The following is a 132,056-nucleotide window of genomic DNA, read 5'->3' as shown; positions in this document are numbered from 1 at the left end:
CCTAGACAGGTTCTCTCTGGATGGGGAGGGAGGCCCCCAGGTGTGGGGAGGGAGGGCCCCAGGTGTCAGGAGGGAGAGCTGAGTTCTGGAGCTTGGAGGGCAGAAGAGATGGCCCTACGACTTGGCGTTGGTGAGGGAGCCTCCACCCCCATGTTGCTACGTTGGTACAACCCTTCTGGGAGTGGACTGAAGGGAAATAAATCTTATAAATGGAGCTATCCCTTGGCCCCACAATTCAGCTTCTAGGAATTTATCCAAAGAAAACAATCCAATGCACAAGGTGTATGTGTGGCAGCGTTTACCTGGGCACTGCTCGTGACTCTGAAAACATAGAAGCCACCATTAATGGGGGACTGTGCTAAGTAAACTCAGGTCCATCCAAACAATTAAGTGCTATGTGACCATTGAGAATGATGGAGTGGATCTATATTTATCGATTGGAAAGAAGTCTAAGGAGAAAAGCAAACTACAGAATGATATTTCCATATATGGCAGCGAAACATGAATAATTTAGTACAGAAGTTACTCTGTAATTGTTTGTGGGAGCAGATGCACAAGCGATAAAATGAAGGGATGGTCTTCCCTTCTCTGCACAGACTGTGCAGCCGGGCTCCTGTTCTAGGGTAACAACGTTCAGTGTTTCGGGGGCTCCCTGAGGGCCGAGGCCTTTAACAGTGCTGGCCCGGTTGAGAGAAGGAGTTGGGTTGTCCCCGATGGAGGTGGCATTCCCTGAAAGTGCTCAGACTTGGAAGGGAGATGGGGCTTCCTCCCACTGGCGGATGGTGGAAGCTGGACAGGAGCTCATCTCAGGCTGGGGAGCTTCTTGCAATTCTCTCAGACTTAGAAAAATAAAGTTAGGGCATTTCTTGCCACTCTGTCTTGAGTGCAACTGAACATTCATGCCTGTTGTACTCGGGTAATAAAAGTGTTAATGAACAGAAAGGTTGGGTGGAGGGGCTGTGCCATGGCTCCAGAGGGGCAGGACTGGCCTAAGGCACCTGATCAGGGCCCCGTGTGGAGCGTGAGCCCAGAAGGAAATGAAGGGGACCCCATTGCCCATGGATCTTTGGCCCCAGAATCCAGGAGTCCTATTGCTGAGGGAGGCGCTGACATCTGGATTTTGAGAGACCTGAACTTGGAGCTCATTTCCGGGCCAGATGTGAATGCCAGACAGTCAGCCTGTGCTCCTGGACCTGGTCCCTGCCTGGGAGGCATGTACCGGGGAGGCTAGGTACCAGGCTGTGACTAGCAAGAGTGCACGCCTCAATCACTGAATCCTATCTGGTGGGGTGCCAAGGGCTGGGCGCCAGCCCTGCTCCACCCTGCTCAGCTCCGGGGCCCGGCCAGCTGGAGCTTCCTCCATTCAGAGCCCTGGGACAGGGTGAGCCACCGGAGGTCATCCTGCCAGGGACTTGGGCCATCGGTGGGGCCTTCAGAATGTGCCTTTTGTGAAAGTGTCCTGTTGCTGTGGCTGCAGTGACTTTGGTCTTCTCTGATGACGGGAGACAGACTGGTTCCAAGGCCGCAGCTCTGTAGTTCCCAATCCATCAAAAGCAGGGCTGTAGTGAGGGAGGGAGGAGGGGGTGCAGGGGACTCGGCGAAGACCGTAATCCCTCATGCGGGCTCTCCCCGCTGAGCACACCCACACCGTCCCACCTGCTCTGTGTTGTTCGCCACAATAATCCCTATCATGAGAAACAGGCTCAGAGAGGTCATGTGACTTGCACAAGGTCGCACAGAGTTGGTGTCGCATCCAGGTCTCCTGAGTGTGGCCACTGGACATGATCCAGCCACTCATCCAGCCGCAGGGGCTCTCCCTCCACAAAAGTGTGAGAGCTGGAGGCTGAGTGGTGCCCTGCCCCAGCCAGGGAAGGCGTGGCGCCTGCTTCCAGCCTCAGCAGCATCAACAAGAGTGCAGCCTAGACCTGGGGCTGGACCCAGGAGCATGGTTTTTGTTTTGCGTGTTTGTTTTGTTTTGTTTTCCCTTAACAGCTGTAGAGGATTTGGAACCTGGCACACTTCGTGGCAGCAGCTCCCTATACTGGGGACCTCAGTAGAGCCTCCACCTGGGAGGCACGTGGGCGTGAACACTGAAATCCTCCACGAGGAGGCAGGAGGCCTGGGTCACGGGGAAGCACGAGGAAAGGGGACCTCTGAGTGCTGCGGACCCACGTGGACTTGAAGAAGAAGCGGGGCTGCATCGCTCTGGGCACAGACAGCACAGCTCCTTCGTCCCACCACTGGGTCCTGGCCCTGCCGTGGGTTGACACCTGGTGTCCCAGAGGGCTCAGCACAGCGCAGTCCCAGGCTGCAGGCACCCCTGGGAGAAGGCGGAGAGACAGGCGGCTCTGCTGAGGCCTGGACTCCTGCTCAGCCCCCCTTTCCCTTCTTGGCACCTCTTCTCCCCCAGCGTACAGCCTCTCCTCAAAGGAGGGCAGCTGCCACACCATTCCCACCCCTCCTGAACATTCCTGGCCAGTGGCATTTTCCTAATGAAGCCCGGGCCTGTGGTTTGGTTTGATGATTCATAATTCTGAGGCTGAATTGAGAGCTCTAAAAAGCAGGTCACTGGGTTTATCTTCCTCAGCCTCCAGACCTCAGTGGTTGAGATTTCATGCAGTTTGCTCTGGACAGAACCTGACCCAGCTACGATGAGACCGTGGAATGAAGAGAGAAGGCCTGCTGCTGAGGACAGAAGAAATCTCCACCAGGACCAATTTGTCGGGCAACCATCTCCATCACCGGCCCAGGCCCCACCTGCCAGCTCTGATGCTTGGCTTCTGACTCGGATGCTGGGCTCAGCATCTTTTTTCTTGGGCCCTGGTTTGGTGACTGGTGGGTTTGGCTGCTGAGTTTGGCCTGGCGGCTCCCCGCGGCCTGTTGGCACTCTCCCCATGTTGGGCCTGTCCTATCTTGCAGGTTCACTGCCCACAACCTCCAGAAGACTGTTCCAGGGCTTTTCTTCATGGGAAATAAGTTGTGCCAGGCCTTTCCGTGGCCCCCCCACTAACCCTGAGGCGAGGATGCATCCTAGCATGCTGCTGGGGTGACTTGCTTTAGGGGGATGCAGGCAGGAGAGGGAGCTGAGGGAACCCTGGCCGGGAGACCAGTGTTGACTCATCAGGTGACCACGGCCAGATCATCGCTGGTCCCATCCAGAAACTGGATGAGGAGGCTGTGAGGGCCCTTCAGGGCTGCCAGCTTGTGCTTCTAGGAAAACCCTCCGGGCGTTTTATTCCTCCAGCCCCCTCTGCCTGTTTGCTGAGGTGCTTACGACTAGACTCAAGGCCAGAAACAAAGGTCCTCTTTGTCAATCCAGGAAACCAGGGAGGGGAGGATTGAAGCAAGCGCAGCCCCTGGTAGTCCTGAGGCTCCCCCAGGGGCATGGCCCAGGGTCCAAAGGGAACGGGCCCTTTGCTGCAAGCCTTCCTGGAAGGCCCTAGTGCTTTTCCTTGTTCAGTCTGCCTCACCACCTGGACTGAAGCTGCAGGAACACGACGTTCAGCTCACCAAGTGAAACACAAAACTTGTCCCAGGGATCTCTGGTGGGCTAGCTCCTGCTTTCTCCCAGCCACGGCTGGAGACGGAAGCCAGGGGAGCATCAGAGCATCGGCCTCTCACTGCTCCCTGGGAATGGTCCAGGCTTGAGCATTTGTGCTGAGATGTCAGCCTCCTGCTCAATCTCCCTGCTGGTAACCACCTGAGGGCCACTCTTTTCAAGGGGACTTGGTGCTCAGGGGCTAGCCGCACTTTACAAGAGAAGAGAAGGACCCAGTGGGGCTTTAGGGCTACGGGACAAGGCCACTCTACTTACCTGGGAGGCAGTAATCACCTCAATGGCCACAGCTTCTCCCAGCACTTCCTGGTTCACAAACACTTCCATCACTGTGGTCCGTTTGCTCACAACAGCTTTGGGAGGTGACTAGGCTGGTGGCAGAGTGTAAAGGGTGTGGACTTTAGGGCCAGATAAATTTGGGCTCAAAGACCTGGCTTCACCGCATAGCCATTGTGGGACATTGGGCAAGTTACCTTTTTTCCAAATGGGTATCCCATGATCCCAGCACCATTTATTGAAAAGACTGTCCTTTCCCCACTGCTATACAGAGCCACCTTTGGCATGAAGCAAATGTCCATACCTGTGAGAGTCTGTTCCTGGACTCTATTCTGGCTCATCGCTCTATTTATCAATCCTTTTGCCAGACCATACTATCTTAATTATTGTACCTTTCAAATTAATCTTGTTCCTTTTTTTCCCTGAGTGTCTTGGCTACTCTTGGCTCTTGCATTTTCCACATGAATTTTATAGCCAGTTTGCCAAGTTCCACCGAAAAACAACCAACATCACCCCACTTAAGATTCTAATTGGAATGATCATGAGTCTATTGATCACAATAAGGACACTTGATATCTTTAAACATTGAGCTTTCAATCTATAAACATGATCTGATCCTCTTTTGGTTTAGATCTTTTAACATCTATCCTTAGGGGTCTAACACATCTTTATTTTTTTCCCTAGGTATTTGATATTTTTATACTGTTATAAAATAATAGCCTTTGAAATTTATTTTTCTGTTGTTGCTTGTACATGGAAACAATTGATTTTTCTGTATTGACTTTGTATTCTATCACCTTGCTAATTAATTCTAATAATTTTCTACACTCTTTTGGATTTTCTATGTATACTATCCTATCACCTGCAAATGTTTCTTCCTTTCCAACCCTACAGCTTTTATTTCTTGCCTTACTGTGCTAAGACCTCCATTACAATGTTGAATAAAAGTAGTGGAGGTAGACATTTTTGCTTATTCTAAATCTAGATATGTAAGGGAAAACCTTTACTATTTCACCTTTAAGGATATTTGATGTCATTTTTTGTGTGCTTTTTTTAAAAGATTTTATTTTTCCTTTTTCTCCCAAAGCCCCCTGGTACATAGTCGTGTATTTTTAGTTGTGAGTCCTTCTACTTGTGGTATGTGGGATGCCACCTCAGCATGGCTTGACGAGCAGTGCCATATCTGCGCCCAGGATTCGAACTGGCGAAACCCTGGGCCACCGAAGCAGAGTGCATGAACTTAACCACTCGGCCACAGGGCCAGCCCCTTGATGTAGTTTTATGTAGCTATTCTTTGTCAAACTGAGAAAATTCCCTTCTGTCCCTTGTTTGCTAAGAGGTGTTTTTTAAAATCATGAATGAATGTTGAATTTTATTAAATGCTTTTCTGACATCTATTAAAATGATCATGTGATTTTTCTCCCTTATTCTTTTAATGAGGTGAATTGTTTGGATTGGTTTTCAAATATTAAATCAACCTTGCATTCCTAGAATGGAACCAGTTTAGTTATTATGTATTAAGCTTTTTATGTACTGCAAGATTTGGTTGGCTAATCTGTTGTTTAGGATTTTTGTATTTATGTTCATGAGTGAGATTGGCAGGTAATTTTCCTTCTCATAACATCCTCATTAGGTTTTCATATCTCTGAAGTGGTTATTTTTCCTTTTTATTTTAATTTTATAAGTCTGCTCAAAAAAAAAGAATTTTGGTGTTGATCCTCTCTATCATATTTTATTTCCATTTCTTTAATTTCTTATCTAATTTTTAAGATTTCTTTCCTTCTACTTTATTTGGGTTTAATTTGCTTTTCTTCTAATGCTTTGAGAGTAAAATTTAGCTCTTGATATGTATTTAAATATATTTACATGAAGCTATAAATTTTCCTCGAAGCATATATTTAATTGCATTCTATAATTTTGTGTGTCATGTTTATTACTATCGAGTTTCTAGTTTGAATTTTTTTCTAATTTCAATCGTGATTTTTTTCTTTCATCCAATGGCAACATAGAAATATATTTTTGAAATGTGCTGTCATATGTGGGTTTTCAAATTATTGTGTTTTTTGTTGTTGTTATTGGCTTTCTGGCTCAATTGCATTGTAAGCAGGACACATCCTCAGTGTGATCTCGGTCCTTTGAAATTTGTTGAGACCTGCTTTGTGGCCTAGTGTGTGGTCAACTTTTGCAAGTGCTCTTATACGCGTGAAAGACAATGTAGTCAGAATTTGGGGGGGGGGGGGTGGTATGCCCATTTGATCAAATATGCTAATTGTATTGTTCAAATCTTTTATAACCGCAATGAATTTTTAAAAGAATCTCCTATACCCTTTACTTGTTAGAAATCTTCTACTATGTGCACTTTTCCTGTTATTTTTGTAGTTATATTGTTTCTTACCTTTTGTCTTTTGAAGCTATGTTTTTAGGAGCTTACAAATTTAGAATTGTTGTATCTTCTTGTCTTAAAGCTTTTGCCTTAAAGTCAGCTTTATCCAAGCATTAGATAGTGGTGATGGTTGCATAATCTTGTGAATAAACTAAAAAAAAAACCCCAAAAAATCATTGAGGGGCCAGCCCCATGGCCGAGTGGTTAAGTTCATGCACTCTACTTTGACGGCCTGGGGTTTCGCTGGTTCAGATCTTGGCCGCAGACATGGCACCGCTCATCAGGCCATGCTGAGATGGTGTCCTACATGCAACAACCAGAGGGACCTGCAACTAGAGTATACAACTCTGTACTGGGGGGCTTTGGAGAGAAGAAGAAGAACAAAAAAAGAAGAGAAAGATTGGCACCAGATGTCAGCTCAGGTGCCAATCTTTAAAAAAAAAAATCATTGAATTGTATGCTTTAAAGCATAAAGGTAAGAGAAAATCCGCTTTCTCTGCTATTAATATAGCTGCATCAGCTTTCTTTTGGTTAGTCTTCCCATTCTATATTTTTCTATCCTTTTAATTTTTCTGTATCCTTGTTTTACCTGTGCCTCTTGTAAACAGCATATAGTTGTTTGTTTTTTAAATCCAGTCTAACAATCTTTGCATTTTAACTGGAGAATTTTTTCCATTTACATTTAAAGTAATTATTGATATATTTCAGTCTAAATCTATCATTTTGAGTGCTTTCTAGCTCATATGCTCTATATTCCTTTTTCTCTCCTTTCTTGCCTTATTTTTGAGCTGATTATATATTTTTAACTTTTCTGCTTTTATCATTTGCTTAGAAACTATGCATCTTTTACTATTCTTTGAGTGGTCATTGCAGGGGTTACCATATCCATCCTTGATTTATTGAAGCCTAATAGGAATTTACTGTCTTCCAGGACAATGCAAGAACCTGGAACACTCTCACCCCATTTACTCCTTCTTCACTTCTGTGTTATTGTTGTCATGCATTGTCATTTCATGTATATTTGAAACCTCATGAGAGATTGTTATTATCGTTGTTTTACACGGTCAGTATCAGCTTGAGTTTACGTATTTACTGTTTTCATTGCTCTTCATTCTTTTCTGTATTTCCAAGCTTCCATCTGGAATCATTTTCCTTTTGCCTGAACATTGTCTGTGTGGCTCAATTGGCGACACATTTTCTCATTTTTCGTTTGTCTGAAAATGTCTTTATTTCACCTTCATTCATTTTTGATAAAATGTTTGGAATGGAAAATTTCAAACAAACGCAAAAGTAGAGAGACTAGTATAATGAACCTCTGTACTCATCATTTAACTTCAAAAATTATCAGCACCTATCCAACTTGTTTCACTCCACCCATCCTCACCCAGTCTCAGATTATTTCAAAGCAAATACCTGACATCAAAATATTTCATCTTTAAATATTTGTGTCTATCATTAAAAGATAAATGCTCTTTTTAAAACAAATACAATAATTAAAAATAAAAATTCCTTAATATCAAGTATTGTCAGTGTTCAAATTTGTCCAATTGTTTCAATATATTTCTATTTATAATTTTTTGAACAGAATCCTATCGTTCTTCTTGAAGGATATGGAATTTTCGCTGGATATAGAATTGAATTTAGCAGTTATTTTCTTTCAATGCTTTTAAAATATAATTCCATTCTCTACTGGTTTCCATTGTTTCTTATGAGAAGTCATGTATTAGTTTAATTGTTGCTTTTTTTTTTTTTGGAGGAAGATTAGCCCTTAGCTAACTACTGCCAGTCCTCCTCTTTTTGCTGAGGAAGCCTGGCTCTGAGCTAACATCCGTGCCCATCTTCCTCTAGTTTATACGTGGGACGCCTACCACAGCATGGCTGCCAAGCAGTGCCATGTCCGCACCCGGGATCCGAACCAGCAAACCCGGGGCCGCCGAGAAGCGGAACGTGTGAACTTAACCGCTGCGCCACCTGGCCGGCCCCTGTTGCTTTTTTTTTTTAAAGGTAATTTCTTTTTTTTCCTCTGGATGTTTTTAAGATTTTCTCTTTGTCACTGGTTTTGAGCAGTTTTGCTGTGACCTGACTAGCTGTGGATTTCTTTTTATTTTCCCCAGTTGGATTTTCAGAACTTCTTGAATATCTGGCTTAATGTCTTTCTTCCGTTTTGGAAAGTTTTCAGCCATTAATGCTTCAAGTTTTGCTTCTATCCTGTTCTCTGTATCTTCTCTCTTTCTGGAATTTGATTACTCATGTGTTATATCTTTTCATCACACCCTTTATGAATTGTTCCTCTCTTCCGTATTTTCCATACTTTTGTCTCTCTGTACTTATTTCTGGTTATTACAATTCATGAATTCTCTCTTTAGCTTGTCAGATGATCTGGTAAACCTATCCATGATTTCCTATTAGTGATTATTGTATTTTCAGTTCATGAATTTCCATTTAGTTTTCTTTATTGTTCCCAGTCCTCTGTTGAATCTCTGTGTCTTATAATTCCAGTATTTGGAGCTCCTGTGGAGTTGTTTCTATTGTCTAAACTTTTGCTGGCTTTCTTTTCAGCTCTATTGTCTGTACATGGGCCATAATATTTGCAAAACACAGTGCAAAAAAACTGTTTATAGCAATCATTTGAGGCCTAATTTGTTTTCCTCCAGAAAGGATTTAAGTATGCTTCTGCCAGGCTCTTGGGAGTCACAGGCATTCCAGAATTACTTTACTCCAGTTTCAAGGATTGAGATGATTTGAAGCTGATCCCTATGAGGGCCTATTTATTTCTAATTCATTCTTACTTCTAAGGTTCAACCTTTTAGTACCTTAACGCAAGGAAGGTTCATCATGGCCATTCTTAAACTCCAATCCTTGTCCTTCTAGTCAAAAAAGCCATCTAACTCTTGGTCATCCATTCTGGCACTGACAAAAAACCCTCAGAGAAAAAGTGGTCCCAAACAGCAATGTATTCTCTCTTCTATGCCTTCTAGCTGATTTGTTTTGTATTTTCCAGTTGTCTTCAGTAGGAAGGCTGGGCCACATTGCAAGAAGTGAAACTCTACTTAACCTTCTGAACTTCAGTTTTCTCAAAATGAAGACTCAGATGTGCTCGCTGGATTTGCTGGCATGGAAGTCATCAGTGACCTTGACGTGAGCAGGCTTTGCAGAATGGTAGAGACAAAAGTCAGATTGGAATAGGTTAGGAGTGAATGGGGTGAGGGGGTAGAATTAGCATTTTGGGGCAACTCTTTCTAGAAATTTGGTTATGAAGGAAAGCAGAGAAAGGAGGTGGGAGGTGAAGAGGGATAATGTGGGTCAAAGAAGAATTTTAAGAGTGAGATATACCGGAACATGTTTGTTTGCTGATGGGAATGCTTATGATGATGTATATGTTTACCATCCTCATGACAAGTATATTTCATATTCCTATGGCAGGTAATTAACAAGTTTGCTTTCTAGGTCTGCCTCATAATGGTGTTTTAATCAGCATGAGTCAAAGCCCATGGGCCCTGCCAATCCTGAGGTCCAGCTCCAGCCAGCCTTTCTTATCACATCCATAGTCGTTTCCATTTCTTCCTCTACTCTCTCCTGTATCATCCCTGGCCCTCGACCAAGCTCCCGTCCCCTTTCACCTGATCTGATGCTCCCAAGCGGGGTTCCTACCACTAGGCCACCAGTTTCCAGCCCTCTCTACAGGAAGCTGCCAGAGCCATTCATATTTATTATGTGCTAGGCACTATTCTAGGTGTTGGGAGCCCAAAGTGCAAATTTAAACATATCACTCTCCCATGGAGTAATACCTCTTGGCTCCCCATTTTCCTCAGCTGAACCCTTAATTCCTACCTGCCTTCCCAGCCTCATCGCCCTCACCCTTGTTCCCGTTCTCCAGCGGGCCGCTGTAGGGTAAGCTTGGCCTGTCTGGGAAAGAGAGGCTTGGGTTGGGCAAAGTGGGGACTCTGGGTGTTAGTGCTTGTCTGCCCAGCCTGGGCTACCTGTCCCAGGGCTACCCTGTGCCTGGGGAGGCTCTGTGCCCCTTGGCTGGGAGCCCCTGGGGCAGTATGTGAGCGAGAACTCCAGTTCCAGGGAGACAAAGGCAGAAGCAGACATCCTGGGCTGGTGAGCCAGGGCCGGGCTGTGCCAGGGCCTTTGTTTCTGACTTGGGAGAGGTTTCAGGTTTCTGGGTTTTTTTTCTAAGAACTGAGGATGTGCCACGTGGGCACCACCGTAGCCAGAATCAACAAGAAAAACAATACCCGGGGGAAAAACCTACTCCCTTAAGTCACAGGATTGTGTGTGTGTGGGGGGTGTGTGTGTCAGAGTTTCCGTGTCTGTCACCTGATTGTATGTCTCTATGTATTTCATATTTGTGTATGTGCGTATCCCTGTGTCCCTGTGCGTGTCCCTGTGTGTGCTGTCTGCTGGGAGGGAGGAGAGGGGAGGTCTGTACTGTGTCCTGTATCCATGAATTACTGTATGGCTGCCTGTGCAGTGTGCCTGTGTATGTCTGCGTGTATGTCTGTATCCTGTTTCTGTGTCTCATATGTTTTGCATGTGCTTCCATGACTACATGTTTAAAGGTATTTAGCTCCCAATTTCTATGACTTCTTCACCCCACTTCAGCCACTTCCTCTTGTGGTCATGTCCAGACTCTTTTCATCAGACAGAAGGGCCCCACCTCAGGAGCTCAGAATCCAGTGTTTCAGGCTGACAAGCCCTCCTCTCTCTCTTCTCTCACACTCTCTCACCACACTTTCTTCCACCTCACCGGGGCCTCCAGCATTTCATGGCTCCCCATCCCCTTCAGCCTGGACCTCCAGGTGTATCATTGCAACAGCCTCTCCTCCGCACCTTCAACGTCCTAACCTTCTCCCGCTTTTACCCCACCCAGCGAAACCTCAACAACGTAGTTGAGTCTTGCTGGAGAAAAATCAAAGACAGCTGGGTGGATGAGTCTGCCGCAAACTCGTCACCCATAACCGCAGCTGGGAATTCCTCTACCTGATGCAAACGCTCCTTCCCTCTCCTGTTTACAGCTGTTCCTTTGTCCAACGACACCCTTCCCACCCCAAGTGCTTTGGTTGACCTCAACGCAAAGACCTTGCCTTCTACCAACTCACAGAAACAGCCTTCCACGTTAATGGGTGTGGACTTCCTCCATTTCCACCCGCCCCAAACGCGTCTGCAGCTGCCCCTACTCTCATCTCCGTCTCCTGAATGTTGGGGTCCTTCCTCACATCCAAGGCTAGATCCATCCAAAAGAATCCATCTCTGTCCTCTTTTGTCAGTACCCTTTTAATTAAAAATGACAGAATCCCAACCCAAACCAACTTAAGGAGACAAAAAGGGATCCTTCACCAGCTCACACAACTAGGATGCCCAAAGTTGATACTTTCTAGGAACAGCGAGATCCAGGAGCTCAGGTCATACCACATGGATAATGTCACGATTCCGTGTCTCAGTTTCCTCTTCTGTAAAATGGAATATTAATCGTCCCTACCATGTAAAGTTTCTGTGAGGAAGAAAAGCTATCAGAACCCCAGACAGCACTCGTGGTGGCCCTCATCTCTCTTTTTCTAGCTGGGTTCATTCTTTTCTCTGCAGCCTGACTTTCTTTGCTTCCCAGTAATGTAAGAGAAAGTGTCCACCCACAGCTCCCCAGCATATCAGGCTAGTTAGAACTAGAATATTTTGATCCCAATTCTTAATACTTGGGAGAGAGAATCCTACCGACTTAGTTGGGGTCAGTGTCCACCACCGGGCCTTTCAGGTACGGTTGGAGAGAAATACCTGGTAAAATGTGGCTGTAGCAGGCACACCCCTGAGGGTAGTTGGAGCACCACAGGGAGACAGGAGAACTGTGAGCTGCCCAGACATCCCAAAAGGCGTCCATTGCAAGTGGAGAGGGGACTCGCAGTCTGCTCCATGAGTAGGAATAATACGGGGTTGAAGCTGGAACCTTCCCCCTGATGTAGATAAAGAAAGGCCAAGCATTCCAGGTGCCAAATTTAGTCCTTATTCTGCTCCTTAGAGTCCCTGGAGGCTGAAGGAAAGTACTCTGGGCAAGGAGACCAGAGATGCTGTTTAAGAAGTGGGAACTCCCTGTGGGGTGAGTACAAGAAGCTGCTGGGGCTCATCTTGGTCTGGCCCTATGGATTCCGTTTGCACAGATCCCAGATCAAAGATGTGCTAAGGGAAGCCTCTGGAAACTGCAAGTGCTAACAAGTCATGGTGTGGGGAACCGGGCTCTCCAACCTTGGCCTTCCATCCGAGCCCAGGCTTCTGGGAAGAACCCTTTGGGTGTAAACAAAGGAGGTGCTGGCCACAGACCCCATTGTGGCTTTGGCTGAATTGGCCAGCAGGAACACAGACAGGGATTCCAGGGGTCAAGATGAAGCAGAGGATTATGGGGCACCAGCCATCCACCACCTGGTGGCACATGACTGGGGTACAAACCCATCTGTGAGAGTAGCATGGCCCCAAAGAGAGGAGGAGTCCCTCCCTCCAAAAATGACCAGTTTTAGACTTCATTTTGACTTTCAGTATTAATTTTCTTATTGTTTTAAGAAACATAAATAAGGGCCCAGCCCTGTGGCCAAGTGGTTAAAGTTCTGCATGCTCCACTTCAGTTCACTGGATCAGATCCCAGGCATGGATCTACGCCACTCATCAGCCATGCTGTGGAGGTGTCCCACATAAAAAAAATAGAGGACAGTTGGCACAGATGTTAGCACAGGGTGAATCTTCCTCAGCAAAAAAAGAAAGAAAGAATGAAAGAAACATAAATAAGAGAAGGGCTTTTACTTCTTTTTTTTAAAGATTGGCCCTGAGCTAACATCTATTGCCAATCCCTGTTTTCTTCTTCTTCTTCTTTTCCCCTGAGCCCCCCAGTACATAGCTGTATATTCTAATTGTGGGTCCTTCTAGTTGTATTATGTGGGACACCACCTCAACATGGCTTGATGAGCGGTGCTAGGTCCATGCCCAGGATCAGAACCCGTGAAACCCTGGGCCACTGAAGCAGAGTGTGTCAAACTTACCACAAGGTCACAGGGCTGGTCCCTTTTACTTCTTAATATATAATAATAATAATAATAATAATAATAATAGCAAACTCTTATTCAGTGCTTACCATATGTTAAGTATTGCTATAAGTGTTTTACATGTATTAACTCATTTAATCCTCATAACTTTTTTAAATTTTTTATTTTTTGAGGAAGATGAGCCCTGAACTAACATCTGCTGCCAATCCTCCTCTTTTTGCTGAGGAAGACTGGCCCTGAGCTAACATCCGTGCCCATCTTCCTTTACTTTTTTATATGTGGGACGTCTACCACAGCATGGCTTGCCAAGTGGTCCCATGTCTGCAGCTGGGATCTGAACCGGCGAACCCCGGGCCGCCAAAGTGGAACATGTGCACTTAACTGCTGCGCCACCAGGCCGGCCCCTCATCCTCATAACTTTTGAAGTTGGTACTATCATTATCCTTATTTTACAGATGAGGAGACAAGGCACAGAGAAATCAAGTAACTTGCCTAAAGTCACACAGCTGATAAGTGGCAGGGCTGGGATTCAACTCAGGCAGCCTGTGCTTTGTTTTTTTTTAGGAAGATTAGCCCTGAGCTAACTACTGCCAATCCTCCTCTTTTTGCTGAGGAAGACTGGCCCTGAGCTAACATCCATGCTCATCTTCCTCTACTTTATACGTGGGATGCCTGCCACAGCATGGCTTTTGCCAAGCAGTGCCATGTCTGCACCCGGGATCCGAACCAGTGAATCCTGGGCTGCCGAGAAGCCGAATGTGCAAATTTAACCGCTGCACCACTGGGCCGGCCCCAGTCTGTGCTCTTAACCACTCTCAGTACTGCTGCTCTCACTCCAATGGTGTGCATTGCTCGTGCTCTTTTGGAAGCAAGAAACACCCTCCCACAAGCTTCTTCAAGGAAAGGAGGGGCTATTAAAGGATAGAAGTGGGCTAAAAGAAAGAGACGGAAGCTTGGAAATCTAAAAATAGGCCCCATGGTGCAGGATTTAGGAGTCGGGAAATGGAGGTTCTCCAGGGCTCAAGGGTCACTCCAGCATCCTCAGCAGCAAGGTGGAGTTCAAGACTCCCCCCTCCAGGGTCCCTTCGTTAACACCACTCAGCATAATCCGGGTGTCTGCTCCAGGCTTGCCTCATCCACACACTGGCTTTCCTTCCCTCGGCTCAGGATCTTTCTGCTCTCTCAGCTAAAGCTGCCTCACACTTCTGTCTTACCCATCTCATGGCTCCCCCACCTTAGAACCTTTCAGCCACTCCTACCGTTAAGTGCCTGGTTTCTCCACATGTTCAAGGTCATAATTCTGAGACAGAGAGAGAAACTGACTGGCTCAACTCATCTTTGTGAGCCAGTGCAGGTCGTAGGATGCTGGTCAGCCTATGGGTTTTCCACTCTTGGGTCTGGAGTGTACCTCTAGCCCAGTCACTTTGGACGGGGATGGGGACTGGAGTCACACGGCATGAAATGTGGTCACCTACGGTTGCCCTTTAAGGTGGTGCTGTGGGTGAGGCTGTTTCCTGAGAAGATGCCTCCATGATAGGCACGTGTAGCTCTGGTCCTGTGCAAGAGTCATGTCGTCAGGCTACAGCTCTTCTCTGTGCCCGAAGTAGTCCCATTTCCTTGCCCTCTTGGGAAGGCATCTTTCCTCCCTGCCTCCCCCCAGTCCTCTAAGCCTGGACTTGGCTGGTCCACCAAAAAAAAAAAAAAATCAGCATCTGTAGCCACTGATTCGGACTTCGGTCAAAGAAGGAAGGGAGGAGACAGGAGTCAGCGTAAATGAGTTTTTACAAGCTTGGGACTAACTGTGAGATCTGGGTGGGGCCCTTGAGTTCCTCCTCTCCATCTTCTTGTCTGTGTGGTGGGACTCTTCAGTGCCTCCTACCAGCCTCACAGACAAGACCATACGGACAGGGTTGGCTGTGTACCCAACAGTCATTCTCACTAGTTCCATCCCCTCTTCCTTGCTGGATGATCTGTGACGGGGTTTGGATGCTCAGCAAAGTGGTCCCTTCTCAGCCCTGGGGGCACATGTGCATCTTCAGGCCAACCATGGTAATTCCATTCTTCTAGCTGGTGACGGCTTCGACTTGAAAATGGTCATACGATCTTGCCTTGGCTAATGTGTCAGCTGAAGTGGGAGGGATTTCTTGGAAAGCTTTTGCCCTTGATCAAAATTAATCAATGTGAGAAACTTTCAAAAGGAAAGTTGACTCTGGGACCAGGGCTTTTTCACAATCTCTGAAGGGAACAGGCTTTGTTCTTTGGGAGCTACAGGGAAGCATATTTTATCCCAAGTTGGGACAGGTGGCTTTCATTCAAGTAGGTGTACAGAAAAGCTGGAGGTCCTTCATCAGGGATGATGCAGGGATTCCTGCCCTGGAGTGGGAAGTGGGAATTAAAAAGGAAGAGGTTGAGTTGAGACCTCTAAGTCATGTCCCGCCGTGAGCAGGTAGAATTGTGTGATAACGTTTCTCTAGACTTAGCCTGTTTATCGTGTTAGAGGAAATTGATCTAGTTTAATAGGAAGGGCCAACCTTTCGCCCCATTTTGGCACTCAGACATTGACCCAGCCTTCTACTTCCTTTGCCTATTGTACCAAAGATCTCTCTCCCTGACCCTTCTCCTCTTTAAAAGACACCTGGAGGCCTGGTTTACGGCGGCGGCTTTTCTGTGGTTGGCCTGCCCTCTGCTGGATTAAGGAGATTGATTGCGGAGACGTGGACTTCGGGGAAGGGCCAGCTTTCCGGAAAGGGGACGTGATCAGGAGACCGGATTTCCCCTGAGGTCACTCTAGGCCGTTTGTTTGCCAGAAACATCCAGGAGGCTGTGACCCAGCCTCTGAGTTGGGGGTGGGGAGCTTCCTGATGAAAACAGCTGCCTGGCTAGAGGTCAGAAGTTGGCTGTGCTGTGTGCCTGCCTGTTTGAGTTTCTCTATCCATACACCGATAGACAGATGAGAGAGACCAATTTCCTAGACAAACTGATCTTCAGCAATTGTCAAATTTTATCAGCTGGCTAATAAGAGATCAGCAAGATGACAGAGAGTATGCTTTGGGTATGGAAGGGATATGGAAATTGATGGGTTATATAGTTGGGATACAAAACACTTATATAAGCAGCAAGTTTATGGGGGGAAAAGACCTCCCTAACTAGGTAAAGATTGCAGTTTCATTACATACAGTAACAAAAACGTCATAGTCAAGTCCCTTATTACAGAGAGACATGGATGAGGAGGGATTGCGATGCCAGGGGCATCGGCTGTCAATCAGAGATTAAAAATTCAATACCTCGGGGCCAGTCCGTGGCTCAGCGGATAAGTTCACACGTTCCGCTTTGGCAGCCCGGGCTTTGCTGGTTCGGATCCCGAGTAAGGACATGGCATTGCTTGGCAAGCCATGCTGTGGTAGGCATCCCACATATAAAGTAGAGGAAGATGGGCATGGATGTTAGCTCAGGGCCAGTCTTCCTCAGCAAAAAGAGGAAGATTGGCAGCAGATGTTAGCTCAGGGCTAATCTTCCTCCAAAAAACAAAAAAAATTCAATACCGCTGAGAAGCAAAGGATGAGGATGCATCTGTGGCTGCTAACTGTAATCATAACGTTTCATTTCTTAAGAATGGTGTCTGATGATCTGATTGTCATGGATGCATAAACCACAGACATAGCAGCAAATAACAAGTTCTGCCTTGAAACAGGCCACTTGGCTCTAGAGATTTTCTCATGCAGAAGCAATGCAGATAGGACACAGTTTACACCCACCCCAGCCCCGACCCTCGCCTCACACGTCTTTGTTTCTTTAGTTTAGAGGCAATTTTTTTCCTCTGAAATTAGAATGACCAGAGGTTGAATTTTTTCACATCAATTAATTTTTCAGATAACTGATATTTGCACCTTTAAGTACTGTAACTTTTCCTCTTGAAATTTTTAAAAAAGGTTTTATTTTTATATGCTTATGAAAAAAATTTAAATGATGCAGAAAACTGAAGAGAATAAAATGTTAGTCCAAATCCTCTCACACACATGATGTTACGTGACTGTCACCCAAGGAGCCTTTCCATACACAAACAACAGCAGACTAGATCGATGGATGGATAGAACAGGCTTATGACACTTTTTCTGAAAATCTTGAGGCTAGACATGTTTTGGAATTTGGAATTCTTTAGATTTTGGTGAGATAATAAGGTATATATGCTGTATATCTTATAATATCTCCCAGTAGGATCTAGGCAGTACTCCATAATTAAATATATTAACATCTCTGCATATGAATATTCACACTAAGAGATGTTTGAAAGACTGCAAATAGCCTCCCTTAAATTCAGGACAGATTTTGCTGCTAAAAGGCTTATAAAATACCTTTAATTTCCACAGCTTTTTAGATTTCAGAATTGCAGGTAAGGAATTGTGGACCTGTGCCTTCATAAAATAGAAGAATATAATACACACTGTTTTTTAGAGAAAAAGTAATCAATTTAATTGTACCTGTAATTGATTGAATAAAAAGAAACTGAAGTGAAACCAAAGGAATTGCTGCACTTCACATAAATATTTCTTTATCCCAAGGTATTTTTTTAAATTTTTAATTATTTTTTTGCTGAAGAAGATCTGCCTTGAACTAACATCTGTGACAAACTTCCCCATGGCCAAGTGGTTAAGTTCCTGCACTCTGCTTCAGTGGCCCAGGGTTTTGCCAGTTCGGATGCTGGGTGTGGACGTGGCACCACTCATCGAGCCATGGTGAGGTGGCGTCCCACATAGCAAAACCAGAGGCACTCACAACTAGAACATACAACTATGTACTGGGGGGCTTTGGGGAGAAGAAGAAGGAAAAAATAAATAAATAAAATGTCTTGCTAGGGTTAAAAAAAGAAAGAAGTTAATAAGAGATTGGAGTCATTATGTTGGAATCATTTCTGATGGAGCTCTTCCCCACACGTTCTCTGTACTGTTAGGCTCAAGGCTCCCCAAATATTTTGTAACATTCTCTTTGGTATCCTGAGAATCATAAGTAATATAATCTATTCACACAGAAAATGAAAAAAAATGTAATACCTCACATATAGGAAAAATAAAAAGAAATTAATTTTATAAAATATAGTAATATGTATTTCAATATTTAAATCCTTGGGCATTATTACTAAAGACATCATGACGCAATGAGATGCTTGCATCTATGTATAATGGACAAGTTTTTATTTATTTTATTTTTATTGAGTTCATAACAGTTTACATTGTTGTGAAATTTCAGTTGTACATATTTCTTGTCTGTCACCACACAAGTGCTCCTCCTCACCCCCTGGGTCCACCCCCATGCCCCTGAACAAGTTTTTATTTAATAGGAGTCACAACTACCATATGATCCAGCTATTCCACTGCTGAGAATTTGTCCAAAGAACACGAAAACACGAATGCATAAAGATATGTGCACCCCTGTGTTCATTGCAGCATTATTCACAATAACCAAGACTCGGAGGCAACCTAGGTGCCCACCAAGGGATGAATGGATAAAGAAGATGTGGCATGTATACACAATGGAATACTACTCAGCCATAAAAAGATGGACTCTTGCCATTTGTGACAATAGTGATGGACCTTGAGGGTATTATGCTAAGTGAAGTAAGTCAAAGGGAGAAAGTCAAATACCATGTGATCTCACTCATAAATAGAAAACAAAGACAACAACAAAGAAACATATAGAGACAGAGATTGGATTGGTGGTTACCAGAGGGAAAGCAGGGAGGGAAGAGGGCAAAAGGGGTGCTTAAGCGCATGTGTGTGGTGATGGATGGTAATTAGTCTTTGGGTGGTGAACATGATGTAATCTACACAGAAATCAAAGTATAATGATGTACACCTGAAATTTATATAATGTTATAAACCGATGTTACCTCAATTTAAAAAAATAATAGGAGTTGTAAGAAGAGAAGCCATTCCATTCAAAATGAAAGCAGACGTGTGGTGGACACTAGAATAAAACCTAATGTTAAGTAACTATAGAGGAGACTTATTCGTATAAGTGATAGACAGAAGTAACCTTAAGTGAAGTAAGAATAACATGATAAGTACTAGGTAGAGAAGATGAAGGCATATGCTACTGTTGAAAATGAGCTAAGTGTTCTTTTCAAGGAAGATGTAATAATTTTCTATATTATGTCATGGGATGGGATCGTGAAAGAATATCTCAGAAATCATACACCCATCTAGATATCTCACTCATGTTGGAGCAAACATTTAGACCCCTAAGACCTTTGAGATCTTGGAGACCACGACCTTTAAGAGTTGATGTGGAATAGAAAAAGATTTGAAAAAAAGAAGCAATCTTTGAGAAGCTACAGAGAAGTTGTGTGGCAGACTTTTGGGGACATATCAGATGAGATTGAGAGCCAAGAGGAAATCTCCGAATAAATAATTTCAATATGAAATTTTCACAACATAGATTTCTTATCACTGTGCTGCAAATATTTTAAAAATTAATATTGAATGACATTACAATGTTTTAAAATAGCCTTTATCAAATTCATTGATAACTCGACATTTCACTTGTCTCATTTAACAATGTATAGTTTAAAGTCTTTTAAAAGGAGTCTCAAATCCCCCTGCACACATTTGCATTCGGTATCATCGTTTTTCCAGGAACCGAAGCACCGCTGCGAAACCCTTTTCAACTAAATAGTTAGCTGGAAATGAGACAAGTAATTTAGCTCTTTCCAAGAAGTGTGTATGCAAATCCTAACTGGGTCCCAAACTTCATAATTAGATGTATTAAACTGTGTTTTGGCTTCAGTCTTTTACGAATTTACTTCTTTAAACTCAACGAATTCTTCCTGCCAATGTGGGCTAGTGGCCTATTGGTTTCGAACGTATTAATCTCCCAGTCAGGTATTGAAATTTCAATCCTATCCTTAAGTCTAATCAACTAACTGCACCAAATAAAAGCAAAATTTCTAAACCACCGCCTCTAAACAGAAATCTCCTCCAAGGAGACTGGAGACTTCAGAGCAGGCGTGTATTCTCCACCTCCGACAGCCCCTCGAGGCTCCGCCCCTCACGTCGGCCACGCCCCTTCCGTGCACGCCGCCTTAGAGCGGGCGTCGGGAGTCCGGCGGAAGTGACGTAAGGCGGCCGCCGGAGGTGTCGTTGGTGTGTTGCGCTTCTGGGCCTGAGAGAGGAGCGGGGCTTGAGCCCGGGGAGATAACGCGATGTCGATCGAAATCGAGTCCTCGGAGTGAGTCCTGCGGTGGCGAGTGTTCGCAGAGTGGCGGGGCCGGGAGGGTAGGGGGCGTGGAAGGGGCCCAGGGGGAGGCCTCCTGGAGGCCGGGGCGTGGAGGGCTATTGCCTCGTCCACAGAGAAGCTTCTTGGATCTGGCTGCTCGGAGGCGGCCCCGCGGGCTAGTGGCGGACCAGAAGCCCAAAGCCCCGTGGGAGGCGCGGGGCGCGGGGAGGACGCCCCTTGAAGCCCTGAGTGCCAGCTCTCGCCGCCTGCCGGCGCGCGCTGTGACCGAGCGCGTCACCCACCCGCTCTGGACTCCAGGCCCGGGGCGCCTGTGCTCGGAGCCTGCCTTCTCTCCCCGCGCCCTCAGGCAGTGGGCTTCGTTTCCTCCTCTCTGCTTACACGGCCCCTCTGCTTTCTTCCTTCTGCCCAGCACTTAGCCCGTATTGTCTCTGTCGGCCCACCCTGCCAGCCCGTGTAGGCGCCTGGGGGCTCCTTTTCGTTATAGTCCGGTGCCTAGCACACTGTAGAGGCTCCGTTACTGCCTTTGGAATGAGTGGACGACTAGCTGTTTTAGCTGGCGCCGAATTTTGGTTAGTCTGTGAGCTCCGCGTAGCTACAAAGGAAAGCCGGAATCTGGAGATTGGGCCAGAAGAAGGATAGGTTTGTGGGAGAGGGGGGGCTAGTGAGTGACTGAGGAAGGGCTTTAGTGAACTTCTCTAGGACACCACCCTCCACCTTGCCCTTGCCAACACTTACTAATTAAATGGGCAGACGTAACGTTTGAGTGCAACTGAGGGAGAGGACTCGTCCTGAAGACCTGCCACAGGAGGAGGTGAAGTGTTGTTATTCAACAAATATTGAAGTCTACTATGGACTGTTCTAGACGCTGGGGATACAGTAGTGAACAAAACAGACACAGTCCTTGCTCCTGTAGAAAGTATTCTGTGATTGGGGAAGGCAAACGACAGACAAAAAAATAAGTGAGATAATGAGGCTTAACAAGTGTTGCTGAGTGTTGTGCAGAAAATAAAGCAAAGAAGGGTGATAGTGCTGGAGATGAAGAAGACAGTCAGGGCAGGAGTTGGAAAGGATGCCGCACTTTGGGGTCTGAATAACAACAGACACTGACCGTTCTCCCACCCTTGGCCTGCTGCATGTTTTTTGTTATCAATAAAGCTACTATTTACTAAGTATTTTCTCTGCTGATCACACTATAAGCAGTATAGTCAACCCACTTCACCAACCCTACAGGGAAGGTATTTTTGTTAACCAATGAGGAAACAGGCACAGAGATGTTAACTGACTTGCCCAAGGTCACAGTTAGTAAGTGATGGAACTGATTCAGATCTCAGCCTATCTCAGAAGCTTTTAGCTCTTTATGTATTACATTTTTTTTTCTGGCTGTGTCAAATATGAGGTCTTTGCAGGGAGGGTGTCTCATTTGGGGAGTGTAAATGGAAGTATGCAATGGAAGATAGTATGGTACTAGATTAGCAGGGATCTAAGCCTGGCTGTCTTAAAGGGGCCATGAGGGAAGAGCCTACAGAGTACAGAAATCAGTTCCCTTCTGCAGGAGTTTTCTTTTTGGAAGATTAGCCCTGAGTTAACATCTGCTGCCAATCCTCCTGTTTTTTTTTTTTTCTCCCGCTGAGGAAGACTGGGCCCTGAGGTAACATCCATGCCCATCTGTCTTCCTCTACTTCGTATGTGGGTTGCCTGCCACAGCATGGCTTGCCAAGTGGTGCGTAGGTCCGCACCCTGGATCCGAACCAGCAAACCCTGGGCTGCCGAAGCGGAACGTGCAAACTTAACTGCTGCACCAGCGGGCTGGCCCCCCTGCAGGAGTTTTTAAGAGGTTGTTGGCTTTCCTGTGAGGAACGTGTGCTCAAGAGCCACACTGCCAACTTGAATCTTCATTTTTCCACTTATCTCTGTTACTTGGTCAAATCCTCGTCTGTAAAATGGACATAATAGTGATAGCTACCTCATAGGGTTATTTTGAGGAGTAAATGAATCAATATGTCTAAAATGCTTAGAACAGTACCTCATATGAAATAAACGCATAATAACCATTGGTTATTGTTTTGGGTTTTTTAAAAAAAGATTTTATTTTTCCTTTTTCTCCCCAAAGTGCCCCCGGTACATCCTTGTGTGTTTTTCGTTATGAGTCCTTCTAGTTGTGGCATGTGGGACGCCACCTCAGCATGGCCTGATGAGCGGTGCCATGTCCATGCCCAGGATCCGAACCGGTGAAACCCTGGGCTGCCGAAGCGGAGCGCACGAACTTAACCACTCGGCCACAGGGCCAGCCCCCTGGTTATTGTTTTTTGATTACTGTTTCTTCCCCGGGAAAGGGAATTGACTAAATTCCAATCTGAAATCTCTTGCAACCAGGACAGCCTGACCCTCTGTACTGGCACCGTCTGACAGAAATGCAGTGTGAGCCACACATGTACATTTAAGGAAAGAGGAGGAAACCGTATTACGGCATTGTGCAGTGAACGTTTACAGTCTGTGTGAATAGATTCTCCACCACACCTCTTGACATTAAGCCCAAGATCAAGAAATTTTGACTATATATGTTTATAAATAACTTATAAGTTTTCTGTCACATGTTGAAAATGGTTGCTTATTCTATCAATATTTGGGAATTATGTGGGTCCCTTTTTCCCTGGGAAGGTGAATCCACAATGTCTTTATTTCACTTGTCCTGAAAATTAAGTAATAAAGGCAGTGGGTAGGTGTTATTTTTGCAATGAGAACATATAGTTTTATTTTGCTTTTACATACAGTATAGCCCTACTTATTTGTGTTCAGCAAGCCCCGTTAAGAAAATCTCAATTTATATTTTTTGGTTGTCACTTTAAAAATGGACGAAATTGGGGCTGGCCCTGGGCCGAGTGGTTAAATTTGCGTGCTCTGCTTTGGTGGCCCAGGATTTCATGGTTCCGATCCTGGGCATGGATGTGGCACTGCTCATCACGCCATGCTGAGGTGGCATCCCACATAGCAGAGCCAGAACCTACAACTAGAAATACAACTATGTACTGGCAGGCTTTGGGGAGAAGAAGGAAAAAACCCAAAGATTGGCAACAGATGTTAGCTCAGGTGCCGATCTTTAGCGAAAAAAATAAATTAAAAAAAATGGATCAGAGGCCGCCCTGTGGCCAAGTGGTTATGTTTGTGTGCTGCGCTTTGGCGGCCAGGGGTTTCGCCGGTTCGGATCCTGGGCGCGGACACAGCACCGCTCATCAAGCCATGCTGAGGCGGCGTTCCGCATAACACAACTAGAAGGACTCACAACTAAAAATCCACAACTGTGTACCGGGGGGTCTTTGGGGAGAGAAAGGAAAAAAATCTTTAAAAAAAAAAAAAGGGTCAAATCATCCTGCGATCATTTGGAGTATTCTGTGTCAATGACTATACTAGGTTTAAAATATTTCACTGAAGTGCGCAACAGTATAATCGTATGAGGTAATAAGGGACTTGGCATAACACAAAGGTCCTTGGCCTTGCAAGTAGGAGAGTCACCTTGGTACCAAATCCCTTTCAAGCTGACCGTGAGACGTTAGGCAAATTATTTCCCCTCTCTGAACCCCACTTCTGTTTCTGAGATGGACGTATGACTGGATGATCCCCAAGGTCCCTTGTAACTTAGATTCTGAGTTTTTGGGAAGTTTTACTCACCTGATAATGAATGGGAAGTCGGTGGTGTGAGGAGGGTGGTTGCGTAGGAGAAGTAAGCTGGAGTGAATGGGCTTTACTTTGTGGCCTCTTTGGTGAGTGAAGATCCCTGTGCCAAATGACTTGTTTTCTCCTTTCAGTGTGATCCGTCTCATCATGCAGTACCTGAAAGAGAACAGTCTCCATCGGGCTTTAGCCACCTTACAGGAAGAGACTACTGTATCTCTGAATACTGTGGACAGCATTGAGAGTTTTGTGGCCGACATTAATAGTGGCCATTGGGATACTGTTTTGCAGGCTATCCAGTCTCTGAAATTGCCAGACAAAACCCTCATTGACCTCTATGAACAGGTAAGAGTGGAGGTGGTGCTGCTCCCCGTGGTTGGTGTACTATGGGCCCCTGACCCGGAAGCCTCAGTGAGCATCCCTTCAGGCACCAGAGGGCTGGAGCAGCCCTGCAGACTTAGCTGTCAAGGCTCCAGAGCTGCTTTGTATTTTTTTCTCTTCTTGGAAAAGCCAAGATTTTCCCAAGTTGAAGTTATTTCTTAAATGATCATTAAATGAACTATTCTAACACCAACTTTTCTGTCACCAGCTAGCAGGCTGCAATTTAGTCCTGGCACTAACTACCCAGAGTTAGTGCAGACTCTGCAAGTCAAGGGCTCAGGCCTCCACAGGACTGCCTTTACTTCAGACACCAGCTGCACTTCTGAGCAACTGGCTGCGAATTCAGGAGTCCCCACGACCCCTTCGGATTTGATAATTCACTAGAATGACATGGAACTCAGGAAGGCGCTGTACTAAGGATCACAGCTTTATTATCAGGGTACAGATCAGGATCAGCTAAATGAAGACGCATTTGGGTGAGGGCCAGGAGGGTCCTGAACCAGAGCTTCCAGTGCCCTCTCCCTGTGGAATCAGGGTGTGTCTCTCACCTGGCACATTAAAGTATTCACCAACCTGGGAGCTCCAGTGAGGTTTTGTTGGGGGTTTCATTCCGTCTCCAGCTCCCTGCCCGGCCCTCTTGGGAGGTTGGGCTGGCTCAAAGCATCAACTTTCTAATCACATGGTTGGTCTTTCTGGTAACTGGCCCCTGTCCCGAGCCGTCGCCTTAGCACTAACTCAGGTGCGATGCCGGGGGCTCATGAATAATAAAGATATGCCTATCACTGGGGAAGTTCCAGGGGTTTTAGAAGGTCCTTGCCAGGAAACCAAGACAAAGATCATACAGAGTATTTATTATACAACAGAACGGAGTGGACACTCTGGAAATAAGAATGTAGAGTTGTTTGAAGTAAAAATAGGGAAGTTGGGGGCTGGCCCTGTGGCATAGTGATTAAGTTTGTGCACTCTGCTTTGGCTGCCTGGGGTTCACGGGTTCGGAACCCTGCGCGCAGACCTAGCACTGCTCGTCAAGCCATGCTGTGGCGGCGTCCCACATAAAGTGGAGGAAGATTGCACAGATGTTACCTCAGTGACAGTCTTCCTCAGCTAAAAGAGGAGGATTGGCAACAGATGTTAGCTCAGGGCCAATCTTCCTCACCAAAAAAAATTAAAAATTAGGGAAGTTGGTTGGTTTCTTTACAATCCACATGAGTTTAGTATTACCCTAAGGAGAATTTTGTTAACTGGAGAAAGGTTTCTCTGGACCCCATGGAGATATACTCATCTTTAGTTTTATTCAGCATCTGTATTCTGAACAAGAGGCCTGAGAGAAAAGGAGATTGGTAGATAAAAATGAAGGATGGAAATTATTACTTGTAATTACCTTAGTCGTCCACCTGAAATTCCTTGTGAAAAGGAGAAGGAGCATTTCCCAATAGTGGAAATCACTGGGGGCTGGCGCAGTCATGCAGCAGTTAAGTGTGCACGTTCAGCTTTGGCGGCCTGGGGTTCATGGGTTTGGATCCTGGGTGAGGACATGGCACCGCTTGGCAAGGCATGCTGTGGTAGGCATCCCACATATAAAGTAGAGGAAGATGGGCACGGATGTTAGCTCAGGGCCAGTCTTCCTCAGCAAAAAGAGGAGGATTGGCAGCAGATGTTACCCCAGAGCTAATCTTCCTCAAAAAAAAAAAAAATCACTTTGGCAGGCCATTTCTGTGTCAGAAATTATATTGAAAAAAGAAATATTACTAAGAGAATGCGTTGAAACAGCCCTCCTCTTTCATTTATCCAGGTTGTTCTGGAACTGATAGAGCTCCGTGAATTGGGTGCTGCCCGGTCTCTTCTGAGACAGACTGACCCCATGATCATGTTAAAACAAACGCAGCCAGAGCGCTACATTCATCTGGAGAACCTCCTGGCCAGGTCTTATTTTGATCCTCGTGAGGTATGACTGTGGTAATGAAAATAAACTTGTTAATTTTGAGAACATGCAATAACGTGATCTTTTTTTACCATTTTATTGGATACTTTTTTGATTTTGATTTAATTTTTGAGAATGATGCTTTCCTGGGTTTTTTTGTTGGTTGAAATTTGCATACGTTAAAGAGAATAATCTTCTTCTGTTTTCTGAGTATTTGAGGGCCTTCCCTCCCCCACACACCCCATTTTAGAGGGTTGTGTGTTGATTAGTAAAGAAGCAGAACATTTATTCTGAGGTCATTCCCACCTTAGCCCAGTACTTACCTGGCCCTGAGTGCTGCCTGACTGCTGGCCTGCCCCTGGACCTGTGTCCCTTGCCCCTGACAACTGCAGTTTCCTCCCAGTTCTTTCAGTTCTTAAAAGCTTGTGCTTTTCCTTCTCAGCTGACGATGCTTACTGGTGGAGTATGGGGACTGATACTCTTTGATTCCTCCACAACCTTATTATATATGGACTTTCGTTCTTTCTCCCCCAGTGTTTTACTAGAGGCTTGTCTAGATCTGAGGAGGAAGAGTTTACTAGGCACTACATAATGGGAAGTTAGAATAAACTCAGAAACCGTGAGTGTAAAGGAAAGGCGTTTAGATTACCAGGACAGGGTTTACGTTTGAGGTGGTGAAGAGCTTCTGAGCTGGGAGTCATTTGACTGAAATTACCAAAGCACATAAAAGAATCCTTGGCTCTGCAGGTTTTTCAAAATGTGGAAAAACAACTCTGGCTTTGACGTGATTTACTTGGGCCCTTTTCAGAAATAGCAGTGTGGCTTGGCTGACCTCAGTTCTCTCACAGCTCATACTTTTGAAATGCAAGTGGGTAGAATTGGGAGGTTGTTTTTAATAAACAGATTGATTTAATTAATCCCCTGTTTAAATGGATAGTTTCTTTTCATGTTTTCCTTTTTGAATGTTTCTGCTTGGTTACTGTTGGTTTTTTTAAATAAGCACACTCTTATCTTGTAGCTGCTTCTTGGAAATGATGCTGCCCCCCTCTCCTTTTTTAGGCATACCCAGATGGAAGTAGCAAAGAAAAGAGAAGAGCAGCAATTGCCCAGGCCTTAGCTGGGGAAGTCAGTGTGGTGCCTCCATCTCGTCTCATGGCATTGCTGGGACAGGTAATTAAAATCCGTGGAACTGAAATCACCCTAACTCTGGTTCTGTTTCCTGGATATAAACTGTCGGTATACACTGAAGAAATCGGGCATCCTAAGAGTTGGGGATTACCTATAGAGCTGCTTGTACCCACAGCAGTGCCATGCCCCTCTCGTCTAGAGTCAGTATGGATGAGTGCTGAAGAACGTGAGCTCTCGAGTCCGTTAGCTTTAGGGTGACCATAGACTTTATCCTTCCCTCTGGATCGCTTGGGGGCACTGTTGATCATCATGCCAGGACACTGTCCCCGGCAAATTGGAACAGATGTTTACTCTAGTTAGAATCCAAGCTCTCTCACTTACCAGCTCTGTGCTCTTGGCCATGTTACCTAACTTTTTTGATCCCATTTACTCATCATGGTGGTGTAGTAAGAATTAAATGAGGTAGTGTGCTCAAAGCATTTCCTATATTGCCTGGCAGCTTGTGAACAAACCTAGATGGTACAGCCTACTACACACCTGGGCTGTGTGGTGCTAATCTCATGGAACCACTGTCGAATACATGGTCCATCGTTGACTGAAGTGTGATTATGCGGCGCATGACTGTAATAGATATTTTTATAAGTAGCGCAGGGTACAGGCCATTGATAGAGATGTAAATAGCCTCTTTGCACTAAATCTGCATTTGCAAAAGGACCAAAAAGCTATTTGTTACAGGTTTGCAGTGATTCTGAGATTTAAAATTAAGCTGCTTCTTTCTTAATTTACTTTTTATTAAAGTAATAGATGTGCATAGTTTAGTACTTCAGGGCTTATGGTGAAAAATAGTTGGATCTGTCCTTCTCCACCTGATTCTTACTGTTTGCAGTCATTCTGACTCTCCTGACAGTTACCTCCGTAGCTAAATATCATGCTTATACTGTTATATCTTGACTTTTTTTTTTTCTTCTTAGACATTAGCTTTTGACTTTATTTTTCTTGTAGAGGAAGATTTGCCCTGAGCTAACATCCACTGCCAGTCTTCCTCTTTCTGTATGTGAGCTGCTGCCACAGCATGACCACTGACAGACGAGTGGTATAGGTCTGCGCCTGGGAACTGAACCTGGGCCACCAAAGCAGAGTGCCCCAGACTTAACCACTAGCCTACCAGGGCTGGCCCAGCTATTGACTTTCTTTAGTGGAAGATGAATTATCTCATATCTACTCCCCAGAACATGCACACATTCTTCTTCTTCCTCCAGATTTTCAGTATAGTTATATCACAACTCTTGGTTAAATCAGTTCAGTATTTATATTATTTTCTTTACATACATATTGCTCATAGCCAAAAATAATTACATTTAATTTCTTACATAATTTTTATGATTCCTTGTGATAATTCTTAATTTTTAAAAATTTTGCCTAGCTTTTTACCACTTGCTGATTCAGCCTGAATCTTTCTGACAACTGTAAAAAGTCCCTTTTTTCCCTCTTGCTGATACCCTCTCTGAGGCCCTTCCCTCATTTCTGCCAGGACTGGTTCTCTTGGCTTGCTGCACAGTTACTGTTCTGGGACTTCTTTCATCTTCGTTCTGGGAATTCTTTGCCTCTTGTGTTGGGTCATATTTTTTAGATCCATGTTTTCCTTCTTTTCATAGTTTAGACCGTTGTTTTGATGGAGTACTTCTAGTAACTTCCTGAGAAAAAGGTACATGGAGGTAAATTTTTGAGATCTTACTTGTGTATGCAATATCTCTTATTTTTCTCTTGTTGGTCAAGTTTTTAAAGCTTTATTTTGCTCCCTACATTGGCCCTTTTTTTCTCTGATTTCCTTTTTTTGCCCATTTGTCTTGGTGCCCATGTCTGGAAACTTTGCTCAGACATGTCGTGATCCCTGGCTATCGGTTTGTATGTAAGAGTGAAACGCTGAAAAGCTGTTTGGAAACTCACTGTGGGGTTGGGATGGAAGGAGGAGCTGGGGAACTGATAGAATTCAGCCTGGAATGACTGGCTGAGGATCCTCTTGTGTCATAGCTATAGATATATTTTCTTGGACTGATTAGCTTTCCCAGAGAGTAGTCCTCTAGTTTCTGGCCTGGGGGAGGTATAAACTGTGTCCTGGAGCCAGAGGTGGGAGGATACTGGTGGGGGTGAAGGGTAGAGAGATCTCACCGTTTAGCAGACCAGTTTGCACTGGATCTCCTGTTTTCATTGTGGCGTCTCACTGGCGCCCTTCTTCCTCAGCTCTGCCTTGTTTTCCAGAGCCCAGGATCTCAACCTTTCCAGAACGTAAACCACCTGACTTCTCTTGAGGCTGGGGCAAGGCAGTCACGTGGTGCATGGCGTTGAAAGAGGTCCTGGGAGCTAACTGCTCTTTATATGGAGTTTATCATTGCCTCATGCCGTGCCTTGTCCTTGAGTGGTATGTGGTACCTCCAATTCCTAACCCTCTTTGGAATTTGCAGGGTGCTGTGGCTGGCTTCCTGTGGCTTCCTCATCCGCACCTTGTATAATTAGGTTTCGTTTTTCTGTTCTTGGTTGCCACTGGTGCGTTCACTTTTCAGCTTCTGAAATTTAACTAACATTTCTCTTCTGCTGCCATCTCTCCTTCCATTCTCTTTGTCTTTTTGGGCATGTGCCTTTTTTATTCCTTTATTATCGTCACTTTAGTGGAGTTTCTAGAGAGTGGAAATAAACGCACGTGTTCCTCCCTGTTTAATTGGTTAGCTGTGCAGAGTAAGTGAGGTTTTGACTCTGGGTTGCCCTTTTATGTTTCTGGCTTGGGTGACTTAGGAAAGAATACAAGGAGAAGGGCAGATTTGTTGCGATTTGTTGAGAGGTAGAGACTAGGGTGGGGCGGATGGTCAGTTTTGGCTGTACTAATATTGAAGATCTCTGAGATGCACAAGTGGAGATGTCTAGTATACGCACTGGGATTTGTGGATCTGAACCTCAACCGTGAGGTTTTGGCTAGAGCTATAGATTTGGAAATTACAGTAGTGCTTGATTCCATGGATGTAAGTATGATTACCCAGGGAAAGCAAGTAGAATAAGAAAAGTAAACATTTGAGAAGGAAGCCATAGGGAACACTTAAAGTCAACAGGATGAACAGAGAAAGGAACAGCCAGAGAGATAAAAAGGGAAGCTCAGAGAATAGAGTTAGAAAAGCCAAGAGAGCAGTTTCAGGAAGACAGGTGGTCATCAAGGTCGAGAGCAACAGAGAACATGGGAAGTTGAGGGTCAGAAAGGAGTCTGGTTTTGGCCATTGCGCTATCTGAGATGCACTTGCAGTGGAAAGGTGGGACAGAAGACACATTGCAGTGAGTTAGGAGTGAATTAACTGAGAAGTGAAGACAGTGAGTGGATGGCTCATGAAGCTTGGTTGTTGAAGGAGATAGCGGGGAGGGGAGTGGGCAGTAGTAGCTACAGAACAGAGGGCAAGAGGGTATTTTTTGCTTTTAAAGATGGGAGTGATTTGAAACTGTTAATAGACTGAGGGTAGAGAGTCAGCAGAGAGTACACATTGATTGGAGAGAGGTCCTGAGCAGGTACATGTTCTCTGGTCGTCATAGTAAAACATGAAAAATAAGTAACATGAATTTTGGAAAGAAATAAAATTAATAATATGTAGAAACATTAAATATTTCAATTCTAATAATCATAGAAATAATTTAAAAGTTTGGTAACATTGCCAGATATAAAATACACAAAAATTGATTACATTCCTATATATTAGCAGTGGCCGGTTAGAAAATTCAGTGAAAAAAAGAGCTCTCGTTTATAGCAACAGCATACAATATAAAAATTCTAGCACTAAATTTTGTGGGAAATAGATGATTTCCACTTTTAAAAAGGGAAATACCCTTCAGTACTTACAAGAGAAAAGATTTGAGTAAGTGGTGAAATAGTGATTTTCTTGGATAAGACTGACCTTCTTAGATTTAAGGCAGTTATAATAAAGATCACAATACAATTAGAATTATTTCACAAAGAATTCTAGTGTTCATCTGGCGAAATAAACTTGGAAATATATTCATCAAAGACATTTTGAAAAGGAAGAATATTGAGAACATACCAGCCCTAAAAATGTTGAAGCATTTAATGAAGGCTCGTTGATTGAATCATTTTGGTACTCGGCACAAGAATATCTACTGCAACCAGTGCAACAACAGTGCAAGAAATTGATCCACTATTTATATGGATTTAATAGATAATGGCATGCCACAAAACCTAGGAGCAGGGAAGAGTTATTCAGCGTATGGTGTTGGGTCCTTGCTTTAGAGTGGAGGGAAAGGTCAGATCAGAGCCTTCTCTCATATTTTATACAGCGTAATTTCACATAGATTGAAAGTTACTTATGTTACGAAAATAGAAAAACTAAAAGATAATATAACATATCAAATCTCTTGATAGAGAAGGACTTCTGTGATGAGGGCGTAAACACCAAGGTAAAAATCAACAAATTTAATCACTTAAGAATTTAACTTAGGATTTAAAAAAAACCTATAAAACTATAATCAAAATAGGCAGATTGGAAAAAATTATTTTCAGCAAACGTAAACAACAAACACCTTGATGACATTAAAAGCTCACAAGTTGATAAGAAAAATAGTAAGATTACAATAGATAAGCAAAGAACATGAATAAACAGTGAACAGAAGAGGGAATATATCCAGTTAATAAACATGGAGAAAAGCTCAAAGTCATTAATCAGAGAACTGACTAAAGCAGGGCATAACTTTCCATCACTAAATTAGCAAAGTTTTTAAAGGGTATCCAAAGTTGTTGAAGTTTTCTTGATACAACAAAGGGAAAGGAGTTCACATTCATCATGTGCCGGTTGCACAGACTTAACGTGTCATTTTGGTTTATCCTTTCAGCAGCTCTAGGAATTAGGCTTTTTTCCTGACTTTTCTTAGGTGTTGAAATTTGAGGGTCAAAATAACAGTTTGTAAATGGTCTATCCTAGGACTCTCTGTCTCCAAAGTCCATGATTTTCCACTTCCCATAACGTAGTTGTGAATGCTGTTGAAGTTGCAACTTTTTGGGAAAACAGTTTTGCAGTATATGTAAAGAACCTTAACCATTCACCTTCTTTTTTGAATTCGATAATTCCTTTTCTAGGAATCTATTCTGGTGGGGAGAGATATAGAAACTAGAAAAAGCCTTATGTCCAAAGATGTTCATTGTAGCATTACTTACATGAGTGAAAAATTGGAAGCAGTGTACGTGTCCCATTAAAGTATTAATTAAATAAACTGTTAAATATCCGCTAAATAAGATATATTTGCAACTGTCAGAATGGTAGTCATGTCAAAGCATGACCTGATGATAGGTTAAAATAAGAAAATATAAACTTTTACACATAGTATAATTATAGCGACATTAATTAAACACGTATGTAATGCGAAAAATACTAGAAGGTAATATAGAAAATGCCAGCAGTGGCTGTGTTTGAATGTAAGAACTATGGGAGGTTTCTGTTTTCCAAATTTTGTTTATAATAAAAGTCACACTTATGAGAAAATGGGTGTGGAAAGATGGACTGTTGGCTCTCAGAGTCCCCTTCTACCCTAGACCAGCCTGCGTTCCTAGGGCACACAGAGTAGCACAGATTATGCTCTGTTTGACTGGCCAGAGATGGTTGGGTCTGGATGGCTCACAGTTTCCCATGAACCTCATCATTTCAGGCCTGGCTTTGTCTGAGCGATCAGGACCAGATCTTAAAAGCACCCAAGTGGATTACTGTACATTTCTTTTCTCATAGGCACTGAAGTGGCAGCAGCACCAGGGCTTGCTTCCTCCTGGCATGACCATAGATTTGTTCCGAGGCAAAGCAGCTGTCAAAGATGTGGAAGAAGAAAAGTTTCCTACACAGCTGAGCAGGCATATTAAGGTAGGATCCTTAGACACCAGTCGGTCGGTCCTCATTTGTTGAGGACTGAACATGTGCCTGCTCAGCCAGGCCCTGTGCCAGGAGCTTGGGTTGGGGAGCAGATCTCATTCTCCTGCTCTGACGACATTCAGGGTTGCTGCTGGTGACCGCTGGGCTCCTCCTGTGGCCTGGCAGTAGCTCACCTCGGATGTATAACTAAGTGCACATACAGTTGAGGTCTGGCCGGTCGTCTGCCCTTCTCTTCCTCCCAGGGAGCCTGCATTGGGAAGAATGGTTAGGGAGCTCTGTGGTTAAGCCTGGGACTTACTATGAGCTTTCTATATATTTGTCCTGTTCAACATTTGTGTGTGTCCCTTTACATGTCAGGCAGAGTGCCAAGCATGCATTGTAAAGTGGGCTTGTGTGGTGTTTGAGGAAAATCGTTTCATCGTCTTTTGACTGGTTCTTGTTTCTTTTTTTGAAATCTGAGACTTTTCTAGGAAACAGCACATTCACTAATAGCTGCACTTCCCAGAATTACAAGCATATTTGCTCCGTGGGCATCTCCTTTATATTGCAGTTTCTCTCTGAGTTTGTGCTCTGATTGAACTTAATGGATTTTAAAATATTTCTCAAATCTTTGACTTTGCCTTAGTGTTTTGAATTTGTTTTTTCTAGATTATATGTTCTGATTTGCATGTAAAGTTTTGGTGTTTTTTTTTTTTTTTTTGAGGAAGATTAGCCCTGAGCTAACTACTGCCAATCCCCATCTTTTTGCTGAGGAAGACTGGCCCTGAGCTAACATCCATGCCCGTCTTCCTCTACTTTATATGTGGGATGCCTACCACAGCATGGCTTTTTGCCAAGCAGTGCCATGTCCACACCCGGGATGCAAACTGGCAAACCCCAGGCCACAGAGAAGCAGAAGGTGGGAACATAACCACTGCATCTACGGGCCAGCCCCTGTAAAGATATTTTTGAGCAGCACCTTTATTTACCCTGGCTGAAGCTTTGAGACAGAGATCCATTATAATTGTGCTGCTGGGCTACGATTTTTTGTTATCAACACTTTCCTTTTTTTACATTTAAAGTGGAATTCATAATAGAGCTTTTCTCTGTTCTCATCTGTCTAATGTTCTGTAGTTTGCTCATCTGTTTTTGGAAGCGTCATGGCTGGTAAATGCTCAGGATACATTTCCCAGGCAGCTTTCACTAGTGCACTGGTTCTCCTAGAGTTAGTCAGCCACACCTTATCACTTGACTACATGAAGGTCATGAAAAGAAAGAGTGATGCAAAACTCATTTACAAAATAGTGCAGGAAAACAGACATTTATTTTGAAGAAATGAATTTTTTCCCCAGATGCACAGCAGGAACGTATGCCGTATTAAGTTGAGTGTGAAAGTTATGCTACCAGTGGCTGATTCTGGGAAAAACTTACTGTTTGAGTTAACAGGAGTGTTTGTTCTAAGTCCCATGGTAAAATAGTTTTTTTGCTTTTCTTTGGAAATATCCACTTCACATGAAAAAAAAACTAGTTTCAACTGAGAGCCTAGACATAAAACCAGTCAGAGAAAATATATCCACCATCTCCCTATGTCCCAGGACAGACACGGCCCTCTAATTCTCCATAAGATGGGCTACCTATGACTTTATGCTAGGGCAAGGTTTTTCAAAAAGTTAAAGTGGGAATTGTTTTAAGGCCACTAGATAAAAATGCATCTGTTTCATTGTTTCATTTGAAACAGTTTGGTCAGAAATCACATGTGGAGTGTGCTCGATTTTCTCCAGATGGTCAGTATCTGGTCACTGGGTCTGTTGATGGATTCATTGAAGTATGGAACTTTACGACTGGAAAAATCAGGAAGGTAAAGTATTTTTAAAAATTAACTTTTCTAGTACGAGAATTATCTATTATTGTTTAATTATCTGGTTTTACAATTTAAATTTATTTTTTGAATGGGTAATATATACCTCTGATACGTCTTATAAAATAGCAAAATTATTCAGTAAAGAGTCTTGCTCCACCCCTTGTCCCTCAGCTGCTCAGTTCCTTTCTTTGGTCCAGCCAGGGTTACCAGTTTCTTATGTAACCTTCTTGGAATATTCTGTGTATATGTAAGCAACTACTTGTTGTTTCCAATCTAACCTAATTGTGGTACTAATTGTGTTTCTGCTATTATGAGTGAAGTTGTGAAAAACCACCAATATTTCCTATTCTGTGAAGTTTGTTCATATCCTTTGCCCATTTTTCTTTTGAATAGTTTCTTATTGATTTGTGGGAGCTCTTGATAGTTTGAGGAAATCAACCTTTGTAATATGTATTGCGAGCATTTTTCAGTTTTGTCTTTTGACTTTTATGATTTTGCTTTATAGATAGACTTGAAAACTTTTTGTATCATAGTATTTATCCATCTTTTCTCCCACAGTTTCTTCCAGTACTTTTATGTTTCATTTTGGATCCATCTGGAATTTGCTTAGGGGGATAAAGTTGGTGTAGATACAACTTAATTTTTTTCCCAAGTAGCTATTTATTGACTATTCACTGATTTAAAAGGTAATCTTTATCATAGAGCACTAAATTGCACTCCATGAGTAGTGGATTTATGAGTGATTTTCACTTTCTACTTTATGTATTTCTTTATAGTTTGCTTTTTTTTAAACCATGAAGCAGTCTCACTTTAAAATTAGGAAAAAATAAAGATACTTCAATTTGAACAATACAGATGTTAAAAAAAAATCACAAATAGTTGAGTCAATGCATGGTTTTACAAAAAGTGGTTGACAATTTGGAAAAAGCATTAGTTTCTCACATATCGTACCCCTAAAAATCTTACAAGTTTATTAAAGATGTATGGTATGAAACTGTAGGGAAATTTTGCTTAGAAAAGATCAATAAGCAAAGATGAAGAGTATTCTGTTGCATTTTTCACAATATTGATTTGAATTGTGTAAAATTACTTCTTCCCAGCCTTCTCAGTTGTTCATTAGGAACGTGTGTGCACAGTGCTTCTGTTTGCTTTGGAGCTTTGGGGTGGGCACAGTCCCTTGTCCTGCTGTTAGTGAGTTTGTAGAGGCCTGGGGTGACTTGTGTTATTTTGATACCTGCTTATCATTGTTTCCTTTAGGATCTTAAGTACCAGGCACAGGACAACTTTATGATGATGGACGATGCTGTCCTCTGCATGTGCTTCAGCAGAGATACAGAAATGTTAGCAACTGGGGCCCAAGATGGAAAAATCAAGGTGTGGATGAGAGGCATGGACTCTTGTTTGTAGATGTTTGGGGAGTTCTGTAATGAGGTAGTGTCCTACATGTGATACTCAGCAGCTACTTTTTCTTGATCATCAACTTTATGCTCATCACTTTACTTTTTCTTGTTAATAATAACTCTTGCTAATAATAACTCTGCCTAGGGAGGTCCAATCATTTGTTTAAGGTCACACAGTTGGTGAGTGATAGATCTGGGACGTCAGTCTAGATCTGCTCCTGCCCTTCCTGCTGGACCCCGCGGCTCACCTTGTATGATGTTTCGTACTTTGGTTTTTAGGGAATGGGATGATCTCCAGCTCATTATCTGTGGCTTGTATTTAATTGCTGGTAAAACGCCCTGTGCTCGATAAAATACAGAAATGGTCTCTGCTGAGTGAATTTAGAGTCTAAACTTTTGTTTTAATAATTTACTAGGAAAAAGGTTTGAGTTTCTAAGGATTCAAGTTATCATTGTACTACGTGAACCAGACGTCATACTCAGCTATTAGCATGCATTTTTAATGCTCTTTTAGTACATTAGTGAGCACTGCATCTTGCTTGGCTTTGTGGGCTAGAGTGAGACACTCTACTTACAAGTTTTTGCAATTTTTTTTTTAATAAAGGTATGGAAGATTCAGAGTGGACAGTGTTTAAGGAGATTTGAAAGGGCACACAGTAAAGGTGTCACCTGTCTCAGCTTTTCTAAGGATAGCAGTCAGATCCTGAGTGCCTCTTTTGACCAGACAATTAGGTAAGTAAGAATCCCCAAACTGCCCTCCCTTGGATTTGAGATGATGAAGCCCCAGGGGGAAGTACTGGTGATTCCTTATGCTTTCACCAGGATGCTCCTCTATGGAGAATGAGGGTTTGTGAGACCTCATTTCCCTAAAGTGCAGCTGACTCATTGCTATTATTTTGTCCATTTGAGTCTGTACCCAGAAGAGAGATTAGAAAGGGATTATAGCAGTGTTTCATGTTTTTCAAAGTGTGGTCTGGTCGCATCTGCATCAGAAGCGTCTTAGAGGGTGTGTTACAAATACAGATTCCTGGGACCCAGCTGAGACCTAGAAGTCTCCCTGAACAGAACCTCGTGGTATTACTGGTGTATTTTCTTCCAGTCTCTGCGCAGAGCTTTTGTTTTAGTTTTGTTTGATTGTTTGACATAATGAAAATAATACTGCATATGTAACTGACTAGCCTTCTTTCTTCACTTAATATTATAACATGAGCTTCTATAATTCATCCAAAATACATTCAACACTTGGTCTCAGCCATAATATAAGAGTTTTAATTGTTCTTTCCATTTCCTTTTATTTGTGATAGAATTCATGGTTTAAAATCTGGGAAAACACTGAAGGAATTTCGTGGTCATTCCTCCTTTGTTAACGAAGCAACGTTTACGCAAGATGGACATTATATTATTAGTGCATCCTCGGATGGCACTGTAAAGGTTAAGTATTTGCTACTGGTTTATTTTGGGGTGTCTCTTCCATTTTGGCCAACCATGGTAGGCTAGTGGTTAAGTTTCGACACTCTCTCTGCTGCGGCCCAGGTTCATTTCCCAGTCAGGGAACCACACCTCCCCTCTGTCGGTTGTCATACTGTGGCGGCTGCGTGTTGCTGTGATGCTGAAAGCTATGCCACCAGTATTTTAAATACCAGCAGGGTCACCGTTGGTGGACAGGTGTCGGCAGAGCTTCCAGACTAAGACAGACTAGGAAGAAGGTAACTGACCACCCACTTCTGAAAAATTGTCTATGAAAACCCTAGGAATAGCGGTGGAGCATTGTCTGATGTAGCACCGGAAGGTGAGAGGATGGCACAGAGAGACCAGGCAGGGTTCTGCTCTGCTGTCCACTGGGTCGCTAGGAGGCAGAATTGACTTGATGGCACTAACAACCACAATTTCTATTTACCATTTCTGTTTACTATTTACTATTTCTCCTTTGAGGAGTTTTCAGTGGTGAAAATGGTGATAGTTATGGTGGGTAAACCTCCACCAGCTTTTTAGCCATAATGAGGTGAGTCTATGGCAGTAGTAATATTCTTGAGTAATTCCTATCGGCCTGGGGACCTCAAATCTCAAACCTACCAAGTCGAAACAGACTTTATCGTGTGTAGGAAAAGAGGAAAGGTATGGAGTTCTAAACTGAAGTCAACCCCGTTTACAGCAGTTAAATTCTGTCTTGCCCTAAGTATGGTCCACCTGCAACAGTCAAATTCACAAAGGGCTAATGGCCAAATAAATAGATCTGTTTTTTGTTGCACAGCCTCCCCACCCCACCCCAACCCTGGTCCCCACCTTTCAGGCCTTCCTAACAGCGTTTGTAGAGGGGCAGGAGAGGCGTCGAGTAGAGCTGAGTCGTCTCTCAGATACTTAGTGCCCCCAGCTCTCAGCTGAAACTAATGGCTCTTCAGTACCTTAAGAGATTTAGTTATTTGAAGAGAGGGCCTCATTTCCTAGAAACGATGGGAAATCCAAATAGAAAATTGCTGGAGATCTTTGAGGCAGTCCATTTACATTCTGGACCTGCTTTTAAATTGCCTTACGTAAGTAAGTGCTCTGTGGCAGACGACCTGAAGATTGAACACAGAAACGTAAAATCAGACCACCCTCTGAGATTGCTTGTTCTGGCTTGGGAGTTGAACCAAACACCTGAAGGTAGGAGGTGTAATCTTCCTTGGGGATGGGGGTGGGGAAATACACAGAGCTCGTAGTACCATAGTTGTGGGGTTTGCCCACTGTGCTCTGTTGGGCCTCACAGTGTGTAAAATGCCATCATGAAGTGGCTTGTTCAGGCCTCTTTTCTTTTGGTTCTACAATGATTGGGGCAAAGCATCTCACTGACCTTTTGGGTGGAAAACACTAGAACCCTTAGAATTCTTGATCCCTGAAATGTTCATTTCTCTCCTGGGCAACTGGGCTTTAGAGAGGAGATTGAGGCAGATGAGACAGTGTTTATTAGGAAAGTAAACACTGGGCCATCTAGTCGGGTAACTGTTTCCTCCAGTTTGTAGGTGTTTATTCAGCATCTGTTTTGTGCTAAGCTCTGTCGAAGGCACAGGAGAAACACAGCATAGTCCATGCCTTTGAAGCTTGTGTTCCTCATGAAGTGAGCCGTGTCCAAACCATGCCAGGCAGTATTTGGTCCATCCCTTCTCTAAGCACATCTCAGATTTCCACAACTGTGAGGTCTGATTTAACCCCTTCATTCATAACAACTGAGAAGGGCAAGATGAAAAGCACTAGTTGGGGAGAACTCTTACCAGAAGAGATGTTGGCCTGGGGGAGGTAATACAAGTGGCTTCCACTTCAGGCGTCCTCATGTGTGTGTTAACATTGTGACTTCTGTTCTGTGGTTCTCAGTACAAGCTGTACATGAGGATCATTTGTGGAGTGTTTTGAAAGTGCACAAGCCTGTGTCCCACCCCAGAGCTACCACATCAGTCTCAGGAGAGGGTCCCAAGTGTGTAAATCTAAAAGCCCCCATTGGATTTTGGTAGCTTTTTGGTTGTTTATGACAGTAGCAGTGTTGACACATAGGTAATCTTAAAGCTAGGTGGCTCCTTAGCCAAGGAAAATTTTGTAGGAAAAGAACATAGATTTTAAAAAGTTTTTATTGTTTAGCTTTGTGACTTGTATTTTGTTTATACCAATTAACCAGCAAATAGATGATGGGTGCTTACTGTGTATATGACAGTACTAGGTATTTGGAGTGAAAATCATGGAGGAAGCTTTTTTTTCTGAGTCAGTTTTATCCTTTTAGTAACCCCATTTTCAGTTTTTTAAACCCAAAAACTTTAGAAATTGTTACACCTCCCAAAATGTTTGTCTTAAATTTTCGTGTTGTAGATCTGGAACATGAAGACGACAGAATGTTCAAATACCTTTAAATCCCTGGGCAGCACTGCAGGGACAGACATCACTGTCAACAGTGTGATCCTGCTTCCTAAGAACCCAGAGCACTTTGTGGTTTGCAACAGATCAAACACAGTGGTCATCATGAACATGCAGGGGCAGGTGAGTGCTCAGAAGGTGCCCTTGCACGGGCCCTGTGGGCTGTTCTCGAATCAGTCTGTCTCGGCCCTGCCCCTTCCAGTAACCAAATAGGGGTTCACCACTCCAAAAAAATATATACACCATACTTGTTTTTCAGACACTTACTTAAATTATATGTCTACAAAACATCTCTTTGGAGTCTCAAAAGTTACCTCCTTCCCTAGGGTGTTTGTATATCATGCTCTTTCTTTTGCATCCTTTGGATAAGTGAGGCTCTGATCTGTCTTTAAGCTGCCTTCAGAACCCCACTGAAGATTTTAAGTTCACAACCCTTGTCTGAGTGAGGGAGATACACTCAGACTTACCAACTTGGGACATCTCCCAGCTACCACGTGATCTAAGGTGGAACTCTTGTAGGAGAAGAGCAACAGTGTCTTTGTAATTAAGACACCTACATGGTTCCCAAGGAGCCTCACTTTTGTAGCACCAGGAACATTAAGGGCATCAAAGTTGAGGTCTCAGGCCCTGGAAGAGTGGTGTGATGCCACTGCAGTGTTGGCCTGGGCACTCAGGGATCCTGCTGAGCGTGGAGAAGACCAGGGGCTGGTGTTTGGGACTCTCTCCATTGCTTGAGTCCCTTTTTTTTTTTGAGGAAGATCACCCCTGAGCTAACATCTGCCACCAATCCTCCTCTTTTTGCTGAAGAAGAGTGGCCCTGAGCTAACATCCATGTCCATCTTCCTCTACTTTATGTGGGATGCCTACCACAGCATGGCTTGCCAAGCGGTGCCACATCCACACCCAAGGATCCGAAGCGGCGAACCCCGGGCCGCCCAAAGCGGAACGTGCGCACTTAATCGCTGTGCCCCTGGGCTGGCCCCTGCTTGAGTTCCTGATGAATCAGTAGTTAAGAACATATGGTTGAGATGGCTGGTCTGCAGTATCTGCTGGGCTGCTGCATAATAGCCATAGCTGCCCACTTCCTAGTTTTCTACTTTACTTTTAAAAAACTTTTTATTAAAAAAATTTTTTTGGATTCCCAAAGAAGTTACACAACAGTTCAGAGTGTTTCTGTATACCCTCCCCCTGCATCCTTCAATGATGACATCTTACATAACCATAGTACAATTATCAAAACCAGGAATTGACATCGGTACAATACTGTTAACTCAAATAAAACGTTTATTTGGATTTCACCAGTTTTTACATGCATTCATTTTGAGGTGAGACGTTAAAAGTTCTCTGAAATTTTATCACATGTACAGATTTATGTAACCATCCCTGTGATCAGGATACAGAAGTGTTCTGTCGCCCCCAAAGAAACTCCCTTACACTGCACTTTTATAGGCAACCCCCACCCCAAGCCCCTGGCAACTGCAGCTGTTTTCCGTTATAAGTTTGTCATTTTGAGAATGGTATTTAAATGGAATCACAAGCTTTTAACCTTTTGAGAGTGGTTTCTCTGACCTGGATTTATGATGATTTTAATGGTGTATAGAATAGAGCAAGCAAAGTGTTGGAGACAGAGTCCATCCTGCACGGGAACTACTAGAAGGAGGAACTGGGTGCTGGAGCCACAGAGCAGTGGGCGCTGTGCTGTGTTGATTTAGAAATTTGGTGTATGTGTGATAGTGGGCTTGCTCCAGCGTGAGATGGCTCTGTAGACTGAAGAGCAAGCTTGGGGACTTGCAACTTAGGAATTCTAAATTTCTGTCTGCCACTCACTTTAGATAGCTGTTGCCCAGGCAAGAGGGTTTAGCATGTGGTGAATGGAATTGGTCATCTAGTTGTAAGTGACAGTGAACCAGCATGCAGAGTAACAGCGTGAAGATGTGAGTCTGGCCGGCTGCCCCAGGACTGCTGCTGATCCGATGTTCTGTGTTTGCCCCGGGCCGGGGTCTGCCACAGATCGTCAGGAGCTTCAGCTCTGGGAAGAGAGAAGGCGGTGACTTTGTGTGCTGTGCCCTGTCGCCGCGCGGCGAGTGGATCTACTGTGTGGGGGAGGACTTCGTGCTCTACTGCTTCAGCACGGTCACGGGCAAGCTGGAGAGGACCTTGACGGTGAGTGCCTCCGACCCGGCCTCCCGGGAAGTGACCTCGGGCTGGGGTCTTTCTGAGCTCTGAAGGAAGCCTTTTCCAGACTGCCTGCTGTCAGGGTGAACCTCGGGATAAAAATGTACAAGTTTTATCACTAAAATTGTATGGAATTACCTGCTCTATCAGGAAAAGTCATCCTTCAGTGAGCCCGCAGCTTTAAGTGGATAGGATGGTGTGCATAAGGCCGAAAAGAAGGAAGGGAATGTGCCTATCTAGCCAGCGAGATAGCTGGCTCTTCCCCGGGGTACTAGAGTGACAGAAACAGCTAGTTCTCTCCATTTCCTTTCAAAGGCAGATTATTTAACATTATCCTGTCAGACTGATGTCATGTTTTTAAGCAGCTCTGTGTCGCTAGAGTCAGTACAAGGAGTAATTAGAGCCAGCTTCTGTATCAAACAGTTCCCAAATCTCTGGGTAACACCATCCGAGTTTCTTTCTTAGGACGTCACAGTGTGATAGGAATTGGAGAGCCCTCCCCATCTTCTAGCTGTGCCGTTTGCGATATGTGGCCTCCGAGATCTCGGGAGGAGAAGAGAGAGCTGGATGGCTGTGCTGGCTGTTTGAGAGACCCACAACTGGAAGTGGCTTATATTACTTTGTTCCTCATTTGTTTTGGGTTAGAATTTCATCACTGGCCACAGTGCAAGTGCAAGGGGGGCAGGGAAAATGTAGTCTTGTGTGTCCAGGAAGAAGTGGTACGGTGAACATGTAACAGATCATTTACATACCCGGGTTAGAGAATTGTCTGGCATTATTCTTGAGTGACTTTTGGTCCACCTTCCCTGTGAAGCCTCCAGTGCAGATCTAAGGCATGAACAAAACCAGCGGAGGTGGAGCGTGTCCTCTAGCTGAGGGGCCTGGACAATGCAGGGTCGCTGAGTTGAAGGAATTGTGTGGTCTCAGCCACTGTCTCGGCCTAGGATTTCCAAAATGGAGATGACAACTAGCATCAGCTGTAGTGCAAAGGTGATTTGGGACAAAGTTTTATTCATCCATCCTGAAAAACAGCACAGAACTGGGAACAGCAGTGTGACAGCCTCGTTCGAGTCTGGCGGCTGTGCTCGTTCAGCCGTCTGTGAGGCTGCTGTGGGCCCGGTGCCTTTGCTGAGAAGTAGAAGCTCCACTCAGCCCTTCAGCCCTGGAGGCCCCGCAGCGGCTTGTCCCAGGCTTGCCCCTAACCCTGTGCCTTCCCCGCTCCAGGTGCACGAGAAGGATGTGATTGGCATCGCACACCACCCGCACCAGAACCTGATTGCCACCTACAGCGAAGACGGCCTCCTGAAGCTCTGGAAACCCTGATCTCGCTGCTCTTTCCACACTCGCTTCAGAGCATGTACTTACATGAGGACATATTCATGTCTTGCTGTTTTTTTTTTTTAGTCCAGCTTTTCTAAGCAGATTGTCTGAATTAGGCATAAGAATAATTTTGTGAAAATTCATGTTTAAGTAGCAGTAACCCTTTTTATATTTTTTAAAGGTATTTGTCTGTTTCTAATTGAGGCAAACACTTAATGTTTTCAATAGTCTTCTACCTGGAGAGTGAAATACTGATATTTCTAGAAAAAAATTGTACTCTTTGGATTATTTGAAATGCTGATTAAAACGTGCCTCCTGCAGTAAAACTTGTAAATAAGGAACTATCCCATATTCGGTAGCTGTTTCTGGTTTTTCTTTTTTTAGATATTAATAAACTTTACACCTTTCTGGAGGCTGTGTTTCTAGGCGTCAGTAAGTACTCATCTAGGTACTGTGTTTACTTAGAGTCAGGTGAGGGGCTGGGACGCAATGTGACGGTCCCTGAATCTGAAGTTCAGCAGGAGGTCGCTTCCAGGGTGGAAGGGTAGACTGTGAAAGGTTGGTGAAGCCCTCGCCTGTCCCGTCGTGCTCCTCAGCGGTGCCTTCTCCTGTGTCCTGGCCGACTCCAGCGAAAGTCATCTCCAGCTTCTGGATAGAACCAGTTGGAGGATCCATTATGAGAATTCAGTTTTGACATCTCTTTCTATGTGAAGGAGGGTTTGGCATTGGAATTGTGCTATTGTTCTGAAGAAACATTAGAAAAGGACCTGGGATTTAGAAAAGTCTTTTTTGCTATGTGTGGCATTACCACTTAGCTAAAGAAAAAAAATGGAAAGCCAACAATACCCTTAAAACTATTTTGCATATGGGTGTCTCCTTTATGTTTAAAGATGTGTGGAATGCCTCTGTTGATGGATGAAGGTACCGTGCTGGGTACCATTTCAGGAAAGTGGGACTTTGTTTTTGTGGGCCTTTTATGCCCCTTTGTAATTCTAGCGTTTATTAAGTGCAAACCAGTGAGTAAAGTTTTTTATAAGTTGTGCGGTCTTATGATTAACCTTGATTGTAACTTGAAATACAGCCCGATGCTGTGCCTGGCACATAGTAGTGCTCCGTTTGGCTGAATTAATTCTTAGCAGCACTAAGAAATCCCTCTTTCCTACACACATTCCCAAAACTTTTTTTCCTTTTGCCACAAAACCTGCAGCTTTTTGACAAAATGTGGTTGGCTGCCATTTTTGGAGTTGAACATAGCCATGAATCCACGTGAATGTAGTCTGCCATCACAGTGAAAAGAAGCCTTCACTTAAGTAAAAGAAGTTTAAAGTGGAAAGCAGCAACAGCTTTGCTAAAATCCCTTAGAAAAACCTCAAAAATTGGGGTTGTGATTTAGCCCACAAGCTGGTGAGCGGGCAGTTGTGAGATGGATACTTCGTGCCAAGGCTCACGGAGAGCGAGAATCCAGTCAACCTGTGTTCGCTGATTCGTTCTAGGAATTTTCATCAAGTGCCTGCTCTGTTCTGCACAGTGTGGAGGGCGGTTAAAAAAGACCTGTTTCAGATGAGTCTGACAAAGACAAACACTGCGTGATTTCCCTCATAGCTAGAAGACAAACAGGTGGATAAAGAGAACAGATTAGTGGTTACCAGAGGGGAAGTGGGTTGGAGGGGTGGGCAAAAGGGGTAAAGGGGCACATATATATGGTGATGGATATAAATTGGACTATTAGTGGTGAGCACAATTCAGTCTATACAGAAACTGAAAAAATAATAATGGGACGCCTGAAATTACACAGTGCTATAAACCAGTATGACCTCAATGAAATAACTGAAAAAAAATATAACCAAACAATAAAATCAACAAAAAAAAGAGACCAATTTCTGTCATCAGGTAGGGAAGAAAAGCACAAGTTAGAGTAATTAACGGGCCAGCCCCGTGGCCGAGTGGTTGTGTACTCTGCTTCTGTGGCCAGGGGTTCACCGTTTCGGATCCTGTGTGCGGACATGGCACAGCTCATCAAGCAATGCTGAGGCGGCCTCCCACATAGCACAACCAGAGGCACTCACAACTGCAATATCCAACTATGTACTGGGGGGCTTTGGGGAGGGAAAAATAAAAAGATGGGCAACAGATATTAGCTCAGGGCCAATCTTACTAAAACAAAACAATTAAAATAGTGGGGTAAGAGAAACTCCTGAGGTTTTTTTGGTAAGGGGAGGAAGGGCACCTAGTCCAGCCTGCTGAGTTAGGAAAGGCTTCCCGAGCAGCTGGCCATGGAAGGACCAGCAGGAGCTGGTGGCGAAGGGCTTGGGATCTAAGTTACAGAAGGAGCCTTTCCAGGCCCTGCAGTGGGGCATGGTGGTAAGGCATGTGCTGGACAAATGGCAGTGTTGGGAGACCAGGCCAAGAGGAGAGGCCTGGATTGGGAGCTGTTACGTATATCTATTTTCTTTTTAATAAAGTAATGCATTGATGTAACAACGCAAAGGTGAAAAAGAAAATGAATCTGCCTTTCCCAGGTAACCCTTGTGCATCTGTCTACAACTTCCTTCATTTGTTGTGACTTGCTTTGTTCAAAAGTGGAAATGGCACTTCCCCTTACTCTGTGCCTGGCTTTCCTTCTGAAGGCCCACGTGGCCATCTCTCCACAGAAGCTGGGGGGGGGGGGGGGGTGGCGCGGAGGAGCTGGAGACAGGCGCCTCACTGGAGCCACCTGTCGGGGGCGGGAGGCGAGTAACAGCCAGCACTGCTGGGCTGCTTGTCCCTTCACATCCTGGCAATCACATCATGATATTGGCCTCTCCAGCTCAGGGCCGGCGGCAGAGGCAGTCATGGCCAACTCCCTGCTGGAGGCGTGTGTTGCGTTCCCAGGGACGTGCTCTGCTCAGCCCACCCATTCACCACATACGCCTCTCCAGCACTGCAAACTCGCGGCATTAAAGTTAACTCCGTGAGGGTAAGGACGTTTGTCCTCCCTCCCACTCAGTTGTTGAATTAATGACTCTGGGAAACATTGGACGACCTAACGGTGTTTCAGGGCAACTTTTTAAGTATATAGTCTCAGGTGCACTTCAGTACCCTCTTCACTGGTTTTGTTTCCAACTTGTACTACTCCCGCTAACAAACAGGGTTGACCGAGCCCGCCCTCCCTATGTAAGCAGCCTTATTTAGTCCTCAGCCGCTTGCTGAGGCACAGCCTAGGATTCCCATGGTACACAGGAAGAAACAGGTTTCCAGAGGTTACCACCTTGCTCACGGAGCTCACTCAAAACCAGGCGTGAGTCCAAATCTCAATTCCTTTTCTCGCTTTGAATCTAGTCGCTGTCAGTTTCTTCTCCATCTTTAGGTTTGGGCAGAGGCAAAGAACCCGTGGATGGTTTCCCCACATCCTGTTAAAACTTATTTATGAAAACTGGCCACAGGCAGCGAGGTGAGTAGAAAGAGCACTGAAATACAAGAATCTGAATTCTCGTCTTTGCTATCATTTCTTTTTCCTTGGGCCACAAGAACAGTTCTGTCACCTGGTAACTTGTTGGGAGGCAAATTCTCAGGTCCTGCCCCAGACCTACAGAACCAGCAGCTGTGGGGCAGTGGGGCTCAGCAAGCCTGCTCAAATTTGAGAACCAGGGGGCAAGAGAGCAGTTTCCTCATCTACAAAGTTGGTGGTTTGATTCTTTTTTTCAGTCTCAGTTGCTGAGATAACCAAATTAGTTGATACAGGTACCAGACTTCAGAAACCCTTGAAAGCACACCTTTGTATTGCTGTGGCTTGCTAGCATTTTCATTCACTGCTTTTCAGAGCCTATGCTTCACTTTCCCACATTACTTGCAAAGAACTTGCAAGGAAGTGTACACCTAAGCTGGGAGTACACCTAAGCTGGGAGGCTCCCTTGGTCTGAGCTTCACTCTTACTTACAGTATCAAGGGCTGGCATTATTTGACCTTCCACGGCAATTCTGACAGTGGCATTACCGTCCTAGGTGGTTAATACAACTATGTCCCTATGTTGGTGGCACTGAACCTTGGCTGTACATAACCATCCTAATGCTTAGGCTACACCCAGCTCAAGTGCACCAAAATCCCCTAACGGTGGGACTCAAAGCATCAGTATGTTTTAAAGCTTCCTAGGTAACTCCAATTGTAGCCAACGTCAAGAACCAGTACCATACGCAGAAAAGATCTGCCACATCCCACGAGCACCCTCATGGCACGTAATCAGTCTCTTACTTATTCCCTCCAAGTATGAGCAGGTGGGGAAGCATCACGGAGAAAGCATTAGAGTTCATGCTGGGGCCAGGAATGGCACTCGTGTGAAAACGTTGGTATGTCTGTGACGACCTTGGTCAGAGTTCTGAAATGATGATAATCAATGTTCTAGGAAGCATTTTGTTTTTTTAGACTACAAAGACTAACTTGTCAGTTGCTGCCTCTCTAGGTTATAACTATTTTATTAGTTTTTACTGTGGTAAAATATATGTAAAATTAAACCACTTTTAAATAAGTGTACAATTCAGTAGCATTAATTACATTCAGAAGGTTGTGTAACCATGACTATTTTCCAAACTTTTTCATCACCCCAAACAGAAACGATTAAGCTGCTGCCTCTCCAAGCACGCCCTTCCCTCCCAGCCCTCAGCGATCCGCCTCCATGAAACCTGCCTGTACTTCACGTCAGCAGAAGCACCCAATATTTGTCCTTTTGTGTCCGTCAGACATTTTGTTTCTCCACCTGTTAGACACACAGGTTGTTCCCCCTTTGGTTATTGTGAACACTAACAATAAAGGCATGCAAGTATCTGCATCAAGGAGTGGAATTACTGGGTCATATGATAATTCCATGTTTGGCCTTTTAGGAGCTGCCCAATTTTTCCCTAGCAGCTACCATTTTACATTCTTGCCAGCAATGTACAAAGTTCCAATTTCTCCACATTCTCACTTGTTTTCATTTGGGATTAGATTTTGGATTACTAGGTGTGAAGTGGTATCTCACTGTGGTTTTGATTTGTATCTCCCTCATAAATGATAATGTTGAAAACCTCACGTAAGGGTTTTTGTATTTTAATTTTTTAAATGTCTTTTAAAACATTCCTAAATATATTACAATACAGGTTCATTGTGGAAATTTTTAGAATTTGTATATAAATCCAGTAACAACAAATTTGTCATAACCATTGTTTTGAATACTTTGATTTGATATGCTTTCCTCAATACCTGCTTCATATTCAAACCTATGAGGGCACACAGACTAAAAAGACAACCCAAGAATCATAGGAGAGGTTATCAATTAGGAATGTCACGATGACAAGAAACACCAAAGGCTTGGGAATATTGTTTACACCAAGTTTCCGTCTCTCCTTTTTTACTCAAGTGTTCTCTACGAGGGGAGCTGCAGATGCAGGCCACCTCCAAGCCAGAAATGCTATGCTTCCTGATGACGGGAGGTGCAGCAGAACCAGACAGAGGATAAAGGCAAAAGGCTCTCACCTTCTCATTCCAGTGTTTGCCAAGTTTTTAAAATCCCCCTTTCTGGGCTCATTACTCACCACTCTACTTTTGCTCCCCACCCTTGTTTAATACTACCTCTTTATAATTAGCTATTTTTTGGTTACTCATTCTAACTAGTTAAATGAAAAGTTACCTATCTTAATTAGTGAAAAGCCAATGCTTTAATCTAGGGGGAAAAAAACCTGTGGTGACACATAGGAAATGCTTTGTAATCAGTATATTAGGGAGACATTCACACATTGCAAGAATTGCCTAAATTCTGATATCCAGATTTAAGCTTGTGAACATGAATTTTAAACATACAATTAAAGCTATTCATCATAATTTGTTATACTACCAACATTAAATTACAGTTACTTTGGAGCATAAATTGTTTAAAGCCAGCCTGTAATATACCTAAAGAACACCTTCCTAACTCATACATGCACATTACTCTCCATGTCTAGGTCTTATGACTAACTTCTAAGTTACCCTGCTCCAGAAGTCACTACTCTTGAGGCTTATCATGGTCCAGAGAGAAGGAAAAATATACAGATATTAAAAAAATAATGATAATAAGATGGCACAGCAGAAGGGAATGCAGTCCTGTAAGTGCAAGGCCTGAAGCAGCAGCAGATCTGATAAACCCCTTCTGTAGAAAGGTGTCATTTCCATCACTGACCCACAGGCTGAATCACAGAGCATGCCATCTTCAAGTACAGTGGAGGCAACAGAATAAATGCAGAGGCATCACGAGTCCCACTGAGTACAGCTATACAGACCAACACTTCTCTACAAAGTCAGTTCTCTGTCTGATTGCCAGTTAACACACAGTTTTAATTTCATAGTTTACAATGAAGGGTCATACACTGAAGTCAATACATATACCTGGCATTTCAGTCTAAGCTATTCCACATACACAGCTGAAATCAATTACAAGGTATGGCCTAACAAACGCTAGGGGAAAATTCTTTTTAAAGTAGTTTTTACAGGTGTTAAACTTATCTTGCACACTGAAGTCATCATACATACAGGGCAAAGTCAGAGCTTTTATACTTGAGTTTATTCTTCATTTAACTTTTAAAACACTACTATAGTTGAATATTAAAACAAAAACAATAGCAAGTAGTGAGCATATTCTGATTACAGTCCTTCACTCATTCACTACCGCATAAAAAATGCCAGCAGTGAGTGTTGGTCACTGGCCCCATTAAGAGGTCTGACACTGAACACCACCCCTGGGATGATGCTCGTCATCCTCATACGCTTCTCCATTGTAATGGCGCCGTCTTTCCTGATTCGGATCAAAGTCCACCAGTTCTACCTGGTCCATTTCATCAGTCTCTTCTACTTCCTTCCTCTCAGGTAGGAGTTTTTCCAGCAAGGAGAGTTTATCAGGAGAGAGAAAGCCATTCTCAGGAAAGTTTACCTATAAAAAAAGAAATTACTCCAAGTTCAATCTGATTTACTTCAGCAGCAGCTCCTTAGACAGATTACTGTCCCATTTCCCCCAGACATATGTAACCACACCATCTTTCGGTGAACCTGCCAGTCCCAGGTTAGAATACACGTTCTAAAAGGAATAGCACCAAAAACTCTGAGAACCAGAGTAAGGATTCCAGTAAAGTTGCACTGTTAACAATCACTGTCTATTCATCAAGTTTTTTTTTTTTTTTACACGCAAACCCATCCTAAAACACATTCCAATCTTTTAACATATAATTTAAACAAAGCCATTCTTAAAAAAGGTAGCCCTTTTTTACCTGGAGATATTTTTAATAAATGTATTTGTGAGAGACCAATCAGTTTAAGATTGAGGAAAACGGCTGGGTTGCTCTATGAACCATGCTATTAACAAACCAAGCATTGAACTATTTTGCCAAAAACCCACAATTGTTATTGTAAAGTGCTTCTGAACATGAAGATCCTAGTTACAGCATTCCATTAATAAAATACCCACTTGCCAAGCACCCCTGCCCCACCAATCTTTAAATAATTTAGCCAATAATGATGCAAACAAACCCAATCCCAACTGGTTAACAGAGAATGTTCAACAGGAGAGGAGTATTAGATCAATGTTTTTTATTTCTTCCTGGACAAGGAAAAATATAAATTTGGTATTTCTTGCCATTCAGAAAATGTAATTCTGTTATCAGGTTTTAGTAAGCTGATCATTCTCAAATATTCCTTAAGTAGTTTATAGCTTACCTTAAATTCGATGATTAGGCGACCCTTTTCATACGGTCTGCGATAAATTGGCATGCCTTCATTTAGCACACACTTGATATCTCCATGCTTGACAATCTGACCTAAAAACATCGAAGGCAAGTTCTTTCTTAAACAGTGACATTTTTACGAGGTAGGGAAAATAACAAACAGAAGAATGCGTCCCAGCTCACTGATTTGTTAGCGCCATTGAGCTGAGTCTGATTCCTAGCTCACTGCTAGGAGTAAATTTATGTGAAGCAATCCTGTCATCCTTTATTTGTGGATTTTCTAGGGGATTCTGAAAGAGACCCAAGACCATACAATTTCAGCTAACAAGGTAGGATACATAATTGAGCAAGTAAACCATCAGTTTTCTCAGTGCCTATACTGGCTATCGGCAGACAACGAAAACACTTGAACACAAAGAGCAGCTCCTCCAGTCACCGTACCTGGATGAGAGGTGATGACTATGGTTCGGTTGTCAAGAGTGGATATTGGCTTTTGGAAGCCACACAATGCTTCAACCAGCTGTATGTCCATACACATGAAAAGGTCTTCTCCTCGTCTGTATCAATGTAAATACGGCACATACTTAGATCTTTCAAATCACCAATCATTAGAAGTACCACAGAAGGCAATGCTGTTTTCTTAACAGTAAAGGTATCTTTCACAAAGACGCTCTTTCTTCCCCATTCTAAAAACAGAGAGCAACAAATAGACGGAGCCTGCCAGCCCTGTTTTCTGGACAAGGCTTTAGAATTCTTCTACACACTTTGCTAGGCAGCCTCTATCACTTTCCTTGAATTGTTTCATTATTCAATTTTAAATCTAGTTTCTCACATAGAGAAGAAAAAATTCTCCCAAAAGTGAGGCAAAAAGAAAGCAAAAATACATTAGAGAGAGAGAGAGAACATTATGGTCTAAGTTAAACAGACCTCAGGCAGGTCCTAGATTATTTAGGATTTGTCAAATTAAATAAAGGGGACATGGCCAACCTCAAGGGATAGTTAAGAATTTACTTTTTTTTTTTTTAAAGATTTTATTTTTCCTTTTTCTCCCAGAGCCCCCGGTACATAGTTGTACATTTTTAGTTGTGGGTCCTTCTAGTTGTGGCATGTGGGATGCCGCCTCAGCGTGGCTTGATGAGCTGTGTCCACGGCCCAGGATTCGAACCAGCAAAACCCTGGGCCGCTGAAGCCGAGCGCACGAACTTAACCACTCGGCCACAGGCTGGTCCTAAGAATTTCTTTGTTGATACATATGACTCAAGCAACATTAAGTGCCTGGCATATTATGAATAATCTTTTTATATTTAATAACAGTCCACTTCCTTCTCCTAGTGCTTAAACTTTCTTCTTTTCCAAACTGTATTAATAACATATCTTTAATCAGGCATAATATTCTCCAGAAAAACTGAGGATTCACCTCAAATGATAGCATCAAAATCCTGACAGCAATTCCCATTATTATTGAGACACTTGTGTAATCTTCTATTATAATTCATTCAAAACCAGTTCCTTCAGCTGTCATTCCCACAGATTTACCAGAACCCTAAAGTGGTCCAATGTTTTAAAATTAGCCATCGATTTAACACATTCACTATTAACCATCAAGCTTTCTTATGCTTCACTCTAAGTTCATTGTAGACACAGTATTAAATACTTTGTACCAAAGGCCTGAATTTATATTCTATTTCAGTTTTTTTTATAGAGATGGTTCTAGACATTTATTTACATTAATTAAAAGCCAACCCAATTTACCATCAACTCAAGATTGAAAATGGTGAAAACTTTAGTGCATTTATTCCAAACTAACTGCTCAGACACAGATTGAGGCCAAAAATCTGTCTGGGGGTGTTTCCCCTAATCTACCCGTTTCTACTCATACCTCCTAATTCAAGTAGATCCTCCAATTCCGGATTAGGTAACAATTTACCTAAATTTAGACCAAAAACTAAAATCTGATCCTTTTGTTTTTAGTCTCTTAAGACTGAAACATTAATGGTCAACACCCTTTTAGAAAAGACACTATACACCGCCTAAGTCTCCTGCTATACTTTTCCAGGTGCTTCCAGGAAGTAAAAAATACCCGAAACACGCAAGACACCAGTTTGAGTAGTCGATGATAGAGTTTTACCGAGTAAAGACAGCATGGTCCTTCTGATCTAGAACAATGATAATGTCTCCTGGCTCCAGTCCTGGTTCTTGGTCGCCTTCGCCATGGAATGTTATCTTCTGGCCATCTTTCATGCCTAAAAACAAAAGGTAATTTTATGTTCTTCCTCAGCATCCAACTGAGGTCAGAATCTCAACCTATTAAGAAACACAGAGGCATGTTTTTGTGTGTGCACAAAAAAACGTTCAAGTCTTCGAGGATGCTCAAGTTTACAGAAATGGCTAAGAACGCCCACATGATGTAAGGCCAATTTCTTACTCAACAGAGTGATTACAGTCGAGAACAAACTCTTGAGGCAAACAGACCAGGCCTCAAATCTCAGAGCTGCTGTTTACCACCAGCAGATTCCTCCAGGGAAGCCAGCTGCATAACCTGCCCCACTCCTACCTCGCCTGGGCAGTTGTGAGGATTCATAAAAAGGGTGATGCTGACACCAAATCAGTGACTGGCAGACATTATAACCATAGATGGGAACTGTTTCAATTTCATTACTTAAAAGAACCTACATCAAACTATTTCTATTAAGTCTAACAGGAGCATAAATGAAGACTTTCTCCTACTGTATTGGCAGTATTTATATATAGGAAACCTACATATATATATATATATATATATATATATAACAACCTAAAAAACTTAAAAATCCCTAATCTTTTTGTGTAAGATTGGTTCTGTTTAGCCCCCTTAAAAGAAGATAATTACTGGGGTCGGCCCGGTGGCACAGCGGTTAAGTTTGTGCGCTCCACTTTAGTGGCCCAGGGTTCGCTGGTTCGGAACCCAGGTGTGGACCTATGCACTGCTTATCAAGCCATGCTGGGCATGGATGTTAGCTCAGGGCCAATCTTCCTCAGCAAAAAGAGGACTGGCGGCAGATGTTAGCTCAGGGCTAATCTTCCTCAAAAAACAAAAAAGATAATTACTGTTGGACACTCCTTCAGCCCATGTGGTTAGTTTCAAAAGTACAGAGAGAAGTATTTTCCAACAGGGCAAAAATTTCTTAAAGGCCAACATACTTTACCAAGATTCCCCCCTTTCTCCCTCTGGCCCATGTTTCCGTTCATGAAGGGCTTACTCAGACCCCCTTTCTTTAAATATAACTCCTATATCGTGTCTGCAGATCATTAGGCTGTAGCAGTCCTGATTATTTCCTGAACCCATGATCACCAAGGTCATCCAACAAGAGCAACTTCGTTTCGCTTTCTATTATGGGAAATATCAAACCCACATAAACGCAGCCAACAGTACAATGAATCCCGATATAGCCATCAGTCTGGATCCAGCAGTTACCATCTCAGGATTAGTACTTCACATATCATACCTCCATCCACAACCCCTCCCTGTATCTGAAGCAAAATCCAGACATACCAATTAACCTGCAAATACCAGTGTGCACCTCTAAAAAAAACAAGAACTTAAACCACAACATCAGTATCGTACACTGACAAAACTAAACAATCTGTCTTTAATCATTAATGAGGCAAAGTACCTGTCTTGTTACACTAGTGAAGCAAATAAACTCAGCCAGGTTCTGCTGGTTGTTCCACTACTGTAAAGAGCACGGGTTAAGTGCAACATAAACGGCTTCACAGGCAACTAACGCCGTCCTAAGTACACACTGTTGGTAGCAAGCAAGGGGGTACATCTTACCAGAGGGGAAAAATCCAAATGCTACTACACATGGGCCAATTAAGGGGGGAAGAAATGGAGGGAGGGCAGTATCATGATTCACGTGGGAGAATACTACTGCAGGGGCTTAAATTAATGTAGGTCTATGTATTAATATGAGATGATATAATATTAACAATTCCCTATCAGTATGTACAGTACAATACTAACTTCATTTCAAAATAAGTCTGAAAGAGATTATCATAATACTGATTATTTCAGTGTAGAAGAATTAGATTCTAATTTATTCTGGGGTTATATACATTTCTAAAATTTCTACAATGAAGATGTATTGCTGTGTTACACTTTCAAATGTTTTTTTATAAACTGACCAAATAAAGGAATTGGCAAAATAAAAAATTAAATTCTAGTAATATAAAAAAAAGTTATATAGTTATAACCTAGAACCGAAGAGGCAGAAACTAACAGGTATGTTTACAGTCTGTAAAAAACATCTTAAAAAGCAATATTCATAACCTAAGTTCTTACAAATCAATTAAGAAATAAAACATGTTCATTGGTTTTAAAAAATTAAGTAAATATTTTAATAAGAACCCCCCCAATTCTTCACCTAAATCCCCCCAAAATCCTTAAAAGTACACATATCCCTTAATCTAGCAGTTCCTAAGGATAGTACGAATCTGTGAAATTAATTGCAAAAAAATTTCAGAGCTAATGGTTCAATACAAGAGAATTCAGTCTGGAACACTGCTGTTCATTTACTGATGTAGGGGTTCTATTAAGGATGGAGATCCCTAGTGTATTCCCTACAGATGTACCAAAAAAGTCTGCACTGAAACACACTATTTATTACGCAGCTAAGAGCTATCTCTGGGGTGATAATACATACAACGCTATTGAGGGTAGTCTTCCACAATTATAAAATGTAATGTTAATAAACTAGAAACTTGCCACAGCTCTCAAGAATTCAGAGTAAATGGCTCAGAACTCACCTTTGTCGATATGAACTTCTAGAATCTTCTTCTCTCGAACTATCTTCCTTCCGTTGCAGCTTTTACATCTATCTTTAGGACTGATGCGTTCCCCGTGGCCTTGGCACTCCATACACACAGACTGGATCTGCTGAACCATGCCAGGTCCTATCTGGTGGATTCTTATCTGCATTCCAGTACCGCGGCAATTGGGACAGCACTCGACGGCTCCTTTCTTACCACCTCGGCCTAACAAGTTGTGAAACAAATCAAAGTATGGATGAATTTAGTGCCGAACACAGTAATGATGTGTTTAATCATTTAATTAATGATTAATAACAGTTTTATAACTGTGTTTAATAATACAGTTCCTAACACCACACTTTATTAATACTTTCAAGGTCTGATGGAATGCTGGGCCCTGAGAATCTGCAATCAGCTTCAGTTATCTATAAACCTCTCAACCGCTGTCTTTCCAAGGAGCTACTTCAGAATTTTGAATCTTAAATGTGCTCCCAAAGCACAATTCTTAGGACTACGCTATCTCTGAGATGAGAACATTTTGGAGAGTTTGTTCTCTTTAGAAGATGATATATTTCCAACAAATAATTGGTATTTATAAAAACCTTAGAGGTTCATAGCCAGTAATGTCTCCAGATGAAACAGGTTCGTGTCCAAAAAGAGGACAATGTGTAAATTACTGACAGATTATTAAGCCACTGGAATGGTTCTGAAGTTTTAGAGATAATACGAGGAAAAAGGACACCAAGTTAGATTGATCCCAACTGCACTTAAAATATACACATAAAACAGTGCTGCGATTTTGCTACTATTTCTCTAGCTGGTAGGTTCGGTGGTTTCCCTCACACTTGGCACTCTTTTAGGCAGTGTATTATTTGTCAGTTCTATATATCCAGAAAGGCTTCAGTTAAAGATATTAAAAGAGCATACCTTCACATTTGTCACAAATCACATTCTTTTGCAGAGCTAGTTTCCTGGTTGCACCGTTATATAAATCTTCTAAGGTTACTGAGAGCTGATGTACAACATTTTTACCTAGAATAAAACATTGCTCATTAAGAATCTAAACCGCTGCACCATATTTGTAGTTCAACGCACTAAAAAAACAGGAATGGATAAGGAAAGAGAGCCTCACAGGGTCCATCTGTTGAGCATCTATTACATGCATAGAACGCTGGCCACATTATGAGGCAAGACCTTCAAAGTATGATGTAAATCCAGAGGAGGAAAATTGGGTGAGATTAAGAAATTTGCCTAAGAACGTAGTGGTGGCCATTTTATAAATTACGGCAATCAAAGACGGCAAAAGCACTTGAGAAAACATTTTTTATTAGGTAGATGCACATTTCACAATACATTAATTCAAATTGCATTTCTGTCCCAATAATTCTTTGAATCTTTCACTTACTATGGTATTGAGCACCACGGCCAATTACTTCATTCAAAAATCCTTCAGCACATCAACTTCCAACTAATCAAGACGGGCCAGGGAAGCGCATGTATTTATTCAGTCTTCCCAGAAGGGTACCAATTCAGGAAGCAGCAGCAACAGCACAGTTAATGCACTGACTCTTTAAAGGCTCCCTTTCTCATATTCTTTACCATAGTGCTGTCCAACACAATTTTCTGCAGTGATGGAAATGTTTTATATCTATGCTATCCAACATAGTAGCCACTAGTCACATGTGGCTATTGAGCACATAAATGTGGCTAGTGCAGACTAAGGAGCTTTTTACTTTTGTTGTGAATTAATCTAAATTTAATGTGGCCAGTGGCTACAAATGAGTGCCATATGTATCTCACCTGAGAAAGGGAGGTGGAAGGTGGAGATCATACAAGGACACTGAGACTACAGAAAAGAAGTCACCTGCCAATGGTTAATAAGTTCCTAGGGAGTGATTCTTCCACAAAGACTTAATCCACCACAAAACATTACTGCCTTACGCGTAAGTGAAAAAAGTTCTCACATTCCTGCACGACATGCCAAGTGAACATTTTTAGTTTCCAAGGATGTGAAGCACCATTAACTAGATCCTTCTGCTCTTATCTAGCTCCACCTTCGGGTTATGCATCACAAATACAGTCCCACTTGGTTCCGGCACGCCGAAAGCTGCCCCTTTTACTTTAACTTAAGAGTTTGGAGTACAGGGAAGGAAAAAAGCTTCAAGTTTGATTAAGCAAGTGTTTGCCAGTATCACATAAAAAAAAAAAAAAAGACCTTTCATTGGTCTAAGCCACACAGGAGAGCTTGCTGATAATTCTGCATTAAAAACAAGATGAGCAATAATAAAAAGACCACTACTATTCTGTGAAACAAACCATTCTAAGCAACTGATTTTGACTGCAAATGACTTTAAGGTAAATTCCTCAAAAATAAATAAAAACATACCCCTTTCAAGAACTGAGTCAACAATTTCATTTTATCTGAATCTTAAAAAACAGTGAAATTTAATGGCTTGCCCATTCCTTCTGAAATGGGCTCCACCCACTGGCCCTTGTTTGTGTGTATGAACTCTGCTGGGAACAAAGACTACCGTTCTGACCTGAACGCTGTACTCCTGTGAACAATATTTCTACATCCCAGAAACCGTTTCTATTAAATGCTAAAGACACGTACTTTGATATAAAAAAGCCAAAGCAAGATTAAACAGACAACAGGCTATTTAGAGGCACAGAACCGGTGTTCCCACCCTGACCGACTGCTGCCTTGCTACATCCGGCCTTGAGGAAAGTTTTAGGTTTCTGAACATCAACTCGCTCTCTTGACTGAATAAGTACCTCCCACAAGGGGAGGGGGTCAAGTAAGATTTGTAAAAAGGGCTTTTATAATTATGTTCCTATTCTTTGTTCCTGTAATTAAGGCTTGATGACCTTACAAAGTCATCTACACTTGAGAGCTTTAAAAGCACTCACTTGTTAGCAAGGATTGGCTTAGCTATTCTTAGTTACATCAAATCTCATTTAAAAAAACTATACCACAAATCAAACCAGCAATTTATGGCCAGTTCGCATCATTACACCAACACGTAAACAGGCATTTAAAATAGGTGAATTCTCAAGAATTTGCTTTGACCAAAGGCTACTTTAATTTGCTGCAGGTGGACTAGCCTAGTCTTACCTCGCCTTTCTCTCTGCATCCTTCCTCCTCCTCCAAAAAACATATCAAAGATGTCCATGGGGGAGCCAAAACCGCCACCTGCGCCACCTTCTTTAATGGCCTGTTCTCCTCCTTTGTCATATAATTCCCTTTTCTTTGCATCAGAGAGCACTTCGTAAGCTTGAGATATCTGTTTAAACTGTGAGAAAAAAGGGAATAAATTTCACTTAAAAAAATTTACAAAGCAAAGCCACTGTATTAGACACAGTCAACTCCAGGTTGTAATGGACACACTACACCCCCGGCAAAGGCCAACCCAGCTACGTTTAAGAACACGACCATACTACTTGCCTTCTCGCCTTCGTTTGGATTCTTATCAGGGTGGTACTTCAAGGCCAGTTTCCTGTAAGCCTTTTTCAATTCCTCCTGGGTGGCATTGGGTTTGACCCCCAAAACATCGTAGTACGTAGTTTCCTTCACCATTGTCTACAGCCTAAAACAACAAGAGGTACTTCTAACCGACTTTCCACTGGTAGCTTTGATTAGTAAAATCAGAGTTAAGGTGGAGAAATCTGTTCTCCGCCGAATCTGATTAGGAGAGCACAGGCTTCCCTCAAGTTCACGGAGAAGGCAGCAATCCCTTGGATAATTCAGCCCTAAGTCCTAACACTCAATAGAAGCTAACAATCAAGGGGGAACAACTCCAGCGCCGCCTCCTCCAGCAGCTGGTTCCCTCTCTCCCATCCGAAAGCCTCCACACTAACCAGACTCTCCTCTGGATCCTTCCCGTGTCCCTTCCCCGGCAGTGAGGCAGCAGTAAACCAGAGGAGCACGAGTAGGTTCAGTCCACTGGTTATTACATCATCTTTGTCTTTGGTAAATCTGATAAACCATCCCCTCCCGAGGGGGGAAAAAAAAAAAGACAGGAGAGGCGCAAGGGGGGAGGGAGTGGTTTCTGAAACAGATTAAGAACGCCAGCGCCAGAAGGCAGGCTCCCCTCCCCCTCAGTCCCGGGGCCGTTTCTCAATCACAGGACGGCCAGCTCCCCCGCTCCGACCGCCGACCCTCCGCCGCCCCCCGAGCCGGCGCAGTCTACACGTCGTCAGGTTTCCCCTTGCACTTGGCGCCGACCGTTCAGGTTTCCTTCCTTTCTCCCTCCCAGCCTGGACCAGCCGGTGGGAGGGGAAGCCCAGGGCTCAACAAAGACAAGGAGAGGAGGCCGGAGAAGCGGAGCCCGCAGCCCCTCGCCCCGCGGCTCGTCCGCGCGTGCGCGCAAAGCTCGCCCACCCCGCGCGCGCGGGCCGAGGGGCGCCGGGGCCAGCCGCCGCCGCCAGCGGGGCCTCAGGGACCTCGGGCCGGATGGGGAACGGGGAAACTTCAGGAAGGTCTCGGGCCGGCTCGCCGGGGCACTACCCCGGCCCTCCAGGGAGGGAACCGTGGAGCCGGGGACCGACAGCCCTCCCGCCCACGCGGGGGCCAACCGCCCCCGACCGCGGCTCCATCCGGTTCCCGGCGCCGCCGACAGCGCCGGCCTGGGAGGGAGCCCCGGGGAGGCGGGCTGCCGACACTCACCGGTGAGCGGGCCGAGGCCGGGGTGGGGGAGCGAGAGAGAGCGCGTTGCTGTGCGCAGCTCGGGCAGCCGCTGCTCCTCCGCCTCTCACCGAGCGTTCTGGAAAGTTCCCCCGACGCGCCGCAGCCGCGGTCTTTTGTAGCCGAGCCCGGGCGCGTCACCCGCCGGAAGTCCCGCCCTGCCCGGCGCTCCCACCGCCCCGCGGTTACCCGGGCAACGGCGCGTGGGCGCTCGGGCCGGGAGGGGCTGCGCCCAAGGGCCTGGTGGGGGTGGGCGCCTGCCCGGGTTCCCGGCGCTTGTCGAACTTTCTGGAGCCCTTTCTTTCCGCCGGTGGGCCCGAGAGGGCGGAAGTGTCGGGCGGCAGCGGGGATTGCCCGGGGGCCGCTGCGCATCAGTCCCGAAATCGGTGGGGCGGCCCGCGGGGACGGGAGGGCTGGGCTCGGCCCGGCCGGGCGGGCATCTCCCGCGGCCCCTCGCCCGCGCGGTTCCTTAGCCCCGAGGTTCTGGGAAGCCGCCGAGCCGGAAATGCTGAGCAAGCCGGGCCTGGGCCCCAGAGCAGCCGCGCAGGCCTGGGGTCGCGTTCTTCCCGCGCCTGGTCCACGGCCTCGGAGGGGCTCTTTGTGCAAGTCCCAGCTCCGGGACACGCGGCGTCTGCCTCGGCCTAGCCGGCTCCCGGGGCGGGCTCAGCCCGGGAACCTGCGAGTGCCTGGGTGCACGCAGGGCCGTGGACTGTGCTCTGGCCAGGCGTGCACCCGGGTTGGCGAGCCGGGGACACACAGTGGCACCAAGAGTGGTTAACAAATTGTTTCAGTTATTTGACCTAACTTGTAAGTCCGTCGTCGTCCCCCGCCCCCCCCCCCAGCCCCCCACTTTCGGAAACTGGATCTACAGTCTGCAAAGTGAGTCTGGGCTTTCAAATGTTGGGACTGGGGCATAATGGAAAATGGGGGCTGTCTTCTTTACTCAGTAAGACGACAAATTGGAGCACCGAGAAACCTGGAGATGCAAAGTTGGAAAAGCCGGGTTCACACTGCTTAGACTTCAGTGGGGAGCCGGCCCAGTCAGTGCACAATAAGGGACCCACAAGATAGAGGTCAGCTGGGCAGAGGCTCCCGCGTTCGTCTGATGGGACAGAGAAAGCTTCCCTGGGAAACGGGTGGTTGAGCTGAGTGTTGAAGGGAGAAGAGCTTTCCCAGCAACAGACAAGTGCAAGGGAAGGCTAAGGTGTGGAGGAATATGACGTTTTTAGGGAATTGCAAGTAATTGCATGTGGCCAGAGCTAAGGGAGCTGGAGTGGCAGGAGGTGAGGCTTCAGAGCTCTAGGGAAGCACCTCCTGGTACATCTTGCTAAACTATTTTTGAACCTTACCCTGGAGGCGTCCTCATGCGTTTCTCTTCAGCCTTCTCTCCTTTATTTAAACCGTGCAGGCCAGTCACACCGAATTATCTGCAATTTCCCAGAGGCACTTTGTCATCTCTCTGCTTTTGCTCTGGCTGACAAACACCTACTTTTCCCAGTCTTAGATGTTGCCTTCTCAAATGCTACCTCTGGTATAGTTTTTTCTTTTCACCAGCAGTTGCTTAAGTCTGATGCTGCCAGGCAGGGAACGAGGGCTTGGTAATGTAAAAATCGCATTAAGTCCGTGGTTCCTGCCCACGAGGAGGTCACCACGTAAAGGAGAAGTTGCGTGATTAATGCTAATAAAGAGTATTGGGGTGCTGAGTGGGGGGGACCTTGCACCATCCACATGAGTATCCTAGGCTGAGAGACCGGCAGTTGTGAAAACGTGAACTGTTAGAGAGCAGCAAACAAACAATAACTGAATAATAAATACCGCTTGTGTGTTATGTAGGGTTGTAGTCCTACAGGCCCTGCTTTGCTGTAACGTGGGCTGTGTGTCTGTGAATCTAACGCTGGTCAAAGCATGTGAAATAAGCTTCAGTACCGAGTATATCAAGTCAACCAAGAGTTTCCGCAATCAATGTTACCGTGCCTGCTTCATAAATCTTACTGTGTTTAGTGTTTCTTTTGGCCTAAGGAACCCAACTGAAATTCCCACAACTTTTAGGAAGATGGAAGTGTGATACAAATAAGGTACCTCCTTGAGAGTGCCCCATCAGGCTGTGAAATGAGATACTGAAAATACTTTTAAAATCTGCACCCTCACTAAGTGAGATTAATTCTTAATAAGAATAAAATAAGGGACGTAAAAGTTGGTTAAAAAAAGGAAGACTGTGTACTTGCTTGCTTCTGTGTGCATAGAATATTTCAGAAGGATACCCCCAAAACTTGTAATATGGCTGCCTGTGGGGAGAGCTGGGTGCTGGGAGAGGTGAGTGGGAGGGAGACATTTCACAGTGTACCCTTCTGTGACTCTGGAATGCTTAACCCATTTGAATGTAGTACTTACTTAAAAATTAAACTTAGAAAAGTATAAAATTGCCTCCTCCCAATGCAGGCTTTGAAGTAGTAACGTGTCACCCCAACGGTAAAGCAAAATTAAGGGATTCTTAGTTGCCTTAAAAAAACCATTACGTATGTTCTGTTTGACATTTTTCCCTTATAGAAACTTTCCTCAATGATGCTGAAAACATGACGACTAATATTATGGCTTTTCAGTAATAAGAGTTAACACTTTTAAGAAGCATTCTTATTTACTCAAAATACAAATATATTAGCAGTAATTTAGTATGTAATCTTTTCTTGTAAAGAAATGAGATCATATTATACATGCTGTTTGCAACTTACCCTTTTCACTTAATTTATTGTCATCTTACCACATCAGGATAAATAAATCTACCTTGTTATTTTTAACGACTTTATAGTAGATAGTATGAAGGCACTATAGTTTATTTAACCATTCCCCTCTCCATAAACATTTTGGCAATTTCCAGTAGTTTACAAACAATGCTGCAGAGAAAGTCTCAAACTCAGCTTTGCGTACTCATGAGTATTTATATAAGATGGACATCTAGAATTGAAATTGCTGGGTCAACGTGAATGCAGATTTAAAGTTGTAACAAATAGCTTTCCATGTGGGTTTGTACTGCAGCCAGCAGATGTGAGTGGGTCTTGCCAAGATGGAGGATTCTGTCTTTTTTTTAGTCTTTGCGAATTTTGGAGGTTAAAAAGTGATATCTAGGGGCCAGCCCCATGGCATAGTGGTTAAGTTCAATGTGCTCTGCTTTGGCAGCCTGGGTTCCCAGGTTCAGATCCTGGGTGTGGACCTATACCACTCATCAGCCATGCTGTGGCTGTGACCCACATACAAAATAGAGGAAGATTGGCACAGATGTTGACTCAGGGCTAATCTTCCTCAAGCAAAAAGAAAAAAAAAGAAAAAAGAGGAAGATTGGTAACAGATGTTAGCCTAAGGTGAATCTTCCTCAGCAAAATTAAAAAACAAAAATTTGAAAAAGTGATATCTATTGTTTTAATTTGAGTTTCTGAAATAATATGGTTAAGCATCTTTTAAATGTTTACCAGCTCTTCTGTCAACTGTCCATTCTTTCTTTTTTTTTTTTTGAGGAAGATCAGCCCTGAGCTAACAACTGCTGCCAGTCCTCCTCTTTTTGCTGAGGAAGACTGGCCCTGAGCTAACATCCGTGCCCATCTTCCTCTACTTTTTTTTTTATATGTGGGACACCTACCACAGCATGGCTTGCCAAGTAATGTCATGTCTGCACCCGGGATCCAAACTGGCAAACCCCAGGCCACCAAAGCAGAACATGTGAACTTAACCGCTGCACCACTGGGCCGGCCCTGTCCATTCTTTCTATTGGACCATTTTTCTGTGGTGTAACTCCACTATTTTAATGATATGTAATAGCACTTTTTTTTTTTAGTTTTTTAAATTTTTCCTTTTTCTCCCCAAAGCCACCCCAGTACATAGTTGTGTATTTTTAGTTGTGGGTCCTTCTAGTTGTGGCATGTGGGATGCTGCCTCAGCATGGCCTGATGAGTGGTCCATGCCCAGGATTCGAACCAGTGAAAAGTGGGCCGCCAAAGTGGAGTGCGTGAACTTAATCACTCAGCCATGGGGCCGGACCCTGTAATAGCACTTTTATATCTGAAGTAGTATGTGTTAGTCTGTCACGCGTCACAATTATTTTGTCTAGTGTATTGTAGCTTTTGACTTAGCACCTACATCTATATTTGTATATATATCTTGGCGATATAAAGGTTTTAACTTTAATGTAGCTAAGTTTTAACTCTTGCTTTTTATTTTTTGCTGAGGAAGATTTGCCCTGAGCTCACATCTGCTGCCAATCTTCCTCTTTTTTATATGTGAGCTGCCTTCACAGCATGGCCACTGACAGTCAAGTGGTGTGAATCCTGCCTGGGACCTGAACCCAGGCAGCTGAAGCTGAGTGTGCCAAACTTAACCACTAGGCCAGCAGGGCTGGCCCTAATGCTTTCTTTTTGACTTTTGCATTTCTTTTCTTCTCCTCCCTTCTCCCCGTCTCTCCCCGTCTCCCTTCTCCTTTATTTGTTATATTTAGGAAGCTGTCACCAATCCAGCATTATTGATGTATTCTCCCAGGTTTTCTTCTGGTACTTTCATGGTGCCAGTTTTTACATTTCAATTTTTATTACAGGTAGAATTTATTTTGGTATAAGGGCTGAGGATTATTTGTAAGTAACTGAGCTTTATTTTTCTCCAGATGGCAAGCTAGTTTGTCTAACACTATTTTAATGCTCTATTTTTCCTGACTAATGTGAAATGCCACTTTTATTGTAGACTAAATTTCCATTGAAATACATTTTAATGTTTGGGAGGCCTAGTTCCCCTCATTGCTTCTCCTTTTTATAATTCAATTTTCTGGCATTTTCTAGTATGTTTATTCTTCCAGATGAACTTAAGAATATTTCTGGCAGATTCCCCTCAAAATCCCAATGTGATTTTGATTGTGATTACATTGCTTTTATGTATCAGTCAGTCTGGGAGAATTAACATGTTTATAATGTTGAATCTTCCTACCCACGATCGAGGTATACTGTGCTTATAACTGTGTATTCACTTTCTTCATTGTATTTTTTTTTTAAAACTAGGTCCTGATTATTTCTTCCTAAAGATGTTGCTAGATACTGTCTTTTTGTTGCTATCACGAGTGGTCTCTTTCCTTTCCATTATATTTTGTTCTGGTGGTGTGTTCGTAACTCTTGGTAACCATGTGATCAGATCGCAGGTGTCCATGGAGGCAGCTGGAGATGGCTGGAGGCTTGTCAGGAGCCAAGTCTTAAGAGCTTGAGCAATGTGCCAGAAGTTTGAATTTTATCTTGGAAGCTTTTGAGAGATACTGGAAGATTTGGGGGATAGGGTTATATAACCTCTAACAGCTGACATTTTTTTTTTTTTTGGTGTGCCTGTCAGGCACTGTGCTAAACTCTTTACAAATGTTGTCATGTTTTAATCCTCAAAGCACCCCCTTTTACAGATGATCTGATCGTATTTACATTTTAGACCAGTCATTTGGGCGCTAACGTGAAGGATGGACTCTTAGGAAGCTTTTATGATGAGAGATCAGATTAGAAGCGGTAAGGCATGAACAGTAGACATGGAGAGGGAGGGAATGTCAATACAGAGGTGGAATCTGCAGGTCGCGGTGACTGGACGAAGAGAGAGGGCGGAGTCCTGGCTGACTTCCAGCTTCCTAGCCTGGGCACCAGGATGGCTGGGGATGCCTTCCTGAGAGGGCGAGCCCGAAAGGGGAGGCGAGGGCAGAACTGGGGAGGGGCAAGCTGAGTCTAGTTTGGGATGTGTAGAATAACTGCTGTGCCTTTTTCCTTTAAATAAAAAAGAAAATATCTTATTGGAAAACACAAAATGGAAAGGAAATCCAAGCTAAAATGCTATTGTTCATGCTTGTATAAATTAAATTTCTTGCAACATTTAGTTTTTAATTGACTGTGGGGCCAGTGGAACTGGAAATACTTTGAGTGTCACCAGTTTGTTATGGTTCTCCTCTTACCTCTGTGAGTACAAACAGTTCAGTCTTCTTTATGAGCTGTTCTCCTGCCTTTCAACCTCCCATCCCCCAGTTATTACTTTAATTTTTTAATTTTAATTTTTTTTTTTAGTTTGTTTTAAATTTTTTTCCTTTTTCTCCCCAAAGCCCCCTGGTACAAAGTTGTATATTCTTAGTTGTGGGTCCTTCTAGTTGTGGCATGTGGGATGCTGCCTCAGCATGGCTCAAGGAGTGGTGCCATGTCCGTGCCCAGGATTCGAACCAACGAAACACTGGGCCGCCTACAGCGGAGCACGCAAACTTAACCACTCGGCCACGGGACCAGCCCTGATTAATTTTAATTTTTTTATTGGCATCTCAGCTAACATCTGTTGCCAATCTTTTTTTAATTTCTTCTTCTTCTCCCCAAAGCCCCCACAGTACATAGTTGTATATTGTAGTTGTAGGTCCTTCTGGTTGTGCTATGTGGGATGCCGCCTCAGCATGGCCTGATGAGTGGTGCCATGTCTATGCCTGGGATCCAAACTGATGAAACCCTGGGCCACTGAAACAGAGCACAGGAACTTAGCCACTCAGCCATGGGGTTGGCCCCCAGTTATTGTTTTTTTACATTTTTTTTTTTTTTGAGGAAGATTAGCTCTGAGCTAACATCTGCTGCCAACCCTCCTCTTTTTGCTTAGGAAGATTGGCCCTGAGCTAACATTCATGCCCATCTTCCTCTATTTTATATGTGGGACACCTGCCACAGCATGCTTGCTAAGTGGTGCATAGGTCCACACCCAGGATTTGAACTGGCAAACCCTGGGCCACCAAAGTGGAATGTGCAAACTTAACTGCTGTGCCACCAGGCTGGCCGCCCCCCCCCCCCGTTATTATTTTTTTAAATAAACTTTTTAGTTTTATGGAAAAATGTTGCAAGGATAGTACAGCAAGTTCCTGTGTACGTGGCCCCCAGCTTTCCCTACTGTCAACATCTATGTTAAAATGGTACAGTTGTCACAACTAGTGAATCAAGATTGATCTATTATTATTAACTAAAGTCCATTCTTTATTTGAGTTTCCTTAGTTTTTACTTAATGTCCCTTTTCTGTCCCAGGACCCCATCCAGGACACCATGTTACTTTTAGTCGTCATGTCTCCATAGGCTCCTCTTGGCTGTGAAGTTTCTCGGATTTTCCTTATTTTTGATAACCTTGACAGCTGAAGGAGTCCTGGCCGGGTATTTTGTAGAGTGTTCTTTGATTTGGGTTTGTCTAATGCTTTTCTCGTGGTTTGACTGGGTTGATGGGTTTGGGGAGGAAGACCAAGAGGTAAAGTGCTGGTTTCATCGTATCATGTCCAGGGGACGTGCTAAGAGCATAGCTTACTCTAGTAGTGTTGACCCTGCTCACCTGGCTGAGGGAGCTGGTCAGCTCCTCCCCCTTCCATGTTCTGCCCTTCAGAAGTAAGTCTTACTCACCTTGGCGTCATCGGCATGAAGGCATGGTCTGGCACAGAGCAGTCAGTGTTTGTTGAATTGAACTTGGTCTCTGTTATAATTTTTTGAGTCTCACAAAAGTCCTGCCACATAGTTTTCTCTATTTTATCAATAGGAAAATAAAAATTAGAGAATTTGAGTAACTTGCCCAAAGTCACCCAGTAAGTGGACAAATTGGAATTTGAACCCAGTCTTTCTGAATGCGAAGCCTGTGGTCTTTCCCCACACCGTTCTGGCTTCACAGAGGGTTGTGTTTACTTTGGCCATTTTCCCTCAGTATTTGTAATGCAAAAGCGTGCCTAGATAATGTGGTTAGATCCTTGGTTATATGGAAACTTAATTCCTCAATAATTCATCTTTTCAGTTTAAAGTTGTAATTTAGACCTCTCAGCCTCGAATTGGGCAGACCTCTGTGCCCTGTATTGCTTGATCCAATTTCAATGGAATATCTTCTTTTTAGTTCCCTACAGAATTGTGGAGAGTGGGTTGCAGCAGAGCCTTACTGAGAAAATGGGTACCAGTTAGGATGCTATTACAGTGGTATAGGACTGGCTATGTAATTTGTAAGACTCGGAGCAAAATGAAAACATGGGGCCCCTTGTTCAAAAATTACTAAGAATTTCAAGACGGTGACAGCAGAGCATTAAACCAAGCATGGGGCCCTTAGAGCATGAGACCCTGCGTGGCTCCATGAAGCTGGCCCGGCAGTGGTAGAAGTAATAGGTACGGGGGCCAATGTTAGAGTAGTGGAAGTGGGAATGGAGAAGAGAGGGAGATAACAGAGGCGTTAAAGCGGTAAACCTACAGGAATCGATTGATGATTGGAGGTGGCAGGCGAGTGGGCGGATAAAATATGGAATGTTAAGTTTCTGTTGGGGTGATGCATTCACTGACCCAGCAAATCAAAGAGGACCGGGTTAGCTTGGGAAAATGAGTTCAGTCTTAAACATTAAGATCAAGCGTAGATATTGAAGCAGCACTTGGATATGCAGGTATCCAGAGAAAAAGAGCTGAGGGATACACTCCTCTGGCAGTGTTCCTTACTTATCCCTGAGGGTCAGGACCAGGAGACAGGGGGCCGAAGGCTTGGGGGCTTCAACCTTTTAAAGAAAGTATTCGTGTGTTCCTTGTATAACGGAGAAATAAATATTTTTATTAACGAAAATCAAGTCACGAAGTGTTATCGTATTTGCAAGAGAAATAGGTTCAATTTGAAAGTAAAAGTTTCAGAAAGTTTATAGTAAAAAGAAAGGCATTTGTGATAGAAATAGATTTGCTGTTGCCAGTGCCATGGCCCGCAGGATTTGGGATAGTCTCTTAGTTTGCTGTTCTTTAATTGTTTTTTGAGCACCCACAATCTATTGGTTGCTCTACAGGGTGTATAACTTTAAAAACTTACCTTAAATTTTACATCATCTCTCTGTGTTTTTTGATAACTGGCCTTGAGCATTTTCATGTTTTAGTGTTGTATTTTATAACTCTCTTTCCGCTACCTGTACTTTTTCTTTTTTCTTTTCTTTTTTTTTTTTTTTGAGGAAGATTAGCCCTGAGCTAACATTGGCTGCCAATCCTTCTCTTTTTGCTGGGGAAGACTGGCCCTGAGCTAACATTCGTGCCCATCTTCCTCTACTTTATATGTGGGACGCCGGCCACAGCATGGCTTGCCAAGCAGTGCCATGTCTGCACCCAGGATCCGAACCAGCGAACCCCGGGCTGCTGAAGCAGAACGTGCGAACTTAACCCCCGCGCCACCGGGCCGGCCCTTCCTGTACTTTTTCTTCAGGGAGGGGATAGGGCAGTAGGGAAAGCCTGAAGTTGGAAGTTAGAAGCTCAGGTTTAAGTTCTGGCTCTGCCTCTTATTGGCTGTGTGATCTTGGGAAAATTACCCAGCTTCTCTGAGCATGGTTTCCTTATTAGTAAAATGCAGATGAAGTTAACCTTATTAGGGATGTGAAAATTAAATGAGACTGTAAGAGAGTTCTTTGTAAACTCTAAATTTTGTAAATCCATACCCTGTAGCTCTGCACCCAGGTCCTTCTTAGTGAGCCTTCCACCTCCTTCCTGGATTCATCTCCGACAGCCTCCCTTCCCCAGCTCATTTTCTCACCATCCTCCCAAACGTGCCTTGAACGTTCCTGCCTCCTTAATTTTGCTCTATTCATTGATTTAATCAACAAATGTTTCTCGAACACCTCACCTCCCTCAAGGCTTTGTTTCACTATCACCTTCTCAATGAGGCCTGCAGTGTCCACTCTGCTCAGAATTGCAGTCTGCTCCTTCGCGGCACTCCCAGGCCCCTTAACCTGCTCTCCTTTTCCTTTTCCATTGCACTTACTGTGTAACACCTTATTTACCTATCGTCTCTTCTCTCTTCTCTCCACACCGCCTTCCCAACAGAATTGAAATGTCATTTGGGCAGGGGTCTTTGTTTTGTTTTATGATGTTTCCCGGGTATCTAGAACACTGCCTGGTACAGAGGTATTTACTGAATGAATGAATGGATGTGCCCTGTGCCAGACTTTAAGCCAGGCTCTGGGTATATAGCTGTGCGGAAGCAGAGCTGGTTCCTGCCCTCAGGGAACATCCAGCCTGGCACTGTAGTCCGGTGGTTTTTCTCCCTGCCCGGGCTGCCCTCCTCTGGGAAATGTCAGAGTGACTAATTGTTGAGTTCAGAGTAGCCTTTCCTCTTAGCAGTGAGCAATTTTCAGGTAATTTTGCTTTTAAGTTAAAAAAAATTCTAATAGGAAGGGTGGAGGGCGCCCACCAGTGGTGCAGCAGTTAAGTGTGCACATTCTGCTTCAATGGCCCGGGGTTCGCCGGTTTGGATCCAGGATATGGACATGGCACTGCTTGGCAAGCCATTCTGTGATAGGCGTCCCATATATAAAGTAGAGGAAGATGGGCATTGATGTTAGCTCAGGGCCAGTCTTCCCCAGTAAAAAGAGGAGGATTGGCAGTATTTAGCTCAGGGCTAATCTTCCTCAAAAAAAAAAAAAAACAAAAACAAAAAAAAAAAAGAAGAAAGGAAAGGTGGGGAAGAGTAATGCATTTTATTTAGACACTCTAAGTTAAAAGTCAACAATTTTCCCCAATGCAAAGACAGAACGGTATTCCCTTTGAAGCGCCAGACCTTGTAGGTAGCTGAGGGAGGTCATGGGGTATAATGGTTGTTTTTCTTTCTTTCTTTCTTTCTTTTCAACCTGAAGGAAGCTGGTTGCATTTTGCATACTACTGAAGAGTGAAAGGACACGCAGTGAACATGTTTATCGCTGTCCTTTTGTAAATTGGGGAATGCTTCATCTATGAGATCCTGACCTATTTCCTGAGGTTCTCTCTATGCAGTTTGTCAATATGAGCTTCTGTATTTCTAGAACTCTTCCTTAAGAAAAGAGATTTAAAAAAAGGAGCTTAAGATGAGTGTATTTAAAAATAATCTGCTGATCCAGCACACTTAAAACAGCGTGTCAGCAACTATTCTTTCTCGTACCCTGTTCTCACGCAGGCCGCCACACGATCCAGGGAAGCTGCGATGCTGGGATACACCTGCAGGGTGCAAGGAAGAATTAGGGAAGAACCCTGCTTCACAGGCACGCACCTGAACTAAATGACTTTTAATGTCCCTTCCAAATCTGAGACTCTTGATCTAGATAATTTAAATTCCTAAATCCTGTTTGTCCTCATTTATTTGAATAACCCAGTTGATAGCATTTTGTGTACGTACATCTTCTAGATAATTATTTTAACTCTTTACTTCACTTTGCTATCAACTGTTCTCTAACTTAAGTTTGATGTTCCATGTGGATTTCCTTCCTTGCACACAAATTCTGATGTAGATATGAGTTGTTTTGCCCCTTGATCTTTTTGTCAGGAAAAAAATTGATGAAAGGAAACTCTTGTGGAAGTAGCCTCGACTTGTTGTAAATAATTTCTGTGGTGTCCTATAAACCCATGATATGATGTAAAAATCTACTCTGAAAGATTTTTTTTTTAATATCTTCTTGCACTTGGCAACAACTTAATTTTAACAATTGTCATATTGTCAATAAATTCTACAACATCCTCAACAAGACAAAGAGCAAAATAAGAGAAAAAACAACTCAAGCAACAACCCCTAAGCAAGGTCTTCTCTAATGCTCTTGAGTGATTTATAAAGCCTCTCGTGTGCCCACGTCACCCTGTGGACAACCTCTATCGTAGCATTTATGAAAATACGTATAATGTATTATAAACATTGATGACCGTGTCTTCTTCCAGAAAGAATTCATAACCATTTCCAAGGATACAAGAAAAACCCAAAAAAGCAAAAAATCACACCACCCCCTGCCATAAATTAAATGCACAGAGAACGAATTAAACAAAAACATGGATAAAGACAAAATGGTTCCAGGGACAAAGCTAAAAAATGCACGCAGGAATGACCTGCACATTTGCTACAGCTGGGCTCTCACTTTGTCTCTAGGCTGACAGCCTCGTGGATCCCACAGTTCATGGTGTCCAGAGATAAAACAACAAACCTGTTACTCTGGAGAAGTAAAACTGTTCCCGGAACTGAGACCAGATTGGACTGTCTCCCAGGGATGCTCATAAAGAGGACATTGTGTTACATGAGGAGCAGTGTCCATGACAGCATCGCTGACAGGGCAGCCAGTCCACAGGGATGCCTCTTACAGCCCGATGGCAGCACAGCAAAAAGCGATTCGCCTGGTTCAGTCCGTGCTTCTGAGGTGGAGTGCTGTCCTAAAGGTCGGGGCTTCCATTTTCTCTCCTGCCCCCAGGCCAATTATTGGCAAATGGCAGGTGTCAAGAAGTATTTATTGGGGCTGGCTGATGGCACAGCAGTTAAGTTCACACATTCCGTTTCTCGGCGGCCCGGGGTTCGCCGGTTCAGATCCCAGATGCGGACATGGCACCGCTTAGCAAAAGCCATGCTGTGGTAGGCGTCCCACGTATAAAGTAGAGGAAGATGGGCATGGATGTTGGCTCAGGGCCTGTCTTCCTTTTCAAAAAGAGGAGAACTGGCAGTTGTTAGCTCAGGGCTAATCTTCCTCAAAAAAAAAAAAAAGGAAATATTTATTGAGTGAATGTCACATGGAGGAGACCCACTTTGAAGACTCCCTCTAGAAAGGCCCCCCCTGATTACCAAGACCTAAAATCCTGCTCCCCAACTTGGCACCACTTTTGTCACTATCAAGCAATACAATTATGAAATATTCCTTCCACTGATGGGTTAAACTGCCGTTTCAATATTTTAATGTTAAGTTTCTCATGTCTTCTCCAAATATGGGAGTGAGGTCAGGGGTGTGTGTGTGTGTACACACTTGCTGGTGGTGGTGGTGGTGGGTCAGGAAAGTACTGTACTCTTCAAACTGGGAGGTCAGTTTGCAGGTGACCTTGAGAGTGCTAGGCTTAGGTCCTGGCTCCCACATCCAGGCTGTCCTTCCGAGCAGAGGCAGGGCTGGTGATGGTGCCAGGGTGGGCCTTTGCCATCGGGCTCTGTGCTGAGCATCAGGAAGACTCAGTCACAGATCACAGTAGCACTGGCATTAAAAGAGACTCAGTGCGGAGCCAGTAGTACTGACTCAGGGCTTTTTACAGTCATGTAGAGGGGTCAGGGTTGAGTTGAGCTTTCAGGTTGGGGTTCAGTCATTTTAGCTGGCAGAGTTAGAGGCTTGGCGGTGGGGCCTAGTGGAAGGGTCTTTCTTCCCGGTGGGTGTCACCACCTCTCTCGTTCCTTTTTTTTTTTTTGAGGAAGATTAGCCTTGAGCTAACATCCACTGCCAAGCCTCCTCTTTTTGCTGAGGAAGACTGGCCCTGAGCTAACATCTGTGCCAATCTTCCTCTATTTTATATGTGGGACGCCTGCCTCAGCATGGCTTGACAAGTGGTGTGCAGGTACATGCCCAGGATCCAAACCAGTGATCCCAGGATGCTGAAGTGGAGTGCATGAACTTAACTGCTGTGCCACCGGGCCAGCCCCACTTCTCATTCCTGACTGTCATCTTCCCGTTGTCATTGACACTGTAAAGAGCTGGAACTTAATTCCTACGTGCAGCTTTGTACCTGCATAGTCACAGTGATGTCTTCATAGTGATGAAGATGCTCTATATCTTCTAGTACGTAACCTTACTTTGTTTGTACTTCAACAGCAATGGCACTGCGAGACCTACGATACGAAATGGGAAAAGGCAGCGTAGTGGTTAAGAATATGGATTCTGGGGGCTGGCCCAGTGGTGTAGTGGTTGGGTTCATGTGCTGCACTTTGGCAGCCCGGAGTTTACAGGTTCAGATCCCAGGTGTGGACCTATACACAGCTCTTCCAACCATGCTTTGGCAGCATCCCACATAGAGAATGGAGAAGAATTGCCATGATGGAGGCTCAAGGGCAGTATTCCTCAAGCAGAAGGAGGAAGATTGGCAACAGGTGTTAGCTCAGGGCCAATCTTCCTCACCAAAAAAAAAAAAAATCCACACGAATATGGATTCTGGAAACTGACTCCCTGGGTTTGAATCCTGGCCCTCAACAAGCAAGTTACTCATCCTTTCTGAGCCTCAGTTTCCTCATTTGTAAAAGGGGTTAGTAATAGTACCTAGCTCATAGGGCTACTGGGGGACTCAATGAGTTAGTACATGTAAAGTGTTTAGAACAGTGTCTACATGCAGTAAACATTATGTGTTTGCTAATAGTAATAGTGGTCATAAGAATTACTATCCCATTCAAGCTGAGGCACTAATATAGCTAGTAAATCAACATATTGATTTACTAAAATATTGATTGAGTGTCTACTATGTGCTAGGGTCTTTTCTAGGTCATGGCAGATGTAATCGCTTCCCTTACAGAGTTTTCAGAAGAATGGGGGCACAGACATTAAATGAACAATTACACAAGTATATAAGGCATCTCTCTATAGGGAAGTTGGACCTTGACCCAAAGTTCTGACATTTCAGTCTTAAGAATTCCAGCATACAGGGGCTGGCCCGGTGGTGCAGTGGTTAAGTTTGCCCGTTCCACTTTGGTGGCCCGGGGTTCACTGGCTTGGATCCCGGGTGCGGACATGGCACCACTCAGCAAGCCATGCTGTGGTAGGCATCCCACATATAAAGCAGAGGAACATGGGCACAGATGTTAGCTCAGGGCCAGTCTTCCTCAGCAAAAAGAGGGGGATTGGCAGCAGATGTTAGCTCAAGGCTGATCTTCCTCAAAAAAAAAAAAAAAGAAGAAGAAGAAGAATTCCAGCATACAGTAGGAACAGTGCCTCTTTTTTTTTTAAAGAAAAGAAACTGTTCTGGTTATCTAATGCTGTGTGATAAACTGCCCCCAAAACTGGTGGCTTAAAGTAACAACAATCACTTATTTGCTGAAAATTCTGCAATTAGGGCAAGGCTTCTCAGGGACAGCTGTCTCTGTTCTGTGTGGTGACTGCTGGGATGGCTCAACTAGGGCTGGAGGATCCTTCCAAGCTGGGTCGCTCACAGGCTGTCTGCTGGCCGGGACCCCAGTTCTCCTTCACGTGACCTCTTCGCGTGGCTGTGCTGGGCTTCTCACCGCCTGGCAGCTGGGTTCTGAAGAGGAGCACCCCAGGAGCATAGTCATGATGTACAAATGCTTATTAAGGCTCTGCTCACATCATACTTGTTAATGGCCCAGCGGCCAAAGCCAGTCTCTTGGCCAAGTCCAGAGTCACTGTGGGAGGGGAGCACACAAGGGCGAGAATTCTGAGAGGTGAGACTCAAAGGGTCTAGAAAAGTCATAGACTACCATAGAGAGAAAGGCTAAATCTACAATTCCTAAAAAATGTTGTTGTTCTTTTTTCGCCTCGATCACGTATGTATGCCATATCCCCTATCTCTAAGACATCAGAGAGGAGCCAGCCCTGATGGCCTAGCAGTTGAAGTTCAGGGCTCTCTACTTTGGCAGCCTGGGTTAGGTTCCTGGGTGTGGAACCACACCACTCGTCTGTCCGTAGCCATGCTGTGGTGGTGGCTCACACAGAAGAATTAGAACGACCCACAACTAGAATACACAACTATGTACTGGGGCTTTGGGGTGGGGGGGAAATAAAAGAGGAAGATTGGCAACAGCTGTTAGCTCAGGGTGACTCTTTCCCAGCCAAATAAACAAACAAACAAAAAAGACATCAGGGAGAAGTCACACAGGTGGGAAGCGAGGTCTCTTCTGTGTCAAAAGTTCTTTGGAGAGTAGTTAAATTTTTGTTACAGGCCATATCATTTAGAGTGATATTATTCTATGTAAGTAGATGTTTTACTCTGGTTGAAAGTAGGGTGAAGAAAGAAGGAGTAAATTTAAACCATGTTATTTTGACAGCAGAGCTGGAGCCTTGGTGGTGAAAAGAGTGACAAGGTAGGACGGTCCCAGGGTTGTCTGAATAGTGTGAAAATGTGGACATACAAATTTGTTGTCAAGAGGAGCCAAACCATGGTCAGGAAGATGGGACTGCGCCTCCAGGCTGAAGTATAAGGAGAAAGACAAATGGAGAAAGAGCAGCTCGGTCAGCATCTGAAGGCTGGCAGGATGGACACCGACAGGTGCAGGAGAGTAGAGCGCGTGAAGGCAAGTGTGTGAGAGGTGAGTGTGTGTGCGAGCTGCGCTCACCAGACTGAAAGCTCCCTAACAGGAGGGCTGTGTCTGGCTTGCTGACTTCTCTGCCCTCCACCCCCAGCTCACGGCCTGGTACAGAGGAGGCACTGTAAGCGGTTCTTGAATGGACACAGACATCAAGGTTGGAAGAAACTGCAGAGTTGTAAACCATTTCCTCTCTTCAAGATCCTGTGCCATAAAATAATTAGAATGATCCTTTAAAAATATGGCACTCTGGGGTGGTTGGAGGTGGCAGGGCTCAAAAAAAGTCACTCCTCTGATTGAAATCCTTTGATGGTTTCCCGTCTCATCTAGATATCCACATGACTTCCTTCTTCTTTTAGGTCTGTGTTCAAAAAAGGCCTTCCACAACACACAAAATATCCTCATCCCTTTCTGTCCCGCTTTTTCTTTACAGCATTCATCCCCGCATGACCTGTATCTTTCTTTATTTATGGTCTGCCTCTCCCTACTATATTGTAAGCTCCTTGAAAGCAGGAACTTTGTTTTGTTCACTGTGGTAGCCCCAGCATCTAAAACAACGCCTGACATGTGGAAGGTGCTCAAAAATACTTGTTGAGGGGCTGGCCTGGTGGCACAGCGATTAAGTGCGCACCTTCTGCTTCGGCGGCCCGGGGTTCGCTGGTTCAGATCCTGGGTGTGGATATGGCACCACTTGGCGTGCCATGCTGTGGTAGGCGTCCCACATATAAAATAGAGGAAGATGGGCACAGATGTTAGCTCAGGGCCAGTCTTCCTCAGCGAAAAGAAGAGGATTGGCAGCAGTTAGCTCAGGGCTAATCTTCCTCAAAAAAAAAAAAAAAATGTTGAATGAATGAATAAATGTGCCGGCCAGAGGAGACCTAGAGCATCTCTGATTTTTATCTGGCTACAGGCCAAGATGCTGGAGAACGTGGGATACAAGTGTCCATGTGGGCTCCTACAGCCATGTTCCTCCTACCAGACCAGTGGGAAGAGCTGAGCTTGACAATGCCAAGATCCCAGGCCCTCCTGTTCTGGGAGTTACTATTAACTATCTGTCATTGTGAGGTGGAGGGCCTGGGTGTACAGGACTCATATGGGTTGGGAATGGTACCAAGGGCAGCCATCAATCTTTAAGTTAGCTAGAGTAGGTTTCTAGCTTCCAACCCAAAACCTTGACTGAGTGGGTTCAAGAAATTGAAAGAAAGCCCCTGGGTTTGGGTATGTGGATAGGCAAGGAGAGAGTGGTAGATGAGATTAGAGAGAGAGAAGATCTTCTCTAAAAGTAAGACTAAACAATGAGTGCAATCTTAATTGGTGGAGCAGTGGAAGCCCCTGAAAGGAATTAAGCAGGGGAGTGACAGGATCAGGTTTGTGTTTTGAAATATTTTTGCTAGCTGCAGTGTGAATGGATTGGAGGAGGCAAGAGTGAATTAGGGAGAAAATAAAGAAGAACATTCCAGAGAAAATAGCATGAACATCAAGGAATGCAATAGAGTATAGCAGTTGGGCTAGGGCTTAGCAGGGATAGCTTATCAATTTCTCTAGAGTATTGGGGAGCAGGGAGTGGTCAATATTGCTGGGACAAGGCTGAGGATGAAGAAGTGCTGGAAGGTAAGGCAGGATAAGTTAGAAGGGCTTCCTGTGGCTTTCTTTGTAATATGTTTACAAGAAATTTCAGGAGAGACCATCACAACATCCTTGATTTACACAAATAAGAATTGCTGAATTGAAATAAAAGTTCTAACATGAACCATCAGTGGTCTGAATGTCAGTACTTAGGGTTACAGTGTCTATCCCCAAACTCTTAGAAAATAGAAGCTTGAGAGAGTCAAGCTATGAAATCAACACTTCGTGGTAGAAGGTAACCAGTCCTAAAAGCAGGAGTGGAAAACAATAAAGTGTAAATTATAGGTGGAGATTCTAAAGTAAATTGTAGGGTATAATTTATGGATGCATTAGCATTTTACACTGTGATGTACAGAACAGAACTTTTCTACTGGTGTGCCAATTATAGGTGTGGCTACCAGGAAAATTGAAAAGATTATCATTAAAAATTTTTAATCAGAAACTATATATATCTATTTTATCATGAAACTTATTGTCAAAAAGGTAATATTCACAGAAACATGCTCAAGTTTCTCATGAAAAATTTAAAGATATTTCACTTGAATATTTAGCCAAAGTCAGTATTATTTTCCCCAATACTCTATTCTTTATTTTTCTTATCATATATAATTATAAAGAAAACGTAATGATTTTTTTCACCACGCCTCTCATAGACCTTAAGTCTATCCCAGTGTGCTCTGCAAATATGATTTAATCTTTAAGCCATGACATTAAAAAGTTGGGATGCAGTAGGAGTTATTAACTTATCTAAAAAGAGAAATAAAATGATATCATTAGAAAATAGGAGGAGTGTGTTAGGCTGGATTTCCCCAGAAGCCGACACTGAGACAAGGATTTGAGTGCGAGTCCTTTGTTTAGGAGATGATCCCAAGAGACGCCAGTAGGGAAGGGAAGTGAGACAGGGATGGGAAGGAAGCCAGTGTGCAGGTTACCCCTCTGGGCAGCTGGGGCTCAGTCTCCCCAGAGAGCCTCTGGGAAACACCGCAGTACCCGCTTCAAAGTGGTTTCCTGCCAGGGGTGAAGAAACAAGTTCACCCATCCACTTCTTCATGGCGTTTCACTGCTGCTCCCTGGGGTGCAGACCCCCTCACTCTTGGCCTGCATGCAGGCAGAGCACACTCTTGGGGACAGAGAAAGCCTGTAGGCAGTCGCAGGTGCTTGCAGTGAGAAGTTTTCGGATATATGAAACATGCAACTGAATTTGTAGCTCACTGGGTTTTGGTCATATCTCCACTAAGTGACTTTTAACACTTGGCATCTGACGTAGGTCTGCCTACAGAGAATATGTCTTGTCCAGTTGATCCCGCCTCCAGAACATGTCTTGAGCCAGTCCACCTCTCTCCTCTTGTCCCGGCTGCCAGCATCCTCTGTGCTCCATCAGTAAACTCTCCATTGCTCTCCACTTTCTGTTCTTGCCCTCCGCCCAACGCCCATTCCTCCTCACAGCAGCCATGGTGATCTTCATAAAATGAAAATCTAATAAGGGTATTCCCTGGCTAACTCTTCAGGGGTTTTTCATTGAATATAGGGTGAACCCACATACAGTTCCTAACTGGTTTCCCATCTGAGCCTTGCTCAGATCTCATCAATATTTTCCTTTCACTGTCTACTCTTCAGCTCCCCTGGACTTCATCACGCCTGAAAGGACATGCTAAAGGCCCTGCTGCAGGGCTTCTCACATGCTCTTTCCTGAATCTACATCAGAGACCTAGAGTATTCTCCCACCAAGTCTTCACTTGGCTGTTTCCTTTTCATCTTTCTGGACTTGGTTTACTTTCCTTTCCTCAGATAGGTCTTTCCTGACATCCCTTCCAACCCCCTCCCACGCTCTCCCCTCTCAAAAAACTAAAAACAAAATAAAGTTTCCTAGTTATGCTGTCTCCCAGAACTCTCTACTTTTCCTTCTGAGCGAATCTCTGGACCAGACCACTGCAGCCTCCCCAGGTCGGTCCTCTGGCTCCAGCTGTCTTTCCCATAGACCAGAAGTCTCAAAGTCTCCAAGAAAGAAGGGCCTTCAGGGGGCCAGACAGATTATATAAGCGAGTGGGTGGAGACAGTGGGAAACTGGAGAGCGCCTGGCAGCCACTCATGATTCTGGCTATTTGTTGCCAGAATTTGCTGTATTTATTGATTTTTTTCAAGAGACGAAGAATCCTGATTTTCATGCAAGATCTTCTAATTTCTAACTGTTGACATGAAAAACTCCTGAGCAGGATAGTCAAAACAATCTTGAAAAAGAACAAAGTTGGAGGTCTCACACCTCCTGATTTCAAAAGCTGTTACAAATCTACAGTAATCAAAACAGGGTAGTTCTGGCATAAAGAGAGACATATAGAGCAAGGGAATAGAATAGAGAGCACAGAAATAAACCCATACATAGATGGTCAAATGATTTTCAACAAGGATTCCAAGACCATTCAATGGGGATAGGACAGTGTTTTCAACAAACAGTGTTGGGGAAACTGGTTATAGCCACCGGCAAAAGGATGAAGTTAGACCCTTATCTTACATCACATAAAAAATGAACTCAAAATGGCTCAAAGACCTACATGTAAGACCTAAAACTATAAAACACAGGCGAAAAGCTTCCAATGATTTCTTGGATATGATACGAAAAGTATAGGCAGCAAAGGTAAAAATAGGGCGGCCGGCCTGGTGGTGGAGTGGTTAAGACTGCACGCTCTGCTTTGGTGGCCTGAGGTTCTCAGGTTCAGATCCCAGGTGTGGACCTACACATTGCTTGTCAAGCCACACTGTGGCAGTATCCCACATACAAAATAGAAGAAGACTGGCTCAGATGTTAGCTCATTAGCTCAGCAATAATCTTCCTCAAGCAAAAAGAGGAAGATTGACAACAGATATTAGCTCAGGGCCAATCTTCCTAACCAAAAAAAAAAAAAAAAAAAGTAAAAATAGGTAAATTGGACTACATCAAAATTAAAAACTTATGTGCATCAAAGGGCACAACTGACAAAGTGAAAAGGCAACCTACAAAATGGGAAAAAATATTTGCAAGTCATATATCTGATAAAGGGTTAATATCCAGAATATAAAAAGAATTTATACAATGCAACAACAAACTAACTCAGTTAAAAAATGGGCAAAAAATATGACCTCAATAAAAATAATTTAAAGAAAAAGATAATCAGCATTGAACTAATAAGGCACATTTATGCATTATGTATTTGCTAATTTCTTGTTTAGTTTCTTAACATAATATTCAAGTGTCTTCTCTTGATTTTGTGTTGTTAGATTATGTCATTTGCTGTGTGAATACATTGTACTTTTAACTATAGGGTAAAAAAAATGGGCAAAGGATTCGAATAGACATTTCTCCAAAGAAGATGTACAAATGGCCAACAAACATATGAAAAGGTGCTCAACATCACTAGTCATTAGAGAAATGCAAATCAAAGCCACCATGAGATATCACCTCACACCCATTAGGATGACTGCTATTAAAAAAAAAACAAAAACACCTGGGGCTGGCCCTGTGGCTGAGTGGTTAAGATGGCATGCTCCACTTTGGCAGCCCGGGGTCCCAGGGTTTGCCAGTTCCAATCCTTGGTGCGGACCTATGTACTGCTCATCAAGCCATGCTGTGGCTGCATCCCACATAGAAGAACTAGAATGACCTACAACTAGTATATACGACTATGTACTGGTGCTTTGGAGAGAAAAGAAAAATACCCCAAAACTAGAAAATAAGAAGTGTTGTTGAGGATGTGGAGAAATTGGATCCCTTGTGCCCTATTGGTGGGAATATAAAATGGTGCAGCTGCTATGGAAAGCATTAGGTCGTTTCTTAAAATATTAAAAATAGAGTTATCTTGGGGCTGGCCCCATGGCCGAGTGGTTAAGTTTGCACACTCCACTGCAGGTGGCCCAGTGTTTCGTTGGTTCGAATCCTGGGCGCGGACATGGCACTGCTCATCAAACCACGCTGAGGCAGCGTCCCACATGCCACAACTAGAAGGACCCACAAAAAAGAATATACAACTATGTACTAGGGGGCTTTGGGGAGAAAAAGGAAAAAAATAAAATCTTAAAAAAAAAATAGAGTTATCTTATGGCCCAGCAATCCCACTTTTGGGTATATATCCAAAAGAATTTAAGGCAGAACTTCGAAGAGATATGTACAACCATATACAACCATGTTCATAGCAGCACTATTCATAACAGCCAAAAGGTGGAAGCAATCCAAACGTCCAGTGAAAGATGAATAGATAAACAAAGTGTGGTATATATATCCAGTAGAGTGTTATTTAGCCTTAAAAAGGAAGTTTTGGGGCCGGCCCGGTGGCACAGGGGTTAAGTTCGCATGTTTCGCTTCGGCGGCCTGGGGTTCGCAGGTTTGGATCCCCGGTGTGGACATGGCACTGCTTGGCATACCATGCTGTGGCAGGCGTCCCACATATAAAGTAGAGGAAGATGCGCATGGATGTTAGCTCAGGGCCAGTCTTCCTCAGCAAAAAGAGGAGGATTGGTGGCAGACGTTAGCTCAGGGCTGATCTTCCTCAAAAAACCACAAACAAACAAAAAGGAAGTTTTGACACATCACACATGAGTGAAACTTGAGGACATTACGCTAAGTGAAATAGGCCAGTCACCAAAAGACAAATACTGTGTGATTTCCCTTATATGAGGTATCGAGAGTGGTCAAATTCATGGAAACTGAAAGTAGAATGGGGGCTGTCAGGGGTTGGGCAATTGGGAAATGGGAGTTGTTGTTTCATTAATACAGAGTTTCAGTTTTGGAAGATTAAAAAGTTCTGGAGAGAGATTTCACTACAATGTGAATATACTTAACACTACTGACCTGTATACTTAAAAATGGCTAAGATGGTAAGTTTTATGTTTTTTGCCACAATAAAAAAAAAAATTTTTAATTTGAAAAAAGAAAAAAACTCCAAAAAAGCCCTGAGCAGCCTAACACCACACACTTTTCTCTGTGTACGGTTGAAGCCTTTGCCTTCCATCAGTGAATCTCAAACTTGAGCAAGCCTCAGGGAGGGCTTGTGGAACGGATTGCTGGGCCCCACCCCCGGAGTTTCAGAATCAGTAAGCCTGGGGCGAGGCTCGAGAATTTGCATTTCTAACAAATTCCCAGGTGTTGTGAGGCTACCGATACTGATCCAAGGGTTACACTTGGAGAGCTACTACATTAGGTAATTCCATAGACTCTGTTAATTTCTAGGTATCTGTTTGTGATAAATCTTCAGTTCTGGGGTCTATGAAAGTCTTAAGTGCCTGCCCTGCCCTTAGCCATGCGTTGTGCCATGCGACCCTGCTTCTCTGGCCAGCAATACGCTGTAGACAAAGGGCTACACTTAATAGGCTGGCTCTGGAAGCTCTGCCCAATTTTACATAACATATGGTGAATAACCTAATTAGCAAAATCCAATACAATTTTGAATGCAAGACACACGAAGGCAGATCAAGTAGAAGCAGAGACTGAAAGAAGCTTAACTCTGAGGAAACAACACAACTGTTCAGGTTACCAGAGCTGCCTCTTTTTACGTGGAGCAGTGTGAACCACACTCCACCGCCATGAGGCCCACGGTGCCGCTGCGATGCTTCCTCTGCTCCCCACTTCCTGGTCCTGGTGTGACCCTAATATGAACCTGCATCTTCTTTGCTAAGGAGGGCAAGTCTCTTCTGTGTTTCCTGGAAGATCCTCCCACCGTCTGTTTTGATAGCTTTGATATCTTCGCACCCTTGAGTCTCTGCTTTTCCATGGAAGGAAATAACATCCTATCTTGATCAAGAAATGTGACATCTAAAGGTTCAGTTTCTACTGAGTTTGAGAAAAATTATAAACTATTCCTTCACCCAGGAGACAGGCATTTTTCCATCTGCCCAAATGCCTTCCAGTCATTGCAATACCTGACGCTTAGGGAACATCCTGGAATTGCTATAAAAATCGGCAGACATATCTCATCCCAACATCCTGCTTCTCTCCTCTCTGATTGCCCTTCCGTCAGTTCATTTAGTGAAGACACCACTCAGAAAATCTTAGCAGGTTTCTCCGCCTCTAGCCCCTCCAGTTCCTTCTCCCTCGAAAAAGGAGAAAGCAGATCGTAGTTTTGAAAGGGGACGGGAAAACAATGCTACGAGTAGGTACGGTTTTGCGGCCGAAAAGACGGCCTTAAAAGTAGCGAGCTTCTCCTTCCGAAAGGAGTGTCAAGAGACTGCCTAGAAAGGGCCAGAGGGGATAAGCCGCCTGAAGTCTCTTTCAACTCAGAGACAGAGGCGGGGAGAGGGCAGCAGCTCTCAGGTAACGAGATGCTGAAAGAGTTCGTCCGCCGAGTTAATCTCCGGGAACCACAACAGGGCCACTGCCCGGTGAGGGACCAATTGGGGCGGGCACTTCCCGATCCGGGCATTGGGTGAGACCCTCTCAGCCAATCTTCGGACAGGCGCTGGTGACGTCACTGGCCGCACACCAGCCTGTCTCGTGACGTCATCCGGCAGGGCCGGAAGTGGTGCGGCATGGAGGAGTGATGCGAACTTGCAGGTCCTTGCGCTCTTGAGGTAAGGCAGTTGTGGGCGTACCTCCTCTGCTGGCCGGGTCGAAAGGCTGGGTGTGGGCCTTAGGCCGGTCCGCTCCTGCCCGTGCGTGCTGGGCTTTGAATAACGCTCTCTGGGCTGCCTTCCCGGCAGGGGCTGCTCGCTCCTCGCGCTCCAGGGCGCTCGGCAACCCACTGCCATCCTGCTCCCTTGGGCCGTGTTTGGGCGGCGCTCACCTTGGTCTCCGACCCACTTGGGGTTCGCCCTCCTGTACCCCCGACGCTGTATCTAGCTTGGTCGCTACACAGGCAGAGAAAAGTTCAGAGGCTGGACACTGTCCAACCCAAGGAGGTGGCTCAGCTTGTCGGGAAGGACATTGTTTCCTGCAGAAACGCGCCTTGAAAGGAACTCGAGGGCCCTTCCCAGCGGCCTCAGCAGGCCTTCCGGGAAGGCCAGAAGCAGCACGCCTTTTCTCACGCAGACCAGTGATAGCGGTTCAACAAAGGCAGGGATCTGATTTCCATTGGAATGAATGTGGTCCAGGTCTGCAGCCTTTTGGGAATTTGATTTATTATTATGGGTCGTTAGAGCACTTGAGACAGGACTGTTCATATGGGCTGACAATACAGATTTGTGCCCTTTCACTGTAGTCGCACAGTCAGAGCTGTTGGATGGTCTTTTAACATGTCCTTAGCTCCTGCTTTCATTCCACCATCACTATTTACAAGAGTGATAATAGTGTTGAATGCTTACTTTTTGCCAGACATTGAGGTTTATATACTTCCTCATTTAGCCCTTGTGACAACCCGGTGGTGCTGAGCAATTATTAATATCGTTTTACAGCTGAAGAAATAAAGACAGGTTAAATAACTGGCCTCAAGTCACATAGTGAGTAGGCGGTGGAGCCAAGATTTGAAGTCAAGCAGGTGGGCCTCAGAGGCCTGGATGTTCTCCACTGTTCTATCTTGACCTTCTTCAGTTATTCATTAAGTTCCCAAACACCTCACGCCGTTGTTATCTACTATTTTATGGAGAAAATCGAGGTAATCAAGTGTGCTTTTCCTTAGATTTCTGCCCCTGCTTTTCCTTCTCAGAGTCGTCTAGATTTACACCCATCTTTACCTTTCCTTCAGTCTCAGCCTGAACTGTCTCCTCTGATCAAAGCAAATCTTATCTTTGCTTCTGGCCTTTCTTTTATACTTTCACCTGTGAGACCTTGTTTTTGTTTGTCTTTTCTGCCCCGTCTATGTCCCAGTCATGCATAAACAAGGTCAGGTTTTTCAGATTCCTGGCTACCCCTCTCCCCCGCAGCATGCCAGAAAGAAAAAGTTCTTGGTGATCCATCTTCCTTTAGCTGTCATCCAGTAACTCTCTTCCCCCTCTTATCCAGACTGTTTCTTAGAGTGTTCTAAATTCTGTCTCTGTTTCCTCACCTTGCATCCCCTCTGCAGTCTAGCTCTCAGATCTGTCCTTATTCTGAAATTATGCTTGGAGGTTACCAGTGATTGATGATCAAACCAGATAGGCATTTTCAATCACTAGTGAATCTCTTTGCTGCTTTTGGAACTTGGTGATACCTCTCACTCCCTACTCCTTTGCTTTCCAGGACCTTACACTCAGCTGCTTTATTCAACAAACGTTGTGATACAGAGATGAACAAGACCAAGTGCTTTCCCTCAAGGAGCTTGCATTCTAGCTGTTTCTCCATGTGCCTCTCTCAACAGATGTTAGCTCAGGCAAATTTTCCTCAGCAAAAACAAAAACAAAAACAAAAAAAAACCTACCTCTGGCACACATTGGCTATGTGACATGAGCATGTAACTAATGTTCTCTAAGCCTTAAATTTTCTCTTTCTTGAAATAAGAGTTGTTGTGAAGATTAAATAAGATGATATAAGTAAGACATTTAGCAAGTGCCTAGCACAAAGTGCCTAGCCTTTGATAAAGGTATGCTTAATACCAGGGGATCCAGAAGTACAAGACCAGGCCTCGTCCTGGGCAGTGATCGCCAGAGGCCCTTCCTCCAGGTTTCCTGGATCTATGGGCTATGGTGCAGTCTGTTCACAAGGAGATTATAGTCTCATTTGGAGAAGAGAGTTATATCTACATTACATTTTCAGAGAACTGTGATGGTAAATCGACCACACCCAATAACAAGATGTGGAGGAGAGAAGACAGCTCAGTGAAGGCTTCAGGGAGGAGGTGGGACTTGAAATTTGAGTAGGATTTTGGTTTCTAGGAGGGCAGAGAGAATGTAAACCAATACCAGGAGGTGATATTAAGAATGATTTATTTGGGAGATGTGATTCAGTGCGTTTTATCTGAAGGATGTATGTGTGTGCAAGGATGCATGTATGTGAGTCTGGGAGAAGGGAGGGGAGAGCGGGATGGGTAAATGGGACTAGTTCTGTGAAAAGCAGTGGAAGGTCAAAGAAGTAACCTCTGTGGAGTTAGAGTATGAGGGTCTCAACTTCAAGCCTGAGGGGTTTGAGACTGATCAGGGCTGGGCAATTTTCCAGGGCTGTGTTGGACATTATGGTAGCCCCCGGCCACATTTGCCTATTTAAACTTAAATTAAGTTTTAAAAAATCTTACGTAAGATATTCAGTTCCTCTGTCACGTTAGCTACATTTCAAATGCTCGATTGTCACATGGTGGCTGTGTTATTGAACAGAGCAAGTTTAGGACATTTCCTTCATTGCAGAAAATTCTATTGGACAGTGCAATTCCAGGTCATCAGATTGATGGCCTTCTGTGGCCCGTCAGATCACATGGGTTCCTTATGAAATAATCAGAATTTCTTTCTGACCAGTCCTCACAATTCTGGAATGAAAGGTATGGAGCTGAAAAATAGAAAATTAGAATTCATTCACATAGTTGTGAGGATGTATGGGATTGCCCCAAGAGAGGAGCAAAGCACCGCCCTAAGAAGAAGATGAGCCGGAGGAGGACAGAGAGAAGGAAGGGAAGAGAGCCTGGGAGAGTTCTCATCTGGTCATTCACTTGCAAATGTTTATTGTATTCTTGCTGTGTGCCAGGTATTGTGTTAAGTGCTGGGAATATACTGATAAGCAAAAATGGGCTTGACCTCTACCTTCTTAGAGCTTACTCTTTATGATGTTTTACTGGAGGGACTATATTGAGGATTCGGGAACACCCATCTTGTGTGCTCCCCATAGCCTAAAATGCTTCATTCCTAGAAGCTGTAGCTGGAGGCTGACATGGGCCAAGGTATTGCTTAAGGTGAGTTGCACAAGCATTGTGCAGTCACTGCTTCAGCTTCTCAAGAAGTAGTAAATAGGAACGTCATAACTTCAGAACTTTGGGGAGAATCAAGTGTGTGAATGTGTGTTTGTGTCGGGCTGGAGGGGTAGTTCCTCTTATTCTGCAGCAGCCAGCCGTGCTCTCAGCTGCCCGTCAGATTCCTTTCTGGCCCTGCTCTCAAACTGTGTTCTTTCCAGGCTTCTTTTACTGTCAGCGTGAGCAGTCAGTTACCACGTGACTTATTTGCCAATTTCTATTGAAGACATACTTCACTTCTCGGTCCATTACCTGCTCATCCGTCGGTTTCCAGCAAGTGCAGACAGATGCCCCTCTGAGCACACGCATTTGGAAGTGGGGCCTTCCTGCAGCGCCATCATCATCTGAGGCTGCAGGTTTCGGATGTTAGATTTACAGCTGGCTCTTCATGCTCTTGCTTCAACTTCACAGACCTGCTGGCCTGCTGTTTGGACCTCCCTCTGGCCCACATTATAGTAACAGCCTCCTGACTAGTCTCTGACTCTAGATGTCTCCACTCCAGCTTCTGTACACACAGCTGTTGCTTCACCTTACTGTGCAGCTCAGAACCTGCCAGTTGTCTTCCACTGACTGTCAGATCTAAACTTTTAGCCTACTGTTCTTTCAACACCTTCGTCTTTTTTTGTCACTCCCTGGGGCAGCTCCTCTGGGTCAGCCAACTAAAGTCTCCTTTCCACCCTGACCAGTTGCTTGTCATTGCTGAAATCTGTGCTGTCACTCGTGCTCTATGGAGTGTCCCCTCCTACTCTTTTTCTTCCTTGTCAGTCCCCTTGGCTCTTGGCCTTTTCGACTGGGCGGTTTCTGAAGCCTTTCCTGACTGATCCACTTCCTGTGACTGCACCTCCTCAGCCCTCATTTGCTCACTCTGCCGTGCGTGATCCTGTCTTTGCAGTTGGTAACGCAACTCTGATTTTTTAAAATCTGGTTTGTTTTCTCTCCCCCTTGGACACAAAGCTTGTGCAGAGGGCCTGGTAAGTGCTGCCTTGCCTACAGGGGACACTTCCCAAAGAAAGTGTCTTAGCGGCTTGAGCATTGATAAGCTTCTGGAGTCTAGGGAGGCATCCCAAAGATCTAGTCCTGTCCCTGCCCAGCCTCCCTGGGTGATCTCCTCCTCTCCCTCTGCCTCAGCTTCTGTGACCTGTTGATGTCCTTCAGTCCATTCCTCTCCCTGAGCTTCATACCTGTATACCCGACTTGACCCTGGGATCTGCCACAGGCAACTTAATCTCATGTTTCAATCTGAAATCACTTCTTCTTCCCCTACCGTTTGTCCCCAGATTATGTCTCCTTGTATATTCCTCATTTTGCTTCATGGATATTTCCAAATTAGAAATCCTGGTTGGTTGGGGCCGGTCCAGTGGCGCAGTGGTTAAGTTTGCACGTTCTGCTTCTCGGTGGTCCAGGGTTCGCCGGTTTGGATCCTGGGTGCGGACATGGCACCGCTTGGCAAAAAGCCGTGCTGTGGTAGGCGTCCCATGTATAAAGTAGAGGAAGATGGGCACGGATGTTAGCTCAGGGTCAGTCTTCCTCAGCAAATAGAGGAGGACCGGCAGTAGTTAGCTCAGGGCTAATCTTCCTCAAAAAAAGAGAAAAAGTCCTGGTTGGTGTCTCTCTACTCCTTTGTCATGCCCCAAATGCAGTCAGTAATCAAGTCTACCTGCATGATTTCTTCTTCCTCTCCATCCCCTTTGTGCAGGCCTCCTCTCTCTCCTGAATTTCTTGTCTCTTTCTCCTCTGCTGATACTCTACATGGCCATGAAAGTTAATTTTCAAAAGAAGACCAGCACCTCCACACTTGTGCAGGTTATGTATTGCACAAACGTGCTGCATTCACACTTTAGAAATTTTAGGTTTGTATGTTTATTATGACGATCTTCTGGCAGATGGCAGTAAAATGTATTGTTCTAACATCAATATGTTATTGACAATTAAGGAAGGGAAATCTTCTGATACACATAAAGATGCCTGTGGACTGAAGAACATCCTCTGTTCTTATGTCCTTAGTTCTCTGCCAGGCAGACTCCTCCTCATCCTTTAAAACCCAGCACAAATACTCCTTCCTCATGAAGCCTTTTTTTTTTGCTGGGAAAGATTTGTCTGGAGCTAAAATCTGTTGCCAATCTTCCTCTCTTTCTTTCCTTCCTCAAAGCCCCAGTACATAGCTGTATATGCTAGTTGTAAGTCCTTCTGGTTCTTCTGTGTGAGCTGCTGCCACAGCATGGCTTCTGACAGATGAGTGGTGTGGCTCTCCTCCTGGGAACCGAACCTGGGCCACTGCAGCCCAGCATGCCGAACTTTAACCTTTAGGCCATCAGGGCTGGCTCTTATGAAGCCTTTTTTGACACTCCCTGCGAGAGTCAGTCATTCCTTTCCCTGGGCTAATGCCTATTTGGTTACTCCCTTCTTATAGTGCTTATCCCATTATATTGTAATAATTGGTATTTGAGTCTGTCTGCCCCCGCCCCCATTCCCCAGGCCCCTCAAGGATAGGGACAGTGCGTAATCGTTCTTTGCTCCTTTGATCTTCAGCATGTAGCACATAGAATTTATCAATAAACTTAACAAATATTTGATTGCTTAGCATGATTCAGGCACAGAAGTAAATACTTCACCCGCATTATCTTATTTAATCCTCACAACAGCCTCAGAGTCCTGTCATTATCACATTTTACAGGTGAGGAAATTGAGACTAGGGAGGTGAGGTCACTTGCCTTGAGATGAACAGTTGGTAAATGGCGTGTGTGGTGGTGCTGGGTGTGGCCGTGGAGGACTTGGGCTGGTTTTCCCAGATCCTCTTCTGTTTTTCTCCCAGAGTAATGATGCGGGTGTGCTGGTTGGTAAGACAGGACAGCTGGCACCAGCGAATCAAACTTCCACATTTGGAAGCAGTTGTGCTTGGGCGCGGCCCAGAGACCAAGATCACTGACAAGAAATGTTCTCGACAGCAAGGTAACTGTCTTAGGAATGTGGAGATTACCATGTTTGGTTCCTTTGGGTCGTGATAACCAAAGATGCACATTTCCTGGGTGCTTTTGATAGGAAATCTTTTGTCTGCTATAGACAAAACTCAGGAACTGAGCTCTTTTAGCCAACACCAGGGCCCCATTCCCTCCTGATTCCACCCTGTGACAGTGGTTAGTGTTCAGTGTTGGGAACAGGCGGCTTCCATCCTGTTACTGCGAGGTGCTGGAACTGAATCCTGCACCCTGCCCTGCCTGAGGAGAGTTCACGTTGGGCAGTTAGACAGTTGAGTTCTGGGATCTCCAGGCTGAAACCGTGTCTAAGAAGTGATGGGGTGGTTCCATCCTTTACACGTTGCCTCCCACAGAGGGTGGTATCTTTGTAAGACTACGGCATCCAGCTCTTGAAATGCCTTTCCTGGGATTTAGTGAAATGAAAGTCCCTAGGAAAAAGCCTCATTATGTACCTCACTTTTTCTCTAAAACTGCAGACATGCTCACTGCCAGCAGGCCTCCTGCAGTGTGATTCCCATAGCAGAGTTTCCCAAGGCTCACAGTCTGCAGCACTGATTTTGGTTTTTCCCACAAAAGTTAATCTAAATGGGGAAAAAAAAGCCACGCTTGAGCAGGTTAGATCCAAGATTCAGAAGAAGACACTGCTTCTCGCTCTCTGTCCCCCTCGTCAGAGCAGCAACTGTAGGAACGTATGTGTCAGCGTATCCTCCATGGAGAACAGCTATGGTATCTCTTCTTTCCTCCCTGTCTCACCCTGGAAACTTTGTTCACTTACCTCAACGTGAGTGTTTAATGTTACTTCTTCCCACACATGCTCACACTGTTCTGACTCTCAATCTTCCTTTTTTTCCCCTAGCATCTTTTGTGTTTTTTAAGCTTGGCACCTGAGCTAACAACTGTTGCCAATCTTTTTCTTTTTTTTTCTTTTTCTCCCCAAGTCCCTCCAGTACATAGTTGTATATTTTAGTTGTGGGTCCTTTAATTGTGGCATGTGGGATGCCGCCTCAATGTGGCCTGATGAGCGGTGCCATCTCCACGTCCAGGATCTGAACCAGTGAAACCGTGGGCCGCCAAAGCAGAGTGCGCGAACTTAACCACTCAGCCACGGGGCTGGCCCCCTGCAGTCTTCTTTCTAGAATATTCTCTTCACTCCTCCCACCCTATGCCAGCTGAACTTCTGTTTTCCAGGAATGTATCTTCTGTCTCTTTCTCCATGAAGGCATCTGATAGTTTTATGTAATAGTGGAAACCTGATTTAATCCTGAGCCAAGAGCTTGTGAGAGAAGTGGGTCTGCTTCCCTGACTGCAGAGTCTGTGATCCTGAGTGGGCCAAGGGCTCTGGAATAGGGAGACCTGTGGGGATTCAGTGAAGGTGTCGCATACGGATATTAGCAGTAGCTAAGGTAGTATGGATGATGGTGTTGGCTGTCAATGACAGACCGCATCTACAATGGTGGTCCCATAAGGTTAATACCATAGAGCCTAGGAGTGTAGAAGGCTGTACCATCTGGGTTTGTGTAAGTACACTCTATGATGCTTGCATCATGACGAAATCATGTAACAACAGATTTCTTAGACAGTATCCCCTTCGTTATGCAATATATGACTATATGTATGCCATTGGACATTTTCTGCAAGGATTTGGAGCCCCAGCCACCTGTGTAACAGGCAATTTTACTGATAGGGCTTTGAGGAGACCCCTGTCAGGTTGCCTCCTGGAGTGAGGCTTCATTGACCTCTAGGGAGATAGGAGCAAGGGCCTGGTTCTTCATGGCATTTGGGTGTAACTGTTTTCAATCTCTTTCAGTACAGTTGAAAGCAGAATGTGACAAAGGATATGTCAAGGTAAAGCAGGTATGTCTGTCTGTAACTTGGATTTCTATTTTACGCTTGATTTTCTTATGCTGTTGACTTGAGAATGTCTGGGCCAGCCAATATAGGCTTCTTTATCATGTGTGGAAGTGACGGAGTAACGTAAGTGACATTAAGCATGGTGCCTGGCACATAGTAAGTGGTTAGCATAGCAGTGGCTGTATTCCTAATGGTGTCATTGCCATTATTATAATTATTTTCTGATTATTCCATAGGTGGGGGTCAATCCCAGCAGCATTGACTCAGTTGTAATTGGGAAGGACCAAGAGGTGACACTGCAGCCTGGCCAGGTTCTCCACATGGTGAATGAACTGTATCCATATATTGTAGAGTTTGAGGAAGAGGCAAAGAGCCCTGGCCTGGAAGCACACAGGAAGAGAATGAGGTCAAGCAACAGTGACTCTGTAGGAAGGGATGCTGCCCAGAAAGCTGAGTCCAGTACAAGACTGGAATCTGGGAGTGACCCTAGCCAGTGCTCTATGCCCGCACAGAAGGGGAAAGATGCATCTGCCAAAAAGGTGAGGGTCGGGTGCTTGATGGACGCTGGGGAGATTAAATGAGATGTAATGACTGCTGAGGTGTTTCGTAGGCTGTGAAGCCTGGACAGTAGGGGGTTATTAACCATGACAAGGGTTATTAACCGTGATGACAGAGGCTCTTGTTTGTGTCACCAGTCAGCTGGATGAATATCCCTTTATGTACTTTTCTCTTGAATTCCTGAGGTAAGCCACTTGAAGGTAGGGCTGTAATGGCAGTGTATTAACTCTGAGCTACTGAGATGGGTCGCTCATTTGTGTACCTATAGGTTAGCATGGGAACACTTTTCATAGATCATGTCATTCGCATCCGGATGTCGAAGTGGAAACTTAGTCAGGCTGTAGGTGGAGTGGTAGGGGGCAAAGAGGATGCATTCACACTGGCATGTCCAGCCTCTGTCTAGACATGCAGCTCTGGATATAGGAAGAAGATTCCATGGCTTACAGTTACAACAGCAGAAGGTTGAGGTAAAGGGAATGTAGTTTCATTCTTAAAAACTAACCTTATTTTCAAGTTTGGTTGGACTGTGCTAACACACAATATTAACTAATGCCAAATTTAACTACTGGCAGTTAGGATTTATTTTGCCTTTTTGTTTTAGGAATCATTGGGCCACTGGAGTCAAGGCTTGAAGATTTCTATGCAGGACCCCAAAATGCAAGTGAGAATAAAATTTTGGCATGGAAATACATTTCATGTTTTAAAGGACCACTCCACAGAGGTCATAATACAAGTGAAATCAAAGGAGATCAGTCCTTCTGAATGAAATTCCTTTTATTGGGCTATTTTGTGAGAACAAATGGCTTTTCCCATTGTCAGTAAGTTAGCAACTGGAATTCTTTGGAGAAAAGCTCAGTTCTGCAAGTGAATATCCCCTCTGCCTTGTTCCTCCTAAACTTCTGGGTACTGTTAAGGGAAGTTGTGTTAGCCTTCATGTGGTCCCTTTCAAGGGAACGTCAGATAATGTATTGTGACTGTAGTTACTAGGCTGCCCTGGGATTAGTAGTCAGGCATCATCCTGGGAGGAGTCTGAGTTCTTGAATTACATCCTTGGGTGACAAGGGGCCAGATCTGATAGGGCTTCTTGGAACACACGTGCGTGTGTCACATGGTCTGCTGTGTTAGGGCAGAGAAGAGTGCATTTGAAATTTATGCCAGCAAGGATTTCACATCAGATCCTTAGGAAGTGTTTCGTACTGTGCATTGTCTGTGTATTCTGTGTAGTATGGTGATTGAAAACACAGACTCTGAGTCAACTAGATCTGGATTGGAATCGTAGATTTCCCACTTAGTAACTGTGAGACTTTGTGCCAGACATTCAGCTTATCTGAGTCTCTGTGGGCTCATCCGTCAAAATTGGATACGAAAACCTTTTGCACAAGATTGTGGTGGGAATTAAGTGAGTTAAAGAAGATGACATCTCCTGGCACACAGAAGATGCATGGTAGATGTCCGTTTTCTTCTCTTGTGTCCTCTGCTAGGTTTACAAAGACGAGCAGGTGGTGGTGATTAAGGATAAATACCCCAAGGCTCGTCACCACTGGCTGGTCTTACCGTGGGCCTCCCTTTCCAGTCTGAAGGCTGTGACCAGGGAACACCTCGAGCTCCTCAAGCACATGCACGCTGTCGGGGAAAAGGTGATTGCAGAGTTTGCGGGGTCCAGCAAACTCCGCTTCCGATTGGGCTACCATGCCATCCCCAGCATGAGGTAAGCCTTGTGGGTGGTGCTGGTGTGTTCTGGTTCTGTCTGGGTGGACAGATGGATTCAGCCTCGGTCCGCTGAGTGCGCTCATAGCCCTGAGGCCCAGGGAGTAGGGTGGGATGTCTCCAAGGCAGGTGGGCTGAAACTTCCACCCTTCTGTCTGACTTGCCTGCAAGCCTTGAGTTCCTGCTTCTGCTTGTAATCCTGACACGTATGGTTCTTTGTTCCCCTCAAAGTGTAGACCTCTGAGGGTCTAACCTATGAACTAGGTGAAGCCACCTCATTACCCTCAGATGAAGAATTGTGGTCAGTGACTTTTATCTGATTTTTCAGAAGCATCTATGACCCCTAATTGATTAAGGACTATTGTTCTGATGGAGGCAAACATCCCTGACTTCTGTCGTGACAGCTTTACTAGATCTAAGATTTAAAATAAAACGAGAGGAAAGTGTAGAGCCTGTTTTCCTTTGGCTCATCCCAGAAGGATTCAGAAAGGAATGATTGTTTTCAAAGAAGGCCTGCACAGCAATCTCCACAGTTCTTTTGAGCTAAGCAACTAGATAAGCAGTCTAATGAGATTTCAGAGTTTTTATCTTGGTTTTTTTTTTGGGTGGTAAAATATTCACAGCATAACATTTACCATTTTAACCATTTTTAAGTGTACAGTTCAATGGCATTAAGTACATTCACATTGTTGTGCAACCATCATCACAATCTGTTTCTAGTTTTTTCATCTTCTCAAACTACCTACCATTGGCCCTTCCCGCCAGCCCCTGACAACTGCCATTCCACTTGTTTCTTTTGGTTTTCTTTTTTCTTTTAAAGATGTTATTTTTTTCTGTTTTCTCCCCAGAGTCCCCCAGTACGTAGTTGTATATTCTTAGTTGTGAGTCCTAGTTGTGGCATGTGGGATGCCGCCTCAGCATGGCTTGACAAGCAGTGCCATGTCCACACCCAGGATTTGAACCAGGGAAACCCTAGGCCGCCGCAGCAGAGCGTGCGAACTGAACCACTCGGCCGTGGGGCCGGCCCCACTCCACTTTGTTTCTATAATTTGACTTCTCTAGGCCCCTCATATAAGTGGACTCATACAGTATCTGTCTTTGTCACTGGCTTATTTCACTTAGGATAATGTCTTTAAGATTCGTCCATGTTGTAGCAGGTGTTAGAATTTCTTTTGGTTATTTTTTTTTTAACCACCCAACATTCTTCACATTTTATTTAGGTGAGTAATTTTGACTTAGATTACTGGCTACTTTAATGGAATGAGATTTTCGTGCCACATTTTTTTCCCTGTCCGTACTCTTTCTTTTAAATTGAGGCATAACTTACATACAAAAAATGCATGGTAAAATTTATAATTTGATCAGTTTTGGCAAATGTATATGCCGTGTAACTATCACTCTGATCAAGACACAGAATGTTTCTGTCGTCTCGTCCCAGAAAGTTCGCTTGTGTTCCTTTCCAGTTAATCCTCCTCTCAACCCCCAAGCATTGTTCTCATTTCTTTCCAGCATAGACTCGTTTGTCTGTTCTAGAATTTCATGTAAATGGAGTCACGATGTATATTCTTTTTCTGTCTGACTTTTTTTGGTCAGCATAAGGATTTTGAGATTCATGCATGTTGTTGTGTATATCATGGACGTACTTCATTTCTTTGCTCTTGGTTAAATACCTAGTAGTGGAATTGCTAGGTTATAGGATAGATGTATGTTGTACCTAATATTAAAAAAAACTATGTCTTATCAAAACCTTATTCAAAAATTTAGGCCGAAAATTTACCTCTAATCCTATTTCCCGAATGCGCTTTTCACATAGAAATCGTGGTGTCCATATCTTTTGCATATAATGAATGTTGTACTAAGGAGGATGCAAACGCAAGCGCTGGGGCCGATGATGGGGAAAGCAAAATGAGCAGTAAGTCAAGTTGCTGCTTACACATCCTTTTATGACCACTCGTTATGCTATAATTTTGAATAAACATTATAGAAAGGGTAACAAATTAAATAATTATTCCTACTGTAAAAGTAATATATTTTCAATTTAGAAAATATGAAAAAGAAAGTATGAAGCAGAACAAAGATCTTCCATAATTCACCACTGAACCATTGAACTCCAGACCTTATTCGAATTTCCTCCTTTTTTCTTAGCATCTTTTTCCACTCTGGGATCCAATCCAAGATCCCGCTGCACTGTGTTTTTGTTGTCTCTCCTCCGTCTCCCCTAATCTGTGACAGTTCCTCCTCCTTTTTCTGGTTTTCATAACCTTGACACCTTTTTTTTTTTGAGGAAGATTAGCCCTGAGCTAATCCTCCTCTTTTTTTGCTGAGGAAGACTGGACCTGAGCTAACACCTGTGCCCATCTTCCTCTACTTTTTTTTTTAATATGTGGGACGCCTGTCACAGCATGGCTTGCCAAGCGGTGCCATGTCCTCTCCCGGGATGTGAACTGGCAAACCCTGGGCTGCCGAAGCGGAACGTGCACACTTAACCACTGTGCCACCGGGCCGGCCCCTGGCTAATTGTTTTATAGGATGTCTCTCAGTTTGAGTTTGTCTGATGGTTTTTCATGATTAGATTGAGGTTACACCTTTTTTTTTTTTTTCTCAAAACACCACAGAAGTGCTGTTGTGTCTTTCTCAGTGCTTCATATGAAGGAGTGCGTGATGTCGAGATGGTTTATTCCTTGTGACGTTTACTTTGGTGGTGTCTGCTGGGTTTCTCTACTCAAAGTCTTTGTAATGGATGAATGTCTTGAATATTTTGAGACTATGCTACTATTTTCTTTCTCTTCAAACTTTTGCCCAGTGATTTTAGCATCTATAGGTGGATCTCGCCTATAACAGTTATTACTGTGGTGTTTATCTAATGGGGATTTTATGTTTCCTCATTCCTTCTAATTTATTAATAAGAATTCTTCGTCGTGGAAGAGCTATCCCTTCTCCCCCATCAGGTATTTATTGAATTATTTATCAGTATGGACTCATGGATATTTATTTTATTCTGTAGGCTTTGATTCAATCTTTTATTATTTATTTTGTTTCTCATATTGCTCCAGCCTTGGTCGTTGGATACTCCTTTAGGTTGGCTCCTCTTTGATATCCTCCAACATTTTTTGACCACTTCCTTATTTTCTGGCCCCTTATTTCCTTTTATTCTGGCCCCTTGTTTTCTGGAACAAGATGTTCCAAGCTCATCTTACAATTTTCCTGTTCTAGTGCTAGAATGAACCACTTCTCCAAAGAGCCCTAGTTCCTTTTATTGGAGAGTGATATTTGTACACCAAGATTTGGGTGCTAGGTTTCTGCAATGAGAGAAGTGGTTGATCCAGGGTGTCTTTGCTCCTAGGTCCTCTCAGCAGATAGAGCCAGGAAGCACACATGCGAATCCTAACCCGCACACAGATTTCTCTGTTTATATCTGTATTTATCTATCTGTATACATATATGGAAAACCATGAGTTCAGACTGATAACCTCTGATTTCAGTCCCACTCCACAGGTTCATTTTTGTCTCCCCATTTCCTTCATTGTAACTTCTTCCTCCAGCAGTGAGTAATCTGGCTCTCTTTAGCTACAATAAGCTCATTTATTTGTTCAGTTCCAGGATGCATATAAAACAGTTGCAGAATTGCTGACCCACACCCCTGTGAGGAAGACACTCACTGGGCACAGTATTTGTGTACAGTTCTTTTTACCTTTACGGTATCCACTCACAGTACTGTTTTCCAGAGTTAATTAGGTTACTTATTTTCTTTCTGACTCTCTTCAGTGTGGTTCCTTCACTCATTTGTCACACGGTTCAGTTTCTTTGTTACTGCTTAGGTTCCATTTTGGATTCCCACACACGCGGGTTGATTTTGATTATCTCTTGGGGGGATGTGAAATAGTCCTGATTCTGAGAGTCAGAGCTATACAAAAGGCGTCCTGCTTGGTTTAACAAGTCTAAGGGAGAATTGATTTTCTTCCCCAAACCTGCTTTCCCCTAAGCTTCTCCATCTCAGTAAGTGGCACCTTCCCAAACCTACGTCCCATCCTGAGATTGTGTGTACCGAGACTCAGTGATCTCTGTCGTTAGGACGTCACACTCAAAGGAGACTGATTAGGATATGGTTCAGGTTCTTGATACACAGCATTCCTTTTCAGAGTTTGTAGGGTATTTTTTCTGCCCTAAACAAGACTCCAGCTGTAAAAGAAATGCTTAATGATGTTGAAAGGATTAAGCCATAGTTTTTTTTTTTTAAGATTGGCACCTGAACTAACATCTGCTGCCAATCTTTTTTTTTTCCTTCTTCTCCCCAAAGCCCCCCAGTACATAGCGGTAGATTCTAGTTTAGGTCTTTCCAGCTCTGCTGTGTGGGACGCTGCCTCAGCCTGGCATAATGAGTGCTGCCGTGTCCGTGCCCAGGATCTGAACCGGTGAAACCCTGGGCCAACAAAGGGCAGTGCGAACTTACCCACTTGGCCATGGGACCGGCCCCTAAGCCATAGTTTTTAATGGTCAATTTTTTTTCCTCTCAACTAGCCATGTACACCTTCACGTGATCAGCCAGGATTTCGATTCTCCTTGCCTGAAAAACAAAAAACATTGGAATTCTTTCAATACGGAATACTTCCTAGAATCACAAGGTAAACAGTGTTGATCATTTTCACATTTCTTTTGTTTTCTCAGCTGGTCTTATACTTGATTCAGTTGTTTCCCTAAATTATAACCTGGCCTCAAAAACTCATGTACAATTTGTATTCCCTGTAAGGAGAGCCCCATTAAAAGAAACCAGATTGTTTGATTGTAGCAGGATTGCCCCTTTACAGTGAGCAGCCTTCTTGGGGGACCTAGAAAGCCATTTTGTCAGGGTCAGAAAGGTATTGTTATTATTGTAACAACAGGAGACAACATGTCCTGAGAATTATGGGAGTTCGTGGGGTGAAAGCGCTGGGCATTCTGTCTCTTCTGCTGTCAGCGGGGCAGGAGCGTGGGGGCTGCCTTGTGTCAGGAGTGGTTAGTTAACGGGGGAAGGCTGTTATATGTGGAAGGAAGCATTTCCCAGTGTGCGTACTGTGGAACTTCAGTGTGCTGGGGTGTTAATGGTGACAGCTACGACCGACCAAGGGCCAGCCAGGGCTAAAGCGCTGGGATAGCCTTTGATGTAGTAGCATGGATTGTGAGAGTGCATCCTGAAGGAGCATAATCATCTCAAAAATAGGCTGCTCAGATTTAGAATCTGATCAAGCCCATTTTCCCAACATTCTAACCTCACGTTCACCGGCTTTAGGATACCTGGCATGTTTTTATTTGGAGTCATATTTTCTTTTTTTTGATACTTATATTGGCTTTCCAGAGGAGCTGCCCTCTGAACTTGTTTTCCTTGTCTGTAGCTGTGATCGAGATGGTGCAAGAGGCTGGCAGAGTGACTGTCCGAGACGGGATGCCTGAGCTCCTGAAGCTGCCCCTCCGTTGTCATGAGTGCCAGCAGCTGCTGCCTTCCATTCCTCAGCTGAAGGAGCATCTCAGGAAGCACTGGCCCCAGTGACCGTGGAGCCTGGACCACTGCATTGCATATAGCTCATTGTGTCGAGCAGACTCCTGCCACCTGTTCTGGATGGCTTGTGACCTTTTACTTGTTTCTCGAATTAAAATGTGCAGCTTTTTTTTGTTTTTTACAAAGCTTGTTGTATTCCTGAGTAGCTGCAATGTGGGATGACTCAAAATAGTTAAGGAATTAAGAATTTGGGCTTGTCATGGATGTGTTCTCTGGTGAGGGTGTCTGGGACATGCCTGACCCACCATTTCCAGGACCCACGTCAGGTCTGATGCACGGGAGCAAAGCCGTGTTCATACTGACCTAACGCAGGATGTGGAAGCAGAGGGTGGATTGTATATCTCTGTTCCTTACACGCATCCTCCCTCCCTGGAGGCATGTGGGAGCCTTTCATCAGAGCAGCCAGAGGGCCTCTTGTTTATCCCAAAGGTGCTGCTTGGTCTTGTCTCTGATCTTAACCAGTTCTGTGATATTCTTTATCTGATTCATTGGGAGACTTCGTTTCTTCTGTCCCTGTCATTCCCGTCTATCCAAAACCACCCAAATGCTCAGGAAGTCTGTCTGATCCCCTCTCCTTCACTCTGAGCAAACAGGCTAGGTGAGGGGCTGGAGGGATGGGTTTCTCCTAAAATCAGGGGTTCCTGGCTGCTGAGGGAGTACTCAGCCCTGTTCACCGCGCTTCAGCTGTCAGCCTTCTTGCTGGCCTGCTTGAGCTGTTGTCTGAAGATGAAGTTCATTTCTTTGGGCCATCTCTCTCAGGCAGCTGAAAACTATCAGGAGTTCAGCTGAGCGTCACAGTCAGTTGTATGCGTGAAAAGGTAGCTGTCGAATGAAAAAGTTGCACAGACCCTATAGCTTCATTTTTTCCTCAGAACAAATTTGCATGGAACTGTTGATCAAGTTGGTTTTGGGATAATGTCAGAACTAAAGGTAAAAGGAAATCCAAAATGTTGTTTTTGATTAAATTGTTGATGTGTTTGGGCCTGTGACTCTTTTTGCCCTTGAGTTTGTAAAAAAAAAAAAACAACCAAAAAAACAAAACGCTTTTAAGAATAACTTCTCTCTGGAGAGAGAAAACCTCAGTCCATAGAGCACATTTGACCTCAGTGTCTTTCACAGGTAAATAAGGTGCCGCACTGGTTTCTTGGTGAGCGTGCTTGTAGTCATAATTAGTAGTAGTTAGTGATTACAGCAGCTAATACTTGTTCCACTCCTGTGTGTCTGGCATTATACTAAGCACTTTATTCAAATTCTCTCATTTACTCCTCACTGTCTGTGCCTCTGTGGGCTAGGTGCTATTGTTATGGCCCCTTTACAGGATGAGGATTTAATAGTCTGTAAAGGATCCTGGGCTCCAAAGTCAGTCTTGGTTCTGGTGCATCACACTCGTCGTTCCTCAGTTGAAGAGGAAAATGCAGCCCTAACCAGCGGGGCCCTGCACCCGCAGCGGCCTTGGGCCTGTGCTGCCCAGAAGCTTTCCAACATGTTTGATTGACTTCTCTGAGGACAGTTGATTCCTTTAAAGCCCCCTTTGTCCACTTGTTACTACCCAACATTTTTCATCCCTGGCCTCTGTCCCTTTGGCACTCCAGGAATGTAGTCCTTACCTTGTTAGCCCCGCCAGCCATAGTTCCTCCTGTCTGACTCCACGCTGGACCTTTGAGCCCACCTGGTCGTCAGCTTCCTCTCCTGCAGTGGCGGCCTACTCACGCTGTGGCCGTGGGTTCTCCCCCGACCCAGCTGCAGAGGGAATGTGGCTTCGTAGCTTCTCCTGTGCTGTCATCAGGGTCTAGGCACTGAAGCTCTTTTCAAAGTCACGGGCGTATTGGTTAAAAACAGACTCTAGATTCTGATCCGGGTCCCAGTCCTGGCTTTCATGCTCAGCTCGGGTTTTGCGCAAGTTACTTATTCTCTCTGAACTACAGGGTTGTAAGGATTAAATAAAATAGTCCACGTAAGAGATTTAGCGTAGTAGCTGCCGCAGAGAAGGACTCAAATGGCAACTGGAAGCTTCTGCTCTTACTTCGGTGGGAATTAGGGAGGGGAGTTCACTTGATCAATCCCCCTCTCCACTTCTGATCCGTAGAGCCCCTGGAAACTGCACTCCTGAGATCAGAATTACTAGTTTCCGTTTAAAAATGTAAACACCGCAGAACAACTGATCTCAATCCCCTGGCCCTAGGAGTCTGTTATCAGACAGACGTTTGGGATGATCTTTATTCAACTAAAGTTTGAGAACCACAGTATAAATGAATCCTTGGCTTCAAAGCGCCTTGCTTTTCTGAAGCTTCCAGATTAGGCTGTGCCCTGCCAGGACACAGACACCAATTCTCCGGTTGGCTTTCTGGGCCAGTGGTGGGCCTGCCTCCCTTCTGCAGGGTCACTGTTATGTCGGGATGTGGGGAGACCTTGGGCATTAGATGAGGGGAAGTGACTGGCTATCGGGACCAGCCCTCCCTTTCTGCAGGGGTTGGAGGGTGCCCCTCTGGCCCCAGGCTCTTAGGGGCCAGGCCTGGAGCTCATGACTGCTCCTCTTCAATGGCTCCGTGCCCTCTTCTGCCTCAGAGGTCAGATCTTTCAGCAGCGGTTAAGTGCGCATGTTTGGCTTCGGCAGAAGAACAAATGTGAGTAATGACTTGGAGTGGCCAGAAAAAGGGCGTGAGATATTGAGGTATCTATGCCACTTCCTCTCCCAAGTGGGCTATTGTTGACATTATCATTAGAAAAGACTACCTTTCTTTGCCTGTTTAACTCAGATTTATCATTGTATTACAGTTGGGTGGAGTCTTCTGAAGGTACAGGGCAGACTGGCATGAAAAAATAGACTGAAAGCATGTAAATCACATTTGTTATGCCAAGTCATAGTGTTTCCTCTGTTGGGGACTATCCTCTTTTATCTTGGCCCCATCATAGCCAGGCAAGGCAGCAGTTTTATTAAAATAAGGCAGGGAAGGTAGAAGAGATGTGACAGTCAGAGCTGAACTGAACCTGAAACTGAGCAAGTGGCTGCCTTATATGAGAGCATGAGGAATAGACCTCGAACAGTTTATAACAGATCTTAAGTCAGAGCTGGAGAAAAGGGCTCTCAAAGTCTATTAGACTCTCTGAATTGGAGTAATCTAATATGTGTATCTTTTTTTTTTTGAGGAAGATGAGCCCTGAGCTAACATCTGCTGCCAATCCTCCTCTTTTTTGCTGAGGAAGCCTGGTCCTGAGCTCACATCCGTGCCCATCTTCCTCTACTTTATATGTGGGACGCCTGCCACAGCATGGCTTTTGCCAAGCGGTGCCATGTCCTCACCCGGCATCTGAACTGGCGAACCCCGGGCCGCCGAAAAGCAGAATGTGCGAACTTAACGGCTGGGCCACCAGGCCAGCCCCTGTGTATCTTAATCTAACTTTCTTTTTTTTTAAGCGAACAAACTCTACCACCAGGGTACGGACTTTGGGTTTTAGTCTCCTAATGAATTGAGTTCTGATGCTTCCGACTCAGGAAGGGGCTGGTAGGTGAGCGTTATGTAGGCATTTGTCCATTGACTCATCACATCAGTGACGTACCCAGATGCTGCAGAGTTTCCCTATGGCACTTTCTCTCTGTGCAAACCACAGGGAAGGGAATGGCCTTGGCAGGGGCAGTGGGAAAGGAGTTTAGACCTCTAGGATTCTGGGCCACTCACTACTCAACTTTTTTTTGCCTGTTCCACTTTGCAAATTTATTTTGAGACTATCTATTTCAACTTCCTCAATTTTTAGAAGGCAGCTGGGACTTGGAGGTTTAAGGGGCTCATTTAGCAATTTAAACTAGCTCTTGCCTCTCCCTGACTTCCCAGATGCTCTCAGGCACTGACATCTTATTTAAGAATAAGGATCAGCATCACCACTGAGTCCCACTTGCTTCTATGTCCTACCTCATCATATTTTTTTTCATCTAAAGATAGAAAAAAAAGGACTTAGGCTTATATTTGAGGCTCACCCCTGTTCCATGTTAGCTGTGTGACACTGGGGTAGTCATTTAACTTCTCTGGCCTCAATTTCATCATCTGTCAAATGGAGCTAAAATAGGTACCTCCCAGGTTGACTGAGGAGTAAGCAAACATGAGCGTGAAAGGGGCAAGATCCTGGTGGTCCAGTGCTCATCAGTCTCCTCCGCCAAACTTGAACCCTGTCTGCTTTGGGAAGTCTCAGTGAGTATTCTCTTGAGCAAACCCTTTTCCCCTTCCAGCCGTGGTTCCTCATATTTAGGACCAGGGCCTTGGACTAGATTGTACTCAAAGTCCCTCCCTGGAAGATTTGTGTCTTCAGACTTCAGCTGGTTATCTCCTATTGCTCTGTCCTCAAGGTCTCCCTTCCTACGACCAGAATTGGCAGATGCACTTTCTAAAGCACAAGCGATCCTTTGCATCCATGCTTTACCCTATGAAGTAAGTTTCTAAAGAAGTCTTTGTCTGTCTGACTTTATACTGATTTTGGACCTATGGTGAGGAGCAAAAGGCATAGCCAAATCTAGGGGTTTAAATGACCTCACTTCCATCTCTTAGTTCTGCTTTCCTGTGTTGATCTCCCCAAGGGGCAGCAAAAAGAGCCACGGGCCTCACAGAGAGACAGGGCAACACTTTCTCCCGCCATTCCAGTGAAAGCACAGAAAGGACACTGACTCCTCTGCTTAGGTCACATACTCATCTCTGGACTAAGCACTGTGTCTCTTAGGAGGATGGCATACACTGGCCATCATGAGCAACGGGACCATCTTGAGGAGAATGCAGGGCCGTGGGACTGATGGCCCTTCTAGAATTACCTGGAGTGGGGAGGAGCAGTTTGCAAAACACTAGATGTTTACCACTCGTGTAGACTGCACACATCATCCTGATATATTAGAAGCTCCCTCGGCCCCACGCTGTTGTCGTGGGATCCAAGACTGAGAAGGAGGCAGACAGTCCTGGGCTTCTGGTAGCTACGAGTTGAAAAGTTGACACAGCCCACTGCCTCCACCCCCAACCTGTACAGTTTGCCTCGATTGGAGGGAAACTCTGTCATATATTCAAATTGCATCATTAGTTACTGGCCCAGGACCTCTTGCAGAAACTTCTCGGGAAACTAGGATGTGCTCTTAAATGCTGATGGACTTGCAGGGTCCTGGCTCACCAGTGGACCCCCAGCCTTTGCTGCTCTTTTCTTGGGTGCATTCTGGCGATAGGAGGCCAGGGCCAGGGCAGAGGAGGGGGCTTTGAGGGGTTCTTATCAGCTACTGACAGCATTCCCACTGTCACAAGTATTCTGTAGGTTACAAACACCTAGAGAATTGCCCAGTGACTTGGGAATGGAAACTGCTACTTTTGCTTTCAAGCATAAAGGGTGAAATGTTCATGACAGAGCAAGGGGAGGCAATGGGTGAAATGCTAAAATATGATCCCTCTACTGGTCAGGCTTTAGGGAAGAAACCCAAGGTTTTGGAGAGGCCCCAACAGGCACGCCTATCTGAATTCCCCACGGGAGAAGTTGATAGCCCGTATGTCCACGTGAATGAGAAAAAGGCACCCCCTGTAGGTAGAAGCTTTTAGGGCACACCCACTCCTGAGGCTGAGGCCCATTTAGGGCACAAACACAACCTTACAGCGCGGGGGCCCTGTTTCTCACCAGACTGTGAGGTTCTGTGGAACAGATGCTGTTTCTTCGGTTCTCTGTCACGTACCCAATGAACTTCAGAGTACCTGGAACATGACAGGATGCCAATACAATCCTGTTGAGTGAATGAACATTGTGTCATACTTTGAGAGCAGAAGGAAAACAGCTCTCTTTCTGTGCAGCTGGATTTCACTGTCACGTGTGTTGTCTGGTGAGGCCGCACCTTTGGCATTTGGAAACACTTTGATACACGTCCTACTGCCATTGTTTACGGGCAAAGTATCTCTTACGGATCAGAATTAGTGGAACATAAACATGTTAATACTTTCCCACATGATGTTCCAGATAATCTTTTCCCAGATAACGTTCCAGATTATCAGTCTTTGCTAATAAACCAGGTGATTAGGGCTACTGGGCTGTTCCATATCTTTTCCACGAAGGGTCTGTTTTGGGAGGTTTACTATCTTTGGCCACCAGATGGCAGCCTTTGAGCAATAAATTCTTTTTTATAATTCAAAGCTTTTTGAAGAAGTTTTATATAATTCTTTTATGTTTCAGAATCAGTGTTTCAAAATAAAATATAAGAGTTTTTACAAATAAGGTTGATGTGTGTTTAACTGGTCTCCTAATTAACATAGAAGTTTGAGAGGAAACAAGGGCGTAGGCAAGAACACAAGATTCACAACTGATACGGGGAGGCTGTTTGTCTTGGAGGTTAAATAGACTCTAAAATTGGATAGAGCCTGGGTTGAGGCCTGATTCTGGCATTTATCAGATGAGGGGCCTGAGATATGTCAAGTGCATGGTAAGCACTGAATGTATGCCAGCTCATTTCCTCTCATTTCTTAATTTGACCCCAAGGTTAGTAACTCTTGTTCCCATCACGAGTATAACTGGGAGTGGCACCGGGAGCAGACACTTCCGGGCGTATCCTTGAAAAGTGGCATCACGTTCACCTTGATGTCATTGTTAAGTCTCGTGGTCAGTACTGGAGGAAGCTCTGTCAAAGCCGGATGAATGATACACAGAGAAGGTCAAGGGCTGTGTGTGCATTTTTCATGGGCCAGCTCCTCTCAAAACCTCCTTCTGAGATAAGAACCTAGAAGAACCTTCACCTCTGTTTTCCAGCTCTTCCAAGGCTTCTGTCTTCTAAGCAGACAGAATAAATTCCACAACCTCAGATAGTACCAGAATATTAGAGCTGGAAAGAACCTTACAAACCAGGGCTCCTGACATTTTGAAGGAGTCACAGATTCTGAGAATTTGATGAAAGCTATGGACCCTCTCCCCATATATTTTTATACAAATCAATCACCCATGAATTTCCTAGGCCAGAGGTTCTCAGCTGCCTGCGTGTGTATGTGTGCGTGTACCCCTCTCAGGCCCTGATTATTCTGAACTATCAGGTCTGGCTTTTTTCCAAACCACACACAGAAAGTCACTCTACTGCCAGTGGGAGGGCATCTAATGCCCCAGTGCTTTGGGGCAGACAAATGTTTAATCTCTTGACTCCAGAATCTGTTATAACTCTTTAATTTAGTAGCCTGTCCCATTGAGTGGTTTGGGACACAGAAATGATTATTATCACACCAGTGATGAGCTAATAGCTTTATTAAACACCGAGAGTGCTTCATTCCCAAATTCATGCTGGGAGAAAATACACTAATATGTTAATTAGTGGTCTTCTCTGGGTGGTGAGAATGTGGTAATTTACATTTTGTTATATTTTTGTCCAGATTTCTAATTAGCTACAGTGAATATATATGAGAACGTGAAAAAAAATTTATTCTAAAAAAGTAATAGATCACAAGAGAATGCAATCAACATTCAGTTATTTGTATTAATAGCTGATGAAACAAAAAATGGCTAATGATTTTAATAAGTCCTGTCAGTTCTCCAGCCCTATAGAGACAAAAAGACATCCCGCAAGGCCACATTCCAAGCCTTTGACTGGTTCACTTGGGCCTGAGGATCACACAAATGAAGGTAATTCATGTTCTGGATCTGATTTCCCTATCACTGGATCTAGAAAAGTAGATTTTCTCTGTTTGCCCCCACCCTCAATGTCTGTCTGTTTCACAGAGACATCAACTACATTTTGTTCAAAACTGCAGCAACTTCCTATTCATACTTATAAATGTCTTTGTGCAGCCAGTGAGGCCCTATGATTTCTCTTGTGTGTAATGTCTGTTTGTTTCAATACTGAACCACCCTCCAGGGCTGCTGTTTCAGGGTTGACTTGGACTCCGGGAAGCATTTTTCATGGGGTGGGGACGCGGGATAAGGTTTATAGATTAGTTCATGTGCGAATGCTTTGTGGCTTGGAACCCAGACTCTGACATAAAGTACCAGGAGAAGAGGGGGAGCAAATGGGACCCGAAAGTCAGGGGACTGGGTAGGATTTTGACCTGCCGGGTCAGTTCCCGGGAGATCGTTGGTGGTGGAGAATTCAAGTAATGGGAAAGGTAGGAAGGCAACAAAAAGAAGTCAAGATAAACCAATCTACGTAACTGAGGAGAAAGGGAGGAGAAATGAAAAGAGATAAAGGAGGTGAACAGTTGGAGAGGACTTCGAGGCATTTGGGCAGTGGGACCTTTGGAACGGTTGGGAGAGGGGAAGGCATGAGGGGCACTGGAACGGGACGCTCTCCTTGGATATGACCTGGATTTCCTTTAGTGGTTTTTCAGACGTGCAAACAAAGATTATAGACTTCATTTTTTGGGAAATTTTGATTTCCGTTGTTCTGAAATTCCATTTCTCATATCTTGCATTTTGAGTTTCTTTTTTTCTTGATTACATTTGCTAGATGCTTATATTATAAAGTATTATTTTTCAGAAAAGTAGTTTTTGGATTTGTTATTTACCTTCAGGATGGTCTTTATAATTTTTTTGTTTTTGCCTTTATCTGTTTCTTTTCTCTTGCTTTAGTATCTTTTCTAAATTTTTAAAGTCAAATACTGAGTTTATATACTTCACTATTCAAATCTCTTTTCTTTTTATTAGTAATTGAATTTTTAAAATAATGAAAATATTTAAGACTATGAATTGAATGCTGGGTTGGACCTGAGACTTCCGGAGACTGCCTTGCCTGTTGATAACCAGGAAATAGTTAATCTAATTTCAAGACCTGAACCATCCGGTTCCTGGTGTCCATCAGAGAAGGCGTATGTTCCAGAAGCTAAAGTGCAAGTGGTGTGTTTGTGCATAGGATAGGGCTTTGTTCCTTGTACGTTTCACAAATATTTGTCTTCCTATTTTCTTATAAATGAGTAATTGTAGGAGGGTGCTCTCATCTCCTTTCTCCCTACCTGCACTACAACAATGAAACCCCATGACCTAGGCAAAGATCTGCCATTAGTCTTTCATACTTCAGTATGATTTTAAATCTCAATATTATCTCTTCTGGATAGGAATTTGCATTTCAATTCTGTTTATATACGAAAAATTTTGTCCCCAGTTAAAGGATTTTTAATTTTGACGAACTGCAACTTATCATTCCCTCCCGCCCCCGCCCCCCGCATCGGTCATGCTTTTGATGTTGTAAAGTCATCACCAAACCCGAGGTCACCTAGATTTTCTCCCATGTTATCTTCTAGGAATTTTTGTAGTTTTGTATTTTACATTTAGGCCTATGATCCATTTTGTTTTAATTTTTGTGAAAGGGGTAAGGTCAGTATCTAGATTTATATTTTGCATGTGAATTTCCAGTTAAAGGATTTTAAAGCCTTACCTGATGGGGACATTTTAAAATATGAAGTAAGCATCTTTCCTCCCCTCCCAACATCCCATTTCCCTGGTAATAAGAATCTGTGTTTAAAGAGAAGAATTTTAAGGGACAGGAATACAGTTGCCAGCAGAAAGCCCTGTAACTTAGGGAGACTAGAGTGTGAGACCTCTGCTCCTCCTCCAGCTGTTTTTCTTCCCCTGACAGCTGGAGGGGGTGGGGTTCGGGGAGCCACTGCCTTCCCTGGGCTGGATGTGCCAAGCTGTTCTAACCCCAGGGGAACTAACCCTCAGCAGAGGCCCCTCGCCTCCTGCCTGTGCCTTTCTGCCAGTTCCCAGGCGCCACGGAATGGGAGCAGTGTTCAGAAAACCGGGCATTCACCTCCCTCTCATAACCCCAAACTCACCTGAAGATCTGGGGCAAAATGAACAAGGGCAGCTAGCACCTGATGTCAAATGTGAGAAGTCAATCCTTTGTGGAAGGCATGATCGAATTGTCACAGTTTGGGAAGAACTTGTCACAGTGTGTCATCTGCCCAGAGGCGCTCCCCAAACACCACGAAATCCTCCAGGGATCTTTTCATCTTTCTGAATCTCCAGTTAGCGCTTCCAGGAGCCGGGCTGACCTGCTGAGCACAGTGTGCTGTCAGGGCAGAGGTCGCTTCTCAGTTCCTGGTCGTGGGAGGAACACTACAGTGGTGGCTGCTTTTTGAGAAAGAGGCGGGAACTCATTCGTGAAAGGGAGGTGGGCACGGCGAGCTTCAGGCTGCCCAGGCGTGTGGGTGAGCAGTGAGGCTGGGGGTCTTTGGAGACAAAAGTCATTCCCATGCTGGGAATAGACACCAGTCCCCTCAAGATGAGATATTTCCCCCTGCCGGGGCCTAGGAAATATGGTCTGCTGGGTGGAGAGGCACCAAACAAAGGGTACAGGCTCTCTTGGTGCCAGGCGTCGACCCTGGCAGCATTGCTATAAGGTGGACGGCTGCCGTTTCACTTTGCTTGCGGAACTTACAACTCAGAGAGGTTGTGTGATGCACCAAGGAGGGGAGGATACAGCAATGAGAAGACGGAACTCTTCGCTCAGCCCAGGCGCCTCCTCCCCTGCCACACCTCGTGTCTCCCTTAAACCGCTCCCTGAGCCTTGATGTCCGTCACGGTGGCTTAGAAGGCGAGCTGAGGAGGAGCCAGCCTGGCCGAGCGGGAGGGATCCGCTCCGAAGGCTGCGGCGCTTCTTCCCGCAGTGAGCTCCCCGCTGCCTCCCCCTCTCACCAGGTACCGGAGGGAGGGGACAGGGCCTGGACCTCGCCCACCTGCCGTGCTGCCCCGGGCCGCGCACGTGCGGTGGGGAGGCCGGGGCGCGGAGGCCACCAGGGGTGGCCGTCTGCAGCCTCCCTGTCCGGGCCGGCCTTTCTGGGCCTCCCTTGCCTTCGCCGTAAGAGCAGGGGTTAAAACCGAAGGACGTCAATGAAATCAAGGATCCGAAGTGCGCAGCGGGGCCCTTGGTGGGCGCGGGGAGACGGCGACCGCAGGGAGTCCGGGGCCCCAGAGGCGGGACGGAGCAGAGCAGGCCCGGGGCCCCGCCCTCGTGCCCGCAGGAGCCTTGGAGGCACCTGGCCGGCGCGGGCCTGCGGTGGGGACCTCCCGGGGGGTGGGGACGTGGAAGGGGCAAGCCCGGAGAGGCCTCGCCCGCAGGGGCTCCTGGCCGGGCCGGTCTGGACCTCGGAGACCAGGCCTGCTGGCCGCTGCTCCGCCGGGACGCGGGCGTGAGCCCCGCTCGGGGACCCTCCGGGCCGCGCTGGGCTGTCAGGAGGGGCCGTGGGCCCTGGGGCCCCAGGCCCGCCAACCTGCACCCTTTCTATCCTCAGTGACCAATCTTGATTTTTCTTAGTCTCTCGTGTTAACCAAAGTGAACCATGCGCTAGATGACAGCCACACTGGAAGCTTTGGAGTCACGGGGTTCCAATCCCCGCTCTGCCACTTCGCAGCTGTGCCGCACTTGGCAAGTTGTTTAACTTCTCTGATCCTCGGGTTTCTCACGTGTAAAACCAGGGGCACTGTAATAGGTCTACCTCGTAGGATTACACTACATGAAGTAATGAGGGTGAAGCACTTGGTAGATGGTCACTAAACAATGACGATGAATACGGCAGATAGTTGTTTTCAAAGGAAACTTTCTTGTGCAATTGGTTTAGTCTATTTGTTCAGTGAAGTTCTTGGTTTCTTTTCTGACATAAGGAACCACACGAGAATGAGCAGGCTCAAGAAAAGATCCATTTGGCGGCTGCCAAATATGCCTGAGGATCAAATAAGACATCCTGGACAAAACAAGTCACCTTTCATTCAAAAGAATTTTGAGAAAGGAAATAATTTAGCCCCTCCTCCAAAGATGAGAGCTTGTGGGTAGTTTCTATATTAATTAATAAACTATTATGTTTTTAAAGTGGAAAAAGAATCCGACAGGTGAAGATTTTAGGTGAATTCGCTTCACAAGCATTTGGAGCAACAGTGTGCTTCTAAATTAAATCGCCAGTCATTGGGCCAGGCCCAGATCAACACCCCAACTCGGTTGGGCCCATGTGGAAAGTAAACATTTGGTATAATTATAAACACCTGTCATTATTATAACATCCACACTTTGGGTCCTTTCCTACTGTTTCCATGGGTTCTGTCCCCGCAAAACCAATGAGGTTTTGAACCAATGCGACCAATAGCGAAGATGGCCCACAGGGCATCTTCTCTCCTGTGGCTCGTTCCTTTCCGGATAGGGCTACTCTATACACATAACATAACTGTGTTTTGCATTATCATCTGCTCTTTTACTTAAAACTTGAAAGGAGTTATTAAAAAGAAGCAGCAAAGGACCTTTAGGGATGAACAGTGCAGGCGGGCTCTGCTCACGGTAGCATTTTTTTAAGCTAGCCTACTAGGACTTTGTATTATAATTAAAAGTGTTTCTGAATGCTTTTTAGTTTCTCATCACTGTGTTCATATAGCGTCTCTTTCTTGATAGAAAAACCTAATTTTTGTCTTTTTAACAGAATTACCTAATTGCATAGTCATTTTCAACCATACAAAAGCAACATTAAAGAAGAGCTAAAGGAAGTGATTACGACTTGCAGGCTGGGAAGAGGGGCAGGATCTGATATGGAGTTCTTGTGCTTGAGGGGTTTCATTTGACATCAACAGAAAAAGGATTTTTCTGAAAAAAAACTTTTAATTTAATCCACAATGTATTTAGCTCTAGACAGTTCTATTGGCAGAATTTGTTTAATGTTTTTCTGACTCATTTGGTGCTTAACAAAGGGATTGCTTTAGCTCTTGCATCTCAATTCACTGTTGTGTGATTCTTTAACCTGAATTTTTATTGACTGGTGAGATAATTTGGGTGAGATTTTAGTAGGTACATGTCAAATTTGGACATCTCCAGGAGGCAAAAAGTAGTAAGGAGTTATAGGAATTGAACAATCCAATAAGTAAATTTGTGTGTGTGTGTGTGCACGTGCGTGTGTGTGCCTAGCCCTGTGCGAACATGCACTCATGTATATGGGAGAAAGACCCTTACATCCTTTGAATAGAGAAGACATACTTTTCCCTCCTTATGTTTATGGCACTTTTAAAATAGTTGATCCCATATTTGACCACAAATAAAATTTTGATACATCTTTGCATTGTTTCACTTTTTGCAACAGTCACGTAGTACTCTTATAATGCAAAAAACACCAAAATAAAGAAAAAATTTTAAAATGTGTTTGCTCTATTTCTAATGTCTAGAACAATGTTGGGCACATATTAGGCACTCAATGAATGTTGGCTGCATAAATAAATCAATGGATTCTAACATTCACTGAGTACTGCTATGTGCTGGGTATTGCCCTATAGCTGTGTGGTCTAAAGCCATTTGAGTTAAATGATTTTGATCTGTCACAGAGCAAACCATGTGCCCTCAGATATAACCAACAGAGAGCAAGCCTGCGCTCACTCTTTTAGCCCATGACGAGGGCTCTGCTTGCTCTCCAAGTGCGTGGTAAGGGATCCTGCTGCAGTGGTTTCTTCATTCCTTTGATGTGCCGGTATACATTTCCCACACTTCAGGCAATAACTTACAGCGCGAGGGAGGTGTGATAAGGGCGTGTGGAGTAGGGAAAGCTTGCTCGCCCTGACCGTGCTGACTGCATCAGGTTACTCTGACGTCCTTTCCAGCTTTACCAGGAATAATTCTTCCACCTCCAAGCACACGGGCTCTGTTGTCTGTTTACTTACGATTATTTTTTTCTTATAATCTGGAAATAGGTTCTTGCTTTCATTTAAAAATATTTCTTCCACATAAAGAAATGGAAAGATATTCCTTGCTCTTGGGTTGGAAGAATTAACATAGTTGAAATGTCCACACTTCCTAAAGCAATCTACAGGTTCAACGCAATCCCTATCAAAGTCCCAATGACGTTTTTCACAGAAGTGGAACAAAGAATCCTAAAATTTATGTGAAACAACAAAAGACACCGAATTGCTAAAGGAATCCTGAGAAAAAAGAACAAAGCTGGAGGTATCACACTCCCCAATTTCAAAATATACTACAAAACTGTGGTAATCAAAACAGCATGATACTGGCATGAAAACAGACACAGAGATCAACAGAACAGAATCAAGAGCCCAGAAATAAACCCACACATCCTTGGGCAGCTAATTTTTTTTTTATTGAGTTATTGATAGGTTACAATCTTGTGAAGTTTCAATTGTACATTAATGTTTGTCAGTCATGTTGTAGGTGCACCACTTCACCCTTTGTGCCCACCCCCCACCCCACCTTTCCCCTGGTATACACTAAACTGTTCTTGGTCCATAATTTTAAATTCCTCATATGAGTGGAGTCATACACAGATTATCTTTCTCTTGCTGGCTTATTTCACTTAACATAATTCTCTCAAGGTCCATCCATGTTATTGCAAATGGAATGATTTTGTTCTGTTTTGCAGCTGAGTAGTACTCCATTGTATATATGTACCACATCTTCTTTATCCATTCGTCTGTTGCTGGACACTTAGGTTGCTTCCACGTCTTGGCTATTGTAAACAGTGCTGCAATAAACATTGGGGTGCACAGGACTTTTGGGATTGCTGACTTCAGGCTCTTTGGATAAATACCCAGTAGTGGGATGGCTGGATCGTATGGTAGTTCTATTTTTAGTTTTTTGAGGAATCTCCATACTGTTTTCCATAGTGGCTGCACCAGTTTGCATTCCCACCAGCAGTGTATGAGGGTTCCTTTTTCTCCGCAACCTCTCCAACATTTGTTGCTATTAGTTTTAGATATTTTTGTCATTCTAACGGGTGTAAGGTGATATCTTAGTGTAGTTTTGATTTGCATTTCCCTGATGATCAGCGATGATGAGCATCTTTTCATGTGCCTATTGGCCATCAGTATATCTTCTTTGGAGAAATGTCTGTTCATGTCTCCAGCCCATTTTTTGATTGGGTTGTTTGATGTTTTGTGGTTGAGTTGCGAGAGTTCTTTATATATTATGGATATTAAGCCTTTGTCAGTTATATGACTTGCAAATATTTTTTCCCAGTTAGTGGGTTGTTTTTTTGTTTCAATCCTGTTTTCATTTGCCTTGAAGAAGCTCTTTAATCTGATGAAGTCCCATTTGTTTATTCTTTCTATTGTTTCCCTTCTCTTAGAAGGCATGGTGTCCAAAAAGATCCTTTTAATACTGATGTCAAAGAGTGTACTCATGGGCAGCTAATTTTTGACAAGGGATCTAAGAACACACAATGGAGAAAGGAAAGTCTCTTCAATAAATGGTGTTGAGAAAACCGGTCAGCCACATGCGAAAGAATGAAAGTAGACCATTATCTTACACCATACACAAAAAATAACTCAAAAGGGATTAAAGACTTGAATGTAAGACCTGAAACCATGAAACTTCTAGAAGAAAACATAGGCAGTATGGTCTTTGACATCTGTCTTTGCAGCATATTTTCAAGTATCATGTCTGACCAGGGAAAGGAAACAATAGAAAAAATAAATGAATGGGACTACATCAAACTAAAAAGCTTCTGCACAGCAAAGAAAACCATCAACAAAACGAAAAGACAACCTAACAATTGGGAGCAGATATTTGCAAACCATATATCAGATAAGGGGTTATTATCTAAAATATATAAACAACTCATACAACTCGACAGCAACAAAAATAACAACCCATTGAAAAAACGGGCAAAAGATCTGAATAGACATTTCTCCAAAGAAGATATACAGATGGCAATAGGCACATGAAAGGATATTCAACATCATTAACTATCAGGGAAATACAAATCAAAACTACAATGAGATATCACCTCTCTTCCATCAGAATGGCTATAATCAACAAGACAGGGAATAATAAGTGTTGCAGAGGATGTGGAGAGAAGGGAACCCCCATACACTGCTGGCAGGAGTGCAAACTGGTGCAGCCACTATGGAAAACAGTATGGAGATTCCTCAAAAAATTAAGAAGAGCACTACCATATGATCCAGCTATTCCACTGCTGGGTATTTATCCAAAGAATGTGAAAACACGAATGTGTAAGGAGATATGCACCCCTATGTTCATTGCAGCATTATTCACAATAGCCAAGACTTGGAAGCAACCTAGGTGCCCATCAAGGGACAAATGGATAAAGAAGACGTGGTATATATACACAATGGAATACTACTCAGCCATAAGAAATGATGACATCTGGCCCTTTGTGACAACATGGATGGAACTTGCGGGTATTATGCTAAGTGAAATAAGTCAGAGGGAGAAAGTCAAATACCATATGATCTCACTCATAAGTAGAAGATAAAAACAACAACAGTCACATAGAGACAGAGATTGGATTGGGGGTTACCAGAGGGGAATGGGGGACGGAGAAGGGCGAAAGTGGTGATTAGGCACATTTTTGTGGAGCTGGGTTATAATTTGTCTTTGGGTGGTGAACATGATGCGATCTACACAGAAATCAAAATATAATGATGTACACCCAACATTTATATAATTTTATAAGCCAATGTTACCACAATAAAAATAAATACATAAAAATATTTCTTCCCTCTTTTCAAAATGCTGGCTTCACTGAAGGGTTGAGTTTCCACTGTAACTCCTGACTTGATTAATTGCAGTAAGCACACCCTCCTGAAGCACCACCCACCGTGAGGCGTGCTCTTTTTCAAAGACATTTTCAATCAAGGAGAAGGAAGAGCTCATAATTGGATTAGGGTTTTTACTTGTTTCTTATTAGGCTTTCGCTTACAGTTTGGAAATGTTTGTTCCCCATAGGCAAAATTAGCATCAGTATTAAGGGTGGTACGTTTTTCTACCCTGTAATGTGTTGTGTATCTTAATTAATAGCAGGCAGAATAGGGGCCGGCCTGGTGGCATAGTGGTTAAGTTCACGTGCTCTGGTTCAGTGGCTGGAGGTTCACTGGTTTGGATCCTGGGTGCGGACCTACACACTACTCATCAAGCCATGCTGCTGCAGCATCCCACATAGAAGAACTAGAATGACCTACAACTAGGATAGATGACTACATACTGGAGATTTGGGGAGAAAAAAAAATAGGAAGATTGGCAAGAGGTGTTAGCTCAGGGCCAATCTTCCTCACCAAAAAAAGCAAAAAAAAAAAAAAAAAAAAGGCAGAATAATAGGATACCTATGTGTTTTTTCTCTTTTTTGACTTTTAAAATTATCAGTTATTGAGAGCTTAGTATGTGCTGGGCACTGGACAAATCTCTTAAGAAAGGTACTTCTTTTAAGCCTCACTACAGTCTTATGAACTAGGTGTGATGAAGGAACCAAAGCTAAGTGAGGATAAGTAATAAAACTAGGAACAGAAATTCTCTCTGGTCTCAACGCCCGTGCTCTTAACCACTGTGCTACACTTCTCCTGTCTACTGCATGGTCACATTCTGGAACTTGCCTTCTTCTAGAACACCTCCATCTTAGAAGACTCAAGAAAAACTGCAGTATCCTGAGCCCTGAGTCCAGCCCCCAGCTTTTTCATAGCTTCATTTCTACCACGTCTATTTTTCACCTCTGTTGAGATTTTCAGTCCCTTGCTCCCTCCGCTTCCTCCCAGGGTAGCAGCCCCGTCCTGGGCTTTCTTCTTCATGAACTTCATGCTTGATCTTCTAAAATATTCTCCCACAAGTAGCCCTTTTTCTTGCATCCTACTGCTAACCCCACTCTACTGTACCCCAACTCTGGATCAACGCCACGATTTTCTTCCGGTACTCCTATCTTCAAATTAGCTCATCAATGTTATCACAAGATCCGTGGGCCTTGCAATAATCCTTGCAGATTGGCACCAGTGCACAGTTATGGCCTTAGACCCTCCTGGGCTCTCATCTCAGCGCTCTCCTTCTGTTACGCGGCTTGGCTGTCGCCAGCTTCCTCCCCTTGTCTTCAACAACTGTGCCATGTGAATACCACTGTCCTTAAGTGCTCACTTCCCTTGCTCTTAGCTGACTATGCTTTTCTCTATTCCATTAAAAATAGTAGAAGATACTATGAAAAACTTCATGTCAATAAATTTGAAAACGTAAATAAAGTGGACAATTTGTTAGAAAATCTCTGTCAAAAACTGAAGCGAGTAGGAAAAGGAAATCTGAATAGCATCAAACTATTTCATTTGTAAATAAAAATTTTCCCATAAAGAAAAAAATTGAGGCTATCAAGCAGTATCTTGCTCAACTTCACTGCTGCTCATCCACACGCCTACCATTCCTGACTTTCTTCCACAGGATGTGGGTTTCTCTTCCTCTCCAAATCCGGCTCCTCTCCTTGACCTCAGGTCAAGACGGAAGCGGCTGCATTCTGGGCAGCAGGATGAGGAAAAGAAGGGGGTCAAGGACTCACACGTACTGTCCTTTGAGAAGTTTCCTCTGGGACCCTTGCCCTTATATCTCCGTAGCCAGAATTCGGTCACAGGCCACAGGTGACTAAGCTCCTGTCTGAAATGTAATCTTTATTTTGGGTAACTACACGCCCAATTCAAAGTTTTATTATTGTAGAAGCACGGAATGAAATTGGAGATATTGAGTAGTCTCTGCCAATGATCCTTTGCACAGGAAAAAAGTTGGGTTGCCTCTCTTTTCCTTCTTGACTTGTTACTTCTATTGCAAATATTTAGTGAATTTAGACCTTGTAATCTTTTAACTCTGTTTATGGTGTCTCTCATCATACGGAGGTTTAAAATTATTATGTAGGTGCTCTGAGACATTTTTCTTCATTGTTTCTGGATTGTATGTTTTGTTTAAACAGGCCTTCCTCGTCCATGTGTTCTCATATTTTCTTTTGGTATTTTTGTACTTTTGTTTTATGATTTTAGGTCTTTATTATATCTGACATTTGTTTTTTGGTGTAGTGTGAGGTAGGGATCCATCTTTATTTTTTCAATTTTTAGCTAAGTACCCCAACTCATTTATTAAACTAGCTTTCATTTCTCATTCACTTGAAATGCCACATTTATGGTGAACTAAATTCTAATACATACATGAGTCTGTTATGGACTCCCCATTACAGTTCTATTGAGCTAAATTCATACCACAATTTTCATTAATATAATTTTGTAGAATTTCTTTCTTCTTCCTTCTTTTTTTTTTCTTTTCTTCTTCTTTTTTTTTTTGAGGAAGATTAGCCCTGAGCTAACGTCTGCTGCCAATCCTCCTCTTTTTGCTGAGGAAGCCTAGCCCTGAGCTCACATCCGTGCCCATCTTCCTTTACTTTATACGTGGGATGCCTACCACAGCATGGCTTGATGAGCAGTGCCATGTCTGCACCCGGGATCTGAACCGGCGAACCCTAGGTGGCCAAAGCGGAATGTGTGAACTTAACCTCTGCACCACCAAGTGGCCCCAATATTCTTCCTTCTTTTTCTCCTCTTCCTCCTCACTGTTCCTCCTTTCTCTTCCCTACTTCCGTTTCACCCAGCTAAGCTCTTCTGATGCTCCTGTGAAGATGAGGCGAACTAACACGAGCTAAATTTACCGTACAGTCTCTGTCCCTGTCTTGCTCATCACGCTCCCATTTCTGTGTTGCCCAGTGTCACCCTTCCAGGTCTTGCATTGCATGGGATGCTGAAGTTGGAAGGATTGCAGCTTGCAGTGAACACTTGTTCTTTGCACTTCCTCTTTTTGATCCTTTGGACCCTGTGTGTGTGTGTAAAATCTATTTCTCTTTATTGTTGGATTTAAAAATTTTCTCTAAGTTCTCTGAAGATGCGAAAACATCATTGATCGAGTATATGTGGATTCACCTCTTCCTTTATTTGCTCTCTTATTTATTTATTTTCTTGACTGAAGCTCTCCTCTGGATCAGTGAGTCATGGAATCTCAGAATCATGCAGCACGTGAATGAGTTACCTGGTGCTCAGTGGTCCCATATGGCCTTGGGAACAATTTGCTGCCCAAAGTTCTGCCGAACCTGTTCTGGATGCGGATCGTGAGGAAGTGCTGAGTGTGGCCTCCTGTGATGAGAAGTGGGCACCCTCTCCCTAGGGCTCCCCGTCCCCGGGCTCTCTGGGCTTCTTTGAAGCTACCATCTTGACTTTCTCTATAGCCATGTCTTGTCTGACCAGTGTTCTCCTTCTTCAACATTTTATTGGCTCTTGTACAGTTACTCTTCCAGATGAACTTTCTCTTCAACTTGTCAGATTCTATTAAAAAATCTCACGAGGATTTTGACTTTGATTGTTTTTAATTTACCAAATAATGGGAGGGATATTAACTATATTAAGCATGCTGGATCATCAGAACAGATTCTGATGATAGGAGCTGAGGCTCTAGTGGATTTGATGAATGTGTGTGTGTATAGAATGATGGTGGTGGGAGATGAACATGGAGGGCTTTCCTTTATAGTGTCATTTCAATAGGAATTTTATAGGGAAAAGTAAATTTATTTGTTTAGTTAGCTGTCTTGAACTAGAAGCTCTGATAGCTTTTGTGAGACAAAAATCTATATTTAAAAAGGAATCAAGGCCAAATAAGCCAATCCAGTTTGGTTTACATTGAAGTGTTAATATTTTATAAAGTCGCTGAATGCACCCTGAAAGGTTGCCATAGTAACGGTCATTTTCATGAAATGATTTTAGATGCTGGATTCTTGAATGATGGCATGCCTTGTTATTTGCTTTAAGGCATCTTTAGTGTTCTCTCTCTCTCATTCTCGTCTCCTTGGAGGATAGAAAATGGGAAAGGGACTTGTATCTGATACAATTCTTTGATTGAAAGCAACAGAAATCAATTCTGACTCACTTAAGCAAAAAGTATGTTTATTGGTAGAATCAAAGGATGGTTCACAGAGTTGAAGGAAGTGTGGAGGGAGGCTTCAGTGGGGCCAGGAATATGGAGCAACGCTGAGAACCTGGGAAGCAGTAATCATGAGAACCCTGAGCAGAAGCGAGACATTAGAGGAGAGGTAAACTGCTAGAAGCCTGCGTGACGACAGCAGCAAGAAGTAACAGCTGCCGCTCCACTCTGAGGAAGGATTCAGAAAAAATATTTCAAAGTCCTAGGAATTTTTAAGAAAGAGCATGACCCAGAACCTTTTAGCATAGAGGTAAAGGACCACCAATTCCTCAAGAGTTCCTGAAGGCAAGCAGAGAGCTGATATTCATAATGAAGGCCCGGAGCCCTAGGAAAAGGCTCATTGTTTATTACCTGCTCTGTTGAAAGAGGAAACTTGTTATGCATTTTAGGAAAAGTTTCATCAAGGTGTATAAAATTAAAAAATTAAATGTTTAAAGGGCAAGCTCCAGTTATGTGAAGATAATTGGGCCACTCTTTCTTCGCCTAGTGAGAAAGCCCAGTTGTCCATTGTTTTAGTTGGGTGGGGAAGCACTGTGAGCTCACTTCCCAGGCTCCCTTGCAGGGAGGTTGGCCCTGAGACTGGGTTGCATCCAGGGCAAAGTAAGCAGACGCGAAGGGCGCCTCATTCAGAGCTGGCCCGTACACGACATCCGCCTCCCTCTTCTCCGTCTGCTGATGGGACGTCGATGTTTGGGGCAACCTGAAAAGCCATGTGTTGAAGATGGCAGGGCCCCCATCAACCTGATTCCTGTCCTTTCTCCTTATCACAGGCTGACTGGACTTTTAAGTTAGCAAGAAAGTAATTTTCATTTTGTCCAGCTATTGAGAAATGGGGTTTACCTTTACAGCTGCAAGCATTACTTTCACTAATACACAGTAACATAGTCCTAGCCCAGGAAACCAGCCAATCTGTGGAGATAGTCCAACCGCACTTGTTGGTACTTTTGTGTGTGAAGTCTCATTACCATTAAAACATGGTGACAAATGGATCTGGTGATGCCTTTTGGCACAGTGTCTTCCCCATCGTCCAATGACTGCTGACTAGAATCCCGCAGGAAGCCCGGTTGTTGAGATCTGAGCATCATGAAGTCCCTGGTTTTGGTTTTGAGTGAGGCTTCAGGGGGCCTGGGTGGACTTCTGTTGTATCACTCTTGAACTTCCCTGGAAATGGTTTGATTCAAATCTTTCTTTATGTCTTACAGCATAGTTTTGTGATTTTCTCTCAATCTGATTCCTGCACATGTCTTCTTTATTCCTAGTAGTTGTTCTTTATATGTAAAGAGATCCTGTTGCTGTTGGAGTGGGATTTACATTTTTCATCACATTTTTGGCTTATTGCTAATATGTAGGAAAGTTAGTAATTTGGGTAATTCCCCTCATTTCCATTTGCCAAAATATTCAAGGCAATGTTAAATAGTAGTTGTAACATGGGCTATCCCTGTCTTGATCCTAAAACTTATATCTATATTTACAAAGGGCTTGATTTCTCATTTTCTGTTTTCCTTTTCAGACGTTTGTGAATTTTGTTAAATGAAGGAAATTGTTCCCTAAGTTTAATGTTCTGTAATGGATTACAGAACACGGAAATTATCTGTACCTTGGAAATGTGTTATTTTCAAGTTATGTGAACTGAGGTGTAAGAAAACCACATAAATCCTTCTTTAGAAAGGAAGAAAATTATAAGAACAGAAAGATGATTTTCCCCTTTAAGAACAGAAGTCAACTTATCAGTGAAGTGCTTGTTAGCTAGATTTTGAAAGTTCAGGAAAAGTCTCCAAGACAAATGCCAACATTCGCTTTGATTTAAGTAACTGTTCGCCAGCTTCTGACATCCAAGGAGAAGCTAAGAATTGTTCCAGTACTAAAAAATCCGTTAGTTTCTTCCCTGTAGCACACAATAAACTCTTTATTTAATATACTGTCTCTAATGGTTATGAAATATTGTTTAGATATATTAATACTTGTTTTTATGAAGAGGAATAATAAATGGCTCAGACATTGTTCAGTGTCATAGATGATTCACAGTGAGCTTCCAAGACCTTCCTTAAAGGTGAACTGTAATCAGTATTTATATAAAAACACACACCTGACTTTTTAAAAATTTATTTTTTATTGTGGTCATAATAGTTTGTGATGTTGTGAAATTTCACTTGTACATTATATTTGTCAGACATCATATGTGTGCCTCTTTATCCCTTGTACTCACCCTCCATCCCCCTTCCCCCGTAACCACTAAACTGTTCTCTTTGTCCCTAAGTTTGTTATGTTCCACAAATACGTGAAATCGTAGGGTGCTTGTCTTTCTCTGTCTGGCTTATTTCACTTAACATAATACCCTTAAGGTCCATCCATGTGGTTGTGAACGGGACGATTTTGTCTTTTTTTATGGCTGAGAGTATTCCATTGTATATAATACCACATTTTCTTTATCCAATTGTCAGTTGATGGGCACTTGGGTTGCTTCCACATCTTGGCTATTGTGAATAATGCTGCAGTGAACATAGGGGTGCATAGGCCTCTTTGTATTGTTAATTTCAAGTTCTTTGGATAAATATCCAGTAGTGGGATGGCTGGGTCATATGGTATTTCTATTTTTAATTTTTTGTGAAATCTCCATACTGTTTTCCATAGTGGCTGCGCCAGTTTGCATTCCCACCAGCAGTGGATGAGGGTTCCTTTTTCTTCACAACTCTCCAACATTTGTTGTTTTTTGTGTTGGTGATTATAGCCACTCTAATGGGCATAAGGTGATCGCAAAGTGTAGTTTTGATCTCCATTTCCCTGATGATTAGTGATGTTGAGCATCTTTTCGTGTGCCTATTGGCCATCTGCATATCATCTTTGGAAAAATGTCTGTTCATGTCCTCTGCCCATTTTTTTATTGTGTCGTTTGTTTTTTTTGTAGTTCAGTTGTATGAATTCTTTATATATTTTGCTGATCTTTTAATTTAAAAATGAATAAAATAATTCTTGACAGTTTGCCCCCGAAACTTAAACGCAATGCAGTAAGTAGTAGGGTGAGATTATGTGGTCATGGATAACCCCAAATTGCAATGTAGACCAAACTCATTAAGCCAATGTACGAAATGGATTTAATGGAAACTTATTCGGCACATATTACATCGAGAATTAGACACATGCGTCTGAGTTGTGTGCATCGCCCACTTTCCTCAGCCCTGTGCTCTTCCTGCCATCTTCTCTACCACCTCTCCCTCTTTGAGAAACCCACTCATGGAGGAACCCACGCAGCCTGACCTTCCACTAATGAACTTCCTTGACTTGCTTCTTTTCCTTCTCCTCCATTCGCCCTCCCCAGCTCTAAGCTTGAAGCCAGTTGAGGCCACTCGCATTTAGTCATAAGGTTTTTAATTAGGAGAATAAAAGAAGTAGAGGACAGGCTGGTAGGTAGAAGATAGTGTTTTTCAGTGGACATAGGGAGTGTTGGTCAGGGCAAGTTTAAAAATCCTCTCTTTTTGTCTGCTGGTGTCCTGTGAGGTTCTAGTCTGACGTGGGCACTCGGAGGAGCCCCAAGTCAGCGAAGGCTGAGAAGGGCTTGATTCAGCCAAACAGCTTCTTTCCATCATTGGAATTCTTCTCACATATCAGTCCGGTTATTTTCTCGTGCATTTGCACAAGGCATCTATGGCATGAGTCACAGTAAGAAACTCATCATAAGAATGTGCCAGATTGCAAAATAGATTTCCTTTTTCCCTCTACCAGCAGATTCAAGATTTTAAAATTGCAGTGATTCGGTAAGCTTAAGAGCAGGATTTTTGAAGCCCCATACATTCTTTTTTGCTAGTTAAACTGCATTTTTGACTATAAAAAATTAACAAAGATTATTTAGTTCAGGCATTCTCAAATTTGAAACAACTGCCCCTACAGAGCTGTACTCTTCAAATTGAAAATGAAACGTGCAATTACACCATAAATGGATTTGGGGAGGGTGTCACAAGCACAGGCAGCACATGCCACTTTACTGTTAGTGTGTATGTGCTGTGTGTATATGTTGAGTGTGTGTTGTGTATGTGTGGTTTGTGTGGCATGGGTATCTTGTGGTATATGTGTGTATATGTTATGGATGTGTGGTTTGTGTATTGGGTATATATGTGTGTGGTATATGTGTATGTATTTATGGTTTTTTTTGTAATGAGTATGTGTGTGCTGTGGTGTGTGTGTGGTGTGTGGGTTATGTGTGTGTTTGTGGTGTGTATTGTGCGTGGCCTGTGTGTGTGTTTCCTTGGGGTGTAAGTGCATTGTTGTGTAGCATGTGTGTGTGTTTGATGTGTGATGATGAATATGCGGGATGTGTGTGTGTGTGTATGTGTAGTGTTCTGCACAGAGCTGAGACCCAGAGCTTAGAGTTTTTGTTTTAAAAGTATCTCTGATTGAGATCAATTGGTAAAGTCTTTTCAAATGTTTCATCTCCCCAGAAATCATTTGAAAGGTGTTTTCTTAGGCCTAAATATTTGTTTTTTAGGAGGAAACTTCAAATCTTATGAACTACACTAAAGTGAAAGTGCTTGCTGCAATACTGTAATTCCAGCAGATACTAGAGTTTAATTTAGCAAACAAAGCCACTTATATTCAGAGTTATTGTACTCAGAGGTTCAAGAGGGCCCCTCCCCACGGCCTCTGACCTGTGAATCCATTTCTCCTGGTCAGGTGCAACCGTTGCTTTCTCTTCAGAGGTGGTTGTGTGGAAAGATGGCCTCTTTTGGCGTCTCTCCCATCGGCCCTGTGTCATCCTCTGGGAGACAGTATAGCTCAGAGGCTAAAAATGGGAGCTCTTGAATCACAACTCTTGGGTCCAAATGCCAGCTCCATCACCTGGGTGAGGGATTAACCTTGACACATTTCATCATCTGTGAAATGGGGGCATAGTGGTATTTATCTCTCAGGGCGGTTGGGAGGCTGGTATGAGGTGATAGTGTGTAGAACATAGTAAGTGTACAATGAACACAAGCTTTGATGATGGAGGGGATGTGTGTGGAACGGCTGTGCCTCTACAGGTGTAGACAAGAGGGGAGTGGCAGCTGTTAGTGGACCATTTCTTCCAAGATTCGTGGTGAATTTATTCCACTTGGCCTGCCTATACCAATTGGATTTATGAAAGACCTCTCGGCTCTTGCATCAGTGTAGCCTGATTCCCTGGTGGGGTTAATGCATCAGTTAAGGAATGCTCACAAGGGGTTTTGAAGACATCAGTGGTTTTAGGTCCAACGTCGGGGCAAAAGTCCTCTGAGCGAAAGTGCTCTCCCTTACGTGTTGAAGCTGGCCCTGCCATTTGTTTCCTGCTCTGGAATAGAGGTGTCTCAGAGAACTGTGCTCTGAGAGCATTAAAAAAACCCCACAAAAACCCTGGCATATTATATAAGTCACTCTGACTGACGTGCAGTTATTTGGCACAATTTTCAGATGAAATTTCACACTTTGTCCCTGCTATTTCTGGGTCCCTATGTAGACATTAATGTCTGAGCAAAGTATCCATTAGAAGGCTCTGGGTGCTGAGACCGAGGTGTGGCAGTGGGGTGTCTGCTGTGTCCATTCGTTTTCGTTTTCCTGTCCTGTTTAATGCGGAGGATCTCAAGGCCCTCTCCTGGCATGAGATGCAGGGTGCACGTGGGCGAGAGGAAACCTGCCAAACCTCCAGCCTTGCACTTGTCTGGCACTGCAGCCACCATCAGAGTGTTGTGAAGATACGGAGTGCCTGGCCAGCTGGAGAGACGCCATGGGGACAACGGCTGCATCCCCCATGCGAATGTCCACTCCCACCTGGGGGCCTTGATGGCAGTGCTGGTCTTTCAGATCGTGGCTGGGCTTTTTGCTGAATGTCAAGAGTTAATGGTTGGGGGGCGGTCCTGCCCAGTGCCTGTCAGAACTTACGTCTCCCTCTCTCTCTTTTCTCTGTCTTGTCTCTCTAATCTCAATCTAGGCCCCACAGGTAGATTAAAGGGGCGTCTTTAGGGTCCCCACCTCCAGGCAGTTCTCAAGCAGCACTCGTGCTTTTAGTCCCAAACTTATCCCGCCTCTTCCCAAGCTCCTCCCCTCTGCCTAGGGTTCCTCACTATTTCTCCAATTTGGATCAACGTCTTCACCTTTCTTCAAGGCTCACCTCCAGGCAGCCTCAAACTCCTTTCCCTTCCCTATTTCACTTTCTCCTCACAGGTTTTCCAGGGGCATTTTGTTGGAGAACCTTCCACCCTCTCTAGTTTTTTTTTGCCGCTAAGCTTTTCTTTAGGCTTAGCTGTGCCTGAGATGTCCTCCCGTCCAGCTCACCAGGTCAAGTTCTCTTTCATATGCAGACAACTCCTGATCTCTCACTTCCAACAAATCTTTGTCCACTTTTTGAAAGGGAGATGACAATTTTCTCTAGACCCCAGCTTATTCACTTACAACCAAAATGTGGTTATGTTATTGATGAATCAGTGAAGAAATTAGTACATTAAGAAACTTACTGAGCAAATATACTAAGTTCTGCCCCTTGATATATGGGTGAGGGCATATGAAGGACAATTTTGGGTAGGCCTGCTTTCAAGAAGCTTAGTCATGTTAGAGAGACAATGTTAACATATGCGAATCAATGAAACAGCAGAGGATAAGTATGTATTAATTTTTGTAGTCTGTCTACAGCAAAGAAGTTGAGGTGATTTATAATAAAATATAGCTCTACAGAATGTTACAATAATGATAAAAGATCTAGATTCATGTCATAGATAATTGAAAAAGAACTCCAATTTAAGGTACGTTGTTGGGCTTGAGTACAAAATTTAGAATTGGGCTTCTTGGAAGTTAAGAAACACTGGGAACATGAAGAATTATATAATTTCCATGTCTCCTAAGAGGACACATGTCAGTTTGCAAATGCTGATTTTTTTTTTTTTGGTACTGCATACTAAGAAGAACCCACCATCCGTTTCTTTATTGAGCACATGCTGTGTTCCAGACCCCGTGGCTGTGAAGGTGTGCGAGACAAACACACCCTCCAACCTCACGAGGTGGAGAGTTTAGTGGAGACAAAGCCAACAAGCCAGTGAGAAAGTGAAGGAACGTCAGGCAGTGATGAGAGTTCTGAAGGCAAAGGAAGTGGACGAATGGATAGAGAGTGCTGGGAGGGCAGGGGAAAGAAACCTCTCTCTGAGGAGGTGACACCTGAGTGATGCGAAGGAGTGAGCCATGCGAAGAGCATTTTAGGAGAGGGGCAGCAAGCTCCAAGGCCCAGAGGTAGGAAAACACTTGATATGGTTGACAAACAGCCAGTAATACCGGCAAAGACTTGTGCATAGTGGCGGGGGATACAGTGGTGGTGGGGTTGAGTGGCAGCAGACTGGACGGAGACGAAGCTGGAGAAGGTAGCCGTGTGTGGCTTTGTAGAAATTTGGATTTCCCCCACGTGTGACCGGGCAGCTGTTGGAAGTTTTGAGCAGGGAGTTATGTCATCCTTTTAAACGTCTAATTCTGATTCCCACTGGGTGCTGTATGGAGAGTAGCCTCCAGGAGGCAAGAGTGGAAGCGGAGACCCATTGAGAGGTGATTGCAAAAGCTTGAGTGGGAGATGACGGAGGCTTGGTCCAGCATGAAGCTGGTGGGGATGGTGTTAAGTGTTCAGACTGAAGTAGAATCAACAAAACTTGCTGATTAGCTGTGTGAGGGAAATGAGAGAAAGAGAGGAACTGAGACTGCTCTAGATTTTCGGTCTGAGCAAATGGATGAATGAGCATCTATCTTTTTTTTTTTTTTTTTTGCTGAGAAAGAGTCTCCCTGAGCTAACATCTGTTGCCAATCTTCCTCTCCCCCCCCACCCCCAAAGCCCCAGTACATAGTTGTATATCCTAGTTTCAAGTCATTCTAGTTCTTCTATGTGGGATGCTGCCACAGCATGGCTTGATGAGTGGTGTGTATGTCCACACCCAGGATCTGAACCAGTGAACCCCAGGCTGCTGAAACGGAGCGTGTGAACTTAACCAGTCGGCCATGGGGCCAGCCTCTATTTTGTACGTGGGTCGCCACCACAGCATGGCCGCTGATGAGTGGTGTAGGTCTACACCTGGGAAACAAATCTGGGCCACCAAAGCAGAGTGCACTGAACTTAAATACTAGGCCATGGGGCTGGCCCCAAGCACCTATCTTTTGAGATAGTGAAGACTGGGCATAAGCTGGCTTGAGGAGCAAAGTCAGGAGTTCTGTATTAGACATGTTCAATTTAAGTTACTTATGAGATAACTCAGTTAAGATGTGACATGGACAGTTGGATCCGTGAGGGTGGAACTCAAGGAAGTGATACACATTTGAGCATCAGCAGGACACTCAAGTTGTGTCTGTCACTCTTTCAATGGAGCGCTTAACATAATGGATGAAATTTTCAATGGGGGCTGATACGGAAACACTTTTCAAATGGCCACTTGGTGACTGTATTAGCCAGAGTTCTCCAAAGAAACAGAACCATAGGATGTGCATACAAATAAATAAATAAATAAATATTTATATTTAAAAATAATAAACATTTATTTATTGTAAGGAATTGGCTCATCCGATTATGGAGCTGAGAGGCCCCGAGATCTGCATGTGACGAGCTGGAGACCCAGGAGAGCCAATAAGTAGTTTCAGTCTGAGTCCAAAGGCCTGAGAACCAGGAAAGCTGACGGTATAAATTCTAGTCTGAAAGCAGGCAGGCTCAAGGCCCAAAAAGAGCTGGTGTTTCAGCCCGAGTCTGAAGGCTGGAAGAGACAAATGTCCCGGCTCCATCAGTCAGCAGGAGGAATTCCCTCTACTCAGCCTTCTCGTTCTGTTCAGTTCGTCGGTTGATCGGATGAGACCCACCCACACCGAGGAAGGCAATCTGCTTTACTCGATCTTCCCACTCACGTTTTAACCTCACCCAGGAACACACTCACAGACACACCCAGAATAATGTTTGTCCAAGTGTCTGGGCACCATATGGCCCAGTCAAATTGACACATAAAATTGACATCACAGTGACAATAGAGCACTACAGAAATTATAATTCTATGAGGGGTGTGGGTGGCTAAAACAGGGAGTTTTCTGGTGATCTAACTTGTTATAAGGTTAGAACCTGTAAATTCCAGAGGCAGGCCTGGCCTGCATGATAATGGTTGTTTTTTCTTTTTTTGTTTTTTTTTTAGAGATTGGCACCTGAGCTAACAACTCTTGCCAATCTTTCTTTTTCTGCTTTTTCTCCCCAAAGCCCCCCAGTACATAGTTGTCTATTCTAGCTGTGAGTGCCTCTGGCTGTGCTATGTGGGACGCTGCCTCAGCATGGCCCAATGAGTGGTGCCATGGCTGCGCCCAGGATCCAAACCGGCGAAACCCTGGGCCACCGAATCGGAGCGCGCGAACTTAACCACTCGGCCACAGAGCCAACCCAATGGTTGTTTTTTCTGATGATGAAAGATCTTTAGTTTTTGTCTAATAGAACTTTAGACCATAGACAGAGCTGAATCCAGTAAGCCTGCCAAAATGAATACCAGAAAAACTAATTGACCTAGTGAACGAAGCTAATTAATCAACCCATTAGACATTTATAAGCATGTTTTTATTTGACAGATAATGCCATTAAATCACAGTCTGTTTGGGAGAACACCATATAAACAGATAAATTATGATTCGGTGGGGCTAGTGCCTGGCCACAATGAGGGTGAGACGAAAAGGCCACAGAAGAACAAACGAGGAAGAGACGATACTGCGGGAGCAGGGGTGGTCAGGGAAGGATTCACAGAGGAAGGTAGACCCGGATTTTGCTAGGTGAAGAAGGACACCTGTGTAGAGAAAGGCATGGGGTATTGGGAGGGCCTGAAGTGTCTAGACAAGATGAGAAATTCAGCGTGACTCACGTGTAGGGTGCACAGCGTAGAATGCAGGGAACTGAGACCAGCTGGGCCAGGAGGGTGAAGAACCTTCCATTTCTGCCTAAGGAGCTTGGATCCTCTTCTGCAGGCCAGTGGGTCTCCACTTTTAGTGGACACAAGAATCACGTGGGGAGCTCATTAAAAACAGGGATTCCTAGGCTTCCTCTCCAAGGAGATGGATGCAGTAA

The 132,056-nt window shown here is 44.1% G+C and overlaps 3 protein-coding genes across 10 annotated transcripts; 2 read left to right on the top strand and 1 right to left on the bottom strand.

Moving 5' to 3' along the window:
• The first annotated feature begins 20,286 nt into the window (after positions 1–20,286).
• SMU1 (SMU1 DNA replication regulator and spliceosomal factor) lies at positions 20,287–44,501 on the top strand. Of its 3 annotated transcripts, none has more exons than XM_008526358.2 (12): positions 20,287–20,464; positions 24,277–24,487; positions 26,316–26,468; positions 27,504–27,614; positions 33,338–33,466; positions 35,193–35,312; positions 36,573–36,689; positions 37,320–37,447; positions 38,020–38,146; positions 40,550–40,717; positions 42,605–42,757; positions 43,994–44,501. In XM_008526358.2, the coding sequence occupies exons 1-12, from the start codon at positions 20,439–20,441 to the stop codon at positions 44,090–44,092; spliced, it is 1,542 nt and encodes a 513-aa protein (XP_008524580.1). In that variant the 5' UTR covers positions 20,287–20,438; the 3' UTR covers positions 44,093–44,501. The 3 variants fall into 3 exon arrangements, 2 of the variants coding, with proteins under 2 accessions (XP_008524580.1, XP_070446357.1); XR_011531655.1 differs by having other exon boundaries at positions 20,311–20,464; positions 42,427–42,757; XM_070590256.1 differs by having other exon boundaries at positions 20,311–20,464; positions 43,235–44,501.
• A 5,295-nt stretch (positions 44,502–49,796) lies between these two features.
• DNAJA1 (DnaJ heat shock protein family (Hsp40) member A1) lies at positions 49,797–62,018 on the bottom strand. 2 transcript variants are annotated; one of them, XM_070590257.1, is made up of 9 exons: positions 61,244–62,018; positions 60,023–60,164; positions 59,693–59,870; positions 57,505–57,609; positions 56,575–56,802; positions 53,918–54,032; positions 52,231–52,346; positions 51,782–51,882; positions 49,797–51,002 (listed from the first exon to the last, which is right to left on the bottom strand). In XM_070590257.1, exons 2-9 carry the CDS (start codon positions 60,152–60,154, stop codon positions 50,784–50,786), a joined length of 1,194 nt encoding a protein of 397 aa, XP_070446358.1. In that variant the 5' UTR covers positions 60,155–60,164; positions 61,244–62,018; the 3' UTR covers positions 49,797–50,783. The 2 variants fall into 2 exon arrangements, with proteins under 2 accessions (XP_070446358.1, XP_070446359.1); XM_070590258.1 differs by lacking the exon at positions 61,244–62,018 and adding an exon at positions 60,436–61,185.
• A 23,317-nt stretch (positions 62,019–85,335) lies between these two features.
• APTX (aprataxin) lies at positions 85,336–102,317 on the top strand. 5 transcript variants are annotated; one of them, XM_070590259.1, is made up of 8 exons: positions 85,336–85,429; positions 91,517–91,653; positions 93,492–93,533; positions 93,767–94,069; positions 94,690–94,749; positions 95,570–95,796; positions 100,314–100,417; positions 101,165–102,317. In XM_070590259.1, exons 4-8 carry the CDS (start codon positions 93,851–93,853, stop codon positions 101,317–101,319), a joined length of 765 nt encoding a protein of 254 aa, XP_070446360.1. In that variant the 5' UTR covers positions 85,336–85,429; positions 91,517–91,653; positions 93,492–93,533; positions 93,767–93,850; the 3' UTR covers positions 101,320–102,317. The 5 variants fall into 5 exon arrangements, with proteins under 5 accessions (XP_070446360.1, XP_008524583.1, XP_008524584.1 ...); XM_008526361.2 differs by having other exon boundaries at positions 85,345–85,429; positions 93,487–93,533; XM_008526362.2 differs by lacking the exon at positions 93,492–93,533 and having other exon boundaries at positions 85,345–85,429; positions 93,882–94,069.
• The last annotated feature ends 29,739 nt before the right edge of the window (positions 102,318–132,056 follow it).

This window comes from Equus przewalskii, chromosome 22 (genome assembly GCF_037783145.1).
Source record: "Equus przewalskii isolate Varuska chromosome 22, EquPr2, whole genome shotgun sequence".
NCBI classification, from domain to species: domain Eukaryota; kingdom Metazoa; phylum Chordata; class Mammalia; order Perissodactyla; family Equidae; genus Equus; species Equus przewalskii.
Note: the sequence above shows the minus strand (reverse complement) of the source record. Positions and strands in the feature narration are given on the sequence as shown.

Coding starts and splice junctions, on each gene's coding strand:
- SMU1 (XM_008526358.2), top strand. CDS start 20,439: ATGTCGATCGAAATCGAGTCCTCGGA. Junction 38,147..40,549: donor CCTCGGATGGCACTGTAAAG/GTTAAGTATTTG, acceptor TTCGTGTTGTAG/ATCTGGAACATGAAGACGAC. Junction 42,758..43,993: donor AGCTGGAGAGGACCTTGACG/GTGAGTGCCTCC, acceptor TCCCCGCTCCAG/GTGCACGAGAAGGATGTGAT.
- DNAJA1 (XM_070590257.1), bottom strand. CDS start 60,154: ATGGTGAAGGAAACTACGTACTACGATGTTTTGGGGGTCAAACCCAAT. Junction 59,871..60,022: donor ATCCAAACGAAGGCGAGAAG/GCAAGTAGTATG, acceptor TTTTTCTCACAG/TTTAAACAGATATCTCAAGC. Junction 51,003..51,781: donor GCCTAATCATCGAATTTAAG/GTAAGCTATAAA, acceptor CTTTTTTTATAG/GTAAACTTTCCTGAGAATGG.
- APTX (XM_008526361.2), top strand. CDS start 91,521: ATGATGCGGGTGTGCTGGTTGGTAAGACAGGACAGCTGGCACCAGCGA. Junction 91,654..93,486: donor GAAATGTTCTCGACAGCAAG/GTAACTGTCTTA, acceptor AATCTCTTTCAG/TACAGTTGAAAGCAGAATGT. Junction 94,750..95,569: donor TGCAGGACCCCAAAATGCAA/GTGAGAATAAAA, acceptor GTCCTCTGCTAG/GTTTACAAAGACGAGCAGGT.